The sequence below is a fragment of the Solenopsis invicta genome, chromosome 15 (assembly GCF_016802725.1).
Source record: "Solenopsis invicta isolate M01_SB chromosome 15, UNIL_Sinv_3.0, whole genome shotgun sequence".
NCBI lineage: Eukaryota > Metazoa > Arthropoda > Insecta > Hymenoptera > Formicidae > Solenopsis > Solenopsis invicta.
The window spans coordinates 9,776,885-9,921,063 of record NC_052678.1 but is presented as its reverse complement, the minus strand read 5'-3'; the positions used below and the strand labels follow the sequence as shown (position 1 = coordinate 9,921,063).

Sequence of the window (144,179 nt, the reverse complement as noted above, 5' to 3'; positions counted from 1 at the left end):
AAATACATATGATTGAGGTTTTGAAAGAAGACACACATGAGTGCTACAAACATTTTGTCTCTAGGTCATTAGCTAAGATCTTTGCGGCAAGAAGTCTAGAATCTGACTGTCGAGAAGTTAAAGGCACCTAAAAAAGATAATAAATTCTTGAAGAAATATGTTGAAAATTGAAAAAAGTAAAGTTTTACAATGCTCCTTCTTGCAACTTAGTATCTGTTGTGTCGTAATAAAGTTATACTCCAATTTTCCAAGTAATTCTAATTGTACATAAATCGACTCCTTAACAAATTTAATCGCTTTAGATATATTCATAATACATATAAATTATAATTATTAAATTTATCGTTTTAATGGTTAAATTTACCGAATTTAATTTGATAAATTTAATAATTGACGTGTCAGCATAAGAGTTAATATAACTTTATCCACCCATTTAGCCCTGCCGCCAAGTGTCGTTAATATATTTTTTCAGTATTCAAAGAACTACTCCTACTGCATCATCATCGTCCAGAGAAATACAATCATTGTTGTCGATATCATCAACAATCTTCGATCAAACTACATTATTTGTCATGTATCGTAAAGATTTGATTCAAAAAATTAATAAATTGCAATCTTGTTTACTCGCCATTGCCATCTTTTTGATAACATTTCCATCATTGCATTCATTCCATTATGTAATTCAATTTCCATATTGCCATTCCATTGCCATCATTAACATCGAGAACATTGTCATAATTGCCATCATTTCCACCATTGCCATTATTGCCGTCAGGCTATATATATTGTCATTGTCATCATTTCCATTATTGCCATTCCATTAACATCATTGCATTCATTCCAATATTTCCATCCCATTGCCATCCCATTTCCATTATTTCCACAATTGCCATTGATTAATATCGAGAAGAATTTGATTAAAATCCGTTACTTTACTGATTAACACTTTAATACCTTATATCGTATATTATTATATAATTCTTTATTAATTTTTTTTTGTAAAGTTTTGATTAATCTTTACGTGATATTTCGTAAAAAACTGTTGAAAGGTTGTATTAAAATCAGATCAATAATCTTCACGTTTGTAAATTAGAGAATAAAAATAATACTCAAGTATCCATATATTTCATTGATTTTTATTATTATTATTATTATTATTATTATTATTATTATTATTATTATTATTATTATTATTATTTATTGTGCCATATTAATCGCGCGTATTGTCATTTGTAAATCATGCGTATGCATGTATATGCCATTGTAACATAATAAAAAAAAAGTGGGCGCTTTCTAGTCTCTCTACGTCCCTGCGCAGAAATCGTCCGAAATCCTCTTTCTGAATTTTACGGCCTAAACGTAGCACGGAAAACGTGAAGGGTCGAGAGGGGAGTGAAGAGGAGGGTATCCATAGAGATAACATCGCCGCTTGCTCCATGTCTATCACCGCGATGCTTTCTCTCTCTAACTGAAGGCCTAAACAATTAAAGGACAATCACGTTAAAAGAGAAAGAGAGAAAGAGTGAGAGAGAGAGAGAGTTGCGTCAAGATTTAAAAAAATTAAAAAAGCTAATTTTTTCAAAAGCATAATTTGAAGACATTTAAATAATAAAGAATTATATAAAAATAAAAAGATGGTATATTTATTCATGGAAAGACATTTATTTCTTCTTCATCATATGATGCGATGTTAATTACAATTATTTTTTAAGTACTGCGTAAAATAAATGTTTCTTTATTAAAGAACCAAATTCTCTCTGTTACTATTAAACATCTTTTTTAAGTAAAAATATGATTGTGCAAAATATAGGCATAAACGTATTGATATGTATTAATATCAATGTTAATGTAAATAATTCAGACTATAATAAATAAAAAATTACGCGAAAGTAGACGTAATTAATCATTTGTGCACATTCTCGACCCCTGTTCTGGATTCAACACACGCGATACGCGTCAGATTTTATTTGCAGCAAAATGGATGTTAGCACGGACAACAACCTACATCCATTTCTCGAGAGATGGATGTGGGTTGTTGTCCGTGCTAACATCCACACTGTTTTTAACGACGGGTTGCAAAATGGATGTGACACGTAGTTCCCATTCTGACCAGAATAGATGTGTGTCACTAGTGTACGGGAGTTTCGAAGCGTTATAGGAAAAAGGCCGCCGTGGCCGCATTCAGGTTCCTCTCTGGTATAAGTAAATAAAAATCTGAGTTAAATTCCTTCGCATGATGATCGACATATCGAGTAATCAAAAGTAATCGATTACTATCGATTATTTTATCGTTAGACTTATTTCTGACGAGAGGATGCGATGTCATTATCGAGAAATTATTAATAAAAGGAGAAAAAAGAATGTTTTAATTGTCAATGATCAGAATCTCTTTTTCTTTTTTTTTCTCCCACGTACTTATATATATAAATATTTGCGCGTACAGAAGCTGCCGTCCTGCTCTGACCGTAAAACCTAACCTATTCGTGACTCCGTTCCAAATGTAAACAAGCTTACAATGCGTCCGCATAAATTCAAGCTTCCATGTGATGTGGACAGGTAAGAAATTACACGTAACATTATTCTTATAAAATTTGCCTAACAGAGATATTGTCTGTTAATCTTGTTTTTTTCTTTAGTTTTTCGCAGACCGACAAAAAGGTAGTAATCGTCTCGGTATTCGGTAAGTCTCAATATCGAGCGAAAGGATGCAAGACGGATATGTTAAGTTCCATACTCCAGCTGAATCTCCTGGACGAACCGGAGATGGATCAGCAGTCCTGGGTAAGATATCTTCTTTAGCTCTTTGCGACATTTCCTGAAAGTTTCTGTAATATCCTGACTTTACAAATTCCCCTTAACAGTGTGAAATTGAAGGATATTACAATCCCAAAGAGAAGACAGTTTATCTGCACTTAAGAGGATTCCTGGACGCTCACGCGCTTGTGGCAGAGTATGACAAGTTTACAGAGAAGCAGGACTGCAAGGACTTCCTCAGCATTTGGGCACATATGAAAGATAAATATGCGAGAGCACTCCTGGTACTGTTTCATATATCTCATGTGATGGTGCTTACGCATCCGACACATATCTTTGACTACAGTTATGTGCATTTATTTCGTGCTATGGACGTAGTCAGGTTAGTGTTAGATTTATTGTCGACCAAATATCTGATTTATATTAAATAAATATATAATTAAAGTTCTTTCTATATCAGATTTTCTGTCGATAAAATAATGTGATACAACACAGAAGAAAGAACATTCTTGTTTTGAAAATATCTTTATTTTTGAAATATTAAATATTAAAAAGAGATTATATATTGTTAAATATGTATAATAATTTATTTAAATGAAGAAATTTTGTACAATCTTATAAATAAAAATGTGTTCTTATTATTTAATAATAGTTTCTATGAGTTGAGAGAAAAAAATATGGAATGGAAGGTGATATTAATAATTAGAATTTTTTTATTATATTATTATCTGAATAATTAGTTGTACTCTTTAGATGACTACTATAATATTGAAATAAAAATATAATATTTTGATAGAATTTAGGATTATCAAATTCTTTAAAAAAGATTATATATGATATATATTATATATAACATTATATATAATATATATCAGTATAAGCAACTATTGCTTGATACTGGTTTTTTTGTGAATGATTTTACAATAGGCAAAAGATTTCTCCACAACTTTCCGACGTGTTAAGCTCCATTCACAGTCTACCCAAGGATTGGATTTCAAATGCCAGACCCTGTTCACCGCGGGTATTATTTTACTTTGAAACCTGTCCCCCAGTGTTCCAAAATCCAAATAGTGAGGCCAATATCAAAAAGCTCGAACATTCCCTTGAAGATCAAATTTACCATGTGTTAAGAAAAAATAGAATTGTCACGAATATCAGGTATATAAAATTTAGAAATGATCTCTCTAAGGCAAATTGAATGAAAATTGATTTTCTTTGTTTGTAGCTCGAATTCCTTGTTTGCAATACCAGCTAATCAGGAATTTGTGTACGTGCATACTGGAAATACGGACTCGAGGGATATGCTAGGCTACATGGCAAGAAAGTTAATACAAAGTTGCAAAACAAGCTCCAGTAGTACAGCATCGAAAAACCTTACCAGTCTAGATTTAAACAATACTGCAATGGACGACACCGAGACTGGTAAGATTAAAATGGACAATGATAAGGCAAAAAGGACATATATATATGTAAAATATAATTTTTGTGTATTTACAGAGACTCACTCGTTTAGATCGTTTTTGCAGCAACATATAAATCTGGCTTTTGCAAGAGGATTTGATGACAATGTCAGTCGACACTCCGTACCAGCCCATTTTGAGGTGCATGAGTATGAAATATGTCGTTAATGCCAAATCATAATGAACAAATTTAATAATCAATGATTTATGAAATATTAATAAAAGAAACACTTAATATTAATGTAATTTTTCTTGATGAACGATATACTTTTTAGATACCTACTTTAAACATATTTTGCCAAGTAGCAAACAAGGTTTTTGACTACTTTATTTACGGAACGGACAAGGAACTGTCAGCGCTACACAATTTGTTAGATACTGATGTAAAATTCAGTAAGAGCCGATGCAGCAAGGTACTTCCGAGAGCTTTGCAAGCGTATCAGGAGAACTTGCCACAGCATTACACGAGGTAAAGCTATTTGAGATGACTGCGATTTGTATCACATAGATTTCTTGTTCCAAGAAAAATGTTATTTTTCAGAGCATATCACGAATCAAAACTAGCACACGCAATGACGGTTTTTGAGATGCATGCCCGCGGTCCATTGTTTGAGGAATTCAGCGAAAAACTACAAGCTGAATGCGACAAGCATTGGCGAGCCGGCAGGCAAATGTGCGAGGTGTTGTCGCTCACTGGCCATCCTTGCACAAATCCCGTTCACAGAGGAGGTAGCGAAGGTGCAGGAGGTAGAGAACAAACTGAATGCCGAGAAGACGACAGGCATGTTTCTTTATATGTAATAAATTATTGTGTATCCTTATATAAATTATATTTACAATGTTAATCGTGTCTTTATTCTTATTCACAGCGAACTACCTGTCAGAGAGCATTGCAGTGGTGTCAGATACGTATGCGCTTGCAATTGCGGAAGAGTCCAAGGCTCCAGGGAAGATCCCTTCAATCTTAGACAAGCAAATCACGACTATTTTCAAATGTTAGCGAAACAATGCGGTTGCGCGCAATTGGAAGGTATACAGTTTCCCGTGTTTCAACCTAGCACACATAATTACAGGTAAAGTGTATGAACTGTTAAAGATTTCTTTCTGACGGAGACAGTACTGATGTGTTCTTCTTGTTTTTCTTTATCTATACAGAGCAGCGCAGCTATTTTCAGCGACGAAACGCCACGATTCCTTCAGTCGCAACGGATCCTGTACACCTCAAGATACGCAAGCCTGCAGTTTAGGAGCAGATACTTTGAATGGTAAGTACCAGCGGCGATAAGAGGACCTCTCTTTGATCGAGTTTAATGTCTGGAAATATTGTAGATGAAAATACAGATTATGGTAGCGGTGGTCAATCGCAGGCAACAAGTGATCCGATAGAGGGAGATATTCCAAGGCTGAGCAGTAAGACGAGTCTGACGCCAAGCGATTCGCATAAAGTTGTTATAGAAGTCACTGAGAGCGATGCAGAAAATTCTAAAGGTGTTTATCGCTATAGAAGCTTGAACCTACAAATTTAATCGAAAATATATAAATATACATATGAATTTTGCAGATAAATCCTTGGTCAGACAACCATCTACGACGGAATATCTACCTGGAATGTTGCATACCGAATCACCGGCCGGCTTGCTGCCGCAATTTTCCAGTTGGTCTTTGATATGTCTCGGACCGAGTAGTCTTTATTCTCACAATTTAGGACTACAACATCAAATCGGAGTATTTCCTACGTCCGCGTTTTTGTTACCGTGGGACGTAACTGTCAGGTAATAAGAAAACGTAACTTCTATACAGAATTTTCTTTTTTCTGTGTACACTGAGTAATCCTGACTATAGCTTTCATAGTTCTCCAGGAAAAGAATTTCCTATGATAAATAAATATTTGCTCCTCAGATTGGAACATCAAAAGGAACGAAATCCACTGTGGCCATTGGTGGGCGATCACGGAAGTTACTGTCCACGAGGGGGCAAAAATTTTCAAAATATGAATGCTATACGTGGCCGTAAGTCGAAGGGCGGCAAGGAGTTTGTGGTGAAAATATTCGTCGGAGTAGAGTACGAATGTCCGCGCGGACACCGATTCATGGCATCCGCACCCGATAAGGTGCTGAAGGCGACCGGAAATGGTATTGTAAAGGACAGCGGGAATAAGGTGACGTCTAGCACGGCCGACATGCCGCTCTACTTCCCTTGCCCCTGCAGGTCCGTAAAAGCATACGCGATAATTTTTCTTGATAAATCACAAAATCCGTTCAGCGAACAAATACATTTTTTTTTCATCTGTCTTTTAGACAAACTAAACCGTTGATTGCCCAGCTGATGAGAATCCATGTTGTGACACCCAAAGCGCCCGTGCACGTCACGTTAAATCCGCGAGTTCAACCTGGTCCTCCACCTTGCCCGATATTTGTCACCGGATGCGAGGAACCGATCAAACTTTCCCAGAGCGCATATTGGATTTTAAGACTACCGTATCCTTTTCTACGTATAATGAAACTTTATATATATTTGTATATTTTTAATGTAGATAATGTTAGTAGACTGAGTCACATTATGCTTGTTTTAATTCTTTAAGGATTTCCTTTATAATTAACTAAGATTGCGTAAGTTGATATATTTTTTAAACTAAATTAAGTTACAGTGACTTGCCACATTAATGGCTTGTAAAATTAATTTATGTTAAAAATTGCATTATCAGAAGCAGAGAGATTCTCTTTACTAGAGATCCTTCAATAATTTTCCAGTTTTTCTTAACAAATTTTAAAGGTACGTATATATGGGCGAGAAAGGACCATATTTACCGCCGAAAGAACTGGTGCCTCCGTCGCATGGACGTTTGTTAGCCGGCATGTACGGCATCAGCGAGGTCGTGCCGGAAAAGAAGTAAAAAGGAACTGAAGGAGAGGACTGTGATATATGTGAAATTTCCGAAGATATATGTGATAAGTGCGTTTGAAATAATTGTGCATTGAAAATAAAGCAGTTAGCAATTTGTGAATTCTCAATTCGACCTCTTGCCAACCCTTCCCTGCACTGAGGAAAAAAGTTGTTAATTTAAAAGTTGTTAATTTAAATTTTTCAATTTTATTAATAAATTTCTTCAGTTTAAGTATTTATATATATTTATATTAAATATATAAGTGTTTAAATTGAAGTTCAAATATTTTATATATTTGAATTAAATACATAAATACTTTAACTGTAGAAATTTAATCAATTTAACAACTTCTTTTTCTTAGTGTGTGGTGAAAATTTTTTTCAAAATTTCTGTACGAATCTTAGAATTTAGAATATTTCAGAATTCACATATATAAAAAATTTCAATATTTCTAAAAAATTTTCTAATTCGTATATTTGAAAAAAATTTTCATCACGGTCGGCAGACGATTGGTCGTTTTCAAAAGTTTGGTGGATTACGTGGTCTCTGTGATCGTGCTCGTGATTGGCCCGCACCAGTGTTCCTCGTCTCGCAGAAGTGCGCAACGGTATCTCTCGTCGCGTACCTCGAAGACTCCGACCTCCATTCCCAACGAGGAACGGACTCTTGGACGAAGTGTATTTCTCGTGGAGGTTGCCTGGACGTGAGAAACCAGGATGAGAGTGTCGGGCAACGCGACGAACATATTGCGCAACGTCTCCGCCAGCGCAGGTGGTGGCGCCATTTGCGCATTTTGAACGTTGGAGCACAACCGTTGGAGCGAATGCAAGGACGAAAACAAACACATGAAAAAGTACTTGTCATCGTGTTTGAATCCGCAAAAACAGATCGCGACCGAGTCGTTGTCGCGCAAGACGAACAAAGAGGAATCTCCTGTCGTCGTGGAGCAGTCTGCCTACGTCGGCACGACGTTTGCGAAACTACCTCGTCGACGACGGTTGTCTATTTTTAGTAACGCAATTTTGTTACGTCGTTCTTTAACGAAATCAATTTGTTCATCACAATCGTCCTCGACGCTCGTCACCAGGTAATCGTCGTGCTGTTTCAGTGTCGAATTAACCGTCTGTACATGCGATGGGGTTACTCGACTCCTACAAATTTGGAGCACTAAGAACACTAACTGTAACAATTTTATATACAATTTTTTAAAGTAAATACCATACAAATACTTTTCTACACGTGATAAAGTATGTGTAAGAATTTTTTTATACTTGTAAAAATAATGAAAAATAAGTCCAAAAACAACCTCACTGTGTGTAGAGAAGATGCTTAAGCAGAACAAAAAGTCATCATGATGTCAACTGAATATTAAAATTATTATTATTAAAACTCGTTTTTTCATTATTCGACATCATTTTGATGTTCTTGTGATCTGTTCTGCTTGGAAAACAACACATGTACAGAGAGTTAACATAAAGCTTGACAGTTATTTAAATTGCTCTTTCAGATCAAAATGGAACATAGGCTTTTGATAGTGATACTTATCCTGTCACTCAAATGTAAAGTTAGCAGTGCATCCATTCTGGACTGGGTAGGATTGGGAAAAAAGGCAGATGACGCAAATGTCCTAGTCGCTGATGGCGTGCCCCTGATCTCGATTCCTTATGAGTCAATGACTGAGGATGAGAAGTTCCTCCAGGAGGGTGCCAAGTTTATGACGGACATACAAGTGTCCTCACCATTAGAGATATGTCAGCACAAGGTCATTATGAAGATCAGGACCTCGTGCTCTGACATGACCGAGGAGGAGCTGGCCAAGCTGAGTGTCAACCTCCTCAATTGTCAGTCAGCAGTTGAAGGCAGGAAGATGTTTCCCTGCACCGAAGACATGGTACGTAGCTCGTGAAACGTAGTCTCTCCGCCTGTCTATTTCTAGCAATGCAAATTAACTTTAATCACAGTTTAACTTTTATCTTTTTCTAAGAATAAGAAATATTAAGATTAAAGTTAATTTACATTAACATTAATAGAAATAAACATACAACTGCTTACAACTACTTATGATTACATTTACACTATCAAACAATGGCCTTTCTCATAAAATCTATAAAGGAATAATTGATTTATATTTATGATATAAATTGTATTATATATTCTACAGCTTTTAATGAGCGCTCATAACTCTAGCATGCTTAGTGATGTTTTATTTGTTTAAACTTATCAATTTTTCATTCATTAACGACACAAGAGAACTTACATCATTGGTGTTAAAACAGGATATTGTAGAATGTCAGAACCCCTCGTAGATTGAGGGGGTAAATTCAGTGCATGTTCAAACCTGCACTTCCCCCTCCCTTTACTTCAGAGGATCTCCCCTAAAGTTTATGGTTTCAGTTGCTTAGTGCCGCATATGCTGAACTAGTGTTCAAATTGTGTTATCCATAAATTTTAGTGTTGCATTTAGTGACGTGATTTTAATTAAAAAGAATTAAAAATAAAAATACTTAATAATTATTGAACAGAGTGTCGAAAAACATGTGGGCTTGAAAGAATGCATGCGTGCAATAAAATTACATTTGCATAATTTTGCATTAAGTAAGTATGACAAAAGCATGATTTCTGTCCTTTTTTAGTCTCTTAAGCAATGCACAATCGACATGGATGCTGATATGTGGAATGCGTATCATTTAATAAGTAACAGAGCGAGAGCAGTTTGTTACGCGGCTCGAAATACACAATTTCGTGCTCTTACAGAGTTAACGGTCAACAAACTGATGCAGTCTGCGCATTCTCAAATCAAAGCTTTGGATTCCTTGAAGGTAAGTTATACATTTTTTTGTGGGATTTGTTTTTAATTACGGCGTTATATTAATTATATTAAATATAGCAAGGCCAAGATCGTCTGGAAGAAAAAACAGTAGAAGCTGTGTCATCATTGACCGAAGGAAACAAGGTACTGTTGGCACAACAAGAGTATTTGAAGGACGCTCAGGCAACGGCTCAAAAGCTTGTAACAACAAATCTGAGAAAGTTGTACAACGAAAAAGCATTAATACGATCTGGCCACAATCAACTCGCTGCCATGACAGAAGAAATAAAAAACAAATTAGGTTGGTAAACTAAACTTTTATACATTTTTTTATACTGTTATATATATATATAGAGATTTTAATATAAAAATTTGAGTATTTAAAATTTTTTTCTCATTGATTAGGAAAAAAAGAATAAATTCAAGAAGTTTGCAATGTTTATATTTCGAACTTTTAGCTGGTATTATATAACTATTATATAACTAAAATATTCTTAACATTATTCAGAAAAGGCGCATTGCGATCTCGAGCAACAGGCCATCGAACGTGAAAACAATCATCAGGAAGTTCTGCAGGATTTGCTTAGCATACAAGAACAGGCACGAATGATCTGGGAAAAAATCGAACATAGTACTAATAATATATTGGAACAACATGAGGAAACTATTCTCCAATACGAACAAACGATGCAGATGCTTACGCAAATTAATGATACCATTCAATACATTTGGAATCTCACTAATACGATGCGAGTGGAAGTAGATCAAAAATTGGGATGGATTACCGACTACATTGGCAGTACTGGTATGTTAACACATATTAAAATGTATTCTACAAAAGAGCGATCCAATTTGACGAATAAAAAGACGTATATTTTGTTAAATTAAGAAAGTCCTCTAGCTTAAAAAGTGGAGGGGAATGATATGACTTTTCTTTCATATGTATATTTTAACAAAGAACTTTTTGACATTTTCAAAAAAAATAATAAATAATGAACAAAATTTAATAAAATAATAAAAGTAATATTTTGTTATTTAAAAATATTTTCTTTGATAAATATTAATGTCAGAAAAATTGTAAAGAAATTGTTCATAATAATGATTTAAATATAATAATTAGCGTTGTTGCCACATTTTCATACATCTTTTATGAGAATTCATAAACATTTTATATTCTTATACAAAAATAATATGATAAAAGTTCATTTTTTTATTATAAAATGTTCTACTTCATCGTTTTTATGAATAAAGTTTTTCAAAATTCTTATATTTTGCAATTAAAGACTACTTCTCTATGAGGTTCATTTTGAAAAATTCTATTTTATGTTTAAAAAAACTTAAAATTTTTTTTTAATTTAAGAAAATTTATATATAAATCACAAATTTGTAATAATTTCATCAAGTTCTTATATTATGAAAAAACTGGAGAACCTCCTTAATTACATTACGTAATTATGTTATGTCGAAAATTTTTGTACATTAGGATGAATTAAAATTTACTAATAATGTCAAACATTCATACTTTGTAGGTGAACAAATGCAAAGAGCGTATCGTATATTTTTACACATTTTATATTTATTAGTGGCAATGATAATTGCCGCGTTTTTACAAGCGCCGTTTTTAACTAGAGCTACCATTATGAGTGTTGTACCGGCGAATCTTGTCACATATTTGAAACACGGTATAGAGGCTTCTCTAGATTTTACATCTATGACGGTGTTAATATTCTTGATCACCATAAGTGAGTATTATGAACGTCATGCATATCAAAACGCATGATAAAATATCTCTTAAATAAACATAAGAGGCAGTAATAGCGATACGAAATACGAATACTTAATTAATATGTTATACCGATTTACGCATTTATCTCTTTAACCTAGTGTATTTTATAATGCTGGGAATACAACGCATGATGGGACCAAATACTTCGAAAGCGAAGGCGGAGCTAATTAAACTGCTCCAACAAAAAAGTCAATTAAACGGAGTTACACACAATGATACAATGTCGATTTCACCTGAATCCGTGCCGACAATGCAGTTACACGAGAAATTGACGAGAATGATGCAAGAATTTTACAATCTCAGCGTTTCGCAAATAAATTATTACAAAGGTATTTTTTTTAATTTATGGCTGTGCGAGAAAAATCAAGTGAATTGCCGTAATATCGAATAATTTCTCCAGGGAGAATGCAAGTTTTGTTAGAGACAGTTGTTTCGTGGGGTGGACGTAATTTAAATGCGCACGAGGAACTTTCTTGTTCATATCAACCATCGAAGAAGAAGCGTGAGGATATCATTCATAACGGATTGCAGTTCCCGAGTTTCATGACGAAACGCTTAATAGAGTGTGATTCTTCTAATGATATAGCAACATCAAGACTAATGCAATATGAAGACAATTTTATAAGACAAGATCATGAAGACCTTAATACAACTGATGATATCTCAGAGAATTCGTTTGAACCTCTTCGGCGCAGCATGGACCTGCGAGCCAGAAGGTAAATAACTGTCTCAAATCAAAAGATAAGAAAAAAGAGAACAAATCATAGAATAATTAAGGAATATTTTCCAGTGGTACTCCGATGTTGCCAAAAATTCCTTGTATGGGAGTAACGAAAAATGGTAGGAGATGTCGGTCATTCGTTTCACCTGGACAGAATTACTGCTATCATCATTCCACGAGCGCATCTGGTAAGAATAGTTATTTTAATTAATTAAAAGCTTAATAATTGCGAAATAGTAATATGTATATATGTATATATGTATATATATATATATATATATATATATATATATATATATATATATATATATTATAATTGCTATAAAATTTGCGGATATTTATTTTTTATACATAGTGTATTTTAATAATAAAAAGTAATCCCAGAGAAAAAAAAGCTGAATGAGAGAAATAATTACTTTGGGTAGCTATCAATAATTAATTAAATATGGTTAAATAATTTGCGTGCATTTTGCGATTTTGTAAATAACGTTTCATGTTCAATTATAATATAACAATGATGTTAAGACATCACTTTAATCTTGATAATGTTTTCAATATTATGTATGTTTTAAGGTTAATTTATTTTTAAGCTAATTTATATATGACTTGTATTATTTGATCATTGTGATTCGAGTATATTTCTATATTAAGACGCTATGTATGAAACCATTAACAACTATTAGATATTTTTAATGTCATAATTTGAATAATACAGATTTCAAGATCAATTTTAAATCATTTTTCTGACCATTCGAGCCTGAAAATATACAATTTAAATTGTTCAATTTGACCTCTAAGGTCTAAAACAAAAAAATTTATCTTTAAAATGAATACTTTTTGCTCGAATTTCTTTTAATGTTTGAATTATTCCAACAATTAAAGCTTTGGCTCAATTGAATTGATCGATCATTAACTTTGCCATTTTTAAACAATTTCAATTAAATTCAATATTGTACAATTCGATCTCATAATTTATTCAAAATTTGAGCGTTAATAGAAATATAGGTTCCTCTCAATGACAAATGTACAATACATATTTAAAAATACGCAATTTTTCATCGTTTTTGTAATAACGAATAATATTGATAATAATAATAATAATAATTAGTTCTACATTTAATGTGATATTTAATATTTATAGTGAGGAAGATGCAGAATTTACTATTTTATAAGAATCGAAATACAAACTTATAAATGATCTTGTAACACTTGTATGAAACTCTGGAAATTAATTTAATGTAAATATAAAATTTTATTATAGATAAGTAAAAAACTTGTGGTTTTTCAAACTTGTACCGGCTCTCGTCGAAATATCATATAAATATATGTATAAATTAAAAAAAATTAATCTATTCTATAAATATAATGCAATAAATGTGTACATACATTATATTTATAATATTAAATGTATTTTTCAAGTATTTTTAATATACATACATATATATATATATAATTATATGTATATAATATAATAATTATATAGATATATAATTTACATATATATATGTATAAACTTGAATATACATATATATATATATATGCACAAGAATTTTGAAAAACCGCAAGAGTGGTGTGTCCTGTTTCATCAACAGACTGCCATATTGAATTGTGTGCATACAGCATCGTTCGTCAGCTCCAGAAATTTTGTGTGTCTGTCGAGATTGGTTCCTACTACCAGGTTGTGCAAATTACAATAATTCGCGCCGTAATCGAATATCATGAACCATTCACTTGAAACAGAATCAGCCTATACAAACGATAATATTTTGTTGTTAGTCCAGCATTTAAACTTTAGCGTTTTACATATAAATTATCGAAAGAAAAATTCGCATTTTTTTAATATCAAGTTTAGAACACGTTAATGCATTAAATATAATTTTGTGCATAATATTCATGCTTTTATTACGCATTATAAAATAATTTTCATGTTCAAATGTAATTTTATAATATTATTCATGCCTTTATTATGTATTATAGAATAATTTTCATATTTATAAGATCGTGCTCTCTAAATTTGAATCAGTGAAAGGAGGTACTCTCACTGATCAAATCAGTGTACTGTCACTGAAAAACAGTGCATATATCACTAAAATGATATAATTATAAGTATATCACTAAAATCAAACTATTCAGTCTTTCTGTGAATAATACACTGATTCCAACTTAGAAAGCGCTTTTATTACTTATATAATACATATATAATTTAATGAATATAGATTTTCGAGAGAGAAACATGGATTATCATTTATCATTTACTCATTACTATCCTTCAATTATCCATTCAACCTCTTATACAATTTCAGGTCTATATGGGATGAAAATCGGGATCGAACCCAGAACTTACTATAAGTCAATCGTTTTCACAGGAAACCATGCGTCATTCCTGCTTTCACTATTTATTGCGGAATAAATTAAATTTTTATGTTAAAAGTTTACCTTAGCAAGACATGTATTGTTTATCTCTTGGAAGATGATCTCGATCCTCTCGAGTGAGTTTAAATTTGATGTTCTGTGCGTTGCTCTAATTATATTATTCTCCACAGGAACCTTGAGCTACAAGATTACCAGATATAAGTTAATTGTGTTAATTTGCATTTAAAAAATGACTTTACTCTCACCGTATATAGACAAGTGCCGCTGCGCTGTCGACAAGCGTTCCAAGAAGACCACTTCGTTATTTGGCGTCGGAATTTTTGCATCACATACGCGCACGGATTGTCAAACTTCCTAGAATGAACATAATTATCGTTAAACATTTATATAATTTTGCTTGATAAAAAATATTTAAAAATTTGCAGGAATTGTTTCATTCGAATTTCCATTTTCTTTTTAATTTTAGGACTGCGATTTATTTCAACTCTTCCCCCTAAATGCAATATCCATCTTTTTTTATAATTTAGAAATTTAGAGATTTTCCCCGTAAAAATACCAGTTATCTGTCGTTTCTAAAAGGTTACTGCTCCAGTTACTGAACAATCACCAATAAGTGACGAAAGAAAAATATTATAATAAGATAAATAATAAATTGATGTTTTTAAATCTAATTTTTATGGACGTTTGACTAAAATGTCATTTTTTACTTAAAAATGTAATTACATTAAACGTTTTTATTTGTTCATTGACTGGTGCAGTGACCCTACTTGAATTTTAAAAGATACTCGAGAAGCGACTCAAGAAGAGTAATAAAATAGCGAACGCACTCCGCGCCGCTCCGGCGCGGCGGCGGTCCGTTCTCGTGGAGTCGGAAAAGCGCGGATCGTATATTTTTCGGGCGGTGTCGTCCCGGCCAAAGCAAAATATACGATCCCTACGTCGCACAGGCGATATTGAGTTTCCCTGTGTACATAACGCGTCACGGGAGCGGCGGACACGTCGCTTCAAAAGAAACTTTTCGAAAGCTCTAGTCCTCGTAAAAACGACGCGACGATCATTCGCGTTAGCTATTGCCGTAGGATGAAAGGGATCCGATCTCTCGACGTGCTCGGGGGTGAAAAAAAAAGGAAACGATAACGGCAGCTGTGGCGGAATGTATAAATCCGTCCAAAAAGCTCTGGAACCTTTACCTGTTCGTAAAAACGCCGACGAACGTTTTGCCCGTTATTTCGACGGCAAAGTGTTCGATAATCGGTGAATGGCTTTTGACGAACGAGTGCATTGCTCATCCATGAAGAAACGACAAAATTCAACTATATGAGAACTACACGTTTTTTTATGGTTTTCGAAAAACTTTTAGCCTTTTAATTATCACGACAATTTTACTTCAAAAATTACATTAATTATTCTAAGATTTCTTATCTTGTAATTTTTAAAAAAATATTTTAAACTTCTTCAGGTTTTATAAAACTACTAGAAATTATAAAATAAGGAATCTTAGGATATTTCAGCAATATATATGAAGATTAGGTATAGACTTTTAATATATTTTTGAAAAGTGATCTAATTCTTATTAAAAAATCTAATAAGTCTTCTAAAAAGTTATACAATTATACAGACATTCTAAAAAGTTCTGGAATTTACATGAAAAGAATTTTGAAAAATTCTGAGAAAAATTTTTCACCTGGAAAAGTATTGTAAAAAAAACTCTTGAATTTAAGAAGCGTGAATAACGAGCTAAAGTTTTAGATATTTTTCAAAAACGTGATTTTGTCATTTTGACAAATTGCTCGTGATGTCTATATAGAATTTAATTACCATTTAACAATGCACGAAGCATGCAAAGGATATGGAAATAGCATTCCACCGATTGCGATACATAACAAGATCATCAGCACCCCAGCAAGGCTGCAAGCGCAGAACTTGCATCTTCCCTTGGACGACGCAAGCGTTAAAATTACCGAAGGCTTGTCATCTGCTGCGCAAAACAAACAATAAAAGTAACTTGTCAAAATGTATCATCTCGCGTGTAATAGATGTGTAATGATCGTAGAAATTTCCAAAAAGAATATTTAAGAGTATTATTTTTTACCATTTTTATCTTTCAAAAGGTAGATAAAAAATAAAGATTTATCTGTGAATGAAAAATAATTTTTTATTTGAATAAATATTCGTTTATCTCGAATAATACTTTATTTAAATTGAAATTTAATATAAATAAAATATTATCCATGATAGACGAATATAAATTTTGTTTGAATATAATTTTATTCGAGATTAATAGATTTTTATTCAAATAAAAAATTATTTTTTAATTACAAGTAATTTTAATCTTTATTCATTATTCCTTATTCTGAAAATTAGCCAACTCTGCGCTGGAGAAAAGTTAATTAAGACAAAACCTAGAAAACAGCTGGAAGATATAAAAAAAAATACCGATACCGATCCTTGTTAATAATCTTGAAAATTCGATTTTATCACGCATGAAGTTTTACTTTCATCTAAAAGTATCGATTGGACAACTATTCGGTATGCATTACGATCGAAGGTTTTCAAAAGAGCGAAAAGAGAAGATAACCGTTGTGTCTTGTGATATGATCGTCTTGCGGCTTTGCCGATTGTCTGGTGGTGTGACGAAAATAATATGGCGACGAGCCGATCATCGCGTTATCTTCGTGTGCCGACGTTCCAATCCTTTTGACGCTCTTTGATAACCGAACCATATTACAAATCGATCTTCTTTCATGAAAGGAGAAAAAAAAAGAATGCTCGTCCTTCTTCGAAAAGTCCGAAATCTGCCTTTGCGCTGAAGGCAGACGACTATCAGTGTCGTCTCGCGTATTTGTTAGTTCTTCAGTTCCATTTAAATTATATGTATTTTATTTCTTACATTATTAATATATAAGATATATGTTATAAAACGGTGCGATGCAATTTACAAAATGTGCATCACGCTTGCGAACTTTTTCAAGAAGAATTCATCACGATGAATATGATGATATATTACGTTACAGTTTTTATCACGGATATAATTTTGAATGATGAGTAATTTTTTATCGTAATGCAATTTTGAATCATGTCATTTTATAACATAAAAAGACACGTCTCTCCGGGAAGTCTAAGAAAGTTCTTGAGATGTCTACGAAGGTGAAATAGAAGAGCTCTTCTGCGGAATTATCAGAGACACGCACTTAACGGCGTAGCTTCCCACGCGCGTAGATCGGTCGATCTTTTTTTCTGATAAACCTTTTTTTACAGCACCTCGATGACGTGCGACGAATCTCCCTAATGAATGTCCGCTAAAATACGCGTCTCGTAAATGTAGCTACTACGTCTTTTTCGCGAGTCCTCGACTTAATACTTTTTTGCCTTCTTTCTCCAGTTTCTTTATACAAATTGTCATCAATCGCTTGACTATGTATAAAGATAATTTATATATATATTCTCATACTATAAAAAGACTGTTTATAAATAAATATCTAATTTTGAAAATTAATAACGCCGTTATTTCTAAGACAGTTGTCGATTTGATTCAATTATTTTTGCAGGAAGCTGACGCGAACTTTTCGACCATGACGAACTGTATCAGAGTCGACTTTAGTTCAAAGTAGCACTAGTCTTGTTTTGGTACATCGGCGGGAAAGACACCATGTCATATACCAGACAAGAGAAGACGATACGTCGACTTAACAGCTGGTGGTGACGAGAGATCCGGTTCACACGACTCACCCTCTCTCCTCCCGTCTTCGCTAGAAGGGTAAGAGGTAAGATCTTCGCGAAGAAACGCATTTTCTTGCTATTTTCTCCATTCTTCTCGCGCTTTTGTTTATCCGTCGCGCAAATGTTAAGAGTTTACCCTCAAAAGCAGCTTTAAAGTGCAGCTTTTTTTTCTCCCGTATCACGAGAGACACTTGTATACTTCTGTAATTGTGGCGTTCACGGATATGAATCAGTATCGCTAATACAGTAGGAGCAGCAGAGCTAGTAAACAGAATGGAGACACTGCCTCCATTCATTCCTCTTCTTCGGTGACCCACATTCGCGGAAGTATATCTTACCTCTTCTACATTTTTCCTTTTTCTGTCGCGGTCGATCTTACTATTAATTGTCCTCGTCACACTTATGCATTAAAAAAAAGCATATTAAAATTGTAAAATTAAAAAATTCATCAATTCGAGATTTTGAATCGCGAAAATGAATATTCTTGAAAATTGATGATATATAAAAAGAATATAATTATCAGAAAGGTTGCACTATATCTAGAATTCCAAGCAGTTTCCAAGAGTTTTAAAAATTTGGAATTTTGTCCGAAAAAATATGAATTTTTGCATAACTTCCCCGTGCTTGCGCAACTTTCGCGATAGATTCCTGCTATCTCTCGTCAGCTCTTTCTCTCACGAATCAATCGGCGCGCAAGTCAAAGAGGAAATAGACGATACGGCGGTGACGACGGGTGTCGCGATGCCTCGCGTCGACGTTAGATTCCATTTACCCTTCCGCTCGCGGCCGTCGTCGTGATGCTTCTTTTCGCAGCACGTCCGTCGCTTTCTCGTCCACGTGCAACTTGACAGTCATAAAGACCGCTGCACCGACATCTGGCCTGACGCGCGCACTTTGTAGTCTCCTATCTATGCGTAAAAGGAGTCTCACATCATCGTCAGCCTTTGCCGACGTACGGAGATTGACAGTGCGAATCGTTGACGTCCTTCCAGGAGCCCCCGCAAAAGATATACAGTGTCCCAAGACGTTACGTCGCACGACGCGTTCGTCCGCGTTTACGAGCCCTTTGACCCTGAGTTCGAACTTGATTTTCCCTTAATAACAATTTTTGTGAAGCGTATAATAATTCTATCGAAAATTGTTCTTATTTTTAAAAACTTTTCATATTTTAAATTTATGAGAATTTCTGAAAAACTACTTTAAACTTTAACAGCTTCTTTAAGTTTTCTTCAGAAACTATGTAAGGAGAAATCTTAGACTACATCAGAATTCACATATATAAAGATTTCTAAGAAAGATATATAGACTCTTTCATATCTTTTTATATTTTTTGTACAAAAAGATCTCAGAGATTTAAAAAAAAAAAAAATATATATAATTTATATAAAAATTTTGAAAAATTCTAAAAAAATTTTAAGAAAACTACAAAGAAGTTAAAGAAGAAGATGGAAAATGAGTTGTATACTATGCTTAGAAACATCAGGCTTTTATCTTTATGTCGCAATTTTTTTTTGTTAAAAATTAAATTTTATTTATAATATAATTAATTGACAGAAAAACTATTAAGTTTTAATTGAAGAAATAAATAGAAAAATAACGCAACAGAAAGCTTCAAGTTGTATGAATGAATTTCTCGTTTGAAAAATTAATACAATTTGACAAAAGCAGATTATTATCGATGTCATCCAATTCGCCTAGGGTTGAAAGACCGGATGGCCTCTTCTGAGGGCCGGCGAGAGCGGCTCTTTTGAGGTTTCCGATAAAATGGAATCAGACGCATAGCGGAAGAAACGAAAGAAGGGATTCCTGCACACGGGACTTTCCCTAGAAATTTATAATTCGAACCGCCTGTCGGCAGCTAATTTCCTGTTCGAGGAGGCGTGTCTACGACCATAACGCTTTCTCGCGGTTAACCTGAACGGTTGAGGATCTCTGATGATTCGGTCGAGGGGGAAAAATGAAGAGAGGGCGATAGAAAGCGGCGAAGAGAGAAAGAGAGAGATGGAAAGGAAAGCTGCGTGAACTCGAGATCTCTCCCTCTCTTCTCTTCGCACTTTTTTCGGAAATGTTGGTCACAGCACTTCGTCGGTCGCGAAGCAGCTGCTCTAGCTGCTTCAAACTGTACGAAGAAATGATAATGAAATGACAAACGTCGCCGCTGCCATTAAGAAGAGCGGCACTTGGCGGCACCTTTATTCATTACTTTTCAAGCTGCATCCTTATTTTCCGCGTTTACATCTCTCTTCTCAATGCAAAGATTAATGCAGCGATAATTTTGATTAATAAAACATTTCAGTTTGATAATAAAGCGCAATTAATACATTGAGGAAAAGATATTTATGTGAGATACGAATTTATTTCAATGAAATATCTTTATTTAAATACGGTGAAATAAAATTTTACTTCTAGCAAATAAGTCCATTAATAAAAAACATGAAATATATTTCATTATCATAATCAAATTTTTTTATATCCAATGAATCAAAGAAAAATGTCACAAGTTAATTTATTAGTATTTAGGCTTTTTTCTGAGTGTATGGACACTGGAAAGAAAGAGTAAACGAAGATCTTGATGCGCGATATTGACACCTTATTAAGATATAGCTGCGATCTTTCAATTAAGCGAAAAATGACAGTCGCTAATTGAGGCACGGATTTGATAGGATCAAACTTTCAGTTAGGTCAATTTATTTCACGAACATAACGTAACGCAAAAATAAACGTTCTCCACGTGGAGGAAAGGAGGTCGCTCTCTCTTCATTAACACATACTTCATCGGCGACGCTTAATGAATCGGGCGTTCATATATCAGCTCGCAACAACTCGCGCGGTGTTTTTTCAAGAGGCTCGATTTATCTGCGTCGAAGTGCGACGGGGATGGAAGAGGGAGGAAAGAAGAAGAAAGAAAGAGAGAGAGAACCGCATCATGAGGGAACCATTTTCGGTATCCAAATAAGAGGGTGTCATCCGCGACATTAACTGGCTCCCTCGAGTCTTTCCGCGGACCAATCGCTAGTCGACGCCGGCGATAACCCTTTTTTGCCTCCCGATGCGTATCTTCCTTCTCCCCCGAAGAACGAGGGGTGACTTTTTTCCGTGCTGGGAATCCGCAAAGAAGAGTTTTCGGCGTGCGACCCTTTTCTCGCGCATCCCTATCCCTCGCAAGAAGGAGAGTGATGGGCTTTTTCTTTTTCATCATTCTCCTTCAGATTCTCCTCTTCGTCCCTCTTCGACGGAAATGACGGATATGCAGTCGCACGGGGGCGGCGCTTCGGTTGTCCAAACGAGCCGAGGAACCGCCGCCGTCATCATCATCGTTGCGGTCCTCGCACCGTACTTCCGGTGGAAGACCGAGACGCACAATTTTTCAGAATATTCCAACGCGTCGTAAAAATTATCCGTCGTAAACTGTTCCGCACGAAGGGAGCGAGGCATGCCGATTTATCTCGGTTGCGCAGCTCAATTGAGTATTTTTAAAAAATCAAGGAACTTTATTAAAAATTTAACAATCTAAATATTATAAACATTAAACTTGTAACAAATATATTTTTTTCATAATTTATTTTATTTTCTCACAATTTTCTAAAAATAATTTAGAGAGAGTCAGCACTCGGTCAGGACATATCCTGAAATCCTATTTTTTAATTAGCATGTTAACTAATTTGAGCCTCTTTTCCACGTTTCCAATTGGATGTAAATTTAAAATTTGTTAATTTAATAATAGTTTAATTGTTTAATTAATATAAATATTTATTAAATTTATAAAAGAATCACTAAAATTAAAATCATAAATATCAGATTTATACAAATTTATACAAAATTGCTATGTTGTATATCTATATATATATTTCTTTTTAATTGCGGATATATTTGTCTTAACGATTGCGGGTCCCGAACGAAGTATTATATTCGGCAGACGGTTCCGGTCCGTCGACCGCGCCGATTTCTCGCGGTTCTCGCGCGTGTCCTTTTTGTTTCCCGCAAACGAAAACGTGTGTAAGCTTTCCTTGGCACCGCCGAGAGCATCGACGCTGACGACGGGACGCGTCGAGCGTGCCTATTAGTGGCCTTCGCGGTATCGTAAAGTAAATCCCATGGAAAAAGAAGTCGCGGCCGCTCTTTACGATCCCCATCGTTCTTGTGGGCGCCGATACGGTCCACGGATACGGCCGTGGAATTTACAACTTCCACGTTCCGATCTATTTTAACGACAACGATGATCTTTATCCCTCTGTCGCGAGTCGATCGCAAAGTGAAAATATTTACCGCCGAGTTTGAAAACGTAGACTGTAAAGTCTGAATGTCTCCGGTCGAAAGATATTCAGATCTTATTAAGACTTCTCTCGTTTCTTCTGAAGAGCTGCGTCAACTTTGAAAATTTACATCTATAAACAATAATAGATATGTAAAAACGCGAATAATTAAAGATAAGCCTTATTTGGTGACAGCTGGCTTTTAATATGTTTTGTTAATATTTTTTATATGATTTTATAAATATCATATGCATCAAAGATTGAATTGGGTAAGATGACCGGAACGTGGGGAGGTCCAAGTTCGATCTCTGGCTGAGGTGTTACTTTTCATAACAAATTCTTTACTGTATTTGGAGGGGGTTCTATTTGGCATTATAATATAATGTATTATTTGATATATTAACTATTTTGTTATTCTCGTTCAACCTAGAACCTGTATTTCAAGACTGATTAGCAATAAGATCCAACTGTGATTGAATAAAATCTTATCTTGAATTAGATGTCTTTACATTTATATCATTTACATATATTACGATATTTATACATAGTATGATATTTTAAAACTAGACAGTTAATTAAGATAGTGTTTTGGCTTAAATTGAAATGACAAGAGCGCGGAGTCGCCAAAATACGCGGCTACCTTCGAGGAATTTTCATTCACGGATCGGTCGCCGTCGCGCCGCCTTCGACTGCAATGGGCGGACGCGACGGGGGTTGCACGACACTTTTCTGGCAGGAAACGTAATATCTCGGGGTGGATGCGGGGAGATACGCTCGATTATACGACCTCACTGCCGCGTCGGCGCCAGTGGGGCGAGGGCGACTCTCGAACGAATACGGCTAAAATCATCCGCCGTGTGCCAAATTTCTAAGCGGAAAAGAGCGACTGCAGGCCCGAAACGGTCTCTCGTTACACATCCGTGGCTACGGCGCATTTAGCGTGGCTGAAACAAAGTTACGAGGGACACGAGAAAACAGGATTTCAATGCGTTACTTCGCAAACTTGCACCCACAAAAAATTATGTTTAAATTGATGACTGGTTCTTTAATTTGATTTTTTTTTTTAGTTGAAGTGAAAATATCTTGAACGTAAATTAAAATTCATTTTATTTCGAGAAATAATTAAAATATAAATAGCTCTAAAATAAAAGTGTTGACAAATATCTTTTTATTCTTTTATTTTATGAATTTTTTAAAATAAATTATATATATATATTCATAATGTTAACATAATTAAAAATGTTAAGACACGTACAATTTGATGATCCATATATTATAATTGTTTTGAGTAATCTAACTTTAAAAACTTATCAATTCTAATTTAACATGAATAATGTTTTTCAACATTTAAATTAACTTAATTTAATTTTATCGTAGCTCTTGATCAGTTAATTTTTTGTTCTTGTAACTTTAATGTAGCTAAATTAATTTTATAAGTCAATAACTTTAACTTAATTTAATTTAAAAAATATATCAATTTATTCGTGATAATAATAATACAGAAAATATTGAAGCAGTTTGTACGAATATCTAGTTAAAATGTTCGAAAGACTGAGGTTTGCGAAGGACATTTTAGAAACTCATACTTCAACATTGGTAATAATTATAATCTTTTGCATAAATTCGCACGCCCGAAAGCAAAATATGATACGTAGCTTGCCAGAGATCGCTGTACCTCGTGTTCCTATAAATTCTCGCAAATTATAATGGGCATGAGGCCACTTAAGCCGACACACGACAGCGGCCAACAGCTGTTTCGGTGTCGACGAGACGCGGCAGCCGGTAGCGCCTGTCTTCCTCGTGTGATCCTTCAGCTCTCTGTAACCCAGCCAGCGTCATGCACCAAATGTGCAAGTGCGGTGCATCTCGTCGGTGACACCTGCTTACAGATGTTCCAGATACCGTAAAACGATGCCCGCGGCCGCCTCCGAACGGTGCGATCAACGCCGTATAATTCACGATCGTTCAGCACTTCTTCAATAAATCTCCGTAGCTTCCTCGCCTGCCAACGCGAAAGAACACATTCGTAAAATATGTCATTCTTTAATAATTCAATTTGATAACGTTATTTTGAAATATGTAAAAATATATTTCTTCTAATAGACATTTCTTTAAAAATAGTTTCTTTTCACGATTAATTATAATAAATCATTATACATAATGAATTGTTAAACTTAGATACGTACATAAAACATAAAATATACCGCGAAATTTTATATTTTTAAATAAGAAAAAAAAATTGAAGATGGCACTACAACCGCAGACAGTCTGTGCCATAGTTGAAGGTGGAGAGTTACAAGTAAACCGACAGGTAGACTTGGGTAGACTGACCGGATCGAAATAAAGGAAAGAGGATACCAGAATGGGGCGGAGTAGTTGGCTTTCAAACGAATGAAAATCTAGTCAGGTATAATTTTGACGAATCGAAAATATTTGCTTAGAGGAGAAAAAAAGATTGCGTTCCGTCCATTGGTTCGCGCGCGCAGCTACGGGAACATCCTGAAAAAGCAGCGATGAATCTTTCGTCAAGAGGAGCTCCGGCGACCCTACACGGTCCGCCAGGGTTCCAGTAGCGAAAAAGGAAAAAATAAAGAGCACGCTTTCTCGGTATATGGAAAAGTGTCGCGTGTCCTCTCGGCGGTCCTCCTCACGTTCCAGGAACTAGGATCATTTGCCCCTGGATAACTCGACCTCCGACCTGTGAGGATTTGAAAATCTAGCAGCGCGAAGTCATCGGACACACACGCACGCACACACACATACTCCCAGAAAAAACACCACTACGTCATTACCGTGCTTTGTTCTTAGACCGCCGGTGCCGTCCTAAAGAACAGTTGGCGAATCTTTGCGACGGTATATCCGTGCCATGATTTATGAACATCGAGATCATGTTCGGAGGGACTACGACTGGCAAATCCGATCCCGGACTTTGTCTCGGTACAAGAGACGATATATCAAGCGCTCTCTGGTACGACATCATTTCACTTGATCCTTAATCGCTAATGGTTCTTATGACACAGGCTCGACACAACGCAGGAGATGTCACTTTGTGAAATACATCGTAATAAATTTAAATTTTTTTTCTTTTCAACTTTTTATTGCCTACTTTTAATTTTTTTACTCATGTATGAGTTATTCTGCGGTAAATGCGACCAATAGAACTCGGTCGATAGATTTCTCAATTTTAGATTGTGCAGAATCTGATTCACATTGATAAATAATTAGCAATTTCCTCATTTTTCTGGTTTATATGATGAAAACTTGGATTCTCGCGTCGTCTAGACCGTGGGCGGGGTAGCGGCGTGAGTGGAGTGCAAAGGGTTGAACCGTATAAAAACGGGTCCGCCACACACCGAGCCGTAACGTCTATTAAGAGCCGGCATCTTCGATCCGTTAGGGCACAGGGCGGACAAAAAAAGGTCTCGCGGGATGCGCGCGATCCCGCCGCCATTTCAGCCATCGCGTTTATGCTCGCGATGGCGGGGAAGCTTCAAACACTCGAATTAACGCGTCTTCAGGGGGGTATGAGACCTACGTCAATGGGTTAGGGGGTTCCGTGGGTCGCGACGGTTACGATCCTCAACTGTTGACAAAAAAGGGGCCTCACGTGGGCCCCTCGGGGCCTCAGCTTCCTCAGCTGGAGGTCCCATCCGCGTGCGTTTCTAAATCTCTCTTCTCCATTGACATCTAGCTATTACAAATCTTTTTTTATAGTAAAAAAAAATTAAGTGATAAATTCCTAATTGGCAATTGCAAATAGCACAAAATTTTGCCGATTGATTAGAAAAACGTGCTCTTAGAATCTTGTACAATGAAACGCCATTCTAAAGGAATAAAAATTAAATTTGTGCAATTTTAATGAGTACAATGTATACATTTAAAACTTATTATATTATGAATTATAGTCACATTCGTATTTGTTGCGTTAATCGTATAATTTTTCAGGCTACTTTGAAGTATTTCTTTTACTCCTCGAAGATGATTACTTAATTATTTATTTTTATAAGAATTTCTAAACATTTATTAATTAAATCTATTTTGGTCTCTTCTTGTTCGTTCATTGATATTTTGTCTAGATTTCTCTTGACAAGAGGAAAACGCGTTTCCGTAATATATCTGACCAGAAAACAACATATGTTTATTCATCTTTATTATCTTTAGCTTCTAGGGTTATTATTGTCGCTATTGTACTATTTGTTCATCGCAAATCTCAAATATAAAGCCGCCATTGACATAGATGTTTTAGGAACGAAGAACCTGTATTGTTTTCGCATCTTATTCTTCTTATTCTATTTTTCTTATACACATTTTTTTTAAGAAAGCTTACCACGACAGATCTTTTTTATTATTTTATTAATGAATGTTTTTTTGAAGCATATTGAATCTTTCGAAGAGATCACGTTTTTAAAACGATTTAACGAACACAGAAAAAACAGCATCCAATTAAAAGTATATATTATTTAACAATCATTGTGTTACGGAATGTCTTCCATCTCCCTCCTTTTGCAAATCATTTACGCTATGCTTTAACTTCTGTATTGTTCTAATTGTTTAAATTTTCTTTTCTTATTCTTTGTAAAATTCTTCTTGTGCGCTTACTCTTTAATGTACCGTCAAATCTATTGTGTTACTATGTTGATAAAATTTTGAAAATATAAATTGCTTACGCTAATTTAAAGATTCCGATTTGTATTTCAGAAATCGGCAACGTACTCATATTTAACGAGCGATGCTCATGTGTTGTTCTTTGGTGTGCAAACCGATCAGTCAATATATTAATGCCCAAATAAGAAAATCTTTCGAGTTTGTATATATCCTCACACATTCTTGCTCACGTATCTATGTGCCTAGAAATATCAATTGTATCGATCCCATCAAAGACAATAGAGACGGTTCGTTGCCGATTCCCAGTCAGTCGCGCTGTAACTGTAGCGCGAATAACGAACTCTGAAAATAATGTAAACCTCTTAGCCGTATTACATCGAGCATTTAACATTTTTGCTCCATGCCCTACTGCAAATAACTGCAAGCCGTTAGTGCACTATCACATTGTTTCATTCAAGCAAGAAATAAAAAAGAAAGCTATCAACCGACTTTATGTCATCGTTGTCCGTAGAAAATTTGCTGTATTCGTTGGCCAATCGTTTTGATCATTGCGAGTCAGAGACTTGGAGTTTTGGCAGTTTGACACGCCCCGTAGTAGAAATTCTTTATACTCCTTGTGGAGCAGGGTCTAATGAAATGTAATTTTCTTCCCATGCACCTTCAGGAGACGTCTGGCGAACACATGTCTGTCCGGATTTTATTCGATACGACAAAAACAAAGCGTAAGTCCCGCGCACGTCGTGACATTGGCCGCGGGACGGCAATGGAATCTAAACTTCTAAACGTTGCTAATCTTCCGTAGAACACGAAGGAATTGACCGTAGAATTCTTTTAAGACTAAGAAAATGGTCCCTCTTCCCCACAGAACGCACAATAAATCAATCAATGGGCGTACGGGGCGTATCGCGTTCTTCACACGCAATGATAAGTTGAAAGCTTAATTAAGATTTGGTACAAAGTGTTACGAAAATAGAAAATTATTTCCTTCAACTATCGTTATGCCGCGAAGGAAGCTAATAAAAATAATATTTTGGGAAAAATTCGATTGGAAGTGAAAACCCTTGTCAGTGATACATTTCCATCAGAAGCAGACTGTTGTTTAAACTGGAATAATTCATTAATCTGTTATTAACAAAATCAGATTGAAAGATGTGTTTAAATAAAATTGCAATAAAGCACCGACTCTACTTTATCTCTACTTTTGATGGAAATGCATCACTGGCAAGAGTTTTCACTTTTACTCGAATTTTCTGAAAAATTACAATATTTGTTGAACTTGCAGTATAAAATAAACTTCCATTTGTATAAGTTTTGTATACGAAGATAATATTAATATAAATTTTAATATTAACATCAACTTTGAGCGATATTTACATTTGAACGGAAGTGCGGAAAGACCGGGAGATTCGTTTGGTTCTCGAAGTCTACCTTTCGTCCACCGGCATCCCTCCGTCGTCGCCGTCACCGTCAACCCGTTTCTCGTCGTTCTCATCGTTGTCGTGCACATTTATCGAGTCGAGCACGCGGTTTCCCAAGAGGGAAGGGACCACCCTCGTCGTCCGAGACGCAAATATCGCGCCGATTATTCAACGATATCCGGAGCAGTCGTAATATCGCAGCGCGATACTTCGAAGTCGTAAAGTTCATCAAGTCCCAAGTGAAAAGACCGAAATAAGTCCCTTTGTGATAACGCAGCCGCGTACTCTAATTTCCAATGACGATTTTCAATTCCAGAGAGCGTAGTGAGATATGTTTTACACCGAACTGTCAAAGTCAAATTTGGAACACAATCGCTATCAATGAAATTTTCTATGTATAGAATTCACTGTGTTGTAGTATAAAGATAATGAGTTGCTTTAATAAGATAGAGTACCTATTTTTATGTTTTGTTATCTATATTCTCAAATTTCCATCCGGTAGTTAAATTTAATACTCCGTTGAGAAAAGATTATCCTAGTCCTGTCTTAATTACAGATCAATCATTTTTTTTCTATCTTGAAGAAATTCAGATAGTTATTGATTAGAAGCAAAGTTCTTTTCAATGCAAATGATGCATACGAATTAACTCTAAATTATTACCATTAGTTTGACAAATCTGATATTTTCAGTGCGTTTAGCGATGTAAAAATTCTTTTTTATTTTACGTTTTCTTCCTGATAAATTGTTTCTTGTTAGAGTCCCAAAATAAATAACTTTTTCCCGTTATAGTTCTAAAATAAAATCTGCTTATGTAGTTTGTACATGTAGATCGAAACACCATAAGCAGGTGTACGAGAGTCGCCACGATCGGACAGCTATACAAAAGATACCTGTTGCTATTCGAGTATCCTCTCATCTGTCCGCTCTCACCTGACTACACTAGCTACAATGGATCGCTATTTTTTTCTGAGTCGTTACTTTTAAACAGCAAACATTACCAGATCATTATTTATGAAAATATCGCATGCATGGATACAAAAGTTATTAACTTGATTAAATTTTTCAAATTGATTAAATTTTTTCAGTTTAATTATTTATGTATTTTACTTAAATACGTAAATGCTTGAACTGAAAAAATTCAATTAAACTGAAAAATTTAGTTAACAACTTTTTTTTTAGTGTGGTGATAACGATGTAGACAAAAATTAGAGATAATATAACCTAGAATTAAATATAAATAATTGCAGAATTTATTTTATAATAGATTTTGTAATTATTTATTTTTAATAACAGACATTAAATGTAATAAGTGAAAAAGCAATCAGTGACAAGTGTATAGATATAAACAATAAAATAGTACCTGCGATTTTTAAAAATATAGGCGAAATACGCGATTTTTTCAGTATGAAATTATCTAAAGTTTCATTAATTTCATAATATATATGTGACAGAACAAATTTGATTGAAAATTTATACTAATAACCTGAAAGAAATTTTGTCACTTTTAAATGCTATAATATTTATTACAAAAAATTAAAAAAATAAATTTATTATGTTGTCTTACGCAGGTTATTTCTATTAACATAAACCATGGAAATTACAAACATCTGTTTCAGAAACATATGTAGATACCAGACAATTTGGACGTGACTGGTCAGTAAACTTTATACAATAGACAACCCGACCCAAATGGGAAAATTTTATTGACAAAAACTTAAAATTTCAGAGAAGCCGGTCACCACTCTTTGCAACACGATGTTAAATCGTTACTTAGAAAATTTCAAAATATTTTATACCTTCTTTATCTTTCTTTATTCCTGTTTAATAAAAATACGCTTATTTTATAAATCCACAGAAATACGAGAAAAAATCAATATGATTTTATCCCGAGATAACAGAATTAACAGAATTCACATAAGCAATGTAAGATTATATTTTCATTATTTATTAAGTTTCATGAATTAAAAAAAATCCTGATAAAAAATAATATTTTCAAACTAAGGAATTAAAATTTTTAACTTTATTATTATCAAAACATTTATACTGTACTCTTTAAATGACTATAATAATATTAAAATAAAAATATAATATTTTGTTGAAATTTAATATTATCAAATTCTTTAAAAAAGATTAAATTTATATATAAGCAATATTTATATATTTATATATAGATTTATATATTGTTAAATAAATAGCAATTTGGAAAGAAATGACGATCCACTGCAGCCATTGTAGCCAGGTGAGAGAAGGCAGGTAAGAGGCAACGAATAGCAACAGGTCTTTTGTACAGCTATTCGATCATGATGGCGACTCTCGTACCTCCTACTTCCATTTTTCTCATAGGCAAGGAATTGTCGGAAGCGCGATGAGTACTAATCAAAACTAATACATTCTATATATAATATTAATAATATATAGCGGATGCTATTGATAATACTGCTCCATTAACTTACGATTCACTTGTTACTTGCGCCATTTTGCAGAAATGACAAACGGAAACGCATCGTTCTCTTCACCAACATCTGTTCGATGTTCAGTCACGGTCCAACATTATTATTGTCCGCACAACGTTACATCACACACGTTTCACACTAACGTTAGAGAGTCGGTGCATATTATAAACGTTTCCTTTTACGAGTTCCGTGCATAGATAGTCCCAACTTTTGTGCCCGAGTAGCTTCAACATTTGTTGAACATCAGTTGCAGTACGTGCTTAGAAAACAAAAGAACACATAGACTGCAAGTGTCGTAGAAAGACAGGCCGATTTATTACGGATTTTAACGGGATGATTGATGAAAAAATTGTTAAAAAACATATTGAAAGAAATAGGAAATTTATTGTAAAATCAAGTCCTTCACGCATCCTTCACTGTGAAATGCTGAAGGTTTCTTGCTTTGAATAAGTTTGAAAGCGGTTTCTACCTACATAGAATTATCTTTCTCCATTATTATATTTAACGTTTTTAACGTTTATTAAATTATTAAATTATTAGGATTTGTTTCCGCAAAACTCGCGTTTTGCTCGCACCCACTCGCACCTCACTTGTTCTTCGTCAATAAAACATTTCATCGGCAAGTAAAATGTTGAAAACGAGGAGAATTTTATTTCTATTAAACTAGCGTTGCTATTAACGCAAGTGCTTCCGAGCGCTCATTCAGTAATGTCGATCGTCACCTTGCTACTCGCAGGTGATAATTCCGCGTGGTGGCCAGCGACGACGATGCAAGGTGCTTCCACGTGACTCACTGACTGGTGGATCTAGATTTATGAGTCATGAATATGCACGCCGGTAAAACATATGTTCCCACACATGTGGGACGTATGACACGAGTTACGTTGGGCACCATTTGGTCGGAATAGGTGAATCTCTCAAGGCCGAATCGCGGAGGTTCGGTGGACGACCTTCTTCGCGCTTCCGGTAAAGTACAGTTGATAAGGCGTATCTCCTGGGAAGGACGATAATAATAGACAATCCAAGCGGGCTGATGATACTCCGAGGAGTTGCTCCGAATTATGAGCGCAAGGGACGATACCTCCGTCTCATCTTCAAATGTCCCGGCGCGGAAGCAGTGCCGACAGGGACGCTTGAACCTGCAACGGTGCACGACGCCCGGAGGTGGCCACAGGCGGTGCGCCGCTCCCGACGATTAAAGTTGCGCGCCGGCACGCGCAATTAAGACTGCGTTAATATCGTCAAACGGTGCGTGCCCAACGGTATCGCGCGCACGTGCGCGCAAAACGTGGCCGCGAAGAGGATCGGCGAAGATCGAGGGAAGATCGGGAGGTCGCCTTACCTCGGCGAGCGATCAAGTGCATCGAGCAACGATCGATCGAGCCGACAAAAATCATGTATTAGAAGTGGCAAAATACCTAATGCTGAGTAATTAGAAAATTATTTTTAATTATTGAATTAGAAAATTTGATTAAATTTTTTCAAGTATTTACGTATTTAAGTTAAATATATAAATGCTTAAACTGGAATTTAAGTATTTTATATATTTAAGTCAAATACATGAATAGTTGAACTGAAAAGAATTTAGTCCATTTCTAACTACACAACCTGCTTATGGTGTTTCGATCTACATTGTACGAACTACATAAGCAGATGTTATTTTAGAACTTTATAACAGGAAAACGTTCAAAAATTGAGTCAGGTTAATAACTTTTTTTTCTTAGTGTAGACAATGCGGAATAAATTCAATATATTCAATATATGATTCAACATAATATATTTCCAAGCTATCAATAATATTTAAATATGGTCTAGGAGCTGCTATAAAACATGTGAAAATGACACAGTGGGGAGAAACTTTAGAGATTATGGAAATCGTGAGCCGAGAAAAGCCTCCGGGATTTTCGCTTTTGATCGCCGCCGGGTATTATTTTGGTATTTGGCCGCGTTATTTATCGGCTCGTCTATTGGCGATCTGATTCGCGGTTGGACCGTCGCCAGAACGGCAGCTTACGGCTTTCCACCGGTTGTGTGTTGCGATTCTGAGAAGCGAGATCCGACGAGCGACGAATATCCATCCGCTAATACCGTCACGATACGACGATTGAGTCGTTCAAAGCTCGCCATTAGTTCGGGGAAACAAATCGACCGGCTCGCTAAAATCTACCGACTGTCAAAACTTTGTTTTCCTCGCCTTCTTTTCAGTGTTTGCAGATAACCGCGTATAAAAGAGTATAAAAATTAACTTCTCGGAATTTGACACAAACGGAAGCCTTTAAATCTTTCCTTGCGCAATTTCTTCTTGCAGTTTGAAACAAAATTCCATTCATCATCTTTCAATTATAAATATAATTACACATGCAGAGAAAAATTTTAATTATATAAGATCACGTTAAAATTATGTGTATATATTATAATTAAGAAGATACTGGACATTTCGGGGATCATATAAAATTGAGATCTGGTCTCCACCGTTTCGATCGATCAAGATCAAAGACTTGCGAACAAAGATGTAACCTCGTTTTCTCCCCGAAGCCACCCTCGCTACTAAATATTCCGTAGGCGTGGTCGAACGAAATGCTAAATTACGAGTGCGAGGCGGTAGGAGAGGCACGACAGAAAAGTTAGAGAAACGTCGGAATTTATAGACACCCTCTAAAGAGCTTTCGTCCGTCACAACAAACATGTCGCGGTGCATCCAACGCGGGCCATCTATCACGCGCGCCTCCGACCGAGCAAACCTTATTAATTCGCATCGCAAAGCCGTCAGTATTAATTTGAATTAATCTATCGGGTTAACCCGATAGAGAGAGAAAAAGAGAAAGATACAGAGAACGTTAATTTATGCGACGGGTCCACTGTGAATTTAAGATCTTATATCAGGGTGAACGCCTGAAAACATAGAGTAACTTTAAGAATTTTTTGTACTTAAATAATAAAATAAATAATTTGGTTTAAAGGCCTTAAGGTACATATTTTAAACTGCACAAGACAATTTTTGTTTTATTTTTTTACGTTAAGATGATAACGCTAAAGCTCTGCGAATGAGACTGTTGAAGTGCTGGCCGAGACGCGGAAACGCTTCTCCGGAGCGAATCCTCTTCGCGATTCGCATTTTGGAGGAAATATTTGAAAAAAAAATGCCGTGCTGCTCTCAGCTTCTTTTGCCCGTTTCACTCTCTGCCTTCCTACTCAAGAATGTACTTTTTATGCTGCTCGGTGCGAGGGTTCCACCTATTTTTGGCCACGTCGTAACTTCGATCGCCGATTTTTCATCCTTAGCTTCCGAGTTGCAAGAGCTCGAAAAATGTCGATACATCACGTGCCCGACCGCAGTATTTTTTTTCGTGTCGCGATTATTTTTGGCCGCTGAAATACATCATGTTTTCCATTGTGCGTTTACTATTATTATTTTTAGTATTTAGGTAGATACTCTCATTTCTCTAATTTTACTTTAAATTCTTCAAATATCTTATACAAGGTATCTTATAACATATGGGCATTGACTTCAGAAATAAATTTAAAACACAAAAATAACATAAAAAAAAAACTTTCACTGTAGATCAATTTGGATTATTTATCGAGATATAGATAATTTTATAACAGACACAAAAATATCAGATATTTATAATTTTTTTAATTATATTACTTATTCAAAATTTCATTGAATTTAGCCAAATTAATTGGTATTTGTGATACAAAGAATAGCAGCATGTTTACTGAAGATGGTCATTTTGAATAAATAATATAATTAATAATATAAAATAATATAAAATAAATAATATAAAATAATAGTCACTTAATAAAATTATAAAGTAATAAAATTTTTACTAATAAATGTTATAAATATATGATATATATTTTTTGCTTACATTATCTTAACAGCAACTGTGCTAAATGAAGTGTCATTCAAGGAATGTTCCAGACATCCTTAGTACGTCTCATGGGCGTCCCATAGGTGTCCCTGGGAAATCTGTGCTGTTAGAGTTATTAATAAAATTGTTTATAATATCATTTATAATATCAATTATACGTACATTTCTGAAAACATGTTCACAAAAAATTATAAAAGTATATTACTGGTAAGATTCAAAAATATACATTTTTTTCCTATCAAAACAATAAATGATGCTGCAACTCCAAAGTATGCTGCAAGTCCCCAGCGTATTTGTGCATCTTATTTTCCTCCTGTTCTTCTCTTTTGTCTTCATTTATTTATGCATATAGTTTTGATTTTTTCTACCGTATTTTTTCTCTCTATGTTCCCATTTGTATTCCTAGAAAAACGTACGTCCCCCCAAAAACTGCTACTCATTGTCAGTCATCAGAGTCGTCTCGTTCTTACACGAGGGAATCCCCCGGCGCGCATGGAAGTCTTCCGTTTCGTCCCCATCGTATCCCTTCCTTCGCCACCTGACCTATCTATTTTCTCGACTCCGTTCTCCTTCTCTCCGTGGGTGGAGACAAAGTGATAGCCGGGGACCAGTCATACTCGCCGTCGAAGGCGGAGTTCCTCCGGCATGACACGATGAGCGATCGCACCGGAGGTCTTCTTCTTCAGACAGGGTAGTAACATTCGGAGAAGATAAGAGAAAGAGGGAGGGAGGGAGGGAGAGAGAGAGAGAGAGAGACGAAGAAGGGGAAGAGAGAAACACCACTATTCCGACGTTGCCTGCGACATAAGCAGAGCTGAGCAGAGCGACGCGGCGCCGCTCAGAGGGACGTTTGAGGATTTTCTTCGTCGAGATTGGTCGAGATTCCAGAGTTCTTTTGAAGCCGTGTACATATTCGGACGTGTTTATATGTTAGAAAATTTTTACAGGATTGTGGCACAATCATTAAACTTTGTGTTAAAATCCCAATCTTTAACTTTTGCATTCCGACTTTGTGTTTTCGTGTTTTATATTTGGTGGATGGGTGCTAATCGTGGTGGTTTGGTGCTCCGTACGTGGCAACATCAACAGGCCAGGGGCAAACATCCGTCTTCAGTACGCGCGCGGACTTCCAGCCACGACGTCCAATGTTTTGAGAGAACAAACGCGGGTGGAGATATGCGCGGTGCGGCGACGGTACCGCAACTGGCTCAGTGCGTGACGACGAGTTATTACATCAATGGCATCCAGGGCGGCAACGATATCATCGGGGCTGTCGCGCACGCCGGCGACGGCAATCCCGACGGCAATGCGTCGATGACGCGTTACGATCGTTTCGCGCCGACCGCACCATCGCATCTGATGGATCTGAGCGGTCCACCGAATCACCACCATCATCACCAGCAGCAGCAGCAGCAGCAGCAGCAGCAGCAACAATCGCAACATCATGGTTATCATCATCCGCACAACCAGGTCGCGATAGAGTACACCGACCTGAATCACGTGATGTTCAAGAATCCAGAGGAAACAAAATATCACCATCATCATCACCACCATCATCCTCAGGAACATCATTCGGATACGAAGATCATGCGAGAGTTACAACTAGAGTACGACCGGCGGCTCCACTCGACCGACAACTCGCCCGAGTTCCTGTCGGATTACAGTAGGGATCACGAGCAGCAGAGCCTGTGCCTGACGCCCTCCTCGCAAAGCGTGTACTCTCCCGGTGGCTGCGGCGCCGACGAGATGGGTGCTCCTAGTTCCGTCCAGTCGGTTCAAACGGGAGCTTACCATCACATGGCGGACGTGCCGGAGTATAAATCGGACGTGATCGAGGACAGGATTGTCGATCACGTCGCCGCGACATACGGCTGTGAACAGGCCGCGGAGCTCGGCCACGTGACCGAGCCATCGTCGTCGACGACGACGGCAGCGGTCACGGCGAAGAACTATGGAGACCGGGAGGCCGGCGGCAGAACGGTCGTCAGAAGAAAGCGACGGCACAGCGGCAACAACAACAGCAACAGCAGCGGTAACGGCTGCTGCAACGGCAACGAGTCCGACGGCGAGTCCACGACGGCGGCTTCGACAACGAGGACGAAGACGCGCCGCAAGAACGACCAGGAGCTCCAGAATCAACGGGCGATGGCGAACGTCCGCGAACGCCAGCGGACTCAGAGCCTGAACGAGGCCTTCTCCGCGCTCAGAAAGATCATACCGACTCTGCCGAGCGACAAGCTGAGCAAGATCCAGACGCTCAAGCTTGCCGCTCGGTACATCGATTTTCTATACCAGGTCCTCAAGACCAACGCCGATAACGCCGAGTGTGACTCGAATGCAGGTAATTTCAATGAGTGTAAAACATTCGTCAGTACGCGTATCGACAGCTATCCATGTGTAAGTCCGCGCAGTGTGAGGACTAAACGTCGTACTATTCGAAAGGAATGCTCGAGAGTGTTAATTCTCTAGCTTTATAAGCTAGAGTGTTTTCCTTTGATTCGATCGTGTTTGCAAGCACAATGTTGCTGTTTATGAAGCGGAACGTTGGTTTATGGCGTGAATTCACTGTGCTCTCTTTCCCTTCCTCCTATGACATATTTGTTTATATAAAGGAAAAGAAAAGGGGGAGGAGCACACGTGATGTGTAAGTTTCCGAATACACTTATTCGATTGTAAAAAAGATCTTCACACATCTTTTTGTAGCCGAGCCTATAGGCCTGTTCGTGTTGCTGCCCTTTTTGAATTAATTTCTTTGTCGTCTCTCTCTTTCTTACGATCGAATATATATTTATCTCATCTTGAGTGCAAAAATTTTTGGAGATTTCAAGCAACTAGAACAAACCTTATATTATGAGATTCTTAATATTTTTTTCACAGCCCTACCCACGTAAACTAAAAGATGAAATCTAAAAGACACTTTGTATGATAAATATTTAAAAAATATTTTCTTAGACATGTTCTGGAAATATCTTGAAGATATCATTCAGGGTTGGATAACTAATTAAAAAGTTAAAATTTTTTAATTTTTTCTTTAAGTTTAAAAATTTATGTAAAAGAAAAAAAAGGTTCTCATAAAAAAAACAATATTTTTTTGTTATTTCATATAAACTTCATTTTTTAATGAAATTTTTAATTTGTTTCATACCATACGTTAAGTTACATGAACGAAAAATTGACTCAATTAAAAGTTACGTTAAAATTAAATTAAATTAAATTAAAGATTAATTTTAAATTTCTAATTTAACACGAATGCTTTTCAAAATTAATTTTTAATTTAACTTAATTTAATTTTACGTAACTTTTAATTGAGTCAGTTTTTCATTCATATAACTGAACATAACTGAATTAATTTTATAAGCTATTAACGTTAAATTAATTTAATTAAAAAATATATTAACTTATCCTACCTTAATAATAAGATATCTTCAAGATGTCCACAAGACCTCGGTGTTTTCTGAACCGTCCTCTATTGCTATATGCAAATTGTAAACGCAGAACGAAAATATCGCGCGCGTTATATTTCAGACGAATGTAGAGGCTGGGGAAAGGGCGCACGCGGGGGCGGGGGCAAAAAATAAAAAAATAAGAGGATCATTTGGTGCCGACGTGTTAAAGATACCGTGGTCGGATTGTGCCTTGTTTCTCAGTGTGTAGATATCTCGCGTGATATTCGGGTCGCCATCTTGTACCGAAGGGATGCTGCAAGCTTACGCTACCGACATCGCACGTTGTTTGGAGAGACGCTCGAGGATCGTCTCCGTCGGCGCCTTCTTCGGTAGGGTGGTAGGTACGTGTTTACAGCAGGTCGGGTTGCCCCCGGTTAATTAAACAGACTGCCTAGGATTTTTCCCGTTAAATTTACGCAAGGTCGCGGGGCGACGAGCGCTCCCGCCGTCGTTGCTTCAAGTGCCTCTCCGAAGGAGAGCTCGCTTTCCCGCGTATCACGCATACGCGATTCACTGTTCTCATAATATTTATGGACCAGCGAGGATTAAATCCCTGTCGCTTAGCCACGGGCCGCTTAATTTTTAACGTCCGGAACAACAAACAAACGCGACGTTTAACGGCCATTCGAACTTGTAGATATACTCGAATCCTCAGACGGGGATAACATTCAACGACGACGTTAACGACTCGAGGATAGACACGTGAAGCTTATAATAAATTTTTATAAAGAGGCAAAATATCGCTAAGCAGTTAATTTAAGCCTCTATTTCACAAAAGTAGCAATCGAATCGAGAACGACGGCATCTGGAATGAAATAAAATCTGAAATTTTATCCGGTTTTATCGTGCGGTGGCATACAAATCTTCCCCAATTCATCCTTATCTCAGCCGAACGACGTAAACCACCCGGTGCACACCGCGAAATATCAGGCACGCACTCGTAACTCCGCGCGCATGAATAACGACAGGGGGATAACGGCTTGGTGCCGGCGTCGATTGGCTCCGTCGTTGCCGCGACACGAATTTTCGCGAGACGGAAATATATACGCCGCTCGTTTCTTTTATTCGGCTTTCTCCTGGCACGTCTCTCTCTATTTCTCTCTTGCGCGACACCGCGCGATGCCTTCCCTTTTATTTTGGCGCTCGCATTATACGCAGACAGAATTATCGTGTAACGATCCCCTCCTCTTTTCTTCTTTCCCTTCGATTTCTTACGTCGGTCTTCTCTCTCTTCTCTCAGTCCTCGCTCTTGTATCTCTTTGTCGAAATAAAGTGAGACTAGACTCGCCGAAAGAATGATGTGGATCTTCTCGGAAAAGATCGAGATAAATATGGAAGGAGCGTAAAAAGGAGAGAAATTTTGTCATTGAATAGTCGAAGCGGTTGAATAAACGGAAAGATTTGCCGATCACAAAACATGTAGCGATTTCCTTAGAAACATATGTAATTTGTATGCGATGTTTATAACTAAAATTGTATTGTCTGATTTTTTTATGGGCTCCACCATCTCACCATTCTTGACTTTTCGAGCAAAGCGAGTCGCGTCAGAATGCAATTGCATTAAACAATAATTATATATATTCTTTCAATAGCTTATCTTTTGGAAAAAGACGCGTACGATCTTTCACGCATTGTACGATATAATAGACTTAAATATCTGTTTCAGAAAACAGAGGCTCTCGGAGTGCGCTTTTGACTGCGAAAGAGATCGCGTCGTCGCCGAGTAATTACATGGTGCACGAGAAACTGTCGTACGCGTTCAGCGTCTGGAGAATGGAAGGTGATTGGAACTCCACTACGTAGGATATAGAATGTAAGGCTAGGATAAAATTGCATAAAAATTTAAAGAGGTAAGAAGGAACTGGGATCATCCTCGAATTCAATTCGGGAATATTTTGCTCATCTCGAGAGAAAGGATGTACATATATATACGACGGTTGTTTGAAAGGAATTTTGCGAATGAATACATAAGATTTGTTTTTCATTGCTGCACTGGACTGCACTGTTATAAAATTTTCCTTTCGCCAAATTTCAAACATATTCCACTTTAAAAGTAGCGTACATTAGAACTTTATAATCAGAGACACGAAATCGAATTTTCGTTATCTGGTCTAGGACGGTTTTCATAATTCGATGTCAATTAAAATATTTTCGAATTAACTTGTCAATACGAAATTTCTCCGGTGATGTGAAAGACGACACAATAAACTCACACAAATAATTTTTTTTCCAGTGTTATCTATGTATTTACTCGAAAACTTTTCAAACAATCCTCGCATGCTCTCTAACCATGCGTACGTGTGCGCAAAATATACATATACACAAATAAAATAATTGGGTATAAAAATTGTATGCGTGTATAGGTGTATTAATTATAAATATATATTTTTTTATACTAAGCAAAAATGAAAAATAAATTATTTTTATTAAAGCCAAAGAGAATATTAAAGTGGAGCATTTAACTTTAAATTAAGTAAGTTATATGCTCTACTCTGCATACTATAGCGCGTACAATCAATTTTAATTGTACATTTGTACGGCACATCGCACTCCGAGTCTCTCGCTTATCGTTAGTTTCTCTTTAGGGAATATATTCAAAATAAAGCGCGATAAATTCGAGGCATTCAGCGAATTGAAAAAGCAACTTGAAAAATGAGACAACGCTCGCTCGTGCTGTTTGCGCATCCATCATCTCGCCGAACTTGGTCCAAGTTGAAACAGAAAAGAAAGGAGAGCCAACTCGCGCGAGACCCGAGGATTCCGCGTGCGGCGGGACCGTTGTCCCACGCGGATTGATCTCGCGCGAGCCGCGGGGTAAATAACACACACGCGGTCGGCGTCTCTTTCCGGCGCGGCCTTTGAAACCCAATTCACGACAGTTAATTCTGTCCCCTGATGGCTGATTCCCGGCGACGCGGCATCGCTCGCTCGCGGGCCAATAATTCACGTCTTCTCGTCGGACTATTAACGGCGCGACAACTCGGCCGCCGATACATGGAGCGCGGCGCCTATTAGCTCGCGCCGCGCGTGTCGCGTACCTGCATCAATCAGCGAAATTGCATCTTGTAATCGCCCCCTTTCTCCCTCGCCTCGGTCGGAATAAATCGGCAGCCTCTAGGAATTTCGGAAAAAGAAGTTTTCGGTTCGAGTTGCGTAATGACGACGCGTTGCGAAAAACGCCGGGAATTTGGCCTCTTGAACGAGCGACGGACCGGTCGATCATCGTCGGGATTCCCCCGCGTCCATATTCCCGTCTTGACTACCTCTCCAGAGCGCCTGTTGCAGCCCGTTAACGGCGAATTTACGAGCGTTTATCCGGTCTGTCCAAACAATCTCCGCATGGCGATTTATCGAGTCTCATGAGCGCGCTCTCGCCTCGCCTCGCGAGCGAGCGAGCGTTCTCCGCGAGTTTTCGCCACGATAAACCTCGCCTGCGCGTAAACTACGCAGCTGAAACGCCGGCAAGTATGTCCCGTTTTATTCGGGCGTAAAGCATTCGTTAGCGTTTTAAGTGATATTCCAATCCCGTGGGGAGGAAACGCAAACGTCTCCGACGCTGATTTCGCGTGAGAAACGGGCTACAAGCTGTGAAGGGAAAATCTTCGTTCAGCTTTATTCGGCATCTCTTTCCCGCGGCGAAAATATATTTTTTTTTCAGCGGGATAGTTCCTCAAATAAATTTTCACCGAAAGGATTAAGATTCCTGTGAGGAAACCATCGTCACACTCGATTTTGCTCGTCTACGAGATCGAGGGAGAGGTCGATCGCGCGCATCCAGCAGATAATAACGATCGCCGAGAAACCGTTTCTCGAGGAAACGGGGTAAAGAGTTAACGAGCATTTCGGCGCCCATCGGTCGGGCACAATATTATTTTTTTCTGCCGAGATGACAGTCCTGCCCCCCCTGCCGTTTCTGGGGCTCCCTCGTCGCGCGTAACGCACATAAAACAACCGACGCGCACTACCGCGGCACCGTGAATATTCCGAATGGCGTTAGTTATTTTAAACCGGTCAAAGCAAACTTTCGGCCGCGTTTTAAACCGCTTAACGAAGACGCGCCGCGCGTTGAAGAGCCGCAGTAGTCCCTCTCGCCCTCGCTTCCTCGCGCTCTCATCCTCTATCGCGATGGCGAATCTTCGCGGGGAAGAGAGGCGCGCGCGATTCGGCTGAGCGGATCTCGCATTAACGAGACTCTCGCGTCGCGAGTTAAAAAACGTACTCTTCTGGTTCTCGGAATCAGCGTAACATTTACGAGAACGTTACTTTGCGCGAAGCGGATTTAATGAAGCCATGACGCGCCGCGGAGTATGAGCGAAATGCATTACGGCCGAAGAGATATCACGAATTCGTCGGTCTGTCATACAGCACAGCGTAGAAAAAGCACTGCAAAATATTGCTGCAATATTTTGCAACGTTTCCGCTGTTTTGCGCTGTACGGGTAATAATATCATCGTTATCCCACTCGCGTCCATCCCAGCTTTCGCGTCCCTCGTTTCCCGCTCCTTTTTTCCTATTTGCATTTCCACGATTAATCGAGATCTAGCGGAGTCGTCCGGGCTCGGAAAGCTCGCACGATTAACGCTGCGCGGTCGAGTCTCCTATTTCGTTAACGTTAATTGGCCCGGTAAAAACATTTATCTACGTTTCGGCCGGCGACAGTCCTGAGGGAACCTCGACAACCCGGGCCTCGCGACTGGCCGCTCCGCGTCGCCCCGCTTTTTATTCGTCGCGCAACGCGCCGGTGCCGACCATAAATCTCTTTGAATTCAATTAGCCAAGACACATCCGAGACGTTCGGCTTCCCTCCGTCCTCCGGCGGGGCCTTTTCGGGCATCCCTGTCCGATGACGCTCCCCTCGCCGCGCGCTGCAAAAACAAACCCGACGCTTTCGTTGGCGGGACGGATGCTGCTGCCCGATCTCAACACCGAAGTCGACCGTTAAAAATCCATCTCGATAATCCGAGTGCAGAATTGTCATCGCGATTTGTCATTAGCGCTCCGCACGTACATTGGACCGCGACAATTTTGAGTTAATTTTCATTACTTCTACAAGTATAAATAAATCCTTCGATGAAAGGATCTTTTTATATTTGTAAAAGTAATGAACTGTTACATTCTCACATATATTCTAACTCCGCAGAAAGTATTTGTATGGTAATTTTATTGAAAAAAAATTGTATGTAAATATTATAACTAATTACGGTGCTCTTAGTTTCTTTTTCGAAGAAAAATTTATAGGACAAAATTGTCGAATCACGTGTGCAGAACGTTAATTTACTGATCTGTTCAGTGGATTTCTCATTCTCTGCCTTAACGAATCAATGCCGGGACGTTGAGATTTTATTTTCTCGAGAGAGCCCGTCCGAGATCGTAATTCTGGGAAATCGATCAGGCCCGATAATTTTTCGAATGGTTCCCTCGGGAGAGTCCCGGCTGCTCCGACCGTGCATCCGTGACGTACGGAGGCGGGAAAGAAAAGAAAGATGTTGAGAATGACCATGACAGCTGCCTCACTTCGCGGGAGCCCTAGACAACGAACCACGCAGAGACGTACGGATCATTCAAGGACGATCCGAGAGAAGAGTTTCCCTCCTCCTCCTCTCTCTCTCTTTCTTTCGGTCTCTCCTTCCTCTCCGAACCCCATTTCTCTCGCGTATTAGTGTATAATTGTCGGTATTCCTAAAAATAATTTTCACATACGAGCGAGCGAGCGAGCGAGCGAGCGAGCGAACGAACGAGCGAAGGCTCATCTGTCACGGCGCTGACAAAATGTTCACCGTGTATCTACAAAAAACAACATTTTGAGGATCCAATTGTCGAGGATGTAATCGACGTCGTCGCGTCGGCGAAGATCTTGAAAAACTTCGGACGTGCCTTGCATTACTCCTTTTATTACTCCTTTTAAAGCTCTGCGCGTGGCTTTCAGACAACGGTTCCATGTACTTGTATTAAGGTAAAGATGAATGTTAAGATAAAGCGACGAAAAATACGGCGCGGTGGACCGTGTCTTACGACTGCGTGAGCGACGAGATGCCGGTGGCAGTCGTGCCTCCGTTTTCCGCAAAAATCTCGCAAAATAACCGCGTTTTATGCAAAAAAAAAAAAAAAAAAACAAATCGCATCGCGTACGAAACTCTTACCTCGCGTTATATATTTTTTATATATGAATATAGCACTGAGCTAGAATTTATGACTTTACACGAGAAAGGAAACTATCCCGAGTGCACGGTAGTCGCCCGGCTGGCTCGCCCGTATCACACAACTTTCAGCTGTAATATAGAGATGTATACATTTTTATTTTTGTTACGTAAGTTGTTATATTTACTTTCGAAATAAGTTGCGAGATAAGAAAGCTGTGAATTCACATAGGCTCTCCTCTATGGTTCAGTCCGAATATATATATAGTTTTCGTAATACGAAGGCAAACGATTCGATGTGAAACTCACACCACGTGGCCGGATAAATGCAATAATTTGTTCTTCCTGTGGTATATATTTATATGTACATATCGAATCTGCGAGTACCGTGTGTCACGCGTCATTTTAGATTGGCGTGAAAGATTCGTCATTTCTTCATTGAAAGCTACGCGCCAGGTGAAGCTAGAAAAGTGTAAATTTTCTGAGAAGAAGATTCAAAGGATTCTCTTCTCTCGCAGATGAGATGAAGAAACCTGCGCTTTCACTTTGACTTTGTTAAATTTTCCACCTTCATTTGGCATAAACGGCGAATCTCCCGCGTCAAATTTAATACATATCTTTGCCTAAACCTGTATATACGCGTTACCATGTAACACGATAGATAAATACGCTCTGTAAATAATCGTGAAATAGATTTTTAACGGAAACTTTAAGCGAGACGACATCTCGGTCATCCATTCCCTCGAATCGATGCTATTTGCATTTTGCTTATTTATCCGAGCGACCTCCTCGCCCGAGCATTTTTAATGTACAGTATTTTTATACTGGTGCGATTTTACTGCGATAAATGCATAGAAACGAATTATAAAACATCAAAGAATAATAAAGAAATGATGAACATGAAAAAGATGTACGGGTCTTTGATTTTACTCGCTTATATCAAATTATTTCTTTATATTACACGGAACGTTTGGGAGGCGTTTAATTACGGATTTCCTGATAGACTTAGCCAGTTTATCTCGGAAGAAACCTAATCTTTCAAATAATTAAAAAATAATTTAATAAAAGTTAAAAAATGTCTATTATTTGAAATATGAGCACCGTACACAAACTGCCTTGACGAGGGTTGAACCGATCCCAAAGGAAAACCTACAGAGACCCATACACTGACCATACCCAATGCTATAATGATGTAGGTCCTGCATCATTGTAGGAGGATCCTCCTACTATGGTAGTAGATCCTCCATTGTAGGAGGATCATATTTCGAATAATAGATACATTTTTGGACTTTACAAAATTAATTTTTAATTATGCGAAAAGTTCGGTTTCTTTTGAAAAACACCGTATACATAGTGTCAATATTTTATTATTTTATGGTTTTTTCCTAAATCACGATTAAAAATACACAACAAGAGAAAATCTCGAATTATTTCAAATTATTAAAAAAATTTGTAAGCTCAACAGTCTTTTGAATGTTTAACAAGTTTCCTATTATTAAGCCTTTATTATAGCTTATTTAAATTACAGAAATTATATGAGTTAACTGAATTTTAGATTGTGCTAAAAAGCATTATTTGACGTTATCACGGGTATTCGACGCAGGAAATTATCGATCTCCAGTTATCACGACTTTTATTGTTGCGAAGATGAACGATTGCATCGGGAACTAAGACGATGGTAAATTTTTCGTCTTGAACGCTTATGATGTCAGAGACGCGTAACAAAGTCTCTCGAAACGTACAAATGCCGGTGGAATTCGTGAATCAAGGAAGGGAGGTCCAGTAATTATGGGAAAGGAGATACATCCGCGGCGAGAATAAGACGGCGACGAGGGTGAACGAAGGGGAGAGAAGAGCGGAAGAGTCGATAAATAATTTACCGAACACCGTTTGGCGACGGCGACGGCCCTAATGGATTATAGACATGCCAGTGCAAATATTATTGCAAGCTGACGGAACCGTGCAGCAACGCCCAGCCCGGTGCCATTGGTCCAGAGCTATGTCATCGCGATACGCCCGCGCCAATCGGAACGGGATGCTGGGCCTTCTCTCGTCACTTCAGCCTCGGATCCAGAGATGCTTCGAGGCGCGAGAATGCGAAATCGCTAAGCGGTTTTGTAATCGTTACTCGTCGCGTTCAAGGCGACTGTGCATTCCTATCCAAATATATCGAAAATCAACATTTTCAAATTTTAATTATAAAATCGATTCTTATCTCGATGCTTGATGAATTTTTATTTATGCTAAAGAAACCCAGGAAAAAAAACAACCTTCCATTTTCCTCTTTGTACTTAAATACATGCATCTTGAAATTTTTGTACTAAAAATAATTAGATCGATTACGTTAATCGAAGAGGAGAAAGATAATCTAGAATATCTCTCATAAATAAAATAAATAAAAATAAATTAATAAGCTTTTGCGAATAATTTTGTTGCCGAACGTTACATCATGAATTATATATGTGCACTTGTGTAAATATTTTTAAAAGAAATTATTCCTGCCATTTCTTTCATTAAAGCTATTTAATGTAACTTCCTTAATTTTCTTAACGTAATAATGAAGCGTATTTCAAATCTTTGAACTTACCTTAATATTTTTAATTAATGAATTTTAGTATCTTCTGACATGGAGTTAGGATTATTGCGTGTTTAAGACACCACGTAGGCGTCTGCGTTTTGTACCGTAACGTCATCCGACCTACGACATGGTGTGTATATGCAATGGCAAGGTACAAAAAGCAGCAGCGTACGTAACGCGGTGACATTAAACATCGGAACTCGTAAAAGCTCCGGTATAATCGGCGTCTGGAGCCGCTGGAAGGATTTCCATCGGCCTCACGCGTTCGTAAATAAAGCGTCACCGGGTGCGCGGTGGGTCCGCTCTATGTTTAGTTTAGGCGGTTTCTCAGATTCCCAGGATCACCACGAAAAGCAAAGAAAAGAGAAAGAGACAGGTTTTCCACCATCACTACTCCACAGTTACAATCCAATTCTCACGACTGTCCTTGAGAACAATGAGAAAATAAATTGCGTTATTCCTGAATTGTAATATTAATGATGGACAAAATACTGACAATGAGTACAAAAGTAATTTTCCCCGCGTTGTTTACCTTCACTTATTCGTTGAATTGCTTAAAAATAAAAAATTTAGATTATATATAATTTTTAAAATAATACAATATAATATATAAATTCGTGTGTGTCTGTTAACAAATCGAGAGATGTCAGATAGAGAGTTCGACGGGAAAGGCGAATGGCGAGCGAAGGTGTTGCGGGCGACGTCGCCGGCACAAACATCTGTTCCCTGTCTTTTCCTACTGAATCACCACGATTTCTGTCACTCCTTTCGTTTTCCTCGGGATGATGAATCGCCCGTCGTTAGTGGCGGCCACGCGGTCCGCACACCCTTCTCCATGCGCGCGTTCCTCGGCATGTATATGTATTTATATCTGAATAGGACCAATTCTCTCTCTCGACGGCGAGCACTTATATACGGTTTTATCGTCGGCAGTAAACCGTTTCGCGACCAGATTATATAGCTCTCTTTCTCTTTTCTCTATACGATGGACTAGGTGAGTACGTGGTTAACCATCGTGGGGAACCACCGTGCCAGTTCCGGTGCGAGAGTCCGCGATGAAGCGACCACGTGGATTGAGAGACGTCGTCGCGTATGAAAATAGAAGCGTGCGAAAAATCCCCCACGGAAAGCCGATGTATAAAATAAATAACAATATGTACGGAATAAACGAATGTACTCTCAAAAAAGTGTTTAATTTTAAGATATTAAAATATTTTGTTGCCGTCTCTATTTTTTAAATTATATACTTGAAAGCGTTTTAGTTTTAAATGCTGTTTAGATTTAAAACACTCAAGTGTTTAAAAGTGAAATCTTTAATCGTTAAACGTTTTAGTGTTTTAAATACTATTTAAAACTAAAGTATTTTTAAGTATTTAAAAATAAAAAAATAAAACATTTTAATATCTTAAAATTTATAAACTCATCTTTTTCAGTGTATAACTAGTAAATAATAAATAATAAAGTAAATAATAAATATAGATTCAATATAAATAAAAATCGTTTCGTGTCAAATTTCCGGTTGCTATCAAACAGTAAAAAATTTCGTGCTGTGAAAATTTAACTCAGAATCGTTTTCTCGACTAATTGTGTCGTTTTTCAAAACGCGACAAGACGCGCGTCTTGTTAAATTGACAAATCAGGTCGCGCCGGCCCTTAGTTACGATAAATCATTGCCACGGTACAAGCAATTTTTGCCATGACGTTCCACTCCGTACTCCCAAAACTCGAAAAAGTATCAGCGCCGCAACACAAACGCGACGCGGCGGCCGCTGGCAGCTCATTAAGTCGCGTAATGAGGTCGTTCCTACAGTTAATTATCCCGGAGACGGTTTTCGATGGTCGTGCTCCCGTTCCCTTTCTCCCTTTTTTTTTTGCCTTTCCGTTGCGATTGCGTCCCACCTACTAGAGACCGAGAGCGTAAAATGATTCCATGAACCATTTCTGGCCCGATTGACGACACCCTAAATCACCCTCACGGGAGAGCTCTCATCTCGCCAGTTTCCGGTATATCAAACGGACGCGTAAGCTGTTGAGTCCGAACTGTAAGCCGATTACTGGTAGCAATTCAGAGGCGATCTAAATCAACGCCTCGAGACTGCACTTTGATTCAACGTGCTTTGACCAGTGACTACTAGAAATTATTTTTATATTGAATTAATTTAATAAAAATGATTTTTACACTGAGAGAAACAATATTTCACGATAAAAAAAATTATTTATTCAATCCCAATAGTTTATTTACTTGCAGTCTAATTAAAAGTTTTTTAATTGAAATATTTATGTAAAATTAAGAAAATATTTACTGTTAGACTATTTTTATATTCAAAATAATCAGATTTTTTAATCTGAGAAAACAATTAAATTAAATTTAATAATATGATTAGGTTACTATAAATCATCTTAATAAAAACTTTAATATATGCAAAATAAAAACTCGAGAGTGAAAGAGAGAAAACTGATTATTTAAATCATATAATAAAAAAAATAATCGCATAAGGTGTTGTGTGTAGAACTTATTCCTGCTAGTCAATGTCTTGAATACTTACTCTCCTCTTTCTCCTATTACTACTGTACGTATCTAATATTGTCCTCCTTCCCTCCTTATTGTCATGCATTCATTTATATTCATATGATAGCCTTAGTTTAAACCGGTTTTCATACATAACACTTTCAAATTTTTTATTTTAACACAAGTGAAAAAAAAAAGTAGCAATAATTATCCTGAACAGTCGCCCTATGTTTTATGTTGAAAACCACTTTCGGCTATAAAGAGCGCGTTCTATTTTGAGATACATAAATTCACAGGAAAAAAGCGATAACCATCGCATCTGTCTCCCTTATATTAGTTCAATAACTTCGACTGCCCGTTTTCTCGGCTCTGGAAAATTCTGGACCTCCAAAAGCGATCTCAATAAACGCGCGCATCACAGATATGTGTTATATACCGCGTCCAGCATCCTGCTGTGGGTGCCATGTGCATCTTATTTACGCAGGATTCGAAGCGAGACCGAGTGTCCTGGCGCCTCTCTCGATGATTTACACGTCAAGGGGGCGGACGCGTTGCCGACGCGGAAGGGTGTTCCGGCTGAGGGTGGAGATTACAGATGCGGCTTCTTAACGGCGAGACGGCCGGGAAGCGACTGGCCGAGTACACGCGAGTGCGACTTCCTTGTTATTACGCGGTCGAATAAATTGCTGTTTGCTTCTTTTGCGGGATGTTTTTCCGGATTAAAGCGGATCGCGTACGGACACGACGACGGGATTAACACCACACATCCTCAACATGTGCCGACCGGTTCGTTGTTGGCGGAAGATGAACGAGCGTTAAAACGGAATATCAAGATATTAATAATAATTTTTATACACTGAGAAGAAATAGTTGTTAACTTGATTAAACTTTTCAGTTTAAGTATTTATATATTTGGTTTAACTATATGTATATAAATAGTTGAACTTAAATACTTGAAATGAAGAAATTCAATCAAGTTGAAAAAATTTAGTATTATTAACAACTTTCTTTTCCGTGTAATAAAATGTCATTAATGATATGACGTAAAAGTATAAAAATTAAAAATAAAATTACAAAAAGATTATCCGAACGAAATTATTTTAAATTTCTTTACGCTATATCGCACTCAAGTAATTGTTCCATGTTTCAAAGGCATGCAAATTGCAATTTGTTTACTAATAAAGTTTAACACGAAACGCAGATACGTGCGCGTATATTCCCTGTAATCGTGGGCGAGTTTAAACAGAAGCTGAAACGAAAAGTTAACGTACACATCCGCGGGGAGGAAAGGGACACTGAAAGAGTTAATAAACAGTCACTAACGCGGAGAGGAGCGTCGTGAAAGCCACGGATTTATCCACGGCCCGGGTGTAAGGGGGCGTAAACACGACATTCGACAAGAAGACGTTGCGTGCTCGGTTCACAGGACGCGTCCTTCCTCCCGAGCGCACCCAGACAACGAGGCATTCAGTGGCCGCGATTCTAACAGTTTACCGGAACGGTAAACCGCGCGCCAACCACCGAGAGAATACTCGCTGTCTCCCTGTTCGCGTTCCGGCGATAAGTCGATAGACGAGCTTCCTCCTCTCGTTCGCGAAATGCCTTTGTAACAGGAGTCCCTTTGAGTGGTGAGATGCAATCCACCGCGTTCCAATTCGTTTTCAGATCCATACATCTTCGTGGATTATTAAAAGGACTAGAGTAAATGGTCTAATTACTGGCTGTGTCCAAAATACTGGAAATCTGATTTGGATTGGTTAAATTAAATCTTTTACTTTTAGTGTTGTGACAATTAAGTAGATTTCTTAAAAATACAAGCAAAATTAAACAATTATAATTATATAATAACGTAATTTATATATTCGAAAAGGTATTTATAAAAAGCGCGCATGAGATAGAATTTCAAGTTTAAGACACTGTCAGTAATTGGATTATTTATCCTAGAGGATCAGATTGCTCAAAAATCTTTGACAATTTTTTGTGACGAGCTGAAACATATGAAAATATACAAAAGTGAAGTTTTGGGAATATTTATAAAGTAATATAAAGTAAAAAAAGTTATTTCTTTATTAACATGTATTTAGATATTGACATTTATTTTTTACATATATTAACATTTATTAACATATGTTTAAGAGTAAAAAATTTACTTTTTTTATTAACATGTTATTTCAATTATATGTATTTATATATTTATATAAATACATATAACTGAATTATTCGGTATCTTTTTCAGTCATTTTTTAATGTTATCATTTATGTGCAATGCTACATTTGTTTGTTATAAAAAATTGTCAAAGACGACTATTAATTTTTGAGCAATCCAATTCTTTGGTTTCTTTAACAGCTGCTGAAAAAGTTTGTTAGCTGCGAGAAGAATTGCTCTTATTGAATCAATACTGCTAATCTAAAATTTCAACGGTGCTCGTTTTATCTTTGCGCAAGTCTTTAAAATATGTCGTAAATTTTCTAGTTTTGATACGCAATTGGATTTTTATAGCGAGGGATCGAATGGATAACTGATTCGATGAGGCAGTCTTGAAATGCGCGATATTTCTTAGGTAAGTAAACTATATTCCGTACGCTTACAGTAATAATAACATGTAGATATTTACATTACTTCGCCGTAATCATTTAATTACGATACGCATATATGTTTATACATACAACGGCAGAATAGAATATGTATAAGCATAACTGTGAAATTGTCTTATCACACTTTTAAAAGAGTATGCAATAAAATTGAAGATTAATGGCTCGTAGAAATTGATCGATAAAGATACAATGATGAAGTAAAATCCTCGATAAATTAAAATCTTAATCGATAAAAAAGTAAATGTATCATGTGTATTAAACAACTATTCTACCAACAAAATGATTACTGGTAAAGATTATCGTTATATCAAAAAGAAAGAGAATTAAATATTGATTCTGTTTTCAATATGTTCGAATCATAATTTACTTTTTTTAGTTTCGCAAAATTTTTATTTTTAGTTTTTTTCGATATTATAGTCATGGAAGAGCGAAAATTTATTTAACGTATTTTTTATGTCAATTGAGGAAGAAATACCATCCAATTGGAAGAAATTGACGAAAAAACAACACTATACGAGCCCTTTTAATCGGCATAAACGAGAAACGTATCAACAGCAAAATTTTTAAGAGGAAGTCGAGATAATCACTGATGACGCAATGGATAGTTACAATTCGCTTTTATGTAATAGTGTAGAGACGTTTATTACATCTCTATCACCTCCGTTCTTATAATATATTTACAAAACGGGCTCGTTCCGTTCATGGAACAGCTGCAAAGCGCATCATAAATGCCGAAATTGAGTTTTAGTTTTCGATTTAATTTCATTGGCACAATGTGCAATAAATTTGTGCATTTCTATCAAAGAGATTCGCGATAAATGGGGCTGGACAAATGTTTCGTAGAACACATACTTCTCCGAATGCATTTGAATACAATCATAAAAGCGTAGAAAATTCAATGAAAGGAAGGATGTTGTCAGCACCGCAAAGAAGGAACTTGGTTTCCCCAGCTATGGGTTACGGCCCAAAGAGAGCAAATTCGATATAAGAAAAGCGGGGAAGCCACTGCGATTAAACGTTGTTTTGTCTTACGCACGTTGTCTCGTGCGAATCAGAGAGATTACGAATCGTACTTCTTCTTGTTAACAGCTAGAGCGCGCAGAGAATTTGCGAATATAATACAGCTTGTACTTACAATTGACCCTCGATATAAAAAAAGAGTCTATGAAACTATCCACAGTTTACTGGCAAAGGTTCCAAGCCGCGTGGAACCGAAATGACGCTCGTCTGCACGAAAGATTAGTAAAATGAATAACAGGAGCCCATGTCTTCCGTGTAGTCTCCCTTTTTCCAGGATGTACGTATACAGTTGTCATGACTTTCTCCCTGTCACTCATGCTCGTTGTAGCTTGAAATATACACAGTCCGACTCTGACTTATTCCATAGCTATGCTCTTCAGCACGTAGTTCACTGTGTACGCAAATGCTGCAAAACCGATGATGACAACGATATTGGCCAGCGCATTGTGCAGTGGGCTATGTTCCCTCTGAAATTGGTCTCGTATCAATGAGGAGACTTCGGACGCAGTGGACTGATGCCTCGCTTGCTTCTCTTTCCGACGTTCCAGCTCCGATCTGATCGTCTACAACATAATATGACGTCAATTAATGATATATTCTAACCTATATATTCTAACCTATTAGTTTTCCACCTTTTTCTCTTTTGAATTTTTAGGCCCGTGATTTTTGCATCTAGTTCCAATTTTTAGAATTCAAAAATTATAGAAAATAAGTTTAAAGTTAATCTACATTGGTGCAAACCAGCCTAAAAGATCTTACAGAAGTATTTTGAGAAATATTAGCCAGGCAAAAAAGTTGCAAAGATGCTGTTCTATAAATAAATAGGATGAGAAGGAATTCAGTAAAATTCAGCAATAATATGCTATCGGTACAGGTTTCATTCACTAAACTCATGAATTTTACTGATTTAATGGTTTCAATACCTCGACAGTTTCTGGAAAAAGTTCACAGAACATCTTGTCCCTCAGATTATATTCTAAGCTCTGCCAAGCCAGTTGCCTCTTTTCATAATCCGTTGTATTAATACTACCGAGCGTGGGACTCTTCTCAATCTGCAAATGCAAGACAGTAACTACTAGATCTCTTCTCGAAGTTGCATTGTCAAGAAACCAGGAATTTACCATAAAGCTGAGCAAGCCAGTAAGAATGGTGGACACGCTCCACGCTGGATTCCATGTATCTGGGTGAAAATCGGAAATGGACAGGCACAGTCTCGTATTCACTTTAAATCGGCCGTTAGGAGTGGTCATGTAAATGCTAGGAGGTTGGAATGGAAACTCTCCTGGAAATATGAGTTTCCCATGATAAAAGCCACCCTCGTATGGAGTCTTTTCTGGTCCTCTGACCACGTAATGCCTACAAGCAGAAGATTATACATTAAATCACACGCGAGCAGCGCGATCGACGAGCAGCTCGTTTAAGAGCTAGAGAGTTCAAACTTGCCATTCCAGAATATTGGAAGGCACTGGCTCCGCGAGGACATACGGCACTGGATCCCTTTTAAGACGCAGATAGTCCTGTTTCAATCTCTGCGTCGCACTGTTGGTTTTACTGTTCATCCTTACCATGGAGCTTGATGTTGCTCGTAAACGGACACGGTCAAAAGTCCCTCGCACTCACGTCGTGATATCTCCTCCGCTCGAAGTAAAAAAAACAAACAGATTTCTCGCCGAGGAACCCTAACCCTTCGCTTTCGCACTCGTATCGACGTTTATAGTTTTACAGGCCGGAGTCTTACTCGCACTTCGCACTAGTTCTCGTTCTCTCAGCGTCGTCGAGTCGCGCGTCCTTCGGGTTGCATTGCAAGCGTCCACGTGGAATCAAACGGCCGTTGTGACGTTTCCCAGAGCGGAGAGAGACGGTGCGGCGACACGAGGGTAGGGTTACGTCGCGTGGAATGACGAACGTGGGAATGGGGCGACGACTTGCGAGAGACGCCCGGAAAGAGTAGCGCTCGACTGGCTCGACTATACTTGGACGGCGAGATAAGCGGTCGAGCTAGTGACGTACCACGTCAGTGGTATGCGAACGCACGCGACCGCCGGTCGTGACGAAACGCAATTCGCGGACAGCGCGGCCAGCCCTCGCGCGACAACGAGAAACATCTGACTGCAAGATCCACCGAATTAATTCATCCCCAGGCGCAGGGTTACCACGCTGTCGTGCGGAAACTGCGTAATGCGTGATCTCGCGCGTTACGAAACAACCTATCCGCGAGATCGCTGAATGAATCGCGATGGAACGCGACTAGCGCGTGATTTTTGAAGGCTCTCCCAGCGTGAATGCGAGGCTATTCATTCGAAACACACGGACACGTGACATAACAGTACTTTTAAATAAAATAAAAAAAAAATCAAACATCAGTTTGAAGAAAGTAGACACGCGCGTTTACGAAATATCTGAATAATAGTAAATTTAATTATATTACGAACTGTTAAAATTAAAAATTTAATAATACTACCCAAAGAACATTTATCATAAATATTCTGAAGATTTAGTTTTAAGAAATATGTTGTAAAGATTTTATAGAAATTTTTTATAAAAAAGTTTTAGAAACTATATAATAAATAAAATGTTCGTTATAATTTTTTTCATAAACTTCAATTTTAAAAATGACAAGTACAAATTTTCATGGACATATATTTAAAATATTTCAATCATTTTCATCAATGTCTTATGCTGTCTGGATAGTGTATTGCTAGATAAATTAATCAAGTTAATGATTGAAATTATTATTTGATACAAAATTTAGAATTGAAATAAAGTTAGAATTACAGAAAGCAAAAGTTCTAATTACACAATTTATCGTTCCTAATCTAATCTTTCCATCTATAACATAAGAAATATATTCATATCAATTAACTCTTTCACCATTAATTTTTGCTATAAAAATAGTACAGATATTTACCGATTAATATTCATCTTAACTAATAAAGATTAACTTTTTTCTCGATTTATTTTTTATCTTGTTCTGGTTATAAGAATTAGAAAAAGATGAAAAGTTAAACCAAGAGTAAACGTATATTGACAAATGGAAATGGGTTTAATCAAAGTTTGGTCAAAGTCACTCTAAATATTTCGCGTGCCTGGCGTCTCCAGTTGTTGATTTCGCGCGATGAACGGGGCTTAAGACCCGTGACAGTCGCTGCCTCCCACCGTCGTCGCCCATCACCGGGAGAGTGGATCGCGACGCTGCGTGATTGTTGACATTTTGCTTTGAATACCAATGTAAATTCGGTTAGCTATTGACGCCGTCACTCCGCTTCGGAGGTTTGTGGTGACACTTTGATTCACCAGGTCGATAAGTGTCATTCTTCAACTTATCCTGACCATGAGCTCGTCGTTATCCATGAGCAACGCTGGACCACCAGCCACCGCCACTGGTATGGAGACAGTGGTGGCGGTCGCTCTGGGTGCACTTGCCGCGGTGTTCCTCGGCGCGCTTCTAGTGCTCCTGGTTATCTGCCGCAGACAACGCTGCTATTACGTGAGTAAAGTTTGGTAACGGGATGCTAGGAAATTGGGAGAGAAACAACAATCTTGGTCGTTTTCAGAATCAGAAGGACTCCGCGGAGCTCAGTTCAGACCTGCTCGAGGGAGAGAACATCACTGGCTTGGGATTAGACGTGTGGGAGAGCGAAGAGTGGCTAGCGGGTGCTGAAAGGTAAGAAGTAACAAAAGTAACAGATAACATCATATGCAATATTCTATCATTGAATGAGTTTGTAAATATCTTGGCATATCTATTAACATAAATTCAAGCTGTGAAAAATGTAGCAAGCAATATCTGTATCAATATTCGCGTCTTTGTACATCATTAATTTTACGAAAGTTTAAACATCATATTGCTTGTTAGAGAGGTAATACTTTTATGTTATAGGTGGGTAGATGATGCCACTGGTTTAGCTCCACCTTGCATAGCAGTACTCCGATCTTGTCACGCTCTTGCAGCCAGTCTCACCACCATCGCCGGAACTGTCAACAGCAATACCGTTCCGCTAGAGATAGTGGACGTAAGTGCGCCCGTGCTCCATATTATTATTCCGTTGCTCCTTTTACTAAATTTTGTTCTTATTGCACAGGTTGCCCGACGTATACCACCTCGCGTGGACGACGTTGTTCGCAGTCTGTATCCACCGTTGGACGCTAGATTATTGGAAGCCAGGGTAGCAGCTCTGGTGTTGGCGGTGACCCACTTGGCGCTAGTGACCAAGCATGGCGTGCCCAAGAATCAGGCTAGGAAGCTGGCATTCATCGATCAAGCTCTGAATGACATGGATACGCATCTGCTAGTGCTGAGAAATGCAGCGCTGGCTCAAGAAGTGGCTTGTTCCATTCCGGCCTCTACGCCAGTTTGAATATATGTCAATTGATTTCGTGACAAAGTCGAATCTCTCTCTCTCTCTCTCACAGTATTTGTAATCATCAAGTTTATCTTTAGCTTTGTTCTCATTGTTACATCGGCAGCAACGGAAGCTGTATGTAATACGGTCACTAGATTTGTAAATAGCGTACACGTTGAATACATTTTGAGTATCTGACCAACAAACACGCGAAAATGGATCATAAATGATCTCAAGGCACAAAATGAACTAAAGTTCGAGATTACTGCAAGGAAAAAACTTGTCAGTGCTTTATGTCAATTATCGTTATTACTATAAAAAGAGAATGCATATAAATATATTAGGTGTGTTTGTGTACATATGTATATATATTACACATACACACACATATATATATATATCTAATATATACATATATATACGTACACAGCACATGTTGAAAGAGTATCGTGAGGAATATATTTTAATAAGTTTTTAAAACGCGGTGAAAATTCGCCAAGATATCTCTTGATATTTTGACAATACACAGAGATATACAAAAATGACGTCTTCCATGTTATATTATCGTAGTTATTTATATACGTACACGAATAAAAATGTATTTTGGGACTATATAATCGATCGTACCTGCGTAATGTTTGTACACGTTACAGTTTATATTCCTGAAGATAATCAAGTTGTTTTATACTGTAGCAGGAATTTATAATGAAGATGATCGTCAAAGAGAAATTACTGAGTTCTTTCGTCCTCTTTTTATATATATACTTATTATTATATATAAATAAATTGGCGATTTATTTAAATTTAATCTGTACTCTCTTGCAATATGCACGGATTTTCAAATTTCTAGATTTCTATCGTGATTGAGTTGCGCCACAACAACCTGCGGGTTGTCAAATAAAAGGATTAATTTCGGTCTAATACTTCAATAAATTAACTAAGTAATCCGATCACTGACGTGCTACACAAAGCAGCATGTACAGTGCCGATTAGCATGTTACAATTTTTAGAAAAAAAAAGATTCCTATAAATGCAGAGGCGTGGTGCACTGGAAAGAGAGAAGCGGATCGCGATCGCAGTACTGCCTCCATTATTTTCCCCGATTCGCCAAGTCCTTCTGTCGCTTTTGGTTGTCGGACAGGACCTTGTCCTTGAGATGTTCCTTGTAATCCAAAATATTGCCACTCCATTTTGTAACCGCTCCATTCTCACATACCCATATCTCTTCAGCGACCTAAATACCAAGTATATAGAAAGTATGTTCACAGAGCTTATTGCTTTGACAAACTGAATAAAGCTATATAAAAATACACGTACCTGATTGATCAATCTGAAGTCATGCGATACGAGAACCATCCCACCGTCGAAGTCATTGATGGCGTCGGCGAGTGCATCGATCGTTTCCATGTCCAAATGATTGGTAGGCTCGTCGAGTAGCAACAGATGAGGCACTTGCCAAGCCAGCCAGGCAAACACAACGCGACAACGTTGACCATCGGACAATTGACGAATAGGGCAAACCTAAAAATAGGATATAATTAGCATATTCGTTTGTTCTTTATTTCAAGTTTCATTATTTAATCAATTGCATACCTGTTGACGTCCAGTTAAACCGTAGCGGCCAATAATCTTTCGCATTTCTTCACGCTCTTTCACCTCGGGGAAAGCCTTCAGCATGTAATCGAGTGGTGATATATCCAAGTCCAATAACTCGTGTAAGTGCTGGTGATATCTACCAATTCGAAGATGGCTGTTCTTGCGAATCATACCGCTTGTTGGTACTAACTGCAATGTAAAAATATCTTGTCAAGACAAAATATCAGGTACCACATTTACTAATAGTAAAATGTACACTCGCGCGAACGTACATCACCATACAGCAGTTTCAGCAGGGTGCTCTTTCCTGCCCCGTTTGGTCCAACTAATGCGATTCTAGTATCCAAATCAATTCCAAATTCCAGATTCTTGTAAATCCAAGGCGCGTCCTCATTGTAACGAAAACTAACGTTCTGCACCATGATAACCGGCGGCGGAATTGTTCCGCACGAAGGAAAATAGAAATTCAGCACTTTGTCATTAATAACCTTTTCTGTCAGACCTTGCGCCACCATTTTCGCCAAAGTTTTTTCTTTCGATTGAGCCTGTCTGGCCAATTTCGCTGAACCATGACCAAAACGCGCGATATAATTTTTCATATGTGCAATCTGATCCTGTTCCCAGTTATATTGCTTCGCTTGATTTTCAAGCAATTCCATTCTAAAAAAAAAGAAAGGAGACATAAAGCAATGTAACATTGTTAGAAATAATTTATTAACGTGTTATAGCGTCTTTCTTAACTTACCTCGTTTTCACGAATGCCTCATAATTACCAGTATAGTATTTCAATTGCTTTTTATTGACATGGATGATATTGGTACAAATACCATTAAGGAAATCTTGAGAGTGAGAGATTATAACGAGAATTCGTTTATACGTTTTGAGTTCTTCTTCTAACCATACGCAAGCATCAAGATCGAGATGATTGGTTGGTTCGTCGAGTAACAACAAATGCGGTTTTACATATAGTGCTCTGTAAAAAAATTTTTAATTATAAAAAAAATCAGTTAACAAGAGATATTAAGAATATTTCTTATTTAACATATTTCCATACCTAGCGAGAGCTATGCGCATTCTCCAACCTCCTGAGAAGTCTTTGGTAGGAGTTTTTTGCATTTTTGCAGTAAAACCCAAACCATGTAAAATATGAGCAGCACGAGCTTCTGCCGTGTCGGCAGCCATATCATCTAATCTTTCATACACATCCATAAGTTGTTCCTGCATACAGCAAGGTTGTAAGTAAAAGCTATTGTTCTTTTTCTTTATAAAGAGATTTCTTAACAAAAACATCAATTCATGAACTAACCTGAGCATCTTCCTCATCGCAATCTATTAACTCTTCGGCAAGCTTCTCTAATCGCACGCGTTCCTCGTCAACCTCCATCACGCATTCCAGAGCTGTTTTATTGCTTGCAGGCATTTCTCTAGTCAAATGAAAAATATCTATTTGCTCCGGGATAGGAACTTCGCGGTTTCCTAATACCGCCAACAATGTAGACTTCCCAGAGCCATTTAGACCTAATAAACCGTAGCGTCTACCACAATTTAACTCCAACATGGTGTCTTGCAGCAATTCACAGCCATGGAAAGTAATAGAAAAGTTAGATATCTTTATGTCTCGGCTGCGTGGATGCGAAGCCAGCGAGCCCGTGCACGAACGTGCTTCTGCATTCAATCTGGCATCTTGCTCTAATTTCAAACATAATGCCTCTGCAAACATATATCATTGTGTATGTTAACAGATATTCAATGAAATAGGTATGTTTATAGGCATAATTGCAAAGGTTGTTTCAAAGGTAAAGATATTGTGTTTACAGAGCTTATACACAAACTTTTCTATTTAATACTAATTATTACACTCTATTGTGTGAACATGTACAATAATAAATATATAATTTGGTTGTAACTATAAAAAATCACAAATATTACAAAATATCATATTAAGTTAATATATAAATTTCTTGAAGCCTGTATTAAAACATTAAAATTATCTTCTTCACATTTTCAAAATCAATTTATTTTGTCGTAAGATACTTGTGTAATTGTATCAAAAAAACTTTTGAAAAATTTTATCCTGTGATATTTACAATCTATTAACATTGAAACAATGGCATTTTGAAATGTCAAATCAAAAATCTTTGAACAAAAATTGTTTTTTAAAAATCTCTAAAAATAATCTATTTATAATAAATTGAATATCATATTAATAATAAAATATCTTAGGGATTTTAATTTTAAATTTAATCAGGTCTTTATATAAACGTCGGTTGTAACGCGTCATTCGAGAATGATTGAAGCAGTGTATTGGATCTTGTAAGGCGGGAAAAGCAACGGTCACATTCCTCCGTTTTTACCTTCGGTGCTAATAGCCGTGCCGTTGGTGCCGTTCTGCAAGTCTCCCAACGCCGGGCTTTGTTCTTTGCCATCCTCGGTCGCCCTCGTCTGATTATTGCTCTGCGGCTTCTTGCCGGACTGCCTCGCTTTTGCGGCCTCCTTCTTCTTCTGCTGCTGCTTCTTCTTCGCGTCGGACGGCATTGCCTTTCACCTGGAATTCATCAGCGGTTGCGGTTACGGTCTTCGTGACGTGAGGGAAGTCGCAGGAGGGCCGCGGTGAGTTTTCGCGCGTTACGTAAGGCATAGGTTAGGAGAATTCGCGGGCACGTGCGTTATTCGTCGAGGAAAAGGAAGAGAGGACCGACGCGCGACGTCACATCGCCGCAAAACGATCGCGACACCAAATGGAACGACACGAGAGGAAACGAGGGACGGGACCGGATGGGATGAGCGATGAGCGGCGAACGGCCGCAGCTCACGAGAGCAGCGAACTTCGGGCAGAGAGCTTACCTCTGGACGAACAAACGAGAATTTATAACGTCGCGACGCTACCCGCTATTAGTAACCTCTGCGACCACAAGTGAAATTACGTTCGCGACTAATTATGCGTACCTAATTGTGCGCCAAAAAGCGGACGATCCGTGCGACACGCGAACCCACACGTGCGTCGGACGAATGGAGGCAAAACCGTCAAACTCATGGCAGAGTTTACCAAGTCGGCGCACAGATGGCGCGACGTGTACCGAAAGTCGCTTTATAGAAGACGTGGCTCTGGCTGCATAGAAGCGATCAGGCCTTTGTATTTTTATAATTAAAAATCTCTACAGAGAAGATTAAATTGGAACACAGTTTACGAGATACGAGCTTCTTTCTCTTCTACATTTTGATGATAGTCTATAGATTTATAAAACTTGAAAAATGCATGTTATTAAATTTGGTTTAATAATATAAGCTTGATCTAGTAACTGCTTTGCTCTCTATTTTTACAAACTTATTGTTTTCCAATTAGAAAAAGAAAAATTAATCAATATTTACAATTCAATTTTATATTTAAGATCATACATATTTTATATATTTTTTAATTAACTGCAATCTCTCGTGACAAATTAAATACTTGTATCGCTTATTTTATTCTTCTAAACATAATATCGATTATTTTTTATTACTAAAATTGCTCTATGGATATTAAATATAGTAAAAAAAGGAAACGAAAGTTCTTAACAAAAATTATTCCACCATCTCACGTAGTCGGAATTACCGTTAGAGTATTAGTGTGGGTAAATTTTTACCTAGATGCTAATTCAAGTATAATTTGTTATTAAAATTTTGACAATTTAAAATAATATTTAACAAGATTTTTTTACATTAAAATAATATATTAGCGTTCAATTATTTTAACTTTGTAAACTACAACAAGGTAGAAAAAAGTCTAAAAAAATATTCGTATAAAAGCGTAAAAACTTCTTAATTACGTAGGTGCATTTTTACCTAGAATAGTATTAACGCCAGAAAAATATGAGCAGCATTTTAGGATTAAGTAAAAAATATACGAGGGAAATTGTAGAAAAACAGGAAGAAAGAAGGAAAATTCGAGATAGATATTTGTATGTATCTACTTAAATATCGGGATAATTATTAATTGCAAAGTAGTAAATACTGCAAGTTAAAGCTGAAAGTTAATACTGTAAGTTAAAAGTTTTATACACGTCGTACATTTATATTATTAACTACGGATTTTCTCGAAAAAGTGTCGGAAAAAATAATGTTTTCTTTACAAATTGTCTTGGTGTAATCTGTTGTAATCTGTAGATCAGACACATTTATAAATAATGACCAAACTACACAGTTTCATTATTATTTCATAAGACTTTAATTAATACCTGGATATCATCGTTCGCAAATGGTGATAGTTCCAATGTACATCGATGATGCATCGTTGCATTTCCAAACGCTCGCGCTTAATAAATTATGACGTATTCATTAAGTGTAATAATTTTTATATAAAAAGGTATCTTATTTGAATGAATAAATGATCGTTATCGTCAGTACACCCCGCGATGTATGTACGCTATCGTCGACGCGAGTCTCGAGTTACATTGCGCGCGAGGTGTCGCAACCCCTTTGGTTTATCGAGTACTTCTGGATCTCCCCGATTCGGGGCCGCGTTGACCGAAGCCCGGTCAGGCCGGTCAAGGTGTGTGTTCTTTCTGATGAATGAACGAATGGATAAACGGCGGGTGGGGGACCGGGACGGAAGGGCAGGAGGGGGAGAGGAGGGCGGTAAAAGAAGACACAGACAGACTTGCGCCCCGGCAGCGGGTCCGAACGTCTGTGCCGTGCGGCCGGACGGCGATGGTGGGGGGTGGCACCGCCACGGGAGTGGAGGTGGTTCCGGGCTTAATTGCACCACATCACAGAACGTAGTATCCCCGTAGTACGTGCTGACGGGAGATGGAGGAGGGGGACGGATGCGGGGGTGTAACGTGGCCGTCGGCCGGCGCATCGGCGCGGCGTTTGTACGTAAGCCGCACGTTCGGTTCGACGTGTGCGTACGCGGTCGACCAGTGACGTACCTGTTCCACTTGTGCGGCCAGGTCGGGTCGCCGTCAATTTGTAAATTGATCCTTTCGGGTCAACGGAAGACGCGATGCGTCTCTGTTTCAAAAAAATTATATCTCTCGAAGATATTAAATCATTGAGCCAACATTTCAAAGAAAACTGCTTAAAGTCGAATGGAAAAATAGTGTGACAAATTTAGGATTATAAAATGTAAAAGATGTTTTTACGTACGGTGAAATCCGAGAGTTCTCCCACTGACCGCGAAAGGATTTTATGTGATGCGCAGCGTCATCCTCGCGTGGCGAGTTGGACAAATCTTGATGCGTTATTGCGTGTCTTAATCACGTCGTGCGTAAGTAAATGCGGTTTGCATGTCAACCGCCGTAATCTTTCACATCGTGGGTTTCGTAATGGGACCGAGTAAAAAAAAGAGGTCAAAAAGAGGTGCGTGAATGCCATCCGTCGTTCATTCAATTGTCGCAACGCTATACATTAGAGATGAGCTAACACAGTCACTTTTTCTTTCGGTATTTATCGGTTCATGGATATATAATCGGTTATTATATTTTACGCCAATTGATTTTCTCTCGTGTCGTTGAGAGTTAAATCACGAAAGTTTAATCGCAAAGAGATCAAAGTCGAAAAAACAGGCATAACGATATTATTGCACATAGATTAGCTTAATTAATATTATATATTGCAATTGGATTATTAATTAAATTTAAAGCAAATTGTAAAAAAGAAGATAAACGACGCGTCGGAAAAAGAGGAAAAATAGCTTCAAATTTTGTCGATATTAATCGAGTCAATTTATTACGATTATCTTCGACACTCAAGTTAGAGCATATATATTTTTAAGATATGATAAAATCTCTATCACAATTACTATTAAGAAATATGATGCAAGAAACAAACTCGTTGTATTATAAACATTGGAATAAAATAAAAATAATGTCGAATCTTTAATTCATATGGGTAAGCGATCTATTCTTTGCGCTTTACTGTCTTATTTAAATTACTTTTTTTTTAAATAATAATTGATATATGTAAAGTGTGCAATACACATGTCATACTTATAGGGTACGACTTATTTATAGGGTAATTATCTCTCTAATTAGCGGTCCATTACTGAATTAAAATTTGTCACTTATAATGTGATCGTGTCGTTTTCACTGCATGATGGATGTGTTGCAAGAGTTCGATAGGTTTATAATCCATCGCCGCGAAAATTTAATTTGCGGTCGATCGCTACGACTCGTCGTAAAATTTATGAGTTGACAGTTGGACTGCCGCTTCCTCGGTGAAGAATCGACATGACGTCTTCTACGCCGGGTGTTTTTGACACGAGGTGGTCGGCCCAATCGATTCCCAGGTTGGAACAGCCGAACCGGAAGTAGAACGTTTAGGCCCGTCGATAACGACAAGAAAACCAGAAGGAAAGAGAAAGAGGGAGAGGAAGCTCAAGTCACCAACTTAAGTCTAGATCTCTCGAGTCGTCAGTCGCTTTTGGAGGAAGTCACTCAACTCCTTCAACGAGAAAACGTGAACTAAATGAGATATCTTTTCCATGTAACATCAAGAAGCGCATAAATGAATGTTAAACGTTTGGCAAATTTTAACTAATTATTTTTTAGGCGCATATAAATTATTTCCTTATAAGGGAAAACAATTGAAATAGTAATATAATTTTATTACAAGAGAGAAAGAAGAGACTCTTCGCCGTTGAAAAATAAAATTGAATACTTATAGCAACGAAAAATCGTTTAACTTTCTCGTTAATCGGTTAATAAATAATTTGGCAAGATGTAAATGATGTAATGAGTCGCGAAAATGAACCTCATCGACTCGCGCATTCAAATAAACAGCTTGATAATCCCGCGAATTAAGCCAGTCATTCACTCCAAATAATCATAATTGCCCTCTCTACATTTATTGACTGTACAATTGTTCACCGTACAGTCTGAAGTGTCGTCGAAATTATTTTGATTGTCGGGCGGGGGCGATATTAATAAAATACATATTGACAAAGGTTTTAACGAAACGTTTTAAATCCAAGTAGGTAATTATAATCGGTATATATATATATATATATATGTAATTCGTGACACAATGTGTAATCGGCAACCGGAGGAAAAATCTCGTTTGAATTAATCGCGTCTGGAAAACTCGGTAGAGAAAACGATCGTGTGTATGACATTCGTCGGCCTCGTTTCGCGAGAATGTGCACACACAAGTCTTGTCGACTTGATTAGCATGTCTACCCACCTCGCGCTCAAGTTTCGTAATGTTTTGCTGTGAAACTGATATACCCAATGAAACGTAAGTAAGTGCCATCGATCTCTCCCGAGCGTATCTCATGACGAAACGAGGTGCTCGACCTCGCTTTTGCTTTCGTTAAATAAATCTAAATAAAAATCGTAATGCGCTCGCTTTACTTTCACGTGTACAACGTGATTTTATACTTCTGTTTATATACATTATAACATAGAGAATAGTTGCCGAATGCGTACCATTTGTAAGTTACATTTTACTATGTCACTTGGTACAAATGTAGATAAATATATAATTGATTTGTACGCAAATAAACATCGGAAATTGTAGTTTGATATTCCAGATATCTACCACTACAATATTCAACCTTTACTAATAACAAATTAATTTGTTATAAGCCTTTTGCAACATGTTGCAACTAATCATATAAACCTGTGGATCTCCTAAATCGATTTTGAAAGTATCGATTTAATTTATAAATTAAAATAATTAAAAATATAAGAAATCATTAACCAATATTTGTAAATAATTTCTCAAAAAAGGAGCAAATATTTAATAATAAATTACATGAAAAAAACGTCAAAATAAAACTGGCTTGAACTTATTTTTATGTATTTTTATTCATACCAATTCTCCTCAGTCTTACATTAATATCATTTATTGTAATATTTATGCGTGATAGGATTTAAAAATCACGATAGAAAAATATCGATTTAATATTCATAATAATTAAAAAATATATGTATATAATATATGTATATAATAAATATAAAATATTGTACAAGAAATCTTTTATGGAAATATAAAAATTCAGTATAAAATTGCATAAATATTACAGCTATATAAACTGATCTTAATAAAAAAATTAATGTAAGTTGTACCTGATTTTTTAAAATGTTATTAGCACAAAACAAGATTTGTTGAAATTTTGTTTGTATTATTCATTTCTCATTTATTTCATAGTGTTGTCACGAAATATTGTTTTAGGCAACCAGTACGCGTTCGACAAATCTCCCTTATATAATCTTTCAGGTAAATTATCTGTGTCTTGCTAAATAAAAAAAATGAGGTGTCTTGCTAAATAAAATATGTAGATGATTTATGAGTTCCTCATGCGAAGAAGGACAAGGGAACTATTTTCAGAATCTATATCGATAGAAATTATGGAACTGGCTTACATTCAGCTCGTGTCGCCAGGATTGTTTTCGGCAGAAGATGTAATTTTCGGGAATATAATATTTTACGTCATGCAACTTCCTTAGAAGTTTGAATTTTAAGCGCTATATAGTCCCTCGATCTCCTTCCTTCTCTCTCGAAGGAACGTCAGTTATGGTGAAAACTTGGAACACCCCCCACGTTGGAAGTCTGTTCGGCAGCCCTTAAAGTTTCTTTAAGCATCCATCTTAGTAGTGGGCGTCTTCTTAAGATGTTCTCGGTAATCAGTATGCAATAATCGACGCCGCGCTTCTAATGTTTTCCTTCGAAGAGAACGGCGAAGATATTAAGTGTCGCCCTACATGGAGGTAATACCGTTACCAAATTTCTGCTTGCTTCAGGGCGAAGGGAACATGGAATGTAGAAAAGGAGAAATTTATTTCTCTAACAAAATCAAGCTATCTTTTTATCTATATAAATATTCTATCGTTTTTCTTCTTTTCTTCACATAGAGAGAGAGAGAGAGAGAGAGAGAGAGAGAGAGAAAGAAGAGAGGGGGAGAGAAACTCTTGTTTTTATAAATAAAGATTTATAAATAACAATTTAAATATATTGTTTTCATATCCAAAATTGTTTTTCTAAGCAGCAATATTAAAATTATCCAGATATACAATTTTACCTTTTACCGAAATAAATTGAAAATGAAATAATCTTCATCTTATTCGAGACGTAACTTATCCTTATCTAGATACTTGAAAATTATCTAAATGTAAGACACCGCTTCTCGCTAATGTACAGGAGACCCAGGAAGCTCTCCCTCAGCGACGCGCGAGATCGATAGGGTTTTTGGCACAATTCGCGATCGAAGGTCCGACCGGCGAAGGGAAGAAGACCGACGGCGTGTCCGCCGCTCTCATCTATATACGCTACTGCGCGCGACGACGACGACGACGAAGACTACGGCGCGGTGGTAGTCGTCGTCGACGTCGTCGTGATCGTGGTCGTCGTCGCACCCGTCGCCACCCTCACTCGCCGTACGTTCACTCGCCTGCGCGCTTGCGTGCGTATTTGCAACCCTCAACATGTCCGCGCGACGGCGGCCGAGCGTATAGTCGTGGCTATGCGGCGGGACGCGTTGCACCCCGCGAGCCGGTAGTCCTCAGTTCCTTGACGCAGGGGTGGCTCGCAATTCCCGCGCGAAGAGCCTCACGCGCCCCTCACGCACTCTCACCCTCCGCGGCGTTCGCGTCGTCGCCGTGCACGCGTGCGTGCGTGCGTGCGATGCGTGCGTGTATGCTCGAGCGAGCTCGTAATCACGGTCCTCGTGTCAACGCCGTCGCCGCCGCGCCGTCATCGTCGTCGTCTCCTTCGACGCTGTCGTTGTCATCGTCGAGGTGCTATTTCGTTCGCCGACCCTTCACCACGAGGAGGAACAGCTCCGTTCGAAGCTCGTGCTCGTGAAGCGAGAAGAGAAGGAGGAAGGACAAGGACGGACGTACACGGGTGCACCGTCCGAGTGCCGGGGTAGTAGCGGAGAAGCGAAGGGGCGCCGCGCACTCTTCAGCAACGTACGGAGCGAAGTGGCGTATACGAGTACGAAGGGTGCGCTCGCTCGCTCGCTCGCTCGCGCGCGCGCGCGACAGACAGAGAAAGGAGAGACGAGGCGAGGCGAGGAGAGCATCGCGGGACGGACGGCGAGGGTGGCCCAGCCGAAGAAGGGTGGGTGACAGAGAGAACGTGCGGGAAAGAGGGAGCGCGAGTGAACGAGAGGAAAGCGGACGAGCGAGCACGAGAGGGAAGAACACAGCGCAGAGGGTGGTTAGTGCGCGAGCGACAGGAGGGCGAGAGCGAGCGAGTGAGTGAGTGAGTGAGTGAGAGAAAGAGAGAGAGAGAGAGAGAGAGAGAGAGAGAGGGAAAAAGGCTCGAGGCAGGCGCGCGTATTGATTCCCGCGTGGCGTTATACGGTGAGGTGAGAAAGCTGCAACCGGAAGATTCCTCCTGCCTCCTTTCGCCGCCGCCGCGGAAGAAGGAGCGAGGAGAAAAATAGCTGGAGAGGAGAGCGGGCCGAGGGTGAGAAAGGGGAAGGAGAGGAGAGTCGCTCACGCCGGGACACACCGCTCTCTCGCGTCTCCCGCTCTCGTGCTCCCGCTCTCTCTCGTCAGGTACGTTTACGCGCTCGCGAGAGAGAGGAATCGACCTTAACGCGTCGCGATTTATCCGCGTCTTGTGTCCCATCGCGTCTCTCTTGGCGTTTTTCGTCTTGAGCGGCGCCAGGTCGCTTGTCTTCCTCGAGGAGAAACGCAGGCAGGCAGGCAGGCGGGCGCGCAGGCAGACAGGCAGACAGGCAAGCAGGCGGGCGGGTGGGCAGACAGGGTCGTCGGACTCTCTCTCGTCCCGAGGGTGAGGCGAAGCTCGCGAGCGTGAGCAAGAGAGATCAAGTGAAATGGATGAAAGAGAGACGGAGAGTGACCAAGAGAGAGAAAGAGAAAGATAGATAGAGAGAGAGGGTACTCTCGAAAAAAGGGTATATCGATCGGGTTGGTCCGGGACCATCGGCTGGCACGCCACCACACGATTTTCGTGGTGGCTCCGGTCTCTCTCTCTCTCTCTCTCCCTCTCCTCCCCCCACCACAATCCCTTCCCCTTTCCCCTGTCTCGCTCTCTCTTTGTCCAATATACATTACCGGCATCGTGTGCACATCGCTTTTTCCCACGCGCCGCCGGCTCGCTTTTCCTACCCGATCCCGAGGCCTCGAGTCGGCACAGGTGTCGCTCGAAAACTCCTTGCGCGTTTCGGACGTCGACGCGGCGTCGGTGCCTCTTCCTCGCGGGACAACGCCGGTCCCCCGCCGGTGAGTCCCCGCCGGTGAGTCGCACACTCGATTCGGCGTGCGCGGCTCTCCTCTCCTCGCTCGTGCGCGATATTAGTGGCTTCATCGACGACATCTCTTTCGTAGGCTCTGCCGTAAGAACCGTCCGTAAATTGTCCCGAATGTATCGTCTCGCTTCAAGAAACTCGTCTTTAGCGGTGAGCCGTGAGCGCTTTTCGCGCCGTCAGTGCACGACTCTCGAAATCTCTCCGACAATCTCCATCACCTTCGTCCGGCGCGGTAGAGAGGCTCTTTCCGCGACGCCGGCTTCGCGTCGGCATTCGTTTCTGTGATAACGAATATTGCAAGTGACGTTTCTCGAGAAAGTTATCGCCGGGCTCATCGAGAAGAGATTGATCGTCGCCGTCGCTTCGGACAGATCCTTGTTCCCGACAGTTATATTCGCGCAAGTCGTTAGTGGCACACGGTTGATTCTCGCGTGCGTGAAAGTGGACGTTAATGGACGTTAGCGGGTAAGACGTTAAGGCGGATAAAACGTTTCCGACGAAACCGTGAAAAATTCGCAACGGTTCTCATCTTTCTCCTCGTACGACGAGACGTCTTGCGAAAAACATTATTATCGTTCTCCTCTTCGCATCAGACGCGCATGTTAACACACACACGTTCTACGACGTCGCGAACAGCGACAGTCCCTAGCGACTGTCACTTGCACGTTTCTCACGTCGCGAAAGATGTGGAGGAAGATATTTAGGGCCGCGAGGCCAGCTAGGTATTGATAGGCGAGCGGAACGACCGTAAGATCGGCGGAGCAGTGCGAAAGTGCTAGGTGTGAGAACCAAGTATCCTAAATTTACAAATCCCGGCGGGCTACTTAAAATTTTCCGTCGATTACAGACATGGCTATGGCTCGTCTACGTCGCCGGTATTCCTGCGCCGAGCCGCGATTTCGAACGCGTGCTCCTCTCGCGTGCGTCCGCGTGCACGCGCGTGCCTCGATTCGCCGCGAGTGCGTGTGCAACGTCGGGAAAGAAGAAAAAACAAATATATATATAGCCGGCGTGTACAATAAAGTATCCCCTCGTCTTCTCCCCGCCGCGTCTTCCGGCTGTCGGCCTCTCCGTCTTACACGCGCCGCCGGCGAGGTCCCCTCCTTTCGCGGTGGTCGTGGATCGATATAACGTAGGAGGATCGCCACGGCGAGAAAGGAATCGAAGAGCGAAGTTCAAGAACCAGTTGAATGTCGGTTATGTAAATGGTTATGCCGACGGCGGCGGCGTCGGCGTCGCGTCGCGTCGCGGCGGTGACGTTCGGATGTGCGAGCGACGCCGCGCCGGTGGCGACGAGATTTCGCTACGTAGTCTTGTCTGACTACACGCGTCCGTTTCTACTTCGTTCCGTTGGCGTTCCGTCTTATCGTTCCGTGCTACTTCGCGTTTCCAAAGAAAAGTTATCGTTGGTCCAGAGAACGAGATTTCGAGTCAGCGGAACGATTTCCCTGCTTACTCTTCCGAGAGAGAAATGATATTTAAGCGGAATATTTTTCACTCCGCTTCTTTTTATTTTCAAACGAGAAAATGAAACGCGTGAATGGACGTTGCTCCAATTTTAGATTTTTTTTTCATTCCAAAAGAGTTTTATCACTTCGCCGTATTGCCAGATACATAAATAAATACGTAGAAAAATATATTTAACATTTACTACTTTTGAATACAATACGAAGAATATGAGTTTTAACGCAAAATCGAAGTGAGTGCCTTAAATTCCGCTGATGAACGGTCAAACGTGAAAGAATTCAATTAGATTGCCATAGCGAGCGGAATGCGGGCGAGTCAGACGAGTTAGAAATCAAATAGTTTCTTCGGCTGCGTGATTCCCGCTGTGTACCGAAAGTTTCTCCCGCGAATGCCTCCGCGTTGCTGCCCTTTAACAGATGCGCCAACAACAATCAAATGTATTTTACAAGCAAACAAATGTCGGCGCGCGTGCCCTCGTTGATCCTCATCTTTTACGTTGAACAATTCCGCTTTATCGGCCTGATGCGCGTACACGTGATTTTTGCGTTAATCATCGAGCGCCAGACGAATCGAGGGATCGTTCATTGATACCGCAAACAGTCGAGCGATTTAGATACTTGCGCGCTCGACTAATTATTTCCAACAAACTCCCGCATTTGCTGATATTGTCAAACGTCAGATCTCTGCTAATTTGTACGCGGCGTATATGTAACGTTACAAGGAAGGTAGCGCAAAGGAAACTTGGGGGGGGAGAGAGAGAGAGAGAGAGAGAGAGAGAGAGAGAGAGAGAGAGAGAGAGGAGGGAGAAGGAGAAGAGAAGACATGACGCTGCAGGGACGAGCCAAAGTGTCATTTGCGAGAAAAAAATCACCGGGCCTCGTTAAGTGTTAAGTGGCGTGTGTAAGGGTGTTAAGTAACCCGTGGCGTGATAGGACGTAGTTAATCTCACGTGTGCGTAGAAACGATTGGTCCGCTTTCTTTGCGCCTTCGATACGCCATTAGTGGGGCCGGCGCCGTTTAAACGCCGATGTTTTACTTACAGGGAAAAATTGCCGATCGCGCGCTCTTTCGTTCCCTCCCGCCTTTCTTGCAATCTCTCTCGCTCCCCTAAGGGGTAATCGCGCCTCTCGATAACGGCGATAATTTATTGGCCGCAGTCACGTGGCCCTCGCGACTCGCGGAAGCAGTAAACGGTGGTCGCTTCGTGATCTTTCAGGAGGACGGAACAGGGTGAGGATTGGCGCACGGCAGAATGAGAGAGATCGCCAGTCACCGATCGAGCAGGGACCCGCCGGCCCTTCGCACGAGAGATGGTTTTTAGAAGGTATGTAAAATGAAGGAGCCACATGTGCTCGTGTTTAAATTAGCTGCTCGATGCTTTGCCTTAGTCTAATCGCTATTGAACACGAATAGTCGCCACTGATCGCCATCCGGTAAAGTAACCTGTAGTTGAAACTGAGAGCAAATTTAGAAGAATAATAATTTCTATAATAAGCGTTAGCCACTATGCACTTGTGATAAGTCAGAATTACGTCATAAACAATAATAATTTGAATATTAGACTAAATCGATGTGCGTATAACACGAGAAGTGCCATGTTTCAGGCAAAGTAGATTTTTTTGGTATTTAATAACATTTCCATATTAATTATTGAATACGTCTTTCCAATTCTACGACTAAAAAATCGTACTTATTTCTTGTATAAATTATAAATCTTGGGCAACTTACAACATCTAGTATTAGATCGTTGCATCACAATATTTCAACTGGATCGGATGCCAGTTCTCAGCGACAAATAAGACACTATTTGATCACTTATAACGTAATCTAAGTTTTAAATTGTTAGAAATGGAATTTGGCCATCTCCACGCAGTCACTGATTACTGACTTACCATTGCCTTATGACACACTACTGATTTGCTTACAACTCGCTCCTGACTTCAATTATTAACGGCTTATCGTAGAAAGCCCACGAAAGCGTAGCGGGCTGTCGAATTATAAAGCGGATCGTGAAGCGGATAGAAATAGAAAGGATCATAGAAAGCCAGACGCGAAATTAGGTAAGCCGAACATTAACAAAGAGATAAAAAAAAAGAGAATGCAATTTCCGATTTTGCATTTCCTTTTTTGCACTGTCTCGAAAATGCGGCATGGAATACGAGCTCGGGCACGGTATTTTACGGAATCATCTTCCGCGCAGTTACAATTCCGCGGCAGTTCAATTTCTTCCTTTTCGCAACCTTTTTTTTCGCAAATCTTCTCCGTCAGTCGGAAATCGTATGCCCAGAGTTATTTGTTTCCGACTTACTCTGAAAATATGAATTGCACGTAACGTGTCGTGAAACTGTAATAACGGCTCTTCCACGAAGTCACGTAGAGAATTGGCGATTGAGCATGACAGAAAATTCGTGCCAGTCGATGTTTCTCAAATAAGGTGGCTGGCTCATTGTACGTATATTGTCACGTGGCAACCTCGAGATCTGAATACAAAAAATCTCTCTTTCTCTCTCTCTCTCTCTCTCTCTCTCTCTTTGAGTTATTTACCGTCGCATTAAACCAGAACGGGCTGTGCTTGTCCGCAGAGACAGTAGAGGATGTTGACTACAATTTGATGACGCTAACAAATTTACTATGACACTTATACAACATAATTCCAGTCCCCAAAATGCTGCGATTATAGTTAAATATATCAACGGCGACACAATCTCTCTGCAATAATATGCCTTTACGTCGCGGTAAATTTCGCCACTTGGCGTAATCTTGTAACGAGCTGTTACAACGGGGGATGAGTAACAGCTCTGCATAATTATTTCTTCTGCATGACACGCGTGAAAAATGCGTAAATCTCATTCTTTGCGGAATCGCGTGAAAGCGCCGCGCAGAAAGCTTCCGACCGTAACGTCCGCTTGTATTTTTCGAAATAATGAAAAAAGTAACTACCGACTCGCTGCGTTTCTCTCTCTCTTTCTCTCTTTCTCTCGGCGCTTCCGTCGTGCATTCCCCAACGTTCTGGCGCCGCAATCAGTACGGGGCTCGAGGAGTGTTTAAGCTTAATCACGGGCAGCTACGGCGAGGCCCCATAAAGCACGAACGGCGCGTTCTCGAAGATTTACGCGATTGCGACGAAGAGGGCGGGGGTGGATACAAAATCGGCGCACGGCACCCTCGGGAGCGCGTGACGGTTTATCTTCCTCCGTTGCATGTGCATTATTATCATTATACCGTTCGTTCTTTCTCCCGTCTCCCTTCCTCCCCGTCGGCTTTTGCTCCACGGAACGCTTCCCTGCAGCGGTGCGCCTGAAAGAATTTCGCTAGGGAGCGATTGGCCGTTTACTCGCAAACTACAACGACACTGTTTACGACTTCGCATTACGATGCACGGTGCAATAGCCGGCGGGATAAGCCGCTGCAGCGCGACCTCTTAGCGATTATGGCCTCTCCTCGGTCAGCGTTTGTTGTTCGAGTCGGAACCCTCTTCGTCTACATGGCAAATTTCACAAGAGAGAGAGAGAGAGAGAGAGAGAGAGAGAGAGAGAGAGATCGTTGATCCATTGCCGAGGCACGCGAGCGATAAATCGAATGGGTTAAAACGAGATAAGGAACATTGGAGAGAAGAGGGAGGGAGGTGCACGGCGGTATTGCAAAGTTTCACACAATTCACGTGTCCGCAACTACGGTAAACTAATTCACGGGACAACGACGCACGCAACGTACGTTTTCTCTTTTAAAAGCGCTTACTTGTACTTTTTTTTAAAGGTGCATACCAGTAACAAGCCCCGGTGCAATAAGAAATTTCGAGCTGCTTACTTCGTAAACTTGGAAGGGAACGTTTTAGTAGTGACGGCTAGACTTTTTTTTATCGAGCGCACTTCCGCAAGGTTTCCTTTGTTTTTCTGGCCGAGACCAACAATGGTAATGCTCTATTCATTCGGAGCTCGGCCAGAAAAACCATAACGGTTCAATTACGCGAGTAACGTTTCAAGCCGAGACGACATCTGCGTTTCCTCACAATCGCGCCTTGGCGTGCTCCACTTTTCCCCCGACATGTGTTCGTTACGAATAAGTTCTATGAATGAAGTTCGTCTGGCTCTAATTGAATCGCGTGAATGAGTGCAGGCGGGCGGGGCCGTCACTAAAAGTGTCAAGGATAATAAAGTTTACCAGAAAGATAAACCTATCATGTCACGAGCGGCGAGGGGGGGAAGAAGGGGAGGGGAGGGGGGAGAAGAATTCTCACGGGAGGATCAAACTTCAAAAGTATCGTCGATTTATTTGCGATGCGGGCGAAGTAATACCGTCAGGAGTTGGGACGGGAGTTTGGTCAGACGCCCATATATCACGGGTAATATATCATTGACTATTGACATGTGACAAAAACTTGGTCCTTTCGCTAATAACGCAACATTTTCGTTTATTCTTAATTTACTGTGACATTATTATTAATCTGCTGTTAATTGTCGGTATTTATTAAATTTTATCCAAGGCGGCTATTTTAAATTCTGCCCCGGATGGCGAGAGCTCAAAGTAAACCTATCTCTGCAGCAAACACGGCTCGTTAGTCTATAAATTGTGTTGATTTAACAGAAATCTCTTTCACTAAACGTAACAACATTCATTATGAAGATAACAATCTATTCAACAATTTCTTAGTACAAATATAAAACTGCAAAAATACTATGTAAATTTTTGCAAGGTAATATTGTAACACAACATTGTTCATTTTGTGGAAGACGAATTTCCTTCGCCTGTATTTCCAAAGAGAATTAAAGAACGATTTGGTAGAATTATACGGGAGGGTTCGCAAAATCCCTTGGACTTGAACGAGAGAGGGAAGTCTTTCTTATATACAGAGGGCGAGGTATCGATAAACGGTTTTAGATTGCGGCGTGCAAAGAGGACAAAAAAAAGTGAAAGAGAGAGCGAGCGTGGACACGTGCTTCGGGATTTTATTGAATCCTAATGAGCGAGTCTGACACAGAATGTCGTAGAAATAGTAATCCAAGCGGTTTGGCATAGTCGGTCGCGACTGACGTGGCTCATGAGATTCCTGTCATGCCATACTATGACCCCAGATCAACCGTGATCGCGTGTCGGCATGTACCATAGATTATCCGATCGTGTTCGATATATAGGTTGTCCGAGAAATGGGTCACCCATCTCAGGTCGCAAATATTAGAGATCCAACTCCGACAGGAGTGATACAATACAGTTTGTAATTCTTTTTATATCGAGATAAAAATAGATTGGAAAAGCTAATGAGTTTTCTCGCATGTAATTCTAATTAATAATTAATTAAAAAAAATTACACCGCTCAATTAATTCAACGATTAAACAATTTTCTTTGTATAATTTTAAACAGTTTGGATTTTACTTCTCTTTTGGCTCTCTTTTTTTCATCCTCTCTTTTTCTCTCTCTCTCTCAATTATACATGACGCTTAACGTAGATAAATCGTGAATAAAACTGGTGTTTAATGAAATTTTTAACGGAGGATTGAGAAGAATAAAATTTACAACTGAATCCGTGACACGGAATCAAAAATTTCTGAGAAACTTTATTTCTGTAGTGCTCCAAATTATCCTATATTGTAATAAAATCGTAAAATCAAAATTCTTGTTTCTTAACAATGAGAAAATTGTTCATTAGATTATTTCTTTATAAAAATTGCCAGGTTCGATAATAAAAGATTGACGATCTGTAAAGCTACGAATTTTTTTATTCCTCGATGGAATTTCATTTTTCTTGTTTCAGAAGATTCACAAACGAAAGACACGATGTTACGTTTATTTCAGCGACTTTCGTGTACAACGGCGATTTATTAGTACAAATGCGTGCCGGCACGTTACAATATCGATTGTCTTGAAACGACCAGTGATGTTTGTATTTTGCCCCGAGAATCGAACGAAGCGGGCGGCGTTTAAATATTTGGCAGGCACGCTCTCTCCCTCTCCTCTCCCTTCATCACTCTGTATCCTTTGACAACATTATATTTACCTCAATTCGTGTTATGCGTACTAACATCGAAATAATTATTAAATCTGAATGCGAAACTATAAGCAATATGCCGATCACAATTCAGCCAAAATGCTTAATTTATACACTAATTACATATGCAATCGAATTACGGCAAAATTATATCGGCCGATTTGGCCCTACAATTTAATATTTATTAATTTATTAATATTTTAATCAAATATATTCCTCGATGGTTACATCGACAACGTAAAATATATTGTCTCTTTTCATAGACCCTAATTATCTAGAAAACTCGATATTTATTCATAATATATTCTTACGCAGCCTCGAAAAGATTTATGTAAAACGCCCTGTGTAGAGTTCGCCACCTTTTAAATAATCAAGACGATGAATTTCATCGAGCTGCAACGAAGCGAGCACTGACATCGTAAATTCAGAACGGCGCGGACAGATCGGACCAGACTCGTCGTTTTATCGAGCGAAATCACGACACCGATGCATCTCGGAGCGTGTATTTCAATTATTAATGCCGACATCACGTGTCACGGTTATTTCTAGGGGAGGAAGGAGGGAGGAGAAAGAGGAGAGAAATTTTTTTTTCGCATGACCAGAGGAGGATATAATAGAAATGTAGGACGGAGACGCGAGAGGGAAGGGACCGGGGGTGAAAGAACGAGAGAAAGCGAGAGAAAGAGAGAGTACACACGTTCACGTGGATTTATATAACTCGTCGTCGGTCTTTACAGGGGGAAGGAAAAGAGGGGTGAGCGGAGGAGGAAAATCACATCTGCATGCGCGAATCGGTAATCGATTGCGCGCGGATACAGGCCGGCCGTTAATAAATTAAGATAACCGCGAATCGGAGAACGAGAGGGAAAATGGGTTAATGAGACGCGACGGAGGAGGAAACTGTTTTGCAGGACGAAGGAGGGAAGGATAGGAGAGAGACGAACGGGAAAATGAGAAGAGCGACACGTGGGGATTATTACGGGGATCCATTACAAGTTTATGATTCGTCCGTGGATAAAATACGGACGCGCGCCTCAATATTAACCGTATATTAATGTCGCCATAAATTAACCGCGCAAGAACGACGTCTATTCGATACGCGGGCGATTAAACGGAATACTCTCGTCCCACTAAACTATCCGAATTCATAATTCCACCCTCACCGAGGCTTGTATTATACCTGCTCAGCCTTCTCCGCTAATAATCTATGATCGCTAATAATTTCTCTTTAATTGCCGGACAATTTTTCATGGTTCTAAAAAGCATGTTGTAGGATAGGATGGTACAATTTCGAACTCTTAACACAATCTACACTTTTATTTTTTTAACACAAAGTACAATTAAACGTTTAAACTCTAGTATAATCAGAAAGTTTGCAATCCGTTTTTTACCTCCGTTATACCCGATGACAGAAGAGAAATTGATAAAAAGAAAAAGAGGATTATTACTAAACACTACTCGAAATTGTACCGCGTTCAGTTTTGCGTTTAAACATTTTATGTAATCGTGTTCTCGAACAAAAAAAAAGAGCTTTCCATACAATTTTTACGCAATAAGATTAACGAGCAAATGACTGTTAATGTTACACAAATGAGAACAAAATTGCCAAACTTGAACTTTGAAAATTTCATTTTCCTTTGAAAATTTTACCACGTTCGAAGTTGTACCGTACCATCTTACTCTTGTAGAATTAATTTTTATTTTTATGGTAAAATAAAGAGAACTTTACCAATCTTTTTCCTTTCGAAGGGCTAACATATTTTGACATGTCGTTGGGATTTCAGGAAGAGGGCATGACGCACCGAACTCATGCAGTGGCGAAAACACGTGCGCATCAAGTACGGTGGTCGAGTCGGTGTCGGTCAAGGACAGCGGGAGCGGGAGCAGGTGCAGCTGCAGGTGCGCGTGGTGCAGCTGCAGCGGGAAGGGGGCGCACGACTCAGCTACGTCTGTCATCAGCCTCAACTCTCGTCGACGGCTCGCCGCAGCTGCAGCGCAGCAGCCATGCTCTGCTGCGGCCGCAGGAAAGTAAGTGCAGTAGAACGCATTGACTACATACACGCAGACGTAGATGATAGGGCGCCCCGGTAAACGGCGATGGTAGGCGATCGGAGATTACCGAAGGCCGCTCCTCGGGGGAGCTTGCGAAATCTTTCTCCGAGAGAGAGAGAGAGAGAGAGAGAGAGAGAGAGTCGCGCATTCGAACATCATCTCTAAGACCACTAAGACCGCTTAGCCTCTCTCAGAGATTTTCCGAGTCGACTCAGCGAAAATATCGACAGGACAAGTTACCGCTAGGAACTTTGTGCAAAATTGTGCTTAGATCTCGCCGATAAATTCGATGGATTCGAGCCAAATCAGAACGCGCCAGAATCCGTTTCTGGAAATCGACCTGGACTCCAGCAGGGGTTAAAGATCAGTACGTCGCGTCGGAGCCTCGCAATGGTTTACGAAGAAGGGAGACCTTTGAGAACGCCACGCGTCGCGGAAATTTCTTTCACGCGTTTCTATCCTTGATTTCCGTGCGAGGATTCCGACGTTCGTATCATGCCTGAATCACATTTCATGTTACGTTAAAAGGGCAGACGTGAATCATCCAGGATGTCCGTCACGCGTTCATTCATATCGCAACTTTTATCCGATACAATATTACGCGCTGCCAACGGTGCACAAGTTATTCATATGAGCACACATTTAATTTTACATTCTACGCAGAACGCCCCCGTCACGTCGTTCGCTCTACTTTCCGTAAGTTTATACCCGATGGGAAAACTTGCGACTCTTGAATCTTGACATCAAATATGTAATTGATACTATTCAACCGTTAAATCAAGTTTCCGTTAAAATAACTCGCCGCTCGGAATCATCTGTAAAGAACGAGATTTTATCTACTCTCCAAGTTAAATCCGTCGAAAGTTTCACTTCTCGATGTTAGATCTTCCACGTTCCGCGTGAGAAGCTTAATTTTGTGAAATGGAGAACGTTCTGATTTTAAATAAGTTTAAATAAAATAATTCGATAAGATCGCATATAATTTTTCATTTACAATGAGAGTAATAAAAATAACTCATTACAATCATAGTATGGTAAATTTGCTCAATATTAATATCTATATTTTAATAGTATTTAACGTGTGTCTCAATTTAAAACCTATGAAAGTTTTCTAAGAGCTTTCGTTTATTATCGTGGAATATAAAATTGTGTACGTCAGTATGTCCCAATTATTGTCGCTTCTTTCAATTATGTTAGAATAAGAAATATAAGAACATTACGTATTAAAAATATTTTATGATAAATGAGTGGCAATAAATAGGGGAAAGCAATATTACATTAAATACGTGTGGTAGTAATCGAGGATGAAAGAGGGCAGTATTCAGAACATTGACTAGCAGGGCTGACAGTAATAGGTTCGATATACTTTTTATATGTCTTTATGCTTTCATTATATTTAAATAATTAAATCGATTAGTTTTCGATCATGTTGCTTTTATTTTATGTGTATTATTAAAGTTTTTATTAAAATAATAATAAAACGGATGCTTATTATATATTTTTGAAAAACTGTAAAATGAGCAATCGCCACTATGAGCTTTTAAAGCGGCAGTAATTAAAAGTTATTTCAAATAATCGTACGATGAGAAAAGTATTTTCTTCTCTTCTCTCTCGAGCTGAACTCACATCTTCCATCACCATTCTTAAAAGGTAGGATATTTTTGTCGAGTTCGAGGGGGTTGACCGAAGTCGCTTTCGATCCTCCTTCCATCCCCCTTCACTGTATATCGCAAATTGAGAAACGGTGGCGCCAAAGTCGTTCTAGCACACCGCTGTCGAGGACCGGCTTCGCATTGCCGTCCATTCAATTTGTCTCGATAAATCGTCTGGTGGGCTTCCATCGTGTCGGGTCGTCCAACCGGCCACGCGATTTTCCCTTTCACAAAACTTACCCTCGGAAGCGTCGAGCTTTTAAAGCAAAATACATCGCCTTAAAAAATATCAGATACACCGCAATTTAACATGCGGTGACAAACACAAAAATAGTTGTCTCTTTCCTAGGAAATTATTTAGCAAAAATCGAAAATATCGATTCAAAAATTAATGTTGCTATACGTGTGAGGTATGATCAAAACGTTACTCAAACTTTCTGTTTTGATAACCAAAAAAAAAAAACGACAATCTATAATTATCTGAAAAACGTAGACGAAAATAACAATTTTGTTAAAATACAGATCTAAAAATAATTGTGTTGAAGTATTTGAGAAAACTGTGTCGAATGTCTATAACTGGGTTGCTAGAACGTCAAAATTATTTGCAGTAATGTTATCATACTTTGATGGCCCAAAATAATTTTCTGATCTCTATCTACCTAAATTTTTAGATGCTACAGTCAAATTGTTCTTTCCGTGTATCATTCAAAGAAGGTATTTTTGTTAAGGTATCGATCGCTGTTGGTGCAATTTAATTAGTTTCACTAGTTTCACAACCTCTGGATTTTTTTATTAGAATTGACCAATCGCATTTATTGTTCAGTACAATTGATCAGAAATAATCAATCACGATTGACGCTTAACCGGTTGGTTAAATCAACCGAAGATTGTGAAACTAGCTCTTAATGCGGCGCACGCCCGGTTTATCTAACAATAAGATAGGTCGTACCCCCTCATCGTACCCGCATCTCGCGATCGAGTGCCACCGTGCTCGATTTACACCATACGGACCGTCCAAGCGCGTCGAACGGTCCGCATCGGCGAAGTCGGGATTAATCGGGTTAATGTCACGCGCTCTCACGTGCGCGTCTCACTACCACCGGCCGCCACGTGCATCCGCAGATCCGATACCGGTGGACGAACGTTCCGTGGATAGCGTTGCAACTGAATTTATCACGCAGTCACGCTGTGTAAACTTCATAAAATACCATGCGCCATTGTAAATACAGTCGCGAAATTAATTTCAAAAGTCTACGAAAAAAACTTTTAAAAGCTTTGCTTCCTTCCTCCATACGGAAAAACAATTTTGCTCAAATATCTAAAAATTTAACTAGATACAGATCTGAAAAGAATTAGAGAAATTTCTACAAGAGTCAAACAAGACAATACCAAAAATTAAATTTTTTCAAAATTAATTTAAAAAAAATTAAATTAATTTTTAGGAAACAAAAAAACTTTGCAAATTTCATAACGTTCATTATGTAAATATGATAATTTTTCTCCGAACATTTAATAGATATAAAGACAAATTTGTAGGTTTTGATTGATATTTGAAAGATTTATTTAAAAGAAAAATATATAAAAAATAAAATGTGTCTCTGAATTTATTTGGCTTTTATTGGAAATTTTAAATTTAGTATCTATTTATATTTACATTACTCGTTTTTCATTTGATTCTTGTCAGAGCAAAATTTATTTGCGATGTGATGTTACTAATAGAGAACGATTTGATGTCATAACCCAGATTTAAAAATAATGAATTTATTTAGTTTTTATAAAAAATCCTACAATTTTGAATCATCACAATAATTATAAAGGATATTCAAATACGATGAGCAATGCTGCAAAAAGTCTAGCAAGCGATTTGAGTGTCCTATATAATATAATTTTGGATCTCTATAACAAAATTATTTATATCCAAATATTTTTAGATACTTAAAAATCCTTCTTTTCGTATAACATTTTTTATTTTTTCATGAATGCTCGAATTAGTCGCAAGATTGTATTTAAGGCAGATGATATTCATATTGAACGCAAAAGTAGTTACCATTGCAATCGCGATTATTCTGTAATTATACTGCACCATTTCGCGATATGAATCGACGTAACGAGAATTTAATAATTTAATTGAATCACACAGGTTTATTTCCGAGTAAACTGTAATAAAATTAACAATATATATATGGCAATCATTGCACAGCACGCGTTGTGAAAGCTGCGAGGAACGAGAGGAGGCGATGATTTAATAGGAGGAGAACGATACGTTCTATCAATCGGCTTGAAAGAGGCTAACGTTTTCCAATATGTCGAGGGGTTAGTTCGAAAGTTCAATTGTGAATAGTGTCGCGTCTCGGAACATGTGCATTGTGGTTCTCTGTCACAGTCACGTCAAGCTGCGATTATCCTAATTAAAAATTTACTTGATTTGCGCCAATTTGGTGCGATGCGCGCTGTTGAGAAAAAAGTGGAAAGAAGAAGCGTGACTTGGAAAAGATATAAATACCGGTCGTTTAAAATAATGCATCTATTTGTGACACTAATATCTCTACTGCTTAACTCTAGGACTGCACGTATGGATCAATAAAGCTCAGTGAAAGATTCAATTCGCATAGCGTGTTGCAAGAAATTTCTTCATAAACGTTTGTGGTTTTATAATTTAGCAAGTGGATTTAAATCGCGATTTTGCGATCGCGTTGTACATGATCTGACGGGGAAAATGAAGGATTCTTTTCCGGAAAAAAATGAAGAAACACGCGCTTTTACAGGAGACACGTATTAAAATATTCAGCATTCTCTCAAAGTAGTTTAATCCTGGAACAGTGTACTTCCGTATGCACCCCCGATTGCGCAATCATACGCAAAAATATCCCCGATAACTTAAACTACCCCGAATCCCACGGGTCGCGAATCGATACGGACGAGAAAGAGAGAGTGCGTCGACGGTTTAACATGCGCAAGGGCGAAGCCTCTCTTACTCGCGATGAAAGAGTCGCGTAGAGCCCTCCGGTCGACGGTGGCCGGTGCGACGGCGACGGGGCGGCGTGCCGGAATCCTCGAATTGATATCATCGCGCGGGGGGTATGCGCTCGCGGGGATCGAAAATATGATACCGGCGGAGTATCAGTTCGCGGTAAATCAATATAGGAGAGATACGGAACGCGGCACGGCACCGGGACGGAATGGGATGGGATGGGATGGGATGGGATGGGATGGGATGGGACGGGACGGTGCGCGGGCTGGTGGATAGAGGACGCGGGAGAAGGCGGCGGTGACGGCGCGAGGGGGAGGGCTTTATCTGATATATTTGTCACAGTTGCGCCCGCAAATATCCGGCAGGTTGCCATTATTTTGCATTCTATCGGCGCCCGGAGCTCGGACGAAATAAACGCGCATACATTTTCTATCCGGGCCCCGCGGAGCGCTCCGCGGGATTGGGGGGAGGTGAGGGCCAGGGGTACGACCGAGCGCGTTTTCGGTTAGCGCGGCCGGAAAGTCGGCGAAAATAGCGGGGTAGCCGCGGGACGGAAAGGGGAGGGGAATTTATTTATATACACGTACATGCAACGTGATTGCCGAACGCAATTAAAACACGAACGCGCGTGCGGATTATAGTCGTTTCGAAGAAGGGGGAAGGGAGGAACGAGGGGTGCGGCAGACAGGGGGGAGGAAAAGGGATTGATGCGTCAAAATGCATCGCTGGGCGTCTAGTCGAGGAGAGATTGACCCTAAATTTGCATCGAAGAAGCTGACATAATCTGCATAATTGTTCTCGCGCCCTTTACCGTCAGATTCTATGGAATAATTTTTCACGATAGTCCTCCGACAATTTCTCTTTCTTAGCTGTTTGGGAGTCTCTGCTGCAGATAAATCCTCCCCCCCCCCTGTCTCGACAAGCCCCTCCCTCTACGTGTTACTTTTTATTTTGCATTATATGCCAAAATTTTTAAACTTTTTGCTTCCAAAAAATTGATTTTACGTCAAGTTTAATACGGCTAACGTAGGACGTGCGTGCATTTTAACGTGCTTGATGCGACGAGGGGCGTAGTCGTGAAAAATAAAAGCAGCCCACGTTGCTCTTAATAATAAGTGCACGGATAAAAAGATGAAAAGTCTCTCCTTTCCCATGACACTTGATATTTTAAATCTTTCATTAACGCGATATTTTCTACTGAATGGACGATCCAAAGAGCTAATTACGTTGCGAGCTCTCGACGCGATATTCTCTAGATGATGAATATGTCGCGTACGTCGAGACATACGCGGTCATCCTTCAATAAGTTGTCTCATAAAATCCAATTTCGCGTCGAACGACACGTCGATCCTACGAGATTTCTCGTTTGTTTGTCGCATGTGTTCTCGGTTATTTAATATAACGATCCACTAGAAATTCAGCTGCATGAGTAAAGACGAGAAAATCTTTTTATTTAATTCAGTAAAATTGTTTCTAATAATTATTATAATAAACAAGACAGGAAGATACAGATGATCAAATATTAAAATTTCCTCTTTGACATCGTCAATTGCTATTTCTTTGAAACGATTTCGATTTCTCAGCAGAAAAAGCAACCATTTCCCCAAAGTTGTATCGTAAAGAAAAAGGTCGTACCGCCAAGACGAATTTTCCGGAATTTTTCGCTTCTATCTGTCACGGAGTGATACTCGTTTAAGTGCGCGAGAAGGCTCGGGGATGCCCGAGCTCGGATTATCGTGAAATATCACGGCCCTTGGCATACGCCCCCGTCGCCGCTTTCCGCTGACGTCTAGCCGTGGAAGCCAGCGAGGGATCGCCTGGCGAGTCTTTTGAAAGCGAACCTTGCGTCCTGCAAGTTCAAGGGATGCGAGAGAAGGACGGTTGAGACGCGTCGCGAAAGAAACGGCAAAGCCGGGTGTCGTCGCATGCTGGCCTTTGCGTCGCCGTTGCTAACGCTCTTTTGTTAAAGACCCCTGAGGATGCAGTGAAAAAGAGACGTGTCTTCCTTTATCCGACTGCTAGGGTCACTGCAGTCAATGAACAAATAAAAAGTCGAGCAGTCGATGAACAAATAAAAACTTTATATTGTATCAATTACATTTTCAAGTAAAAAAAAAAAGATATTTTAATCAGTAAATTAAATCTAAATGATATCAATTTGTATTTTATTATTTTAATATTTTTTAAACAGTCATTTGCTCATTGTTCAACAATGCGATTTTTATCTGATCATCGATAGTATTTATGTTCAATACTGTTAATGAATTTTATATTCTCTTTATGTTTTTCTTCTATTATATTTTTTATTATATATTCTACTAATATACGTTTCATTATGATAAGAATGTCACAGTTATCTTTATTAAATTAAATTTGATAAAAAAACAGTGGTAAAATAATTTACTTTCTTTTAAAAGAAAACGCAGATAAAATACATATAAAATTTATTATAATGAATTAAAAAAAAATACGCTATTCATTTATATATATTAATAAAATAAAAGCTTTTAATTTTATTAAGTTTGAGTTTTTTTTTTTTAGTTAAATTTGTGAATTTTGTCACTTCTTTTCTTCCTTCTTTCCCTTACAATTTTTATTATCTTACAATTTTATGTAAAAATATCAATTTTTTCCACAGTACCGTTTCTACATGTTTCACAGAGATATACTAGTTCTGTACATTGAAAAAAGAACAAAAGATCCACTTGCGCAAATTTTTAGCAGCAAGTATCATGGCTAATTTAGCTGCGAAACGCTTAAATCCAACCGACCATGTAATTACCGTTATCTCCGAGACGTTGCGTAATCTGCGGTCGTTTATTATCACCGATTCTGTTTCGCGCTCCTAAATCACTTTTATCGCCGCTTTCATCGGATGGAAGAAATCGATTTAATAATTCGCAGTTGTTGCGGATCATGTAAGTGAAGAATCTCTCCTCTTTCTTTCTCACCGAAATAAATGCCATAATATTTCCCTCTTCCCAGTTCCGGGCCTCCCATCGTCACCATTACAGATTTCTTAAATGACGCAAAAAAATAATTACAAAAAACGCAAACGAGAATAGCGTTGCACAATGAACTTATATCTCTCGCGAGAAGTGGCCGGTTAAAATTACATCGGATGATGTGTTAACCGACGCGTCCCACGCACCGACACACAGCTTAGCGAAACTTACATCGTCGTGCCGACCGAGAACGAGGGGGCAAGTTGACAACTTTAACTTAAATTCCACTAATGACATCATTAAAATAATAAACGACGTCGTTTAGAAAGTAGAATGCGCGCCGGCTTGAGGCACGGTCGGCTGCGACGCGAGAAATGCTCGAAAATCGGAAAAGTTTTCATTCGCCGACGCGACGCGACGTATTCCGTTCCGGCTACCGCGCGGCCCGATTATTGGTGTCCGATACTCCGGTTCGTTGGATGCATAAAGACTAAGAATCAAGCTAGATGCATATTTGGCCTGCGATTGCGCGACTGCCAAATCCAACGTGAAGAATCGTAACGTATGTGAGTTTCTTTCTTCGTGCAAACATTTAATAATTCCCAGAATTTATACGTTCTTTGTTCAGTTTGAAATAGATTTTTCAAATTTTTAATCGAGAATATCGAAATACTGACGATGTCTGAGATATAAATAATTAAAGGGCCTTTACATATTGATGTAACTTAAATATAAGTATTATCTTTGAATTTTTAACAAAAATCTATCAAATACATTTAAATTAGTAGCGCAAAAATACAAATATAAATTTTATCGAAAAGTTGTTGAAAAGATTGAAAAAGTCTCCGGAAAGAGTGAAAGGTCCAGAAGACTTTTAGCCATTAATTTCATCAAGTTTTTCTTTATTAATTGCGAGTTAAAGCAACTTGGGAAAATAGCGGACTTTTCAGTCTTCCTTGGTAAAAGGCGTGTCTTTTTTTAGGAAAACAGTTTGCAGATCTTTCGGTGTTTCGTAGTATTATTTTCTTTCCAAGTAAGTAACCGTGGTACATCCTGTTTTGTCGCGTCGTCCACACTTTTACCCGCCTTTCTCCCTATACAACTCATTTCCGCTGTTAGCCGACCTTGTTTGCGGTCCCCGACGAAATTTGGCGCCGCGTGTTAAATGAAGTACGATAAAATAGATCTTGCCTGAAACCGACGGATATCAGTTACGGTTTTCTTTGTGTGTGCATCCTGCCTTGACGGTGTGCCAAGGAAAGGGCCCGGCGCATCGTAAAAAGTAACTTCCGATTCGATATTACCATAAGCGAGATAGGCGGAGGGGGCGGTTGTGCAAGTTTCCGGAACTCGGCTTTACGCTCCTTCCGCGTATCACGCGTGTCGGCACAGCCGGCCGGATATTTTGCATGCTTCTACGAAAATCGTTCCCCCTACGAAGAGAGAGAAAGAGAGAGAGAGAGAGAGAGAGAGAGAGAGAGAGAAAGGGAAAATGGGAGTGCATTACGTGCAATCGAGTCCTCCCCGCGTGCACGCAAACCGGATGTTTCGGCAAGGACGACGCGGTGAACCGCTCATGCATAACGGGTGTCACAGAAGCGGCATGATTCGTTGTTACAAGAGGCTAATTTGAATTGTAATTGTATCTCGCCCTTTCTTCCGCCTCTCTCCCTCCCGCCTTCCGCGGAAACGATTATTCCACGTCAAAATCGCACCGTCGTTATTCCGGCAATGCTGCAAACGATGCTGTCTTCTTTCGGAAGAGAAGTGTCCCAATTGCGAGCAGAAGACAGAGACGTTTCGTACGAGGAGGAGGATCGTGACTTTAATATCCATAAATAATTGCGAAAGCGTCCTCGATGATAAACTGCGCCGCGACATATTATTTAATGAAGATTAATGTTGTCTTTTTACTTTCTCAAAAGTTCGCGAGACTTACCCTGTTGCACCTCTGCCGGCAGAGAAAGAGAGAGAGAAAGACACTTCATCTCGTTAATTATACACCGATTAATTATTAGTTTAACTTCTCGTACACGTACACGTCGTTAACTTTCGAGCGTTAATAATCCGTTGAATACCGGCCGTGAGAGTTACGCTTCGCGGATGGAAAACGGAAACGTTTCGTCGATCTGGGATTAGCCGGCTATCGATCGCGTAAGCGCGAGAGAGCGACGGTTTTCGCTGGCGTAAAATTCCGAAATTCTCGGACATTTCGTTCGGAAATACGCTCTCGAAGCGCGCTCGTAGTACAAACGGCATTTTGCAAATATAGGTGCGACCTACTGGATCGAATAAATCATTCAGCGTGACCCGAATTCGGGCTGACGTAAATCGAATGCTCGACGAGAGAGGCAGAGAGAGAAAGAGAAAGAGAGAGAGGAAATGCATCCGCGATTGTACGTTCGCGTCAATGTACGCGAGCTTACGCGAAGTTTAATTACGCATGAACCCGGCGCGCGCGTATTCTCGTTCGCAGATAAAACTTTCGTGCGAGCGGCGAGTGATCATTCAAACTTTAATCTCACAATCCTCTTCGTTAATGCACAGCTCTTTAATAAAAGAGAAACTAAAAAGAAATCGTATCGATGTAACCTCATAACTGTGATAATCGATTATGAAAGCTGTAAAAATGCAATCTCTTTATACATATAATAGCGAGTATAAATTATTAGAAAAGACAAAAAATACAAAACTTTTTTACTGTTTCATGTCACATTGTGAGTTTTATGAAAATAATACACGAATTGTATGTTACATATTTCTGATAGCTACGTGTCACTTCTGTGGTTGAAATTCGATTAACAATGTAACGAATATTGAATGTCAATTACTTGTCCTCAAAAAACTGTGAAATTCGAAAATTACAATAATCGTCTTTCACTAATTAAAATATAATCTGTTTGTAGAAGCAATCCATACAGCACAAAATATTCCAGCAATATTGCAGCAACATTTTTGCAATATTACTAAAATGTTTTGTAATATTTTTAAAATGTGTTATAGGAATCTATTAAGAACAAACGGTACGATAAATTTAAAATCAAATTTTTAATAAATTATATAAAGCTTTATTTCATATTGACTCAACTTTGAAAGTTTATTTTATGTTAAAAAGCATATTTCGGACAGAAATATATCACTGACAAGCATTTTTATTTTCAATGGAGTTTTCCATAAAAAATTCAAATATTTGATGAACTTGCGGCATAAAAGAAACTTTTATATGCAATGTTCAGACAAGTTAGTAGTTTTGTTACTGTATACGTACGCGAGTTTCTCATGCGCAAAGATTAGCTTTAAGAAAGCAAACAGGTGAAATTTCAGTTATAGTCTCACGTTTATTATTAAAGAAAGTAGGTTGAATTTTACAAATTTGGAAATAAATGATCGCGGTGTAATCCGATAGCGACAGAGACCTCTCGCGATTCTACACGAATAAATATTCATCCCGATGTAATTTCTTTACTCCTCCTTCGTCTCGGAAATATTTGTTACGCCTAGAATTCCCGGGATTGCTGCAGAAATGTCGGCGGAAAACGTAAAAAGCGAGCGCAATGCCTGTATTACATCTAGCGAATGCGAATATAATCGCAGGAATCCCTCTTTCCGGCCGATTCGCACAGATTACGTTCAATTTAAAGTCCTTGAATATTTGATCGCGTGATTCGCCAACTCTTCCTTCCTTTGACTATTATTATTAGCCGCACGCATTTCACGTTCACGCTTACTGCTCAATCATTATTATTTCAATCCGCGGCAGAGCACCGCAATAAACACTTATCTATTCACTTATCCCTCGTTCGTTTATCCATAAAGCTATCTTGTCTCGCGGCTGCGCTTCCGCAGGTGCGTAAATATTGAAATACCCTTCCGCGAACAAAGTGCAGTGCCCTATAAAATCAACGACTTCGCACAATTTCCCGGAAGAACGGTGTAAAAGACCGCGGACTTCTTTCGCCGAAAGTAGTTACAGCCAGCGATCGTTAACATCGCGAGCATACTTGAACTTTTTCGTCGTGAAATATCGACAAATCGATTCTCGTAATCACAGGGAGAAATTAATTTCAAAATAATTATAGTACTGTTGAGCGCAGTACTGAAAGTTGCGGCAAAAAGCAGTGTAAAGCAAAAGGAAAGGATGTACCTCTTATATACACGACAATCTATTAACCTATACCCAGCTGTTACATAAATAAAAAAATCAACAACATAGGAGAAAATAGTTGGAAGGCGCAACACTTAATTTCTCAGAACGAGTATATCAACTTGGCGAAATGTAAATGAAGATATAGTTGTAGTTATTTTCCATTTGATATTTTTTCTTCTCAAAGTATTATAATAAATATCGAATAATAATAATATAGTATAGTTTTTTCGATGAAACTATACAAAATTTCTTCAAACAATAAGTTATGTCTGATTAACGATATATAATCTTACTTTAATATTTAACATTTTAAAAACAAGAATGTTCCTTTTTTGTGTAAGCAATACATGTACAAAAAATATGTATCTCGAAAATCCCGATCGTAATATCAATTGCAAATTCTTTCACCGGCTTCCGATATTTTACAAAGTAATATTGCATTCTTATATTATGAGAATGTGCTCTTGTAAAACTTTTACAACCGTAGATCGTATTATCGAGATATACGTATAATTCCGTGAAATCAATTAGATTTGCGGGAACTTAATGAGAGTGAAGCGTCTTTCTTATTCCGGAGAAAAGTTTGTTGCCGGCGATGTGATCGCGACAGATCACCGTCTAGATGGGAACAATCGGGCAACCTCAAAGGGAGATGAAGAAAAGGGCGGGCAGAGGGAACGGACGTGTAATATGCCCAGGAGGTCCCAGCCGGTCTTTGATTTTAATGGATCGACCAATGAGCGACGGCACTCGTTACAACACGTTAATGAATGGCTTCTATCTTAGCACGCTCTAATGCAAAATCAATATTTAATTATCCCTCGCCATCTGCCTTTGGTCTCTTTCGATCAATCCCATGCACGGCAGTTTATACCGGAATCGCGCGGAAATATCACGAAAATAACGAACGAGCAGTAATCGTCGATATTAAATACTCGATATCCCGCCATGATATTTGGCTACGTTGTATAAACATTATACCCGTCGAAGTCACTCAGCGTGCGAATAAATATTTGCTCTTTCTTTTAACGTAAATTAATAGGATGCGTAAAAATATCGTTAATTTAACAATCACGGTTTCGGCCTCGCAAACTGTAATTGTACACGACCGTTATTCAATTTCTTTTTTTTTTTTCATGCTAATTACAGCCCTTTATTAGAGCTGCGCGCGCCGTGACGTTAACGTGATTTCGCCCAAGATACGAAATGGCGTGACGATTACAGCGGTCGGGGTCGCCCGACGTGTTAATGTGATATTAACCGGCAATCAGCCACGCGCCAGCATTCCGCGAGTAAGCGTGTGCAATTATCAGAATTATTTATAATGCGTGCGACGAAACTAGCCGCAAATATCTATACGTGTATGCATATATACACATATATGGGCAGAATCGTCCACGAGTGTGTTATACTCGCGCAGTCGCGCGATTAATCGCGCGGCAAGTGACGCTCCACGAGGTTCCGCGCGAGGCGAGGATGTAACTCGCCAAATGAGTAGCCATTAATCTCGACTTACAACGCTGCCGTTATTACCTCTCTTTCTCCCTCGCTCAAGGCGTCTCTCGAAGGTCTCTTCGTTTCACTCACTTTGAAACATCAAATACAGGATCCTCGTTTGCGAGAACAGCAAATTCTTTAATTTACTACACCTCTCCCGGAATTTTACGGCTTGATTTTCAAGTTTCCGAGGTAGTGCACCTCTTTAAGTGAGTCATCGAATATCTGCTCTAGTTTGCCATTCTCTCTCTCTCTCTCTCTCATCTTTCTCTCTTGTCTTTGTGTGCCTCTTGCCGCCTGTATGCCATTATATTATCTGAGATGCATTCTGAGGCCCCCGGCCGAAGCGATGCAACGCGTCGCAGCTGCGCGACGGTAGAATTAAAGTTTCCTCCCGCAACAATGCGACGGAGCCGTGTGAGCACGATCGTGCGCTCGCTTGTTCGCATTCTTGCTCGACATTACACGCGTGCCAGAACGCAGGTGTAATACAGGTAGTTTCGTCGCGACGGACTCGGCAAGGCCGCGCTCATGTGCATGTCAAATTCGCGCGTAATAATTCAGAATTGGAATCATGCCAATCCGCAGTCGTCGATGTAACAGACTGTTTCGCGAGGTTGTCAGACATGTATCATCCTGAAATCTCAATTAGATTGAACGGCATCGAGTGGAGTAAAGAAATATATTAAAAAAAAAAAAAAAAGGAACAAGGAGAAAATTGGTTCCGGAGAATTGAAAAAATTATGAAACTCTCACACTTTTCTTTATCCAAATCTTTCGTCCAATTCCAAGTTGGAAGGACAATCGATTCGTTGTTAACTATTCACCGGTGAAGAAAGTCAAAGAAGAGTCGCCGCTCGATACTTGGGCGCCTAACGTCGATGACCCTCCATTGGCCGCTTCGCATCGAAAAGTGCATGCATTCGATCGGTTGCACACGCGCGTGCGATACGTTCTCTCTAAGCGGCTCTCTCTCTCTCTCTTCCTCCCTCTCTATCTCTTTCTTAGGCCACCCTTTCTTTCCGGGTCACGCGTTACCGCGCCGAGGGAGGTTTCATAATTGAGGACTAATTGTCGCGCTCTACCCGTCGGGGTTCGAACGAAGAGAGAGGAGAGCTGGGAATAAAGATGAAGGGGATGACAAACGGGTGACGAACAGAGGAGGCAGATAAAGAGGGAGAGAGGGAGGGAAAGAGATACTCGAGAAAGCGAACGGTGAGATATAGTGAGAGGCGCGCGCGATTATGTACCCACGGTTACATACATATGTACAGAGAGGATACCGTCAAGGTACCGTAAACGCGGCTCTCTTTGAGGGCAACCGAGGTGGGAAAAATGCATCGCCGGATCCGCCTTTCCGATTTATTTCTTTCCTTTTTGCCGCCATTATCCGTTTTTTATCTCCTTAACGCGAAGGACCCGCAGCTTGTTTCGCGATACCCGTCCGGCGATACAGATGTACACCTTTATGTTACGGATCTTAATTGCATTCAGCATATAAATTTCGATTAAATTATTCTTCGCGAAAGATCACTCGCGAATAGGTCTCGACGATCGCACGTAAAAAATTATACACCAGATTAGCAGGCCTACGTCTATATTAATTTCGTCAGAGGTGACTTATTGTTATTATGTAAAATTAATATCCGCGACGCGAGATCAGCTAAACGGAAAATTCTCTTTCTCTCTTTCTGTTCTTCTCTCACGACGAGAATGGCATCCGCGAATTAAACCGTGGACATCGTCTCGACAGGCGGAAAAAACCGAGCGGGATAGGCGCGAGACGAAGTAACGTCGGACGGAAAAGGGATGGGTCCCTTTGATTTTCACAGAGAAGGGCCGCAATTACCTTCTCGCGCGCTGCTTCTGCACCCCGAAACTGGAGCAGATGGATCGTTACGATGTCTCTCGACCATTCCTTCGTCTTTCCCTTCCGTTTCTCTCACTTTCGTGGCGTTCGCCAGAATCCATCTGCGGGAAGATCACCGAGAAAATGTCCGTTCGCGACGAATGATTGATCTTTATTCGAAAATACGATTGCGCGCGTTGACTCGTACGTCTCCAGTAACATCGGTTTACAGTCATCGAAAAGCGTTAGACTTGGATATCGAGGGAGACAGCTGGCCGCCACGATTTCCTCCAAGACTTGAATTATTTTTTTGATATCGCCGGAAATTCGCATACAGAAAGAACGAAGAATCTAAAAAAACTGAATACAGGTCTGAAAATAACTTTGTCAGACCATTAAAATAATTATGAAGAACCTTCAAGCACAATGAGCAATGTCAAAAAAAAAGTTTTGACATTCTAGCAAGCAGCTTGAGTGTCCTACATAATTATTCTGATGGTTTAACAAAATTACTTCTACATCTGTGGCCACGTAAATTTTTAGATATAATACAATACTTTAAGAAAGCGTTTTTTTTCCGTGGATCGATTTTTCCTACTCCCTTCTACTTTCGGCAGATTCGAATCTATGAAACTAACGGGATCGCGGGAGAATTCCATATAAGAATGTAAATCAATATGCGAAGCGTAGGAGGAAATTAATTATCGCGTTATTGCAGCCGACGCGCTTCTATGAATCAGATTCGTGCGATAATGCGCGATGTGATTTGGATAAAATCGTTAGCTATAATTCAATCTAGTCGCCGTACCGCGAAGGACTCCATCGGGAATATTGGCGATAGCAATCGGGTCAATTGATAATACGAGAAGAACGAACCTCGCGTGTGTCCCTGAATTCTCCATAGAATCGCTCGTAAATCATCGAACGCGCGGCGTTTCGCAGGAATTTTGTGCAGGCGGCTTAATTTATTACATTATTCGATAATTGCCGTGACTTTTACAGGCGCTTTTTTTCCCCGCCCCCTCTCTTCCCAATTTCATGCCGGTCGTTTTCATAGCGCGCCTACGTGCCATTCGATCTCGGCATATTTAAATAAATTACACTCTCCGGTTATTTCATTAATGTCGTCGCCGCTATGTCGTATCGCCGCGATGATACATCATAAACGAGACATATCGTTTATTCATCTCGGGATAACGTACACAATATTATAATCAGTACGAGTATACGTATTAATTATAGATTATAATTATGCCGCTTCATATGAGCTAATTACGACTAATTACAGTGATTGATGATGATTGATCGATTGGATGTAAAAATTTGCTCAATTTACGTCACATAATTGGGACGATTTCGAACGCCGTTTGAGACACGAGAGAAGATTAAATTATGTCAAATTCTATTGTTTTATTGCAAAAAATTGCGCAGATGTTTCTGTTCGTGCGTGCGTGCATGCGTGGATTATGCATGCATGAACGCAGAAATAATCATCACCGAAGCGGGAAATTGTTAATTCGCCAGTGCACTGCGCGACCGTTAGTCTGATTATCACAATTTACTTCCGTTATGCCAACGCATATAACCGCATAAATAAAAGTATTATCAACTTTTGTTTATTCACCAATTTATTTTGGTCAATTAACCAGATTGAACGGCGACGGCCACGGCCATGGCTAATTACGGTACCTGATGAGGCCTTGCTTCCAAAACGGGACATGCGAGATATAACGATAACAATTACGACGTACAGATTGGCCAGAAGTTCCGGACATATTTGACATTTAGCGCAGACAGTCGCGCGAATGCCAAGTACGCGCAGTCTGTGCTATCGACTTCGCGAACCGTCAATCGATCCTCCGGCAACAGTCTATAACCTTTAGCCGAGGCATTTCGTGAGTTCACTTTACATTAGTTATGAACCGGATACGTTACGTAAAGGACGTAAGATAAACGCGTGGAGAATACATATACAAAGATCAACGAAAACTAGATGAAACGTTCAAAGTACAGAAATTTACACAATGAAAAAGGTAAAATTCAAGAGCTTTCGTTTATGTAATGAGAAATTCGAATGCATCCAGCATTCAACAAACTAAAATCTCAAGAATTTTTGAATCTGAAAGTCTCAAGTCTCGGATTTAAGATTACCATTGCAAAAAGAGCGAATTCTTGCAAAATGGATTGTAGATACACCGAACGTTGACAAGTGCGAGATTTTGGGATGATACTCTGTACGAATCCTAATCCACGACAGAGAATAGGATGCGGATCAACAAAATACGTAGCTATACGCAATGCTGGAACAAAATGGTTAATTGAAACAAAAAATAGTAATTTAAATATTTATTGAAAAAATCTATAAAAAATACTATTTTAAAAAAGTATTTTGTGTAGTAAATGTAAAAGAAGCAAAATAGCACTTTACATTTATATATTTACTTGAAATAAGATATTTATTTTACGTTTCGATATATTATGAATAATTTTATCTATTTTCTATTATATATTTACAATTTTCTATTTTTTAAAAATACAAAACAGAAAAAAAATAAAAGTAAAATAATTACAAATTAAAGAAAAAAAATAATTTAAATAAATGAAATAAAACAATTACCTAGCTACTTGTTAACAACTGAATTTATTTCACATATTTTAGTTTGTTCGAAAATGAGTTTGGTTATTACTAGTAAAAATAATACAGTTAGCAGAAATAAAAATTACTGGCGTTGCATTTCGTTTCTTCCATTAGTAAAACCAGTAGATCTCAAATAGTCCGAAACGTTATAAAAATTTTCAGATTTAAAGTTGCGGACATTTCAACGTTATCACAAGCTTGTAGTAACATTGTAGAAATCTTTTGTAATTTCCATATAATATTACAATGTTTCAATGTAAGGTTTATGCAATATTTTTTAATCTTTTAATGCTGGATTATGATTCTTTGCTTTTTATAACAAATGTTATATTAATGATTAATATTATTAAAATATGTATTTTATTTATTTTAAACTCTTCCCCTTCTTTTTTTCCGTATTAAAAAACTCCCATGCAAAAAGATCTCCCTAAAAGTCGTTGCGACAGTCTCACGCAGCGAGAGTGACTCCGCATTACGCATGCCGTCTCTGTTAAATGCCCCACTCGGGTTGTTGACCGCGCACAGTCCCGTAAGGTGAGCCGTACGCCGCATGCCGTCTGGGCCGGTCTCCCCACTCTTCTCGGTCATTCACTTGCTTAAAGCGCACGTGCGTCCCGTCGGTCACGTGCGCCTCGGGCGAGTTGAACGGCCGAGGAGAGTGGGGAGGCCGGCCCAGACAGTGCGCGGCGTGTGGCCTATCTTACGGGACCGAGCGCGCTCAACAACTCGAGTGGGGCATTTAACAGAGACGGCATGCGTAATGCGGAGTCTCTCTCGTTGCATCAGACTACCGCAACGACCTTTAGGGAGATCTTCTTGCATGGGAGTTTTTAAATACGGGAAAAAAGATGAAGATGAAAAGAAGAAAGGAAAAAAAGAAGGGGAAGAGATTAAAATTAAAAAATTCATATTTTAATATTAATCATTAATATAATATTTGTTATAAAAAATGAAGGTTAGAATCATAACCCAGCATTGAAAGATTAAAGAAATTGCATTAACCTTATATTAAAACATTGTAATATTATATGTAAGTTACAAAAGATTTCTGCAATGTTTCTACAGACGATAACGTTGAAATGTCTGTAATTTTAAACTGAAAATTTTTACGACGTTTTGGACTATTTGAGATCGTCTACTGGTTTTACTGATGAAAGAAACAAAATGCAATACCAGTAATTTTTACTTCTGCCAACTGCATTATTTTTACTTGTAATTATGCCAAACTTATTTTCGAATAGAGGGTTTATAGAAATATGAGTCAAATGTATATATCCATAAAATACGTGCTGTTTTTGTATTTTAAACAACAAAAAATAGAAAAAATTTATTTATCCGTAATATGTATCAAAATGTAAAATAAAAATATGTTATTTCAAGTAAATGTTTAGATAAATATTAAATGTATTTGCTTTTCTTATATTTACTACAAAATACTTATTTTAAATAGCTTTTTTTAATAAATCCTTTAAACAAATATTTTTATTTATTTGAATATTTCCAGAACTGACTGTACGTATCAGAAATATGTGTGCACACACATGTAGAACGCAACAAGCCTATAATAATAAGTATTAATACGCATTATTAATATATCCCGATTTTAATATTGAAATACATTATCAATACATATCCCGTCACTCCCATGACGGAATGCATATTAATAATACGCGTTTTCATACGGTAGAAAATACTATACGTATTAATAATACATATTTTCATATCCCCGTGGAAAATTCATGGAGCGAGGAAGCGAAATACTTCGTCGCATATTTCAGTACACCGGTGTCGACGCTGCTCGTAATGTTTTGCATTATTTACATAGGGAGATCGAGAGGACGATCTTTTTAAGGGAGACAGATGCGAGGAAAGTGGTTGATGCAAACGATGGAAGGGTGCGGCGTTTCCTCACGTGTGGAGTGCGATAGCCGCGCGAAATCGTTATTATGCCACCATGATTTTACAAGGATACTCGCGCCTGACCTATATTTTCCCACCTGTCAGTGTCATGCTTTCCCATTTGTTATTGCGAGACCTCGCAATCACGGATGATACCGTTCGGAAAAGATCGGACGTCATTTACTGGGACTCGGATCGTGGATACATCAAATTCGTTTCCATGTTTCTTTCTTCCTCCTTGATACATCGTACTTGTATCAACAGAATTGGAAAATATTTAGATCGGATTTATTGGGGAATATTTAGATATGGTTAACTTAAAAATTGCAGAAGTATAATTTACATTTAATACTTTAACCCTGAAGTGCTCTTGTGAGTCAATTTTCTCACCTAAGTGTTAATTAAAATTTAGTATAATTTTTATTATAAAAATTTTGATAGCTTAAAATAACATTTAATAAGATTACGTTTACATTAAAGTACTGTTAGTTTAGTTATTTTAACGTTTTGTAATCTATAAAAAAAGCGAAAAAAAATTTTTAATTTATGTGGGTAAATCTTCATTTAAAGTAGTGCTAACATAAAAATAAAAAAAATATGAGTACACGGAAACAATGATTTTTTGTTAAAGTATCTAAAAATCTAATTATATTCAAATCTGAAAATTTGGTTCGACTATCAATAATTGTACGTAGGACGTCTAGACATGTTAATAAATTTGTACTGTAAAAAATTTTAACATTCTAGCAATCAATTTAAGTATCCTGCAAAATTATTTTCAGATCTAACTGATTTTTTGGATACTTTATCAAAATCTTCCTTTCGTGAAAAAATGTTTTAATTTGGACTAGTTTAAAAGTTTGTTACGCATAAACGATACGAGCTTTGTAAAATTCCATCGCTTTTGCTCTGCGCGAAATCTGCTTTTCGGCTAAAAATGCGGCTGTACGTTGGTTCTTCGATCGCAAGGTATGCTATGGATTATACTATGATAGCGAAGAGAAGAGAAGAGAAGTTGATCGACAAGGAGCGTCGATACCGAATGCATAATTTATAAATCGCAAAGGAAAATGGTATCCGAGTCTTGAATTTCCGTCGCTCCGATTGCACAATCTTGATCGACATTTCGCTTCTCTCCATATTGCATTTCAGAATATTTGTTCTTTGCGGTCCGAATGGAATGATTCGGAAAATACGCGGAACGCGAACGCCACGGCTGCGGACTGTGAAATAGAGTTGCGCGTTACTCTCAATTAATTTAACATTGTCGTTTATTTAAAACGGTTGTTCAAATAATAGTTTTTAAATGTGTGATTGCATTAGTCGGTTGAATAATAATTACTCATTACGCACAGCACAATCGTACGAGCGTTATTCAAACAATTTAATAAAGTTACATATCCAAATAATTATTCGGCTATACGAGAGTATTTTCGAATCACGTGAATATTGAAACATTATGGCAACAAGATATTTTCTTTGCGCTAGATTTTTTCTTTCGTTTGATATAACGCGAGTTTAAAAGGACTTTCAAACTGCTGGCATATTATATCCTGAAAGCGTATTGATCTTATTGACACGTTTTAAAATACATCGCTCAATTTTCATCTCTAAAAATTGGATTTTTTTATTTATAATATTCAAATGCAACATTCTTTCTCATCGCGCAGAGCAAACTTGACAGTCTATGAATTACGTTAACACACGTTGATACTCTCCTCTCGATCGTCATGCGGGATGCGCACGATGGAGACGGGGCATTCCCCCGTATAAAAATATGCATGTTTTATGAATTTTAATATTTTCATTTTTTATTTAAATTACCTGTCCTTTACAATGGAAACATTGCTTTGATCGACGCGCGCTTCTATGGCGTCTAGCCTATCAAATAAATCTCTTTGCCGCTCCAAGTAGAATAAATCGATCCGTATAGCGGGCCGATATACCGTGTACGTATATTTTTGTCGGTCCGACAAGTTTCATTTACAAATAGGGAGCAATCTGTCGTTCTTAAAGAACGTCGTAAAATCATTGATACGTAAAATTGATCGCCTCTTTTTCTCTACATCGAAGTGGACGTCTTTTCTTGTCGAACGAGAAATCGCAAAAGATACAATTTGTTTTTCTGTTTATGTTTCTTCTTCAGAAAATGTTGTCAGAAGATAGTATCTGAGTCATCTAGAACATTTCTAACAGTCTGTCGCGCTGTTTTTTCGACACCAAGGAAGAATCTCCGTACCCCGGCTGTTCTATAAATATGAGAAAAGACGTACTACTCGAATTTGAATATTTCCCTTTTATTGGATCCCTTTATAACGGAAAGCTTTCGCCGGCGCCCTTTGAATTTCAATTCTTCGGCCGTGTCTCTGGCCGCGCCTCTCCAAGTATTATAGAGTAAAGCGATCTGTAACGAGCGTCAGACTAAGATAGGACGGATACTCGCATATTTGCCTTTCAATACGATTATACATGTACTTTGCGCTTCGAGTGGTCCGGGCGCGTCCAATATAAGCCGCGCGTTTCTCTCTCTCTCTCTTTCTCTCTCTTCGCTTCCACGGATAAAGCCCCGAAGAGAGCGTTATTCGATTTCTACGGGCGATGTCTTCCGAGTGACCGACTCGATTTCGCTGTTTCCCCCGGATTTCTCGTGGTCTGAGCAAAGCTCATTCAAAGATCTGTCTCTTTCTCTCTCTCTGACTGTTTTCATCTTCTTTTGTCGGTATGTCGGAATTCATGTGCGTCCCGAGATCGTGAAAAGGCGGACGTTGCGCATGTAGGCGCCCACAAGACCAATCGATCCCCTAAATACTTTATAAACTGTACGTGATAAAATCCAAACAAGCGACATCGTTAGACGGATTTAGAGCCCATGCTGCGGCTAACTGGGAAACTATGGTTTAACCTGCGCGAGGTTGAGGATGAGAGTTCCCGCACGGTCCCTCGTTCATATTTCACGGCCGGATTAGAAATTCATGAAACGAGACGGAGGCACGGCTACGTAAGATTTAAGGTATATTTCACTCCGCAGTTTTGTTGGTGTACAAGATGGCAAATTGGTATTGTAACCGACGTTAATTTCGAGCTTCTCGAAACTTATCCTATGTAGGACACTCTACACTGGCAAGACTCGCAGATTCTCTGAGTTTAGAGCTCAGGATGCGTTTTGTACATCGTAAGTATCGTATATGGTAGTGCGCATGCTCGTTTCGTAAATTTTATTTTGCACATAAATATGGGCGAAGGAGGAAAATAAAAAAAGCACGAAGAAGAAACTCCATAGGAAGTGATGTTCCCGGAGGATATTTATAGTTAACGACGTCCTCAAGAATACGGCAATCGGGGTAAACAGCGGAATCGATGAGTCGCGGTTTTCCGTTTCTCGAGACTCCCAAGACGAAGGTTCTCGTTTGCGACGGCAATTCGTCGTGCAAATAATCGTGTATCGTGTGTCGCAAAGAAAAGAATCTCGTTATATCGAGAGAGAGAGAGAGAGAGAGAGAGAGAAAGAGAAAAAAGAGGGAATAAAAGAGGGAAAGAGAGAAGGAAAAAAGGAGTAAAGAATAAGTTTCTTCCTTCTTCAATTATGGCTCCGTCGCATTTGGTAAAGTTGTGTCGCCGAGACGGGGCGACGATTCGCAAACTCGACCGGGCGCGTTATTAAATTATGAAACATCGTATCGCGAGAGTCGTATCGCACGCGCGCGGGATCGGGAGGTTACCGGCAATTTACTTTGCTAATTGCAAAAGTTCGAGCCGGCCAGGTGCCGTCCCGCCCCTGCTCTCACCTCGGAGTCGTCGTCGTCGTCGTCGTCATCGTCATCGTCGTCGTCGTCGTCGTCGTCGTCGTCGTCGTCGTCGTCGTCGTCGTCGTCGTCGTCTTCGTCTACTCTCCGTGCGCGCTCGCTTATCACCGTTTCATGCTGGAGCATAACTCGCGTACAGCGCCGTTCATTAATAGCATCCCTAATGGCGTTGCGCAATTAGCATTGCCCAACAACTCTATCTCTAAATTCTTCTGTATGTCGTCGGTACCTATTGTTGGGGCGCGTGTTAGAATGGAGCTAAACAGCTGAAAGTCTACCAAGTCCAAAGGATGTCTGCAAGGAGAGACCAGGATACGCTTTAAAGCCATTTTGGATAACTTACGACACACGGGAGATCACACAGCGGAATTCTGTCCATAAATTTATATACAGAAAACGCACTTGAAAGCAAATTCAGAATATACATGGATATACACATACTCGTCGAATTTACACGTGGCACATAAAGTTATAAATGAGATTCTCTAAGGAGAGAGGGAGAAAGAAGGAAAGAGAGAGATTCTGATTTGCAGATCTAATTGTCTGAAATAAGATTTCACATAACTATGCACATTTCTAAACGTTTATGGTTACTAGTTAATTCTACATGATAACTTTTCCTGGGTCCCAGTAATTACCTTATAAAGCAGGCATGTAGAATAACGTACATTCCTTTTTATTATATAGCTGCGTTATACAACAGCAATACACTAATTTTGGAAAGTTACGTTAATCCGATAAAACAAAAAGCTTCTGGTTAATTTTTTAGCAAACTAGGTCAATCGTACTTCGCATTTTATTCGCCGTAGTTGATTATTTTTTCATACTCTTTTTCGCGTACAAACGTGTAAAAATTCGCATTTATATTCACGTATGAATAATAGAAAGATATTATGGTAGTAAGAAGGGGTAATGTTGCCATTAATAAACAGTACTATACCAGGGTGCATCGACCCAACGGAAAGCAGAGGCAGACATATGAGAAAGTGCTATAGCGTGCATCGCTGCGAATATACGCGGAAGATATTTAAAAATTCGTCCTACATACCTTTAATATTTCATTTTTAAATATTTTGATAAATACCAAACTGAATAAAATTTACATGTAAGCTCAATCCGTTTTTTACCCTCCTAAAAAATTAAAGCAAATAGAAAACAATTTACGGTTTATTAATTAATAAATCTCTGTTTGCAAGATTATTTTTTTTCGAGTTAATAGCAATACTTCTAATACATTTTTAAGGAAAATTGGTTGAAAAAGAAACTTTTCTCGTATCTTTTACTTTTTATACATTGCACGAGTACGAATTTAAGCCTTCTTTTATACATGTATGGGCGTTGCATATCACTAGTGATACCATGCATTAGCACATGTTTAATATTCCAACAGTGCACATAAATAAAAAGTCCTTGTTGCACGTGGTGAGGGAAAGAGAAGGAAGAAAAGAGAGAAAGATCGTTACACCCGAATGCGTAAAAGTTTCCACGTATCGCTACGCACGTTTTTACATGGGATCGCGAGAGACGCACACACGCTTGCAGATAGAATAAGAAGCGCGAGAATATTTGCAGGTTGCGGGCGGTGTGTGACTCTCTACGACGTGCTAGGCTCACTCTGGAAACTTGCATACGTGCGGCAACGGTGAAACGTATCTCCGTCGTGTGTGCGAGTCGAATATTACGACATATATGATGTCGTGCGGTTGCGTTAGAGCGCAATATTCCTACCACGCACACATCAGACGCGTACACACGTGCACAATATCACCCATGTCTGTGCACACATGGGACACGGCAAATATAACCGTGGCGGAAATTAGTTTGATGGAGCAGCTTCTGAAGGGTCTTTTCAAAAAATAACTGCCCATTATGGGAATCGATTTTACGCGACCACGATTTTATGTAAATCTCGTGCGGGACGACCTACATTAATTCTATTTCTAATTCTAAACGATTGATTATGTGAGATATCAATTCGCAAACAAATATTATACGCGACGTTTTGGACGTAACAAAAATTTCCATTGATACGGTGAGAAGAAAACAGATGCGCTTTCTCTTAATAAAAAAATAATGGATATTATCGAGAGTATGTGAATGTTCTCGAGGAGAGCTATATTTGGCACAGAATTCTCGTAATATCCATGCGATATTTACACTCGGTAAATATTCGGTAGTTAACTATTACCTTCAAACGCAACCCCGGCATTTGCATACTTATCGATTTCTAGAATCGATGCTATTCACGGGAAACACATTAATGTACTTTCATTTTGCCTCCTAATGACCTATATCACCGCATCCCGCACGATGTCACGTTGTTTTATTGGAGTCCGCGTAAAACAATGCGCGTTTCTATTTCCATTTAAATTCCCTTTCGGCCGCTATAAAGCCATCGCGACGCAATAACGCGCGCATAGCGAAGGCGAGATGCATAAAAACCGATCGATCGCTCGTCAGTTTTAATGCGACTAGCCGCGATAACCGTCACGTCGATTTCCGTCCGCGTCGTATTCGTGTCGTAGATTTACCAGCTTATTTAGTTAAATCATGGAAAACAAACAATCGTGCGAACAAACGGACTGCTCTGTCACTCGCGGGAAAGAGACGGACCCCATGCTACCCCGTGCGCCTCGTGGAAAAAAAAATATTACAATTATAATGGAAAATCTGAGAGTTATTTTTCATCGAACGTTCCGTTGGTGAGTCAATACATTAGACAACTGTCACGCGTAATGCATTCTTGTTTGCAAAGCTCATCTCTCTTTATTAAACAAAAAACATTTGTAAAAATTTAACTTTAATCGCTATCTACATACAAATTTGACGTTGAACAATTCAACGTAACATAAATAAAATAAGCAATGGCAATTTTTATGCATCCACCGTAATACTCCAGAGGCGAGAAATAAACGGAGCATGCAAAACGCACCTGTACATTCGCGAGAGGAGATAAAGTCCCTTTATTGCACCGATCCATCGCGTACTTTTTCTCGATCGAGTCTATCGGCGTCTTTCGGCAACCCCTTCGCGATCTTTGAAACCGGTTACGTAGTGCAATTTACATTTGTTACGGTCCCGCACAAGCTGTGCGCACTACGAGCACGTTGTTGCAATTTATGGCAGCGCCGACGCTTTTTGCCCCCTTGAATCACGCGAGCACTCCGCCCCGCTGAAACGTTCGCCACCTGACACATTTAAGTCACGTACCCTCGATGCTACACGGAAGATACAGCCGGGTGGTAAGCTCGATTGCAACCCGGCCCCGGTTAACTTAATCGTGATTGAAGTCTTGGTTATCGTGTAGTCGAGCCGGACGGTTGGATAAGTCAATAGGACCGTTTGCGGGGGCCAATTGTAACCAGGAACAATTGTAACACCGGCGATAATTGGAATCCTTAGTGGTTGTATACGTCGGCGGGAGGTAGTATAGTTGAATAATCGCGTAACAAATATCACGCCCTTCCTATAAGATGTAAGGATTGAAATATATAGCGGTTCCAAACTTTCCTGAAATTGTTGCGATTAATCTTGGACTCCCCCTATTCGCTAATTGGCAAAGTGGATTATAAACGACAAGTGTTTCAGTAATAAAGATCGGCCTCCATAAAACATTGCTTACACCCAATCTTTTATCGATATTATTTTATCACGTCGTTAATTCATTATTTCTTTAAAGATATAACGAAGGGAACGTGGGCCAGAGAATAGGCTACTTGACACAAATATTGCATAATGATTTTGCTCTACATTCTCTTACGCGTATGCGCAATCTGTTTAAAAGTCAATTTCAAGTAATAATAAGGACAGTTTCGTTTAAGTATCCAAAAACTTTGCTGGATACAGATCTTGAAATAATTTTATTAGACTATCAAAATAATTACATAGGACGCCCAAGTTGATTGCTAAAATAAAAAAATTGTTTGCTCGTCACGTTTCAACATCTCTCATAATTATTTTGATGATCTGACAAAATTATTTTCCGATTATCTGTAGTCAGTAAAATTTTCAGATACTCGAGTATAATCGTTTTTTCCGTGTAGAAAATTTTCCCTTTTTAAATATTTCGTACATTCTTACGTCTTATTCTCGACGAAAATTGATCAGATCAGTTGATTACGATTTACGATCAATAGCAATATGGTTTTACGCCACGGAATAGAACTCGTAAAATTATTGATGCCGTCGTTCAGCCGAGAAAACCGAGGAGAAAAGGCGAGACGCGATTTCGCGAGAGACAACGATCGCGAGGACCATCATCCGCGTCGCGCTCACGAACGAAAGGTGCATACACCTTTCGCGGGCGCGTCTCGCGACGAAGACACATAAAACTCACACCAACTCACATCGATCTGGCCGCGAGGGGCACACGCGCGTAAAGCCGCAGGGGTGGCGGTGTGTGCGCGGTCAAGCCGGCAGGGACGCGCGAGCGCACACGCGAATTCACTTCCAAACCCGCTCATTTCGGGACCGCGAAACGCAGGCGCATTGAACGGTTATCGTATCGCAGGATTCAGGGGGAAGAGGTGATGGTGGTGGTAGTAGTGGTGGTGGTGGTGGTGGCGGCGGCGGTAGCGGGTTACTTATCCTCCCTCCCCCGTGCCGTTTATCCCGCGGGCCCTCTCTTTCCCATTCCGACGAGTTCTCTCGTTCACCCGTCGTCTCCACTGCAGTCTGCCTCTTTCTCGCTCGCATTCCGCATTCCGTTCCTCGCTCCCTTTTCATCCCTTTCGTCCTCAAATCGTCCCTCAAGCGCCCCGCGCCCTCGCGCCCTCGCGCCCCCGCACCCCTCCGTCGCTCGGTCGACCGCTGATACCGAACGTGCGTACGCTTGCGTACACGTCGTTACTACTTACTACTACGCTTTACTACTGACACCCGCGTACTACTACGAACAGTGGCGTATCGACGACCTTTCGCCCCGACCTTCGTTCCGCGAGCAACCGCGAGATTTCTTCCGAGAAATTTTCGGGAGAGCGGGAGCGGAGACGCGCACTCCGCGACGACACGATTTATGCGCGCTATTTCCTCCCGGTTTCCTCGCCAAGTTACTGCAGAGCGCACCGAATCTCGATTGCGAGTTGTTACGTATCTATTTTATTTATTAGCTTCCCCAATCTCTCTATTCCCTTCACTGAAATTCTATCCAATTGTCGGATCCTCTTCTTCAAATTGAGAATGACGGATGAAGAATATATTTTAGTTAACTGTGTAATAATATACATTTTTTCCTAATATAACTTTAATTTAGGCCTCATTAAAATTAAATAAGTAACATAATAATGAATGACAGATTCTCGCGAGTATAATTGCATTTATCAAATTTTGTAATTAAAAAGTTTTGCTTGAAACCAAATTTATTTCTGCGAAAGTAGGACGTACCGTTATCAAATTCAGCAAGTGCTGCAGCGGTGTGAAATTCGATGCATATTACGAGATGTTAAAAGCAGAAATCACGAGTCCTTTGCGCGTATCGTGGTCTTACTATTGCGAATTTCTATTTCTGAAAAGATCTGGGTTGACTAACGAAAACTCATGGTTGAAAATATTCGTGCCAAATTGAAACGGAGACCGGGTAAATCGGCCACTATGGATTCGATCCCATTGGGATATATTTCTGGACTGTGGGCCAGACTCTGTCCTCGTTCCTCATTCTTAACCCCTTAAGTAAAACTTTATTTTCTGCTTGGTTGCGAGTGTAATTTTTCCGAGCTCTCTCGCGCGCGAAACGAAAATAATTCATTTAATAGACACCGAGATTAATGAAGCGTATAAATTGGATAATGAGATCTTAATCGAGTTATTTTCTGGAAATATATCTACCCACGATGTAGACCCACAATTTCCCTTTTTATATATATATCGAGGAATATATATATTTGAGAATTGCACTAAACTTTGATTTATCGATTATGGTTTTTCTCCAAAAAAAAAAAAAAAAGAAGAAAAAACGCTCATACATCACGTTAAAGATACATGGATATTTTTTCCGCATACGTTTCACATATAGGTATTTCGATTTATATCGAAAGTAAGGATCTTTAACGTAGCAATACATGTACGCGGTGTGTGCGCAAAACTCACGTCCGAACTTTCCATCTCCGTAGCGGTAACGCGGGAACACGGAAAGCGGAGCACGGAATTTAGTACCCGTTGTCAAAAGTTGCACAATATCCATGCTGCCACTTTGCCTGCGAGTAACTCGACAATACGAGAGTTTGGCGCGCACGTTCGGGGTTGCGCGTAGGTCGGGAAACATTAAATTCAAGCGACCCTTCCGCGGAGCAGATTACCACTGACTTGTGTCCCCGTGTAGGAGACGACGTAAATTTGCGGGAATGCTCGGATAGGCCACGTTTACATCGGTGTTTACAATTATATCTGGCGGGATATTAAGAGGCGACGTAATAGGGCAAGGCCGATGAATGATGACCATTTGCCCATTATTCATCGTGCTTCCTCCGCTATCGCGAAAGCGTAAACTACAGAATGGAAAGACGTGATTTAATTTTGTGCTGCCGAGATAAGATCGATTACTATGATGCGATATAAATAACATTACTATTACGTTGTGGTTTGGACATAAAGCCAAGTTTGTATCTAAATGTTGGAGGTAAGCGTCACATTTGAATGGAGTTGAAATAAAGTTACATACTGCAATATAATTTACGATAATCGTGAAAAATCTTGACAATGAAAATTATCGTCGTAGATAAGACGATATAAATTTTCACGATAGACATACAGACACAAATATTTCTTTGATTAATTAAAAAATAATATATAATTTATAATTTCTTGCCGCAAAAGTTGAAGTAGTAACGTATGACCATGCGACGGCGCATGGTAATAAGGTAGGAATTTGTCGTATAAAGAAATCAATTTTTCCTCGCATTAAGGATCCGGCACATCGTTAAGAGAGTTTCCGCCCACTTTATAATGTAGACGAGGGTATACCAAGAAGGAAAAAGAGAGAAGAAGGGCGGGAGCAGTGGAGGGTAGAAAAAGCGTCGCGGATTAAATTGGAGGCGGAAAGTGTGCGTGGTGCGCGGCATTAGTATACCGTGCATACGCCATTACAACATTCCCCGATGTCCACGCGTTACAACGCGTTACTACTGCTACTACTACCACCGCTATATTGTCACCACCGTCCATTACGCTCGCGCCGTACTCCTCGCGCGTCTGGTGGGGAAGAATCCGGTCGTCCGTCCGTTCCCCTACCTCGTAAATCATCGCGATGGGCATCCACGTAGGTCACTGGATACGTCGGCGAAATAGCGACGGGATGGACCGAGCGGTGGTGGTGGTGGTGCTGGTGGTGCTGGTGATGGTCGTGGTTGGAGGAGTATGGGAGCTAGGAGAAGGAGAGCAGCCGTTCGTTTCGAGAGACGAGAGATCGTGATTTTCGAGGCGGATGTTCCAAGATCGCCCGCGCGACCCAAATTATCGTAATGGCCATTAATAGATCCTACGGAAATCGATGAATTATATTGATGGTGGAAATCAGTTTATTTCGTAGGTCTTTATACCTTCCAATGGACGAGCTCTCGCTCGTTCGTTTTATCGCTGCCTATTATTTTATCCGCCAACTTTCAGTGAGATCAATTTTGTGACTTTTGATGTTTTCGACATGAAATTGCTTTGCCAAAAATGACGTCGCGTTATTATCATCATTGGCTCTGCGCCCTTTCGAGAGACGAGGATAAAACAAAACAATTAATATCAAGGGAAAGCACATGAAAAAAATGTGTCTTTGCAAGACATTTATCGTATGTTTCGTCGACGACCTGTTTCCTATATTCGTTTCGATATTACGTTTCACGTGAGAAAAACATCGTAAGCTTGCTGTTCAATGAACATATTATTGTACATTCGATATCGGCGATCTTCTCTCGTTCAACGTCGCTTCGCGTTTTACGAAGGGATGGCCCTCCGGCTGGAAAACGACTCGCATTATGTCAATGCGAGAGGACGTTGATATAGACTACTTCGAAAAGTGCATTACCGGCGTTTCTCGCGTTTGTTCCCCGCCCGGGGCTTATTTATCGCTCCAAGGGCCGAGTCGCGGGCTGACTTCAAGTCGCAGCTGCTGTCTGTAATGGAGTTGCGTACTGGCGCGCCGTCATATGTGAAGCAAGAAGTTGGGCGCGACGGGGAAGGGAAAGCAGTAGCCGACTCGAGAACAGACGTGATGGAGGGACGAAGAACCTCGAGAAAAAGTAAATACTCTGTGCATCAAGCGTACGAAAGCTGCGCGGGATAGCGAGCGCGCAAAAAAGAACGAACGGCCCTCGGGGGCGAGAGAGCGCGAAAAGGGGAGAGAAAGAATAGTATCACTCGAGAAACACGCGAGATGACACGTGAAATGATACGAGAATATTCGACGTACAAGCTGATATCGCGCGAAGAAACGGGTAAGGAAAGATGTAGCGATAAAACAAGGGGACAGGGGGACGTCGCGTCGCGTCGCATCGCGTCGGTGGGGAGATACACGCGGAAATAACCCGGGACATTATCATGGTAGAAGAAACCGGACGACCGGGACGACACTTTGATGCATGGAGGGTGAACGCGGATCAGAAAGAAATCCACTCTCGCGGATCGCAAAAATCCGTCGTGGATCGAAAAAAAAGTGCGAACGCAAGGTTGCCGCTGTCGCGCGAGGTGAGAGAGGTCGGAGGAGAGAATCCGCGCGACCGCTGACATCCGTAAGTGGAGTGGCAGCGAGTGCAATAAAAAGTAAGCGAAACGGGGAAAATCCAATTGAGGGGAGCCGCGACCGCGCACAGGCAAGAACGGAACGCGGGTTCTCAGGGAAAGAGCGAGAGGAAAGGGAAGAAACGCGAGAGCGCATCTCTCGCGAAGAAAAAAAAGACAAAGAATCGAAAGACATGCGCGAGGCGAGATAGAAACGTGAAAAGCGCCGCTTAAGAGACACAGCGACGATTTGCGAACAGTCGAGAAAAATGCGAGGAACGCCAAGATAAATAACAGGAGGGAAGGAGACTCAAAGTACAGAAGAAGAATTACGGGCGAGCGGATGACGCGCGTCCGTCGATCGCTCCGAAGAGAGCGCGTCTCGAAAGGAAAACGAGACGAGATGGCTGGCAGAGCGGCAGGGGGATGATTGTACGTAATTCAGTCCAAGCAAAAAAGCGTGAACGAGATTGCCGAAACTTGCTAGAAAATACATGCAAAGAGAGAAAGAGAGAGAGAGAGAGAGAGAGAGAGAGAGAGAGAGAGAGAGAGAGAGGAGAGAGAGCGGGGAGAGGATATTTTGAAGAGGACCGTGAATAACGAAGAGTCAGGAAGCGCTGTTCTTGGGGATGAACCGAAGACAGAGGAAGGAGACGGTAGAAAGGACCGGAATAATGAGAGAAAAGGACGATGCGAAGAGAAGAGACGGGCGCGACAGAGAGAAATCGAGTGGGCACGCGGAGGATGGCGCGAAGAGGTGATGAGGGTGGTGGTGTACGAAGGAGCGCCACGTTGGAGGTACGCTGGCAAGTATAGTAGGAGTGCTCGAACGCGTTGGCCAGGGGTGAGAGGGAGAGAAAGAGAGAGAAAGAGAGAGAGAGAGGACATGTCGAGGGAGGGGGTGAGGTGACGTCACGCCGGGTCGATACTCACTCATACTACTCCTCCGCGTGCGGCGACACGGTAACCCCTCGGCGGTGGCGCACGCGCGCCTTTTACCCCTTACTCGTACCGCCGACACTCGTACTCGCTCCTGAACGTCGCTTCCCGCCATATTAGCCACCATGGGGTAGGCGAGGATGTGCGACAGGGGTGGCTCGGGGTGCTTCTTCTTCCGCAAGGTAATCCACCAACTTTCTATCTCTCTCTCTCTTTCTCTAGAGAGAGCTTTGATCTCACTCGTTTCCGCTTCTTCATTCTCCGTTTGTCTATTTATCATTCTCTCACTCTGTCGCACTCATTTCCTCATCGGACACCTACACCACCACCACCACCTAATCATCCTACGCGCGCCCTTTTGCACCGTTCACGCCGGTCACGTGAAACTGAGAAGGAACTGGCGATCTGCACTCGAGAGAGAGAGACAGGGTCATAAGGGAAGAAGAGACCGGCCGGCGCGGCGCGGCGCGGCGTCTTGTTGCAACGGGTGGCCTGGCCGAGGACGGCTCGGCACTCTCGGCAGCACGTTATGGGACCGCCGCGACGGGGTAGCGCGACACGCGCGACGGCGTTCGCCCGGCAGACGGGTGAGCCCGAGGGACGGAAAGAGAAGACGGACGAAGCACGGGGTGGTGGGCTACCGGCAGGAAGGGCGGCAAGGAGCTCCAGGAGCCGTCGCCGCCACCGCCGCCGCCGTCGTCGAGCGACAGGGGTTGCAAGTCGGCCGCGGCAGCGTGGATGTCCCTGCTGTCGCTCTGCGACCGGATGTGCGGCACCGCCGCGTGGCTCGTTCCGGTCACATGCCTTCGCGGGGTGCGTTTTTCCCATACACGGTTCATCTTTTGTGCTAGTTCTTTCGTCGAGACGCGCGCGTTGACAGGTGCGTGTGTGCGTGCGTGCGTGCGTGCGTGCGTGCGTGCGTGCGTGCGCGCGCGAGCGAGCGAGCGAGCGAGCGATCGGTTGAAGCATTGCTCCATTGTCCCGCAAAAATCTTGGTCCCCCCATAGGTATCTCCTGGCACTGCGATTAACGAATGGACGCGCCAAGATTTACGGTGATGCTCGTGACGTTAGCGTGACAGGTGGATGAGCTTGCTCGAAGCGCGCGTGGCTCGATAAGGATGCGTTTTTCTCGATAGTCTTAGTGAGGTACGAATCCACAGCCGAAATCACGGTCAACGAGCGCGGGGGATTTACGGCTGGTGCTTGTGCGTTGTCGAAGTGACAGATTGATGAGTTTCCGCGAGACGCCCGCGCACTTCGTTAGGAGCCTCTGCTGCCCCCGAGAGGATCTTGATGGAGCTTTACATTTACGCGTCGCGTTTGTCTCGAATAAATTCTAGATGCTCTTCTAAATGGCCTTCCCTGATTAATCACGTATTCGGTTACTTTATCGCGGCTCGCATAATCGCGTTAATTGAGATTAACGTGAGATGTTGAAGAAATAAAAGCAAAAGTTTAAGTACGTATGACTTTCGTCATTTAATTTATCAGATGCATTTGACGCAATCTTAATCATAAATTGAATTTTTTTTTCTCAAGAATAATTTCTTCTTAATACTTACAGTGAATAAAAATTATTACAAAATTTGCTAATAAAATTTTTAAAAAATATTAAAAAAAAAATATCCGTAATCCGCCAAATGCATTTTGATTCAATTCAGTGATTGCAAAAATTTGTGCTTATTGTACTCATCATAATGTAATGTTAACAAGATAAAATTTTCTTGAATTATTTAAATAATTAAATTAATGACTGATAAATCTATTATCAATCATCATTATCATCATAATAATCACACGACTTTTTTAAACACTCTGGGTCTATATGAGTAAGATGTGGAGAAGTTACGTAATTGCCAATGGAGTATGCGACATGTGTAGCTGACCCGCGACATATGTACTTTGGTTACTGTGGTTATCATTGATCTAGACCCTGACTAATCCGCTTTCGATAATGGCATACCACTACGTTCAAATTTTCTCCATATCGCATGTCGTTGCCCACAATTGCGCTATACTTCGGCGATTGAGCTTACGCGATCGTCATTTTCCATTCGTCATTTTTGTAACAATCAAATTCTAATCATTTTAGAATTAACTGATCAAACGGCAAAAATAATCGGTTATTGTTTGCAGGAGGGCCGGGGGGAAGTGACAGACATAAGCGCAAGTCCTGGGAGGCAGGCACCTGCCAACCAGTTGCGCCCCAAGGAACCACCCCCCATGGTCATTCAAGGAGACTTCAGGAAGGTAGTGGCGACACTTCATTAACTCGTTGCCGACACAATGGACGAATTTAGTGCTCGTTGTGTCGGCAAACTTCAATTGCCGGACAACAGGACGATGGATTCCGACACTCGGGATTCTATTGTGTTGCTCGCGAAGCTGTCTCGACGACTAGCAGAAACGTATTGGCGTGTGCTTTAGTCGCCACGTATTGTCCATGTAATCTGATCGCTATTATATTAAACATGCCAAATTTAAATTAAACCGTTCCATTCTCGGTCTTTGCAAACGTAAACAAAGTGAGTATAAAATATAAATAGCGACGTCTTTTAGAGGTCTATTATTAATACAAAGGAATAGATAGAAATTAATTTTTTGGAGTTTTTTTTTAAATAACAAGATTTTATAATTAATAAAATTGCACATATTTTCGTTTGAGTTATATCTCTCTATTACTTATCGATCAATGCATTATTTTTATATTATTTTTTTTTAATGCATGATTTAAAAAATAGTAATAAATGCGACATTGCCTTCGTCGAGACAATTTCACCGGTCCACGCAAACGATGGTAAAACAGCATTACCCGTTCTCTAAAATGGAAGGATCTATCGTTGCAGGTGAGCGGGATCAGTACAGAGATCTTCAAGCAGATCGAGACTGTCGAAAACGATCATGACGCATCGACAGCGGCGGCTCTCGAAGCTGTTGAGCGGAGAGGCGAGATGGTCGTGCGTGTCATTGAGCCTCGGCAAATGGGTAGACAGGCTTCCGAGGCGGCGAAAAAATTTATTGCTATGCAGGTACGTTATCGATGGGCCGTCTGCTTCCGACAGATTGTGATTCATTTATGCATGGGAACGTAATATCTTGTCATAAATTAGTACTACGCGCAATTCTTTCATTATGTAGACCACATGTTATCCCCCTGCCTCGCCCCCCTTCTGTTCATCACACATATATCTCTGCTTTTCCGTATAATTCAATTACAGAATTAGAACCTTGGGATATTTTATCGTTTTGGCTTTACCACTGTTTGGGATATACGATAATGCACGAGTGTTCATTATGCTCTGCCGAGTTATACAGATGTATTGTATAGTTTCAGAAACTCACTAAAATCCAATGTAAAACACTGGATGCATAATATTTTAATGTTAAAATACTCGGCTAAAATTTCAATTAAAATTAGATGGATTGTGCAATATATTTCACTTTATTTTATTTGACCTTTGAAAATAATTTTTCGTTACGTTTGTCAAAGATTGTAAAAACTGATGACGCGACTGTTGTTAAAACTATCGAGCAAATAATCCAAACATCAAGAGATAATATTTTTCACAAATTGAACTCTCTCTTTGTCACGGAGTTAGACGGACGTAGTGTAACAATCTGCTTGCACCGCGGCCGCATTTGTACCCCTCAACCCGGGCCCAGGGAGAAAATTATTTTCACGACAACGAAGCAATTTTGCGCAGCGTAATTTTCACCCGGGACGCGCGCGCGCGCGCGCGCACAAACGCTGTGAAATATCTCGACGGCACGAATTAAGAAAGTTCGTCGGCGATCTACGTTTCAGGATCCTAAGCACCCCATCCACTTCGTCGAGATAATCAAACGACCGGGACAGACCCTTGGCCTCTACATACGTGAGGGCAACGGCGTCGACAGGAATGACGGGGTCTTTATCTCTAGGATAGCCTTGGAGACCGCCGTGTACAACAGCGGCTGCTTGAAGGTGGGTATTTTCGCTCCGCTCTGCGAGTTCGTCCGTTGTCGCCGAGACGACGACGACGACGACGACGACGACGACGCGACAGTGAGAAACCGACGCGATGGAGAAAACGAGGCGAGCGGTGGAATCGAGAGACTCACATCCGTGAATCGTCGTCCCCTCGCCTTCTTTTTGCCAGGCGAGAACTTAATTGCCGCCAGTGCTCGGAACGAGCTCGGAGCAACCATTTAGGATTGGGTGCCTATTTCGAGAAAAAGAAAGGGAGACGACGGGGGCGCGTTCTCGCACCGAATTAAATTTATCCCTTTGCACCTTGACATTTCGCGGCTCTCGGGCATCGATCGGTCCCGCATTCGGGAGGGATATTTATCCTCTCGTTCGCGCCGCGCTATCGTTTCACGTTCTTATCGGCTTGTCCAGTTACCATGCATTCGCACGTGCAGGTGGGCGACGAGATCCTGGCGGTGAATCTGGTCGATGTGACGCACATGAGTCTGGACGACGTCGTGATCATCATGTCGATACCGAGGCGACTCGTCCTGGCCACGAGACACGGCCCGCATCAACCAGTTTCGCACAGTCGCCAGTCTGAGCACAAGGCACCGCCCGTGGTAGTCATCAAGAGGGATTTGAATGAGGACGAGAGTGACCACGCGACGAGTAATCACGTCAGGTATTGTCTCGGGCAGACTTTTATACCCGCTTCTTGAATTAATAATCAAAAGATCCAACTCACAAATTGGTTATTTTAAGATACTGTGTGGATGGCTTTATTGCTGACGTCATTACAAACGTTTTTTTTTTATCTTTCTTCTCTGCTCGTATAGAAGCTCATTGAAATTTTAAATTGGTTGTTAGCGATGAAAAGCTGATACTTCATGGAGAACACAATTCTTCAATTATAACAATAGTAGTATGTTAGTCCCAATATTCGACATCGAGACAATTTAAGAATGAATTACACGTACAATCCTTGCAAAAATAAATTGGAATTGGAAATGTTTCAATATATTTTATACGTTTATTTTTATATTTTAAATGAACTATATAAACATGAGAGCTATGCAAATAACATAGTATCTTTATTTAAAAATTATACATATTTTTATTTTATTTACTTTATTAAAAATTATAACCTTCAAAAAAATAAAGACAAAAATTTCAAATTTTTTTCAAGTATTCAAAATGACTTGTGTAAAGTTTTATTGCAATTCTAAACTTAGTTGTTCTGTAAATAAATAAATAAACAAGTTTTGTTTATTTACAGAACATTTACAGAACAACTAAGTTTAGGATCGCCTTTATTTATTTACAAAACAATTAATCCCTACATCATAATAAAACTTTACATAAATTATCTTGAATACTTTAAGTACTTTGTACAAAAAAAAAATCAGATTGTCATTATTTCTTAATTACGTTTCTGTTAAAGCACATTTCTACTTATTGAAATATTTTATTGTATTCAAATTTTTCATATTACTTTTAAATGCAACATATAGGACAAAACGCAATTTTTTTAAAATTGTTCATTATTTTAAAAATATGTGTAATACGTTCTTAAATTTTTTTCTTGACTGTTTAATTGAATTAGGACAATAAGCTTTATCATTAACGGTTTCGGATAATATACGGAGGCCGATTTTTTATGGCTAGGGATGGAGCTAGCCGTAGACGAGGTGACGGACGCGAAATGTTGCCATCGCGATCGAGACTCGGTCTCACGGGTTTGGGGTCGAGCCAGGATCTCGGATCGAGCAACGGCGATCTGTACTACAATTCACGGCCGGAGGGTCACTGGTCCTATCAACCGCCGCCGCCGCCGGTTATCACGCACCAGCCGAAACCTTCGTCAACCCAACACTTTCAGCCGTATGAGCGTGGTTATCCGAAAACGTTGGAGAGCTTGGCAGAGAAAGTAAGTCTTGCGCCATGTTTCGAGCGCCGAAAAACGGAAATTTCAACACGGGTCGAGATCCATCAGATAACAATGAAAAATATGGCCAAAGAACAAATTGTTCTTTGGAAGTTTGAGTAAAAAATTTAAAATGTTAAATTTATTATCAAATTTAACAATTATTAATAAATGATATCAACATTTTGTCATTAAATATAAAAAGTTACATAACAATATATATTCTTCCTTCTCGTACTAAATTTTAATTTTTAAAATAAAATGGTATAATAATTTTTCAACAATAAATATTTCTAATTTTTATATAAAAAAATTATAATTTTAATCATCACAAAATGTGATTTTTTTTTACTTGCCATAGCATTGACATTAACTTTTTTTTCGATATAGACGTCGCTTATGTGATCTCGACCCGATGTAGTTCACGCATAGATGTTCTAGACGATGTGGATCGAGCACCATTTCACACCTGTCTGCACCAATTCGATACTCGTTTGCCCTTCACTGTCTCCAATGAACGCTATTTTATGACTGAAAGAAAGTGGTGAACTCGTGGCAATGTCTCGGGACACTTGCTGTCGCGATCTCCGTGTCATTCGGAATCAAAGAAGAATAACTGCTCGACGAGCGCGCGTTGCGCGAAACGGGAGATTGAAAAAAAAAAAAAATGAAAATCGCGTATCTCTCGTAACGATCAAAATCACGTCGCTCACATAAAATGTCGACTCTTTGTAAGTTTGTTCCGTGTATCGGATTTCTATCCCGATGATCCCAAAAGCAAACACGTCGTGAGAATAAACGTCGGGAGAATGAATTTCTGACAATTTCGACGAATGCATTTCCGAACGACGCGGAGCGTCGCCAATCCGCTCGCGTATCGACCACACGTGCTTCAAATGACTAATCGGTTCTATGAATGAATGCTACATTGAAATTAACCAGGATTTTACAAAGGTAAAGACAACACAAACTCTATCTTGATATTTAGACTTGTGTATGATTGCAATTTTCTGTAAAATGCCTCTAATGGACGAGTATAAATATTCTCCCTCCCTGTCGTCTACTATACTTTGCGACAAAACGAATGCGCGAGTGCATCCGCCCATGCAACGCATCTCTCATTTTTCAGTTCCTTAAAAAGTTCAACGTAGATTTTTTCATTCTTCGCTCAGACGTTAATTTTGAATTATAAATTTCGTTATCGATTAAATTGCGCAAGAGATTAAATATACATTTTGCATAATAAATTGCACATTTTCATTAAATATATATTTCATTAAATTCTCTTAGTATGAAAAATTGTATATATGATATACACAATTACAAAAGTTATATCTCTTTCTTTTCATTAAGTTTAATCAAAGAAATCACGGAGTAATATACTAATAATTTACAAATCTAATTATTCATTGATTAAATTATTCTTTTTATTATAATCATAAAAATTGCTGGAGCTTAAGGTTAAACTCTTTTAATGTCAATGAAAAATTAATAAGGAAAGACTTTATACTCGCGGTAAAATAAATTATCCGATGATAAGATGTACTTAAGTTAAGAGTTAATAAACGAAATGATCACGGGAAGAGGGAGGGGGGACGTTTAATGGCAAACGAGTGAAACGTTCAGCCGTACTTTCAACGGTGCACCAGTGCATTCGTTTAACGAGTTCTGCCTAGAAAAAACGTAACGCGAATTAACGGATATTTATGTGCGTTCTTAAACCGTAGAAATCGCGTACACCTGCCGCTGTTTGCGACGTGAACCCTAACTTTATGTTTCCTTGTTGCAAGCTTGCTGTCCGTTTGTTCTTTCGATTGCGTTTTGTGTCTGTGTTTTGGATAACGTTAATCATTGTCGTAACTAGCGTTATCGCGTTCGATCGATTATCAATTGCCAGCGACTCTGCTCAACATCGTTAGAAGTTTTAATAATTTATCGAAGATTGCACTTTTAATTAAATCTTATACATGTTAAACACGATTAATGAAATTTTCGTGTACATTTTACTGTACATGGATCGCGTTCTTATAAAATATATCCACATTTGTTTAAAAAGTTAAAAATTTTTTATATATTAGTTTTTTATTGGAGTTTGTACAAAGTATATTGCGTCAAATTTATATGGTTACAAAAGGTAATCGATGCCATCGATCGATCGTAGAAGATGAGATATTATCGTTGTAATTGCCGCTGACATTATTTTTTTTTGTCCAAGAATGAAAATGCCCAACTGTATTAAATTGCTTCTCTTATTACAATCATCAAAATTACAAAAGATTCAACTTAAATCTTGGTAATAATAAAAAATTAAGAAAAATATATATACTATACTCATGTCTAACATAAATCGCAGTTATTGAAAAAAAAGAAAGAAGAAAATTTACGAGTCACGGCAATCGACAACTTTAAAAAGATCTGTCTAAGGAGCGTCCACGAGTTATATTTAAAGGGTTCGTGCGATCATGCGATTAGGTACACCCCTTCTACACGGGCCCCATGATGCCCTCGAACGGCAGCCGACGTATGTCGGCGGGTGGCGGAATGCAATCAGTCGGCGGCAGATTGTCGGGCCAAACCGCGCAGTCTACCCATTACGGCTATGGCCAGCACACCGGAAGCGGAAGGATCATGCCGAGGAGTGGTTCCGACCAGCACCTACCCCGAGTCGATTACACGAGCATCACGACGCCGGCGCGACATACCCTTCTTAGATCCAGCTTGAAATCAGGTTTGTGATGAGTTTACCTATCATCGAAGCATCCACTAGCCTTCTCACACTCCCTCTTTCCTCGCCATCTCATGCACGGAAATTTCCTTCAATAAGAATTACTATATCTCTCAAATACCAATTTCCGCAAAAGATACAATTTCGAATTTGTTATTGAATTAATAATGTAACTTTGAGAAAAAAATACGAGATAGATAATATACCGAACTATTTCGGTGCAGGAAATTTTATAGATTAAAATAAAGATAAAACATGCGAGGTCGATAATTTTTATCTGTGATAATAGATGCATTTTTGTGTGCTACAATTTAACAACACTGTATCATTATTAGGTACGTCAGCATTGCGTTACAACCCGAGGTACGGACAGACTGACGTAACGTCCGCCGCACAGAGACAAGGACAATTCGGCACCTTGACGAGGCGGCATCGTCCGTCGTTGGACTATGCCTCCGACACCGAGGCTACGTGCTCCAGTTCGCCAAAATCAGCGTATTACTATTATAGGCACAATATGAGCAATCCATCTCAGAGCAGCGCCGTGTCGCATTTAGCTACCCTATCGAGGTCACAAATCGGTCAGAGTTCCTCAGGTAAGTTGAATCAATTACCAAATTTAATTAGCGCGCTGTCCAACTTATTTAAACTTAATCGCGGTTGAAAATATCATTCTATAAATCAATTTTAATGGTGATAAGTTAAATTAGTAAACGTTTGATTATTCAATTTGTATAATTTGGAGAATCTTGTAAAGTAGAATATTAAGTTAATTATAATCATGCTGAATTGGAATATTTAGACAACAAAGACTATAAAAATCCAAAAGGGTCACGGAAAATTATAACAATCTTAAATTCGAAAAGCTTCAGAATGCATTTCTCTTTAAATAACGATTTTTCTCCAGGTTTAAGGTCGAATTCACTACCACGAAGCGGTCGAACGTTGCCTCAGCAACCTGGTCTCAGATCGGGCCTCAGCACGGTCGCGTCGGGCCTGATCGATCAAGAGGACAGTGACGGCGCCCTATCGGCGCCGGAATTGCCTTCCATCAGGCGTGACAGAGGTAAGTTCCAGATAATGTCGAGACAATAACCGGTCATACAATCGACGGGATTGTACTTAACGCAATTTAACCGTGTCGATAAACAGGCAGGATACCGTCCTCGCCGAGTGTATTCACATCGGACGAGTACCGCGCCTGGCTGAGCCGCACGCCGAGTACCAGCGCCCTGTACGAGCAGATCAGGGCGACCACAAGTAGACCACCTCGTTATACGTACAGTGCTGAGAACATTCACGCAGCCGTCAATCAGGTAAACGTAAAATCAACAATCGATCGGATGCTAATTTTGTTATCGTCACGAATAATTATTAAATGATATAGACTTTACTTAACTCTTCCATTATTATAATTCTATTATTAGTTTATATTTTATGAATAATTTCGAAACTTAGAAATGAATAGAAATAACGTAAAACGCGAATATATGAAATATATTTATAAAAGAGAAGAGAGTATATATAAATTTTTTTCTCAAGATTTTCTCTTATATGTCACATCAGTGTTAATTATAATTTCTCAAGTGTCCATTTGTTTAAGCAGTATTTTAATATTAATAAAAATTCGAAATAAATAAAAGAGGGTATAAAAGTTCGAGGTTAAAAATAAGTTAATGATCTCTGAATTTGAGACAATTTAAGGATTAACTCAGCTGATTAATTAACTTTTAGATTATCTCGCAAATTTAGATTATTAATTATTATAACTTTTTATAAATTTTAATCCAAGTTGTAAATTCATCTCGAACTTAATATTAAAGTTATTACTCAATCATGCGGACACTTAAAGAGATACGATCGCATGCTAATGAAGCCCTCTATCTCTTATTGACTGATGCAGGGTGACTACGGCACTTACGGTGGGTACAGACAGCTCTCGACCACGCTCGATCGACTGTCGACGAGATCGGCCTCGGCCCAGCAGGTCAATCTCGCGAACCTGAGAGCGTCGACGGCGATCAGCTCGACGTGCCATCGCGGTACAACGAATCCGAGGCCAGCCTCGGTGGCTTCGAGCGCGCGCTCATCGCTGGCAGCTCAGAAAGCGTCGCTGACGAGTTCCGCGAGCCAACGGGCGACGTCGGTCAGAAGAATCAGAAACCTGTTCGACTTGGAGTCCACGAGAAGCATACCCACCCCAACGCCTACCAGAACTCAGGGTCAAATACTGCTAGATATTAATCCTGCGGGTGATTAGACAGCCTACCGCGTATCTGTCTACCGCCTTGTTTCATAAAATTGAGAATACTAAAAGATCATTTCAATTCGCAGAGTTCCTCAAGTATAAAATAGAGAAGCCGCCGACTGTGGGCACTCCGAGCTCGACGAGCTCGCTTTTGAGCTCGCTCGGGGAATCGACCGGCGGCGATTTGACAAGCGGCGTTAGCGGATTGTTATCGGTCCATCTTTTAGCAGGGCGTGGCCTCCGATCGACTACGACCTCATCGGCTGCCACTACACCTTCCACTCCCTCAGGTCAGCCGAATTTAGGTGCGTTAAGTGAAACGGTCTACGCGACGTTCGAGATCGGCAAACATTGATAAAATAATTTTTTACACTCGTTCCACGCAAATCTCGCACACCCAAACAACAACACGTAATGTCACAATTGCCACCAATCTTGAATGTAAAAGTTCTACATTACGCTCTATGGAGTAATTTTGTTTAAATAAATATATCTCTCTAGTACTAAACTATAAATATAATTTGTTAAAAACTACAGCTAGTTGCGGCTTGAGAGACTTGTACTGCGTATTGGAGTGCGACAGGGTGCACAAAGCTCGTACGGTAGTGCGAACCGGCGATCTGATGTTTGACTGGGACGAAACCTTCGAGCTGGACCTCGTAGGCAATCGGCAGCTGGATCTGCTCGTATATTCTTGGGACCCACAGTACAGACATAAACTCTGTTACAAGGGATCGGTACATTTAGCGAGTCTGCTGAAGGAGTCGCCAGAACATCAGCTGGCTGTCAAGGTTGAGCCACGTGGCACAATCTATTTAAAACTACGATACACCGATGCCCAACAAACTTTCCGTCGAAGGGGTCTGCCGGTCATATCATTAGCTACGAGGGTAGCGCCTCTCTTCGGGGTTGATTTAGATACAGTGGTAAGCACCTCTTCTTATTGTGACAATAAATTATATCGATCTTTAATTTTTAATAAAAGTTAAACAAACTTAATATTTTCTAGTTTAATCCGTTTAAATTCAAGTAATAATCTTGGTGTTTTTTTTTCTTTTTATTAAAATAGGTAAGTCGAGAAACCAAGACTGGTGGAGTTCCCGGTGGAGTTTCCACGGTTTTGGCGATGGGTATTCCGAATGTTCCGATTATCGTGTGGCGTTGCGTCGAAGAGGTGGAGAGAAGAGGACTTGACATTATCGGTAAGTATCGAATGAGCAATAAAAAACATCTCGAGTCGAGAATGTTTATATATGTGCACGATAAAAACTGTCGCTTTATTTCGTGCAACAGGTTTGTACAGACTTTGTGGTTCGGCCACCAAGAAAAGGATACTTAGGGAAGCTTTCGAGAGAAACGCGCGATCCGTGAATCTGTCGCCCGATAACGTGCCGGACATTAATGTCATCACCGGTAAAGTATCATAAAATACACAAGATCTGAGAAAAAATTAACGAGGCGACCAATCGTGATCGGTTTTTTTTTAGGTGTACTAAAGGATTATTTGCGAGAACTTCCGGAACCTCTCTTCACGAAGTGCCTCTACCAGATGATGGTCGACGCACTGGCCGTCTGTTTGCCGGACGACCCGCAGGGCAACGCTAAGCTTATGTTCAGTATACTAGATTGCCTGCCTAAGGTCAACAGAGTACGTATCCGCGAGATTTTATTTTAAATGCATATTGATTGTAGCCAGGAAAAGAGAAACTAAATATGAGGCTTTCCTCCGTGATCATACTCAGATTCTAATTATGTGTGTTATTTATTGAATAGTGCACGTTGATCTACTTGTTGGATCACCTAGCGATGGTAGTATCACAGTGTAATAAAATGTCACCGGCAAGTCTCGCCGTTTGCTTCGGTCCGGTATTGATGTTACACTCGGAAGAAAACGGACCTCCGATGGATTTCCAACAACCGATCGCCGTGCTTAAGTATCTGTTGGAGATTTGGCCAGTAAAGTCAGGTAATGTACTTGTTCTTCATGAATCTGAGTAAAACTCGCTCTCTCGCGGATTTAAGTAAACGATTTCTCTTTATACGTTAAATTTAATTTTGTTTTAATTATTATATTTGGGTGTACTTATTGGTCTGCGTTAAAAAAAAGCGTCAGCCAAGAACAGAGTAATCAGTAGCTAATTTCACAGACAGTTCGGAAGACTTCTTCAGTCGGTTCAACACTTCCTCGAGTTACGCCAGTAGTCGAGCGCAGCAACAGTCAGCAGCATCTGCAGCAAGCGCAGCAGCAAGTGCAGCAGCAGCTGCAGCAACATGTGCAGCTGCAGGGAACATTGGGACGCACAGGGCTGCCCTGGCAGCAGCCACCCTCACTTCATCATCAACCCCAAACTACGGTAGCCGCAATCCTCGGACCCTCCATTCGTCCTCCACCACCACCGGTCAAGCCTCGGCAGGTATGTTGCCAATACATGTGCGTTTCTCGCACGATTCGAACGTTGTTGTCGAGTGAATGTTAACCCTAAACAGTGTATGAGCAAGCTCTAATCTTTTTTTCGTTATGAATGCTTCGCAGAATCACAAACGTTTATAACATTATTTACCTTCAAGTATTTATAAAAATTTGAACTCAATAAATGTAGAATATTATTAAAGACTTTAAGGATATGCGACCAATAATATCGTTATTAATAGACTAGAGAGAAAGAAAGAGAGAGAGAGAGAGAGAGAGAGAAAGAGAGAGTCCGTCTCCTCAATACTTTTATGTAAGTAATATATTTTATACTGTTTAGGGTCAACTGCATCGATTTTTCTGATTCCACCGTGAATTTAAGTACTTGCGTGGGTCCACTTTACCTGAGCCATTGAAAACTTTGGAATCAGAACAACCGATCGCCAAACATTCTGAACGTATATTCCAATTTGTTTCCATTCCCGCTTCTTTCCATACCCTATGCACATTGAAACATTATTGAACAGCATGGTAGGCAAAGTACCGATTCTATTTCTCCTTTGTTCGCTTCGCAAACAACCTTAACCGCGGCACGCTTCCACAAAGTCGAATCTACGCCATTTAGTGATTATTGATTTGCCTTGCTTATATGTTTTTCAATCACGATTAGATTTCGATCGAACAACTTCCATTTATCACAAACTAGCAAACGTTTTGGCATGTAGTGTTTCAAGGAGTATGTAATTGGGAAAGTTGGATCGTTTATCAATAATCTGTCACTCTCAAAGACAATTTCAAAAATTGCTATTACATTAATCAAAGTAAAAGAATGGTGAAGAAAATGCAAATAAATATCCAATATCCAATTACCAAGTACAAAGAAATTTGTACAAAAGGTCTAAAAAAAAAATTTACTAGAAAAAAAATTTATTTTTAGAAAAATTATTCTTGATCAAGAACAAGTTAATTTTTACTCTGAAAAATATACTTAGCCGAAATGATTTGCGATTATCATTCATCGTCATTATCATTAAACATTATATCTCGCGATATAAAAATTTGATAGATTTATGTATATATTATATTATATATTTTACAAATATATATATATATGATTTATGCGATATGCCTTTGTGCATGTCTCGATGTCATTTTTGTACCTTTCACGGGCATACACTGGGTCGATATGATTTCCGTTTTGTGTATATAGTTTTTCGACGTCATTCCCTATTATAATGACAATTTACGTTGTCTTTTTTATCTTTTTTCGTTTGGGCACGTATTCTTCAGAGCAAGCGCAAATTGCCGGCTCTACCAAACCGCTGACAGCACAGAGACGCCGCTTCTTGCACAGGTATCATCGTTATTATCATTTTCATTATCATCCGCCTTTAGTTTGTCACATGCATGGCCCGATTCAGATATCAGAGAAAATGTTCATCGTTCACGTAATTCTCATTCTACCTTCATACCATCACGTTTTATATGATCTAAGTGTCGCCAACATGCCGAGTATTTTGTAAATACTTTTCTACGTTGATATGTAGCACATATTTTTGCGTATGCTCACAATTGCATTCTACTTCCACGACTCTCTGGTATCCGCGAAATTATGCAGAGTCGACTCGAAAACAATTTAGCAGAATTATTAAAATTTTCTTTCAAGATATGCCAGATTTCGTTCGCAATATAAATCGAGCAATATTTTTTAAAAAGGTATATATATAAATATAAATTTGCAAGAATTTTTTCACGATATAGGTCCCTACACACAAATATCGAGTTTATGGTTGAAAATTATCCTACCATAACACATGCGTTCAGAGAATATGTACTCGTAAATACAGTGTGAGTCACGAAGTTGATCAAGTGTTTCGAGACAAGAAATTATTTATTAACGTATTATTTTAGGTGAAAAAATTATATTAATTGTATAACTTGAAGTAATAATCAAGTTGTGCGTATTTTTCGTCTGCTCATTTTTTTTCAATCTTATTGGAGAAAAATTCGAAATGTCTGGTCAAACTTTGTGAATTCTAAGCGTTTCCAGCGTCGAGCAAAACTAACCGACGCACCTTGACGGTGGGTCCACTTTGTTGGCGCAGGTGATAGTCTCGTCTCCCGGTTCACCTAGCAGCGAGGAATCGGAGGCCTCGCCAGAGCCAATTAACAAGAGCCTCCTGGGCAATTTGGGGTACGAAAAGAACGACGAGACGGCGACGACGACGACGACGACGACATCGAGCACGACGTCGGGCGGTATTGGCATCGGCATTAACACTGGTACGGGCGTCGGCGTTGAACAGGTGACGCCTACGAGCAGCGTCGACACCGAGGAGGGTAATCCCCAGCATCCCGAGGAGGGCGAGAAAGGCGTGGAGGGTGACGTCGAGGCAAGCGACGACGATCGACATCAGCATATACCCAAGACGCACTAATCGCGACTCGCCGTCGTCGCGCGGGTGTGCGCAGTGAGTAACGGAGAGAGGCCACGGAGATGACCATTCCTCAAGAACGTAGACGAATTGAGGGCTGCTTCATCGCTTCATACTTGTAGTAGTAGAAGTAGTAGTGACGGAACGAAAGACAAATCGAAAATTAGACCGATTGGCTCGGAAAATAAAACGAATTTGCAGAAAGCGACTTAGTTAATTTTATTAAAATCGTTAATTGTAGAGTCGTTTCGTGAATATTCTCGGATCATCAGGGCTGATTGTTTAACTTTAAATACGAAATAGGAAAAAAGTATTGCACGGTGCTAATATTTGAATATCGATTCGTAACGATCTTCGTTACGCACCCCCCAATCAAGAGTTACGGTGGTTAATTGATTCCAATTTATTATGTTGAGTATGATTGCTCGTGAGGAGTTGTTAAAGTTAAGCGAGAGGAGAATAAGCGGAGAGATGGTCTAGCTCGGTCAGTGTTACTACATTATGCTGGAGCGTAGTGAAATAAAAACTAGTAAATTTCTCCTTCGAATGTCACGTCTCGATTTATCGCCTCTTCCAATCGAAATGGAATTTCGTGAAAAACGAAACGTGATGTACCGAATTACTGTAATATATTTAATGAAACATAACCGTAAAAGGGTAGCGCTAACCGAGAGATGGTTGAGAATCAAACCAAGAGACACGGATACTACGATCGTTACTCGTCATAGGAAGATAGATCAGGAATCGATATACGTGCACTCATTCCGTCAGAAGCAATTGCGACGCGGGCCGAACCGGCAGACAAGTATTTTAACAAGTTTGAAGATGGTTTACGTTACGTTATTAAAAAGTCGCTGCTGAGAAAGCAGCTTATACAATTCGAACACGCTCAGTCCTCCGAACATCACGGGAATTTCTCTGAGAACACGTAATGGCCTTTCAAGTAATAATCTCTCAAAGCAGATGTTGGCTCGCAGATGGATCAATCACGCGCACTTTACCATCAACGCCCTTTTCCGGGAAAATCCATCAAGGAGAAAGATGGAAATAGAGAAGGAGAAGAAGGGGACATTGTCCCTCCGTGTCGTCATCGTCGGCATTACTAACGTCAACACGATCAACATGAACACACAACACACGGAACTTAAAGCGAGCGAGCCGGTCAACGAAGAGAGGCGCACGTGGCATACATAATAATCAGTTTATATGCAATATACTATATATATATACATATTATATATACATATGTAGACTAGTCACGATATTACGTGTGTGCTTTTGATAAAAAACTATTACTTGTAGCATTAGCTAGCTCTCGTATACAAAAAACAAAAGGATACATGAACAAACAAACTGACAAACCAACAAACAGCTAAACTATACGATATACATAATATATATATATATATATAAAGATGTTATACATACGCTGGGGAAGAGGAGAGCGCGAGGACACGGCGGTGTTTCTATATGTCGACAATAGGACACACAGGCGGATTCGTTTGCGTATAGATATAGTATCGGGCAATCAACTGGCTATTGTATCAATACCGGACGATCGATTGTCCGAGATTGGGTCGCGGATGATTAGAACAGGAGAAGAAGCCGCTACGCGCGCGGGAGGAACTGACCGAAAACGATAATAATTACAAGTAAACAGAGAGAAATGCTACGGTTAATTACCTATACTTTTAAAAAAGGAAAAACGAGTAAAAAGTACCCAGTATTATTATACGTCTAAAAACTGTAAAACGATGACCGAACGAGAAGCAGAGCGAGAGAGTGAGCGAATGAGAGCGCGAAAAAGAAAAAAGAAAGAGAAAAAGAGGGAGAGAGAGACGCGCGAATGGAGTAACATGAAAATAACGAATGATTAGGAAAGAAAGAAGAATTAAATGTAGACGCAACCGTCGTCGCAGCGATCGTTGAGAACGATCAAGCGACGAATGAAATCACGCACTACAATCCGGAGCGAAGCCACGAGCGCCGCGCGGTCGCGATTCTCTCTCGTTATAGTTGTCGCTGCAACACACCGTTATCGCACGATCTCTCGCTCGTGGCTTGGCTCGCGATGAAGAAAAAAAAAAGATTAAGGAGCACTGTAATCTGTATAAATACGCACGTATAAATAGATATTATACACATCTGCGTAATTACTTCTTTCCGCACAGTTAGCGTTACCGCGCGAGAAGTACTCAAAGGGTTTAAGGGCGAAAAGACAGGTCGGCGGGGCGAGAGAAAAGGGGGGAGAAAGGGTAAAGTTTTAATTGAAGTAGCCGCGAAACCGAGACTAATTGTATAGCTGAGTGTAACATGTACATATATATCTATACATATACGAGCCGCAATCCTAGCTGTATTTCCAGCCCCAGACCGGATGACTGTCGTTCGATGTGTGTGTGTGTGTGTGTGTGTGTATGCGTGCGAGTGAATGCCGGGTACCGAGGTGTCCTCTTCCGTTTCTTTCCCCGCGGATTTAGGAACGGAAAAAGCAAAAGTAAAATTCGTGAGCAAAAGTCGATAGCGAGCCTTTCGTTTTCGAAACAAGCGCCCACTTAAAACGAAACTAGTTGCGGGACATTTTCGCTATAAATCATTGGTCACGAGAATCGAATAAAATATATATTTACAAGTAAATTCGAATATCCGTGTATGATCCATTTCCGCGATCAAACGTTGCAAATTTTCAAGTGCTTTGCTTATAGTAATATTATAAGTTTTCAATTTGCACCCGCACTGCATCAAAACTCTTCAATGGTAGATTGTGCTTCGATACTCTACGGCACTTTGATTATCCTTCACTTATTTTCGTAGGTATCCCAGGTACGTTTTCAAACTAGAACGACTCAGATTAAGATGTCATGTAGTTCCTATCATCTCTACTGGCTCGTAGAGGAATTGAATAGTGCGACTTAAAAATCGTATTGTCATTTATCATTGTCGCGTCACCTTAGCGCTTTTAGCGTTATAGAAAAGAAATTATAAATGTATTATATATATCTATATATATATTATTTCATAAATGTGGTTGAATTAAGATATTCGTATCCTTGTGATGAGAAATCTTTAACGGATTGCTTGCGCTTTAGAATTCGTATAACTTTGTAACATAGGCTTATAGACCGACATGAGGTCTTGGCTTTTTAATATAATCGACTTAATACATCGTAAAAAACAAACACAGACACAAAAACAGGTATCCAGTGTTCCTCGCCGTCCTGATTTTAGTAATAATCGATTATACGAGAGAAAGAGAGAGAATAAGTGAATGAGAGTATGATAAACATTAATTATTATACGTGAAAGCACACTGCCGCAATTTTATATAATTGACTGTTGTTATACCTATACCTACGTATATATTATATACATTATATACATACACAATATATATGTGTGTGTGTGTGTGTGTGTGTATATATATATATATGTGTGTGTGTGTGTGTGTATATATATATATATATATATATACACACACATACATGTATATTAATTGAGACTTAACGAGCCGCGATACGTGTCGATCGCAAAGAGTCCAGGATATGGCCAGTAAATTAATTTAAAGTAGTTTCTTCCGCTGACGCGGATTTTTAGTTCGAAATGAATTAAATCTTTTTAATGGCGGCGAGAGTCACGTTTAATCTCAGCTAAAATTTACTGAAATTCTGAAACGACACGTTACCACAGAATATAGATATCTAAGACTCTAGATATCCAAGTATTCAAAACGGTCTTCAGATTTCTGTATTTTACAAAAAAAAATTCCAAGACTATCTAAAAATATCTAACAATATGTAAGAAAGATAATTATTAGATGCCTGTGTAAATTTGCAATGAAATACTACAAAGTCTTGATAAGGTGTACAATTTTTCACAAGTTTTTTTTTCGACGAAGAGAAAACGTGACAAACGCGGCCGAAGGATCGGCAGAACAGCGGAATTAGAGGATATTACTCATTGGGATCTTCGCGCGTCCCGTACCCGCAATAAACGGTAACGTAATAATTTTTCGAAAATATCCCTCTGTTCGCGCATGCCATAGACTGGATGTAACGCGAGGGTCCTTCGAGAGTCCTCGTATCGCTCGTGCAGGATAACCCCTTGGTGAAATTGAGCTAAGCAAAGAAAACGGTCAACAAACGCAGTAAATCGTGCTCTCGACTTTCCCACACACAACCGCGATTCCCACACTTTATTTATCATTTTTCTCCCCTTCGTATTTCTTCCTTCAATATAAAAAAAAAAAGGAAGTGTTCCGATCTCGCGTTATCGATTGGCCGTGTTGCATCGATTGGTCGGATCTAGTCTCTCTAATTACGATTTCAGCTGATTTGCAAGATCAGATTTGAAAAGAGAATGAATATATGAAGACTCGAAAGAAACGAGTGGAGACAGACAAAGAAGAATCAGAAAGGTACGCGTAACGACAAAAGCGGGGATAGAAAGAAAAGTCAGCCAAGAACACTCGAGAGTCACGTAAGAGATTCGCAGAACTTACTTTGTACACAATTGTGCAAAAAAATGAAATGCAAGTGTCTAATAATAGCAAAATAATAGAGCAATGAAAACGAGCAAGGGGCGTAATGTTGATATACAAATATAATTTTGTAACCTGCTGGCATTACCTGATTCTCTCGTGCAATCGTAATTTCATTGATCGATAAATTATTATTATTACTTACGGAGGAATTCGCGTTAAAGAGATCCAGAGACTTGTATGCTCGACTTTGAAACTCGTCTCGATCGAATGGTTTTGCAAGCACGTTTGTATAAGGAAAACTTTTATATATACATATATTAGATATAGTTTTTTTATGCTAAACAAACGCGATATACGTAAAGGGCACACGGTTTTATCGACAATTGAAAATCATTTTATAAAATTTGTTATATCTCTGATACGACTAATTAAATTGTGTAGTGACAAAAATATGACATTTATGGCTTTAATTTAATTTTTCAGACTAGTTAATGTAATTATATTAAAATTCATTCAGTAATTTTTCAGTCAATTTTTTCTAAATGTATTAGCTTATCATTTTTAAGAAATACCAGCATTTCTGGCTAAGCAAATCGATTTTTCACTGTAAGGGACGGAGCGCACAAGTTTAAATACTTCTAGCTTAATAATATACTATTGCTATTGCACATATATTGTTTGTAAATTACATGTATAACTGCACGCGATATTAATAATTATATTATAAGATATTCTCGGACATTAATACTGTGTCGTGAATACAAGTCTACTGGATCTTTGGATCTTAGCACTTACATATAAATATATATACAATGGACCACGTTTGTCATACTGAAACGTTTCTAAAAAAAAGAGATAAGGAGAGAAAGAAAGAAAAACTAAGAATTTTTTCATGATTTTTCTATAAGTTAGAAGAACGTAGCGGGGTGCATCGGTTTTTCTTCCGCGCTCCCACACCATAAATTTCGTACGTAAATAAACTATAATTATCGAACTTTCTACAACTAACATTTGTACACTATACGTATAGTTTTAGCTGTTTCTCAAAGTCATCGAATCGTCGCGAGGTTGACAAACGTTACATCTGCACCGGCGATCGGTCCTTCGTGAAGGAAGCGGAAGGACCCGCGTCAATCGAATACTTCCGCTTCCTTTGAGAACAATCGATCGAGTCCTACCGATTCCTTCTAAACGGGATCATTTACGGTCGACGAAGCATTAATGTCCTCGGTAGTTTTATTTAAAAGAGAATTCAAATAAACGGATAGATCGATCGCGAATGCGGTTAGCATGACCGACGGGGGAAAAGATATTTTACAAAGATCATTAATCGCGTGTCCATCGTTTTAGATAATGACAGCGGTATCCCCACGCATGAACTTTTAACCGCAAAATTTTTCCAATGTGAGGAAAAATCCGAGAATTATCAGTGCCTCCGACTTCTTCGCGAGTAGTAGAGTGATCGTCGACAAGGCGCGGCATTTGAAAGAAAACCTCGAGACGATTTTTTTTTTTTAAGCACAGCTTGACTACGGTTTACGTTGCTCTTCCTTCGTCCTTCCGGATGCTAGGCGATCCGCGGAGAATAATATTCTTCGCGACGTGCACGCGAGAAGATCGTGGAAGAGTCGAATTCCTCGAGTCACCGATCGCGACACGATGTACGCAGACTGTTAGCATTGTAAATAGTTGCCGGAAAAGTAAAGCAGAAAGAAAGCAGAGACTAATGTACTGTCATTCCTTTTTGGTGCTCAATGACCCTAAACAGATAATAATAGCTGATAGTTGGTATATTAATGACGAGAGCGTAGCCATCCCGTCTCGCCGGCGACGCAATCGCGTTCAGTTTTATGTCGAAGGAAATTGAGATTACGATGGTGGGAACGCAATACGTAAGGTACGATAAGGTATAAGGTCAAATATTTATTGTTAAATGTATCGGATATTACCAAGTTATTACATAGTCACCGTTCTCTGGAAATTTTTATTCGATTCCCAATTCCATTTCTAATCATCTTCTGTGTATATATGTATCATTGTCGATTTTAGTATCGATATATTGACATGTGCAAATTGAAATTTGTTTCCGATTGGCACTATGTAGCAAGATTCCTTGTGCAATTGCGCCATGACGCGGAAAAGTATCGTTTTCACCATCTCGTGCGGAAATTTCTCTCGAGCTGCGACGTTGAGAAGATGACGTTTCTTACCCCGAGAGAAGCGTTTCTCGAGACACGACACGCTGTACATAATAGCGATAATAGTAATAATAATAATAATTTACATAATCGCGAAGCGCAATTCTCGGGAGAGTTTCGTGCGCGGAAGGAGTTGAGGTCGAAACTACCAGACGAGGGAGGTCGAGGAGGGATGCAAAGACGCCGCTTGTAAATAATGAATTTCAGTCTCAGTTGTCACGTAAACAAGACTTGAACGCGTACCCGCAACAAGACTTTAGAGAGGAAGCGGGGCACACACACATCCACACATCCACACACCCACACACCCACACACATACCCATATACATATATAAATATACATACACGCATACACGTCATGTACCATATATGTACACCTGTATTTTCGAGCGTAGCTTTTCTCGTGTACTTATCGAAATATGTATATCATTCGAAATCACTCTGAACACATATCCCACCCAGAATGCATCCTACTTAGACAAATGCGTGAGTTGTAGATAATTGTGAATAACGCCGGAAAAGATTATCAAACGGTACTCCGAACGTGATGAATCCTATAATAATTATGATATTAAAATCACACAGCATATTCTGATTCATATTTTTGTCCTACTTTGAAAGTTACAGTGATACAAATAATTCAGCCATGCAATATAAAATTAGAAGGTTCATCTTGTCTTTTTTTGACTAAAGATTTTTACATATAAAATTATAAACCAAATTATAAATATTATTAAATTTATATATATATATATATATATATATAAAACTAAGCTAAAAGCTGTACAAAAGGAATATATTTATTAAAATTTTTTGCAGAAACTTGAAAGAGAAATTAACGACAAAGTCGATGAAGTCTTAATTCGAATAATTGAAACAATGTGAAATCATCCTCGTTCGAAGTAGCGTTTACAAGATTTTTTTACGGCTGGTGTGAGAAGGAAATTATCAAATGGGTCGTACACCTAATCGTTTCCACCCTTTATCGAGGCAGGGGCATCATTAGGTTATAGAGTTACCCTAAAGCTTTCATCGTCCTACATATCATAGGGAAACAAAGAGGAAAGACACGTTTCTTTTTTTACGCAAGAAAAAACAGATGGGCCTACGAAGGAGAATTTGCGAGCCCTCAGTATGCCGTGATTTGTATTTAGGATCGTGAAAAGACGGAGAGCGAGCGAAAGTGTTTTAGAGGTAAAAGAAATAAAAGAAAAAATGGGCCTCACAACACTGTGTAACTATTAGGACAGTGAATTGCGTTTCGTACGGTCGAGACAAACGAGAAACACGCTTTTAGAATTAATCGCAGCTTCGACCTAGACCCGACAATCAATCGGGAAGCACGTCTTGTCCCTTGAACAAGAATGTCCTATTTTTCATTTTCTTGCTACGTAGCATCCTCTTATCAATTCATTTATTTTGACGTATCGAACACAGTGGCGAAGACGTAGGTATGGCATGCAAAACTTGGCGATTTCATGAAAAGTTTCAGGAATCTTTAACGATAAAAACTCTTATCCTTTTCCGCACATTTGAAAATAACATACCTACATTTACTCGCAACATTGGAATTTTGTCAATGGACGAATTCTCGCAAGCTGATTTTTGCGTGTCGACCCTACGATTAAAAACCTGCTATAAATATGATTCCGAGACCAACGTTAACGCAGAGATTAATGCCGCGGCCGAACTTCCACATACTCTTTGTAATGTAAAATGCAAATTGAGTTGGACTTGGATCGAGAGAGCCAGTACAAATAAAATTCTAAATTATGTCATTAACACTACCCACTCGGCGCCGCAATCTACATTTTCGTTTTCATCAGCTTCACCCAGCACGTATAGCTCGCACAAATCTACGGCTTCCAGTTTACGTGACGGAACCGAACGTGTAACTGTTTCGACAAGCGGAAATTTCTACTTTACTTACTTCTTCCAGTTTTATAAGAAAACAAGCGCGGAAAATGTAGAAAAATAATTCGTTGGGCGCGGGCGGTCTGCCAGGGCAACTTCGCGTCATCTTCGCGCGATTGGCGACGATCCTCATTCCTCGACCGTGCTCATTGCTCGTTTCGCGAAAACTTGTCGCTTTACGTGACGATCGTTCTCACATTATCATTCCCATATCCGCTGTGCTGTGTGAATCGCCGCAATCCTTTAGTCGCATTAAAAACAAACGTAAACACAGAGGCGCGTTCGTTCTCCCGTAATACCACACTATATCAATGCGTGTATCATTGCGAATTACTATATCATTATCGATCATAATCGCGCGAAGAGGGAAAAGGGGCGAAAGATCGATTATTCTTAGTGCTTAGGGACAAGCCTGTAAACTCTCTGTTAGTCGAAACTCAGAGATATATAGTGCGAATGTGCAGCCACACACAAGTTAACTAAATGTATCATACACAACTGCTGAAGGGGAATATGCAAGACGTTAATTACCGTCGAAGATCTAAGACTATTTTCGATCGATCCTTCCTATTCGCATACTCGTAATTCAAATTTTCTTTTCACTCATAAGTCGCGCCAAGTGTGACAGGAAATAAGAAAATGACCAAAAATGAGAGAGTAGCACATAACGATAAGTACAACAATACAATAAATAACCAGAGATATCGGGGACTGCAAAATAGAATTATTTTCTATATGATTAGAGAGAAATACTCTTGAAAATTAAAGAGATATCCCGTTTCTTATATAATTTTTTTCTATTACGATAACAGTAAATTATCATGAAAAGAAATATACGAAAAACTCAATTATATATAATTACGAGTAAAACAGAATAATGTACTGAAAACAGATATAAATTCATTAAATTTAAGTAACAACGTCGTCACATTCTTTTATACCGAATATATCAGACTGCTAATTATAATATCAGTTATAATAATTATATGGATGAATAATACAAGGATGACATGTACGCTATCAAGATTGTAAGCGCGGGAAACGATTTGAAGTAAATCATGGTAATCGGCGAGTAATCGACGTCTACGAGACTATAGTTGTTAATGTATATTAAAGGAGCGAAAGGTAAGTGAATGAGTCTGATGAGAGAATGCGGGACAGGTGGCGAGTAATAGAGTGACCGCGAGAAAAAAAGAGAGAGAAGAATACATATAAAAAAAATAAAAATAAAACTGCATTACCGAACGATTAAATCGTTCTATGATTTGAAAATTCTAAGTCTACAAATATATTTACGACGGAGAGAGAAAAGACAGAAGCGGAGAACGAAAGTGAAGCGAAACGGAGGAAGACGGTAGACGCGACGGTAAGAGAAAAAAGTGAAAAATATAGATATAAATATATAAATATTAAAAAAAAAAAAAATGAGGAAGGTATAAATACGATGAAGCATAAAAAAAAAAATAACGGGGACAGGAAGAGAAAAAGTGAAACGAAAGTGAAAAGAAAACGATACTCGACGAAGTACTAGAAGATGGTAAACGGCGAACAAGTATATCTATCAGTATTTACACAGTACTCGAAAACTATCATCGCGACTTAGATAAATATTATTGCCAGCATTTAAATAATTTTACTTGAATCTTCTAATCGAAACTGCAGCATTAAAAGTATACAAAAAAAGGGCGAGAAAGGGAGAGAGAAAAAGAGAAGGAGAGAGAAAGGCGAAGATATATGCGCGCGTAAAAAAACGGATGAAAAGCGAGAGCGAGTGGGGTGAACGAAGAATCGTAATGAGAGAGAGAGAGAGAGAAAAGAGGACGACTATCGTTGATCGCTATATCAAGCAAGTAGATGTATATTTAAGAGTAAACGAAAAAAATAGTAGCGTGTCGGTATATTAGCGTTATAATTGCGAAGGTGCGTCGCCGCGTCTCATGCCAGACCATTGGCCGCTTATGCGAACCGATAATATGTGAAAAAGGAAGATAAAGAAAAAGAGAAAGAGAGAGAGAAAATATGAAAATTTACTATTGGAAAGATATTGAGAACTGATTGCGTGTGGTGCGTGTACGAGTACGTGTGGGAATATGCGTCGATGAACGAGATATACAAATGTGTCAATTGTAAAAAGTGCGTTCAGTCTTAACGCGAACTTTGTCAATTTCGGTATTTTCTCGAAAGTCGATCAAACGAGCTACGCGTCCTTTGATCTGTAGATTTAAATTGGAGCTGGCGAGAATTAACGTCCAAGTACGCTTTAACATATGACGACAAAATATTAATCGACAAAGATTTATGATATCAGATATCGTGTTTCATAATTTTCTAATCTTTTGTAAACGAAAATATTTCGTAATCGTAAAAATAATTGCCGCACTGAATAAAAAAGTTTGTTGAAAAACTGTAAAATATTTAGTCCGACACGTGCAACTAAAATTGAGTTGATTTCATTAATTCTTGGTTAAAAAATTTGAATGGTTAACAAGAATGAATTTTTTCGTACAACTAAATAATTGTTGAATCAATCCAATGTTCAGTTGATCGTATCGGATCAAATACTTCAGCCTTCCAACAAATTTTTTTCCTCAGTGCGTCATCAATTTATTCCTATTCAATTTTGAAGTTACTAGAGTAAGTATATTTGCCTGAATTTATTTAAAATAAAATTGCAAGTTCAAGCGAAAGATTTTTCTTCAGGCTCATTTCGACAGAGAAAAGATGGCAAATATAATATCCGTCGGAAAAGATTGTTAAGGCTGAACGCATCTCAAGAAAGTGCAAGAACGCAGTGTACGGATACGAGTTGACTTTAACACCAAAGAAACGAAAAAAAAAAAAAAAAAATAATTCTTGCAATACGGAAATTATGCCTTTAGAGGTTGTTTTCCATAGGTTGATGATTATCTTGTGGTCGAACGTTTTAACGTAACGGAAAAAAAAATCGAGACGAGATTCGTCAAGTGTCTTGCGAATTCGCGCGAACTTGCGCTAAAGCATAAATTTCGTTTTTAGATGAAATTTAGCGTATTAAACGTTTCATTTTTCGTCGTTATTGTTATTAGGTTCGTTAAGTTTGACGATTCGTAGGCGATTCGATGTAATTTCGTTGCGAGAAGAAAATCGTCACTCGGGAAAATTGTGCCGTCGCGATTCTCGAATGCTTGGATGACTGATTTTTTTCTCGATTGTTAACCTGAGTGAGCTTTGTCTGGTATATCGTGTGTGACACGATATACATAGGACTCCAGTTTCGCTGTTTAAGCGACGCTTAAAGTCAGTGTCGGATTCGCGCCTAGTCCGACGCGAGGGTCAACGATACGTGAACAGAAGCCGATTCGTTAGCCGATTATATATATATATATAAAAAGAGGAAAAGAATCAACAGTAGATATAGTAGAGCGTGACAACTTCAAAGGGGTAATACTACCGTTGTTCCGTTAATTGTTTTCATAGATTTTATTGCATCGCGACCGCGTCGAGACATCCGCGATCGGGAAGCAAGCCCAAAAATATAATCGCTCCTTAATCGCGGGTATGATTAACTCATCGCCATTCTCAATGAATAACACAACGCGCGCTGCAATATGTGTCGATGATTCCGTTTGAGCATGATCGGCGTTTGATCGCCTGAGATCGAAACTGGTTATGCTCGGCAGTAATTGAGAATCGACAGAACCGATAACATTCTCAAACTCGGCAAAACGAAAGAAAACAAATATAAAAATTCAAACATTTTTTAAAAGTTTTATTCAATTATTTTAGCGTGTAAATTTCTTGGATGCGCTTTTCGTAAAATAGAAAATAATCATGCCAATAAATTAGAAAAGATATAAAAACGATATTTATATGTAAATCGATAAAATTTGTTTTTGGCAGTAAAAAAAAAAAAAAAAATTTAGATTTAAACATCGACAAAATGAAGCGTAAAGAAATCACATATTTGTAACATCGCTCTTAATTTGTTGTGCGTGTAACTTTGATTATAATTTTGCGAGCGACACAATACGACGTGAAATAGTGAAAGATACATACATTTTGATTTTTCACTGGAGCTGCGCGTTTGTTTCAAAGAAAAAGAAAAAAGATCGCCGATCATCTGTGCAAAATAAATCGAGGGATCGATAGAATTCATAGATTACCACTTTGGATGAGAATTTCTCTCTACATCCCTAGAAACGAGCGATCGATTTCGATCGACGGATTTAGTCAATTAGAGAATCCCTCGGAATATTTCTCACGGATGGATCTGGGCGACCGCGAAAGGCCCCGGAGATTAGAAAAAATGAAAGATATATAGATATATATATAGATAAATGTATATGTAGCATATATATATATGTCGGATGTACACAGGCATGTAACAATATCGAGCGCTTTTGAGGGATCGATCGCGCGAGAGAGCGCACGCGACGCGGCCGCGGCTAGCCAGGACTATTTTTCTAAGTTGCAAAGTATAATAAATTAACGACGTGTTGCATTATCGTTACTAGAGTATATTATAATGTATATTGATATTTTAACTAGGCGAGATAAGTATGAGATAATGTTACGAGCGAGTAATATAAACGAGACTATATATCATAATAATTATCATGATTATCGCGCGATCCAGCGGTAATCGCAATTAGCAGAGGTTCGCGCGTGCGGTCGATGCGCGTGTGACGCGCGCGGCGCAATTATAATTAGCCGAATGCGAGTTAATCGCGGGACGATTCGACGAAGTGCGGGACGAACGCGAGACGCCACAGTCGGGAGACTGTGCAGCGGAAAGTGAAGGAGAGAAAGGGGAACGTTCGGGCGACTTTGTCGATTCGCGAAAATGCGAGAGGAAGGCGCGAAAGAGACTGTAGCGGAGTAAATGGGACAATTACAAGAGTGAGTGCACGTAGATGAGTGCGGATGTACGTTTGAACTTGAGCGTGTGTATGAGTGCATACATGTGTCTGTGTGCGTGTGAGAGAGTGTATTTGGACATGAATGGGCGAGGGAGAGAGCAATGAATAAGCATGTGTCGTTCTTCGGCCGCGGAGAGTAATAAGAGAAAAATAATGAATCGTTTTGTCAGTCACCTCACTTATATTATACAATATCATAATAATATGCTGCCATGATATAAATATATGTCTACGGTAAGGAGTATATTAATAAAACATTACAAATAAATATGTTATAAGTAATCGTCTAATATGTATCTATGCCCTCCTTTTCTATACGTCAGTCTTCAGCATAATGCTTGGTTCCTGAATTTTCAAGTGTGCACAATTCTGATCAAAAGGATTATTAATTTTAGGAAACTGAGGTAAGTAAAACTCATTGTCAACCGGTGTCATAAATTTAAAGTTTTTAATTAATATTCCAAGAAGTGAAAGAGTTAATAGTTCTAAAGACTAATAAGGCAAATGTCATGTAACGATACCAAGATTGTTGAATTTTTGCATACAAAAATATGAAAAATATAAATTATTCCAAAAATAATAAAATGTACAAAGCATCTGAATGAGAACTAATATCCGGACAATCTAAAATTGTCTTTAATATCCTAAATGCTTATTCTTGTATTCTTTATATAAAAAAATACAAAAAATATTATCTTACATACATAACGTTTCTTAAATTTTAAGAACATTAAAACATATAAAATAAATCTTCTAATTTTTGGTAATGTAACAAATTTATTTTAATATTATTTTTTATAATATTTAAAATAACTGACTTTATAAAAATTTTTAAATATTTAAAGATTACAATTAAATTGTAATGTTATATAAAAAATCAATTTAAAAATATTATTAAATTTCCGTAAAAATGTCCGGATACAAGAACGTGTTACTGAGACATTTATCCTACAGTCTTTATATTTGTTAATTCTTTACAAATATAAAGTTCATTAAAAGAGAAAGCATTTGGTGATTTAAGCGGCTGTTTTCATATCCAAATTAATTATTTTGAAAGAGGCACGTGTCAGTTTTTACGTTGCTTTAGAATGTTGTAAACGTGGCAAACCAATGTGTAAGTAAAGCATGACCGAAACTTTATAACTTCAATTTGCTTTCGATTTATGTAATTTGAGTACTCTTGAACGATCACGAACTCGCCCGGTCGGTCTACACGTACATAAAACCGAGGAAAATTGAGTGTATCGATCCATAAAATAGGTTTCTGCTTCAGGAATATGCATGTACCCTAAAATTATTTAATGTCGTAATTCCTCTAACGATACATTAATTAATCGATGATAATTCATACGCGGTTACACAAGATATTCACATAAAGAGAATTCCTTAGTATGCTTATTCCAAACTTGCTTAAATCGCTTGCCTATACATAGCCACATCGATCTGTTTTCTATTTCCATTCGATATTCAGGTTTTATGCAAAAAAACACGTCGCATATAATTTATTTGAGTGAAAGCGATGTATCGACGCACGTTCCGCATACGCAGTTTCTGTCTATACTGGAGGATGGTATACGACAAAGTTACATCATTCAAGGCAGCTGCAATTCATCAGCAAAAGCGTATTGTCGCGTCAATATCGCTGAATTTTAATCGATTATCAATCGATTTTCGAAACTATTTATCTAAATTCGGCATATTTTCCATTCAATAAATCACATAAGAAATTAATTTCTGAATAAAAAAAAAGGGAGATTCTCCCGATTTAAGTCATTAAATTAAATCGACACTGACTTATCCTTTTTTTATCATCTAAAAAAACATCTTTAAAAAAAATACAAAAATAGAAAAAACGAGGAAAATATATAAGTAACAAAAAGAGAAACTGGAGAAGACGACACGAAATTATTTCTCCG

At 39.3% G+C, this 144,179-nt stretch overlaps 8 protein-coding genes across 20 annotated transcripts in view; 6 read left to right on the top strand and 2 right to left on the bottom strand.

The window, feature by feature from the left end:
• Positions 1 to 2,161: 2,161 nt before the first annotated feature.
• Positions 2,162 to 7,829, top strand: LOC105195273 (protein SMG8). 3 transcript variants are annotated; one of them, XR_003269128.2, is made up of 16 exons: positions 2,162 to 2,556; positions 2,637 to 2,781; positions 2,862 to 3,136; positions 3,682 to 3,912; positions 3,980 to 4,176; positions 4,252 to 4,355; positions 4,490 to 4,683; positions 4,756 to 4,995; positions 5,084 to 5,287; positions 5,370 to 5,479; positions 5,544 to 5,702; positions 5,776 to 5,986; positions 6,114 to 6,422; positions 6,512 to 6,691; positions 6,987 to 7,166; positions 7,604 to 7,829. XR_003269128.2 is itself a non-coding variant. In XM_039457731.1 (16 exons), exons 2-16 carry the CDS (start codon positions 2,516 to 2,518, stop codon positions 7,105 to 7,107), a joined length of 2,721 nt encoding a protein of 906 aa, XP_039313665.1. In that variant the 5' UTR covers positions 2,178 to 2,196; positions 2,444 to 2,515; the 3' UTR covers positions 7,108 to 7,225. The 3 variants fall into 3 exon arrangements, 2 of the variants coding, with proteins under 2 accessions (XP_039313665.1, XP_039313664.1); XM_039457731.1 differs by lacking the exon at positions 7,604 to 7,829 and having other exon boundaries at positions 2,178 to 2,196; positions 2,444 to 2,556; positions 6,987 to 7,225; XM_039457730.1 differs by lacking the exon at positions 7,604 to 7,829 and having other exon boundaries at positions 2,184 to 2,202; positions 2,444 to 2,556; positions 6,987 to 7,225.
• Positions 7,715 to 18,550, top strand: LOC105195281 (protein brambleberry). 2 transcript variants are annotated; one of them, XM_026138404.2, is made up of 10 exons: positions 7,715 to 8,185; positions 8,606 to 8,989; positions 9,732 to 9,917; positions 9,986 to 10,208; positions 10,416 to 10,712; positions 11,437 to 11,649; positions 11,792 to 12,022; positions 12,094 to 12,409; positions 12,484 to 12,602; positions 13,556 to 13,687. In XM_026138404.2, exons 2-10 carry the CDS (start codon positions 8,612 to 8,614, stop codon positions 13,606 to 13,608), a joined length of 2,016 nt encoding a protein of 671 aa, XP_025994189.2. In that variant the 5' UTR covers positions 7,715 to 8,185; positions 8,606 to 8,611; the 3' UTR covers positions 13,609 to 13,687. The 2 variants fall into 2 exon arrangements, with proteins under 2 accessions (XP_025994189.2, XP_039313666.1); XM_039457732.1 differs by lacking the exons at positions 7,715 to 8,185; positions 13,556 to 13,687 and adding an exon at positions 18,336 to 18,550 and having other exon boundaries at positions 8,612 to 8,989.
• A 17,294-nt stretch (positions 18,551 to 35,844) lies between these two features.
• LOC105195290 (protein twist) lies at positions 35,845 to 45,602 on the top strand. Its single transcript, XM_011160666.3, has 2 exons — positions 35,845 to 37,453; positions 40,225 to 45,602. The coding sequence occupies exons 1-2, from the start codon at positions 36,040 to 36,042 to the stop codon at positions 40,359 to 40,361; spliced, it is 1,551 nt and encodes a 516-aa protein (XP_011158968.1). The 5' UTR covers positions 35,845 to 36,039; the 3' UTR covers positions 40,362 to 45,602.
• Positions 45,603 to 52,335: 6,733 nt separating this feature from the next.
• Positions 52,336 to 55,691, bottom strand: LOC105195307 (ubiquitin-conjugating enzyme E2 J2). The gene is made up of 4 exons (XM_011160685.3): positions 54,841 to 55,691; positions 54,519 to 54,753; positions 54,321 to 54,449; positions 52,336 to 53,960 (listed from the first exon to the last, which is right to left on the bottom strand). The coding sequence occupies exons 1-4, from the start codon at positions 54,963 to 54,965 to the stop codon at positions 53,754 to 53,756; spliced, it is 696 nt and encodes a 231-aa protein (XP_011158987.1). The 5' UTR covers positions 54,966 to 55,691; the 3' UTR covers positions 52,336 to 53,753.
• A 673-nt stretch (positions 55,692 to 56,364) lies between these two features.
• LOC105195335 (transmembrane protein 98) lies at positions 56,365 to 58,464 on the top strand. The gene is made up of 4 exons (XM_011160714.3): positions 56,365 to 56,884; positions 56,952 to 57,061; positions 57,278 to 57,410; positions 57,480 to 58,464. Exons 1-4 carry the CDS (start codon positions 56,729 to 56,731, stop codon positions 57,753 to 57,755), a joined length of 675 nt encoding a protein of 224 aa, XP_011159016.1. The 5' UTR covers positions 56,365 to 56,728; the 3' UTR covers positions 57,756 to 58,464.
• A 16-nt stretch (positions 58,465 to 58,480) lies between these two features.
• LOC105195318 (ATP-binding cassette sub-family F member 2) lies at positions 58,481 to 62,370 on the bottom strand. Of its 2 annotated transcripts, none has more exons than XM_011160696.3 (9): positions 62,283 to 62,370; positions 61,691 to 61,881; positions 60,643 to 61,046; positions 60,391 to 60,554; positions 60,082 to 60,309; positions 59,609 to 59,996; positions 59,334 to 59,525; positions 59,058 to 59,261; positions 58,481 to 58,974 (listed from the first exon to the last, which is right to left on the bottom strand). In XM_011160696.3, the coding sequence occupies exons 2-9, from the start codon at positions 61,869 to 61,871 to the stop codon at positions 58,831 to 58,833; spliced, it is 1,905 nt and encodes a 634-aa protein (XP_011158998.1). In that variant the 5' UTR covers positions 61,872 to 61,881; positions 62,283 to 62,370; the 3' UTR covers positions 58,481 to 58,830. The 2 variants fall into 2 exon arrangements, with proteins under 2 accessions (XP_011158998.1, XP_011159005.1); XM_011160703.3 differs by having other exon boundaries at positions 62,181 to 62,322.
• Positions 62,371 to 69,268: 6,898 nt separating this feature from the next.
• Positions 69,269 to 131,415, top strand: LOC105195346 (rho GTPase-activating protein 100F). Of its 9 annotated transcripts, none has more exons than XM_026138412.2 (22): positions 69,269 to 69,374; positions 73,217 to 73,324; positions 79,769 to 80,012; positions 115,215 to 115,328; positions 115,925 to 116,107; positions 116,884 to 117,042; positions 117,483 to 117,712; positions 118,696 to 118,957; positions 119,897 to 119,908; positions 121,427 to 121,682; positions 122,015 to 122,275; positions 122,587 to 122,745; positions 122,832 to 122,995; positions 123,583 to 123,931; positions 124,014 to 124,232; positions 124,465 to 124,853; positions 124,997 to 125,129; positions 125,221 to 125,340; positions 125,415 to 125,575; positions 125,701 to 125,893; positions 126,079 to 126,341; positions 128,443 to 131,409. In XM_026138412.2, the coding sequence occupies exons 3-22, from the start codon at positions 79,794 to 79,796 to the stop codon at positions 128,773 to 128,775; spliced, it is 4,179 nt and encodes a 1,392-aa protein (XP_025994197.2). In that variant the 5' UTR covers positions 69,269 to 69,374; positions 73,217 to 73,324; positions 79,769 to 79,793; the 3' UTR covers positions 128,776 to 131,409. The 9 variants fall into 9 exon arrangements, with proteins under 9 accessions (XP_025994197.2, XP_039313983.1, XP_025994196.2 ...); XM_039458049.1 differs by lacking the exon at positions 69,269 to 69,374 and adding an exon at positions 69,415 to 69,510 and having other exon boundaries at positions 128,443 to 131,415; XM_026138411.2 differs by lacking the exon at positions 69,269 to 69,374 and adding an exon at positions 69,682 to 69,817.
• Positions 131,416 to 143,147: 11,732 nt separating this feature from the next.
• The window catches only part of LOC105195357 (pancreatic lipase-related protein 2), a 7,338-nt gene continuing 6,306 nt past the window's right edge, over positions 143,148 to 144,179 (top strand). The window contains exon 1 of the mRNA XM_039458051.1: positions 143,148 to 144,179. This exon is cut by the window's right edge and continues 397 nt beyond it. The gene's annotated coding sequence lies outside the window, so the exon portion shown is untranslated.

Bases quoted from the DNA above. Each gene is read 5' to 3' on its own strand.
- LOC105195318 (XM_011160696.3), bottom strand. From the start codon at position 61,871: ATGCCGTCCGACGCGAAGAAGAAGCAGCAGCAGAAGAAGAAGGAGGCC. The intron at 61,047-61,690 runs GTAAAAACGGAG...ATATGTTTGCAG, and splicing joins CACGGCTATTAGCACCGAAG to AGGCATTATGTTTGAAATTA. The intron at 60,555-60,642 runs GTTAGTTCATGA...TGCTGTATGCAG, and splicing joins GCGATGAGGAAGATGCTCAG to GAACAACTTATGGATGTGTA.
- LOC105195273 (XM_039457731.1), top strand. From the start codon at position 2,516: ATGCGTCCGCATAAATTCAAGCTTCCATGTGATGTGGACAG. The intron at 4,356-4,489 runs GTGCATGAGTAT...TATACTTTTTAG, and splicing joins CCGTACCAGCCCATTTTGAG to ATACCTACTTTAAACATATT. The intron at 6,692-6,986 runs GTATCCTTTTCT...CAAATTTTAAAG, and splicing joins TATTGGATTTTAAGACTACC to GTACGTATATATGGGCGAGA.
- LOC105195281 (XM_026138404.2), top strand. From the start codon at position 8,612: ATGGAACATAGGCTTTTGATAGTGATACTTATCCTGTCACTCAAATGT. The intron at 8,990-9,731 runs GTACGTAGCTCG...GTCCTTTTTTAG, and splicing joins TTCCCTGCACCGAAGACATG to TCTCTTAAGCAATGCACAAT. The intron at 9,918-9,985 runs GTAAGTTATACA...TATTAAATATAG, and splicing joins AAGCTTTGGATTCCTTGAAG to CAAGGCCAAGATCGTCTGGA.
- LOC105195307 (XM_011160685.3), bottom strand. From the start codon at position 54,965: ATGGTAAGGATGAACAGTAAAACCAACAGTGCGACGCAGAGATTGAAA. The intron at 54,450-54,518 runs GTAAATTCCTGG...TTGCATTTGCAG, and splicing joins CTGGCTTGCTCAGCTTTATG to ATTGAGAAGAGTCCCACGCT. The intron at 53,961-54,320 runs GTATTGAAACCA...ATTATGTTGTAG, and splicing joins TTTTTCCAGAAACTGTCGAG to ACGATCAGATCGGAGCTGGA.
- LOC105195346 (XM_039458049.1), top strand. From the start codon at position 79,794: ATGCAGTGGCGAAAACACGTGCGCATCAAGTACGGTGGTCGAGTCGGT. The intron at 117,713-118,695 runs GTATTGTCTCGG...TTTTATGGCTAG, and splicing joins GCGACGAGTAATCACGTCAG to GGATGGAGCTAGCCGTAGAC. The intron at 124,233-124,464 runs GTGCGTTAAGTG...TAAAAACTACAG, and splicing joins CTCAGGTCAGCCGAATTTAG to CTAGTTGCGGCTTGAGAGAC.
- LOC105195335 (XM_011160714.3), top strand. From the start codon at position 56,729: ATGAGCTCGTCGTTATCCATGAGCAACGCTGGACCACCAGCCACCGCC. The intron at 56,885-56,951 runs GTGAGTAAAGTT...GGTCGTTTTCAG, and splicing joins GCAGACAACGCTGCTATTAC to AATCAGAAGGACTCCGCGGA. The intron at 57,062-57,277 runs GTAAGAAGTAAC...TTTATGTTATAG, and splicing joins TGGCTAGCGGGTGCTGAAAG to GTGGGTAGATGATGCCACTG.
- LOC105195290 (XM_011160666.3), top strand. From the start codon at position 36,040: ATGTTAGAAAATTTTTACAGGATTGTGGCACAATCATTAAACTTTGTG. The intron at 37,454-40,224 runs GTAATTTCAATG...TATCTGTTTCAG, and splicing joins CGAGTGTGACTCGAATGCAG to AAAACAGAGGCTCTCGGAGT.